General features: G+C 44.1%; 1 long non-coding RNA gene across 2 annotated transcripts; it reads left to right on the forward strand.

Moving 5' to 3' along the window:
• The first annotated feature begins 38,739 nt into the window (after nt 1-38,739).
• On the forward strand, nt 38,740-79,368 carry LOC138521408 (uncharacterized). 2 transcript variants are annotated; one of them, XR_011283037.1, is made up of 3 exons: nt 38,740-38,944; nt 48,439-48,605; nt 78,658-79,368. It is a non-coding gene; the product is annotated as an uncharacterized lncRNA (long non-coding RNA). The 2 variants fall into 2 exon arrangements; XR_011283038.1 differs by lacking the exon at nt 78,658-79,368 and adding an exon at nt 62,485-66,649.
• Nucleotides 79,369-144,179: the final 64,811 nt, after the last annotated feature.

Consider the following 144,179-nt stretch of genomic DNA (forward strand, 5'->3'; position numbering starts at 1 on the left):
GAGCAATGCCAGCCTCATGACACAGATTGTGACGCAAGAGGCGGATGACTGCACAGAAGCTTATGGGATGTTTCCCTTAGCAAGGCAGAGAAACAGACGAGGATGTCATCCCTGGGAAGCAGCAGGAGCAGAGACCACATCTGACTCTTCATGTGTTGTTGACAATGGGCAAGGTCCAGAACACGGTATTTCTCTCTCTCTCAACAATTGTTTGGAAGGTGTGTGAGGAATTCTACCATCCACACGGTGGGTGTGCACTTGTGTGGGCTTTTAAAAAATCTTTTTAATGAAATTGAATGATGGTATCTCAACCTCCAGAAAATGTGTGGTGTGGTGCTTTGCCTACAGGTGCCGTGACCACTGTCATATTTAGTTGGGAAATGACAGCCAAGAGTACATCAAGGCATCTCAGAAGGGGAGGGTAACACCTTCCTCCTGCCATTGGCAGCCTAGTTAAATAACAAAGCCTCCATGGATCCGCCCTGCCCTTTTTTAGCTGCTGGTGTCAGCTTTGCATACTAATCAGAGTTAATTCCAACAGGCCTATGGAAGGCCTCATCACAGGGCTAACAAAAGACAGGAAAACCCCAACAAACTATGATCTGCACTGTACCAACCTGATGCCAGCTCCTGCCTCTCAATATCAAGGGCAGTGACCTGTCATGTCTCGGACAGCTGTTTACAGTAGTGATCCCCGCAGGGGGACCCATTCAGAAGGTACAAGTATATGGTCTGTCTGCAACCGAACGTCTGGTCTCGCCACAGCTTCAAGGGAGACCTGCCGCTTTAATCAGGAACCACAGAGAACTCAATTAACCAGAGAGACCATTTGATCCACATCAGACTGGAAGATGGGTGGGACTTAACATTACAGGTTTTACCTTTTCTGTTGCAAAGCATTCTGGTTATGACCTCACGCATACAGGAGGTTGTTGGTGGGGACTCAGGATTGCTCTATTACGGTAGGCTTAGCCTACACCAATCGCTGTAGCCCATTTGACTTTAAAAGAGGGACAAGCCCCTCTTTTGGGCAGATCATCTGAAGACTTCACAAGGAGTAACAAGAAGAACTCATTTGAACCCTGGCTGAAGGTACAATCTGCCTCACAGCTTCCGCCAGTGAAGGAAGGCCAGGATTTCCAAAGAGGGAAGCAAGATCCCTCCCCTAAACATCTCCCAGGGAACGGAGGGAGATACTGAATTCAGAGGATCCTCCAGCAGCTCCATAACCTGTACCCAGCCAGCACGCAGCATGCCCTGCTAGGCTCTGCAAGCAAGCTTCCAAGGTGGAAAGTTCCAGAGAGTCTCTGAACCAAACCAAGGACAAGGCCATTGCCTGCAACACTCTCCACAGCTTAGGGTGGTTGTCCACCTTAAAGTATGACACAAGCCAAATGGAGAAGCTAGGAGGAGTGCATCAACAAGCATCATCCAGTGTCCGCCTTAAAAGACATTTCTGAGCCAGTCGAGCCCCTCGACCGTGCTTCAGACCCGGCAACCAGCACTGAGACAATGATTCCTGATCCCAAGACGCTGTGTAGGCCAGCCTACAGCCGTCCGTCCAGCCCCGCTCGCCGAACTGTCTGCCGCCTCATACCCGCAGCTGTCTCCTGTCTTGAACTCTGTTGCTGGAGTTGCAAAGCACCCTGAAACCGACTCGAGCCTATCAAGCACCAAGAACTTCTACAAGCACAAAGTACATTGTGGTTCTGTCCCCCTCCTTCTCTGAAGGCCCCTAGTGACATTTTATGACTGTGCTGAAACCAAGTATCCTTGAACTATTGCAATTAATTGCTTTACCAAATACCCCCCTGTCAGTATCCAGAGTGCATCTCTTTTCCTTCTTGAAACTGTCAGTCCGCTGCATTCCTTTATAGATTGGGTTGTATTTTGTAGTGTGGTAAAACTGTCCATTGTGATAATAATAAAGTAGATATGTTCATATAACCTTGACTGGAAAGTCCATTTTATCATTGGATAATAATAGCATTTTTGCTGTGTTAAAAATAATCAATAATCCGCGACCTTGCAGAGAAAAGCCTGCTGTTCCATCCACGTTACCAAAATTGGACAAGGAGGTTTATAATTTGCTTGTGTTTCCAATCTATTCAGATCCCTTCTGGTGTACTAGAGGTGTGGGGCTGGTTGATGGTTTAGAAACCGATATTAATCCCTGGACCACTGGTGCCCAAAGGTTGATTTGTCACGAAGTGTTGCAACCCTAGACATTTGATCCAGTAAAGTTGAAGTCCCCAGGTTCGGACTGGGCTATAAAATTGTCTTGGGCGCCAATGAAAAAGTGGCCCACAGTTGCACATAACTATTCATTCCTTTTGTGAGACAGTTTGAATTGTACCCATGGGGGAGTTTTTTGATAACATGTGAGGCAAATTGTGCATTTTAAAGGATATTTATTGAGCAACACTGGTCAAAAATATTAGCCGCATATCATAACTTATCAAACTGGTCCACATTGGCCAGAAAAGTGGGCCACTTTGACAATTAAAACTGGGCCACACCAGCCTTTTGCCTTGTTGGTTCGGCCATTGGCCTATTGCCCTACAGGCCAGTCTAAGCCTGGTCCTAGCAGTAGCAGCTTCAGCTTCTAAGGCTCTTGCAGAGATCTGAGTGCACAAGGAGTGGGATCATCGGCTGATAAGAATTTAGCTGATAGTCATTGTAGAGACAGCAACATAGTTCCAAAATACACATATTTGGAGTTGGATGTTTGGTGAGGCACACTGATCCATAGCTCCCATAAGTTGCACACGTCCGAAGGTGCCCAGGTGTTGTGATCACAGGGGCAAAATATTGGGGGTTTTTTGTCAAAAGAGGACCATCCTCAAAGTAGGAGCTTTCAACATTACCTTCTTCTTCCGCCACCTCCTCGTATGAAGAGCAAAAATATCATTGAGGTTAGAGGCAGAGGTATCTCCAAAGAGGTGGGTTGTGAGCAGACCCAGAACCTACGGGATGTGTAGAGTTCCCTTCCACCTGGCACCTCTACCTCTCCTTTACCTAAACTGCACAGACGGTTCAAACCCCTCAGGCTTCCTGTTGATAGTGGTATTAGTGATGTAGGGAGTGTGCTGGCCTGGCAAAGGGTTCCACCCCAAAATATATTATGAGGATGAGTGGTCTGCAGGGGTCCAAAACCACACTTGCCACTTCAGTGAACATTGTCCCAAGGTTGATTGAGCTGTTAGGGTGCACATTGGTGTCTTCTAAGGATGTTACCTTTCCAGAAAGAATGGACATTGATATATTGCACAGCCACGCTAGTGGCTGTGTAGTTATGGTTAAGTTGCTGTTTCCAAAGGAAGAGCACTTTTTGGGTGGCTTATAACTCCGGTCCCCCTGGATGAATGCAAAGAAAGTGTATGTGCCACTGTGGATTTTTGTGCAAAGTTTGGTGATGTTTGGTTCAGGGGGGGGAAAATTATAGGGGGGTCCCAAAATGTCTTTTTTCCCATAGACTGAATGGGGGGAAAACTTTGCGCATGCCTACAGCCCAAACCGCTGGACGGATTTTCACCAAATTTGCGGCAGGAGCTTGGTCCTGAAAGTGTGCTTTTGTAAATTTGGTGCCAATCTGTCCAGTAGTTTTCTTTAAAACGAGCAAAAAGTATGTCTAAAGAAATTAGTGATATCTATGTCCGCTCCACGGTCACACTTCCCTGTTCGCTCTGCGGACAAGATACCGATTGGCTAATCCGTAGCGTCATGTCCGCGGACATGTGACACGTTCACTGATTGGATGTTGAACAGTGTGAAGTGCATCAGATTCTTTCGCTGCGCCCGCCATCTTTCATTTGTGTTTTGGTATACGCGGACATCGCCGCTAACACATATAAAACAACACACCATTGCACTTGTTAAACTTATGAAATACTGTTTCGGAAGGTGAGGGATAATGAGGCTGGGATGGGATGTGGCAGCAGGAAGTCAAAAAGTGGTGTTTTCTTGTCACCAAAGTCATACGGTAAATTGGAAGTTGCTGCTCAATATAGTGTCCATTAAGTATAGGCAAAGATTTACTGCGTCTGTGTTACAATGTATTTAAAATAATATTGGAGTCAGACTGGCATCCTAGAGTTTGAAATCTGAGACAGCCACCTGCACTGTTTTATGGAAACAGCGGGTCTGCAAGTGTATGGGAGTAGCAGTACTCATGAATGCATTCAGATATGTTGTTGCAAAGTCAGAATGTATTTGCATTCTGAGTGAAGGTCACTTGCTTTGCTTTTTTGGTTGCGAGCTCAGTAGGCCCACGCATCCATCTGAACCCATAAGGGTCAATTGTTTTTTGACCTTGAGCGAAAGGGAAAATTCAGTAAGAACGCAGGGAGTGAAAGTTTGCAAAAAATACCATTTGATAAGGTTATGTATTCAAAACGTTCGTGGGACACATGTAATATCAGTTCAAGAAGATTCTTTGGTGCAAGTACATTGCTGTCTGAGTTTAACAAAGACAATGGAGACGGTAAATATCGTGTAAGTTTACTTTTGACGACTCTAAACCGGAATGAGTTTTAATTTTTTTTTACCAGAACAATAATTTTGGCGATGTAACTGAAGTACTATCTTTCTGTGTAGTTGTCATTTTTTTCTTACTTATGGAGAGTGCAGATTCTCGGCGTTTGTAGGCTATAACTAAATTCATCCATGTTCAACGCTAATATTTCTTTAAAATGTCATGCAGGACCACATCGATTTGTGTATCAGTTTCCACGTTCTTTTTGTCTTATTTGAAATTGTTTGGTAAAGATTGGGTATTGATACGTATTTTCTGTTACATTTTCCGAACAGCTTCATCCTGCCTTACTGTGATTGCCATGGATTCCATATGCCAAGTGATGGCTTTTATCCACGCCAGATGCACATACTCGTGACCGGCTGCCTAACCATCACTGTTTTGTGGAACGATCGGCCAGGATCCATTTGTCCATACGCTGGAGTGGCCATTTCGAGTAACATAACATCTTTTATCGTGGTGTAGACCGAAGTTCATGCCGATGTCTTGGAAATCACTGTGCGACCAAAGCGGTTGCTTTATCGAAAATGAATACTTTGCGTATGCGAAAAGAACAATGTGTGCCTCACGATTAACATTTTCGATGACGACCGAAGAAACAAAGTTACTATTTCGTTGAAAATGAGAATAGTCCGATGGTCTTGGACAGTTTATTGTGAAATAAAAGTACTTTACAAATTCTAAAATGTGAATGTTTTCTTTTAAAAACCAGTTTATTATTTCAAAATGTAACGTGCTACGTTGTACGTCGCTGTGTGTTCATTTTCAGGTTCTGCGTCACGGCACATAGGTGCTTATGGGCGCATTTGGCTACGCTGGAGAGGAACGTCATCCAAAAAAGGTGTACAATATCATTAAGGTTGGTTATGTGACAAGATGTGGGAGTGTTTTTGTATTGCACAAGTGTCGTAAAGTAGTTAAAAAATGTAGCGGTATACGTTTATTGACTGAGGGGTAGGCTGCAGCCATGGGGAGTGGGCAGAATGTCGGGGTCATGATCCGCACAATGTGGCTACTGGCCTTGACCAGAAGGGAGAAAAGATAGGATTACGGTGGCCATGTCCACCTGGGACTGGCTTTGTGGTAAAGTTGTTCGACATTAGGATACATTTGAAAGGGAAGAAAAAAGTGCTTGTGGTAATATGTTAACAGGGTTTCCTTTTTGCTTTTTGCAGGCTGCCAGGGAAAGCGAAGAGGGGCCCTGTATGGAACAACCGCCTTCTCTTTCTATGGTGGCCATCTTGGAAAAGGATTTTGTTTACTAATCCGGGACGCCAGAGGTGTCCCGGATTAGAACGACAAATCCTCTTTTTTAGTAGCACACGTTACTGCTTTGCAAATCTAGATTGTTAATGGCATTCATCCCCCATTTTAGGAGTCGAAGGGGGGGTTAATGATCCCGAGATCGCTTTATGAACTCTCGCTTCGATTGGCCTGATAACTTGTCCTGCTGGCCCTTTATTCACAGTTCCAGTCCCTGGAACGGAGGACGAACGCTACAATATTCCCATTAGGATAACACAAACTGCAAATGGAAATGTTGAAAAATCTTATTGCGTCTATGGGCCTCATTACGAGTCTGGCGGTAAAACCGCCTGGTTAACGCCAGACTCGTTTTACCATTCCGCCTCCGTGATTCCCAGAATTATCGGGGCATTACAACCCCGGTTTCCCGGGAATCACAGAGGCGGAATGGGTTAATCCCCAATCCCATTGAGTCCTATCGGCCACAATGGGAATGGGGATCATGGAAACACCGGCAGCATCTCGTAATGCTGCCGGTGTTTCCTCGTCCGCCTGCAGGCGGACGGTGTTAAACCCGCCAGGTCAAACCTGGTGGGAACATCACCTCCCGCCTGCAGGAGTCGGGATCAGGCGGTCCGGAAACAACAGTGGCGGCGGGTTTACCGCCATCGTTATTTCCGGACCGCCTGATTTGTAATGAGGCCCTATGTCCTTTACTGAGAAATATAAAGTAGGTGGAGTGTATGCGATTTTCTTTTTTTAAATATTTTTAAACTGTGAAAGGTGGTTCTTAAAGGAACATTTACTTTGTTTACGGATGACTTTTTTTTTGGAAGGACAGCTAAGAAGGAAAGTTGCGGACGGAAATGAGCAAAGAGGCACCAAACAGTAATATGGGGGGGGGTAGGCAGACGGGGGAAAATGTTGTGCGTGTGTTATTTGTAAGGTAGGGGCAGTGTTTCTCATGCTCCTTCATTACAGCAGTGGTGCCGTTTCTTGGGGAGAAGGGATGGCCTTAGCTCATGTCATTTTCAGATAAATAGTACTTTTGCTAAAAGTATGTACTGTGTACTACATTGTTAATGGCTGAGTACCAATAGGTGTTGGAGCTGTGCAAGGGAAATGTTGAAGTTGGAAGTTACTAAATCAGTAAAAAATGTATTTCCACACTGTCCACGAGGCATGGATCTTATTGTTAAGTGTGTACAGATTCTCGGACACGTCACCGTGCTGTGCGCCAGCATATGGTCATGTGGCATTCTCCGCAAGGTGTGCAATGAAGTGAGATGTTAGTTTACATTATGGTTACGTGCCACTACTAGAAACTGATGAACTTTAGTAAAAAAACTTTGTTAAAGGGACATTGTGGTTAATTTGCGCTACTATAAACCTATCAAATTCAGTAAAAAAAAAGTTGCTAATGGGACATTATGGTTAAGTGGCACTACTAAAAACCTATGAAATTCACTAAAAAAAACTTTGTTAACCAGACGTTATGGTTCAAAGTAAAACTGAAAAACCCTTGAAATTCGCCAGTTATGGTAAACTAAGCAACCATAACTCGCGCCACTACCGTGCACTGCTAAGACTAACACCCAGGACATCAAAGATGACATCACAAATGTCATTAATGACATCACTGATGACATCACATGTCTGGCACCCCCTTTTTTCCTTTACTGACATATCTAGGCTACATGTTTGTCTTCAGTAACAGTCAGGAACTAAAAATTGAAAAGGTACTATATTTGTACACTTATCCTTCAAGTATGTCCTTATAGTAATACCCTTAGGGTCCAGTGACATCATATGAAACATATACATAGGAGAAGACACAGACTTGAAATACAGCAATCCTTTCTGTGCATGAAGATAATCAGTAGGGTTATTAGCACTTTCTGATAGTTCTGTTTTTTTATTACTGTACTTTCCCTGTATATGCTCATATTTGTATACATTGTACTCACACTATTTTCCTTAGGGTCCAGTCACATCATGTGATACATATACATAGGGGAAGTATTAGATTTGAAACAGAGCAATCATTTCTCTGCATAAAGATAATCAGTTACGTTATGAACATTTTCTGGTACTACTGCTGCTTTTTTGCTTAGTTCACTTTCCCTGTATATACTCATATTTGTATGTGTTGTTGTCTCTTTGTGTTTTGTCTGTAATAATGCAATTATGTAGTAAGTGGGTTTTATTAGCTACTTATTACATGTTTCACAGTACGCAAAACTCTAATAAGAAAGCAGTTATCATTTCATTAATCTACATGTCAAGAGTATGAATATTGCACCTTCATCATGTATGCTACACAGAATACCTATGTTTCTTCATGAGTAGCTTAGTATACTGGATAGAACTTCATAATAGAATGGTATTTATATCAATGCATTGCTTAATGCTCTAATTAGCTCAAGATATTTATTCCAATGACCCTTGACACTTTTTTGTCAACATTATAATAAGAATCCCTTGTACAGACTTTTCATGAAAAGTAAATGCACATGTGATGTCATCAGTGATTTCATCAAGGACATTTGTGATGTCATCTTTGATGTCCTGGGTGTTAGTCTTAGCAGTGCATGGTGGTGGCGCGAGTTATGGTTGCTTAGCTTAGCATAACTGGCAAATTTCAAGGGTTTTTCGGTTTTACTTTGAACCATAACGTCCCATTAACAAAGTTTATTTTAGTGATACATGTATATCTGTGGTCTCACCTTAGGCGACAATGCCATGTGACTTTGATTCAATACCTTGGTTGTGCCAACCCAGTCTTTTATCCTCCTTAGTTTGATCAATTAAGCACCGCAATTGGAAAATAATGGTGACACCTGAAGAGGAAGTGCCAAGCACGATTCGCACTCCTACCATCCATTTTGAAGTACCAGGAACACTCATGATGAAATATGTGACGTATGATGAGCAAATAAACTAGCAGAGTTCCGCAGTGGGGATCTGTCCTTTAGCTATCAGAATAACAGCACCTATTGAAGTACCAACACCTAAGAAAACCTGGACAGTAAGGTACCCATTGAGAAAACCATATCGAGAAGTGAGACAGAATGACGATCGTCCGAATGTAATACCCGAAGAAGCTAAGAAGATTCTGAAGGAAGACGAATGATGACATCATAAGAACCCGGACTGACTCACAAATAGAAGATATAACGAGCTGAGAATGATGACAAATGAGACGAAACACCATGGACAAGTGACATCCTAAGCCTAAAGTGAAACAATTGATGTCAAGATGTCAGAAACTTGTGCCATATGCACGATGAAGATATTCAGTTAGTTTAAACGTGTACATATGCAAAGTAACCGCAAGAAGCACAGAAATCATGAGGCTTGCTTATGCTTAGTAGTAAGATATATTGCGGCAAGCGCCACCTGTACGTACAGCTACCTCCAGAAGGCACTTTAAATAAGTATACTTCCACTACGCACAAGAGCAGAATCAGCCAAAGGTTACTAAAGGTCTTAAGAAGAGAGTTTCACAGCAAACAAATCGAGAATTAAAGACGGAGAGAAACTCAGACGAAGATAACCATGCCAAAAAGCCAAGGTCATATTGTCTAAAATAGGCCAACGGTAGATACAATTAAAGAGAAGAAGAACAGAGTATCCTGTTCAGGAAAGGTCAAGATAAGCCACAGATGGCAGATGACTGGCAGAATTAAATAAAATACACAAAATTGCATGAAGGAAAGACTGACTTCACAGACAAACTCCCTGCACCTGGCCGGCTATTCTTCATGCTGCTAAGCGCAAGTGGAAAAGTATGAGTGGGGTTGATGCCAATCATAGTGGACCATGTAATCTAGGGTCCTATAGTTATTAGAACCAATGAGAGGTCGTACTTTTAGTGACGTTTACAGTAGCCATTTTGAAGGAAGGGCTTAGTTGCCCCACCTGACATTGTCTATCCAACACCCTCTCCCCGTTACCTTATACAGATATAGTAACTATATTAAAGTTACCATCCTGGAACCAATCAAGTTACATGCTAAGTTTAAGGGTTACATGTCAGTGATGACGAGTTTTTGGTACAAATGTTATGTTTCTTCTGAAATTAATTGGAGTTCAAGCGAGAAGGAAGATCAAGCGATTGCTGATATTCATTGAAATCGCGTTTTTTTGTTCTTGTCATTAAACGGACTCCCATTGCCAAACTATTGAGTTGTCAATATTGCTTTGGTGCAAGAGTATGAATCTGCATCCCCATCCATCTCAAGGGTGCTGATGCTCATCTTAAAGTGCTGTTTTAAAACCCCCAGTCCTATGGGCCGGTTCGGGTCCATCGTGCACACAACCATTATTTCAGCGAAGAATCTGGCACAATGAACTATATAAGCAACTGCATCATTATTATTACCCTGATGGCTACAAGATCCTCTCCAAGCCTCTGCCCAACTGATCTGGTGGTGGAGTAGTCCTCATCTTCCCTGAGTGGGTCCCTATCTCGTTCATACCCACCCAGCCATACTCCTCTTTTGAAAGTCTTGTCTGCAAGCTTGGTGTCTCTCCGACTCTCCCTCTCACCCTTGCCACTATCTATAGGCCCCCTGGGGCCAATAGATATAGGTCTGTTTTCCTTTCAGAATGGGCTGACTTCATCTCATCTCTCTTCTGACCTCTATCTCTAAACTCCTCCTCCTTGGCAGACATCAACATCCACCTTGATTCAACTGTTCCTGCCTCTTCACTCTTCTGTGATCTCTGTACCTCTCTCTACCTCACCGTTCTCCCCTCTGGCCCTACTCACCCTGCTGGCCACACTCTTCATGCTTTCATCCCTGCTGATCTCCCGCTCCCCAATCCCTGATCAAGCCTCCACCAGCACGGCCAGCCTCCCTCACAGTCATCCAACCAATCAAGGGAGTGACAGATGCTGCGTTTGCCTCCACCTCCATCACTCCTGACATTCTCGCCCCTGTCATCAGGATCCACCTGAAACCTGACTTCAAGCGTAACACCTGGTACGACTCCGATCTAGCCATTCTGAAATGCAAGTGCAAAGCTGCTGAAAGGAAGTGGCAGACCTCTGGCTCATCCTCTGACAAACTGGCCTGTCACCTACTGAAAGGCAATACTGTCTCTCTATTCGCTCCAAGAAGAGGGCCCACATCCAGCCCCATGTCTCTGGAGCCTCTAACAACATGGCTGAACTCTTCAAAATCTGCAAGGAACTAGCCAATCCAACTGCAGTCTGCACCTCACCTCTTCCCTCTCAGGCCCTCTGCACTGCACTGGCCTCTCATTTCACCTCTAAATCTCAGGGCATTCTGACCTCTCTCTCTTCTTCCCCTTCCTCCATCCCTCACCCTGTGCCCCTGCCTCCCTTGGCCTCTTTTCCACCTCCATCCACTCTCAGATGAGATCTCTAGAGTAGCCAGCTCTATGAAGGTCTCATTCAAACAGGTTTCTTCCTGTTCTTCCAGAACCATCAAGGACAACATCTCCTCCCTCGCTCTGGCTCTTGCTGACTTCTGCAATCACTCCTTAGTATCTGGTTATTTCCCTTCTTCTCTCAAGAACTCCCTTGTACACCCTGACTAACAAAGCCTTCAGCCGACCCTGTGTGTCCAGTTAACTACTACCCTACCTCCACTGCACCCTTCCTTGGGAAACCCCTGGGGAAGTTGCTCTTCCCCCAACTGACCCAACACACTGAGCTCATTGGTTGTTTACACAACCACCAATCTGGATTCAGAGCATCCAGAGGCATGGAAACTGCTCTCCTGAACATTCATGAAGAACTGCTGGCAACTCATGACTCTAACTCTTCTGCTGTTCTCATTCTCATTGACATCTCTTCCGCCTTTGACATGGTCAACCATTCTATCCTCATAAAGCGGCTCCAAGATACTCTTGTTATCTGAGACAGGGCACTGGACTTGTATACCTCCTTCCTCGCTAACACCCCTCTCAGGTTCTACTGGGCTCCTTTTCCTCCTCCACCAATCTCTCTACATGTGGTGTTCCCCAGGGCTCTATCCTCTTGCTCTGGCTCATCAATATCTACCTTGCACCTCTTGCCCACCTGTTCTATGCCTTCTCTCCTCGTTTCCAGTGCTACACAGATGACACACAGCTCTTCTTCAAGCTCCCCTCCTCCTCCTCTTCCTCCTCTTCTATCATCCCGGACTGCCTGTCTGTTATACAGTCCTGGTGCACCTCCAATGATCCCTGTCTTAATGCCAGTAAGACTGAGATTCTTCCTATCGGGACAACAATTCCCCATTTTCCTACTGCTCTCTGGCCACCCTCTTTGGGCTCTCCTCCTTCTCCTTCCACTGCAGCCAGAAACCTTGGTTTGATCTTCGACTCCTCTCTCGCTTTCACTCCTCACATCTTTGGCCTTGACAAGAAGGCCAACTTTCAACTTCACCTCCTTAGAGGCACTCTCCCTTTCCTCACCTTCCCTCAGAAGCTCAATGTCACTAGAGCTCTGGTCCTCTCCAGGCTCGATTATTGCAACATCCTCTTTCTCAACCTACCCCTTTCATCCCTGCGCCCTCTCTTCAACTAATCCAGAATAGGGCTGAAAGACTTACCCTTGGCCTGAAGCCCAGGGATCGTATCTCTCCATCCCTAAAATCTCTCCACTGGCTACAGATTACAACAAGGATCAAATTCAAGACCCTTTACATCATCCATAAGGCTGTCTGGGGCCTGGGCCACGCTACCTGAAACTCTCTCTCACTAAATGCTCTCCCTCCAGATCCCTTTGCTCTTCTAGCTCTAGTACTCTGCTGGTCAAACGCTTCTCCAAGCAGAGAGGTGGGGGATGATCTCACTCTAAAGCTGGCTCCCTCCTCTGGAACAGTCTCCCTCTCCTTCTCCATCTTGAACCGGATCACCACAAGTTCTGCAAACAAGTCAAGACGTTTCTCTTCTCCTTCTCTCTCTCCCTCCCATGCTAACCATCCCCACTGCTGCTGAGTTTGGTGACCCAGTCCCTCAAGAACATAATAGGGTCCTGGCCACTTGCCCAAACGCCATAAGCCTACGCCACCCACCTCCTGCACTGCCTTCTGGGCCACACCTGCTAGTTGGGTTGTCTCAGGCCTGCACTTTGATGGGCGTTAGGCCTCCCTCTTGACTTGGGATGCCTCCGTCCTTGCACTTTCCTGTTGGCACCCCGACAGGCACCTCTGGCACTCCCCCCACAGGACCCTTTAGCACTTATACCCCAACCCTAAACCCCTTCTTTTTCGCTGCACTTGCACGTTCTGAATGTCACAAGGTCTAGTAGGACTGCTGTTTGTTTCTTATTTATTCATTTTCATTTCCATTGTATTTGCTCCCTTGTTCCCTTCCTTTGCCTTGTGGCGCCTTGAAACACTGTCTTGTTATATAATGCCATATAAATAACCAATAAATAAATAAAATAAAAATGTATGGATGCATCGCTTTCATAAACTCAAGCCTAGCGTCAGAGTGCTGTGCATAGTACGAATGACTAAATAATAACGGAGAGTTTGTAAATTGGTCTTCATGGATGACAAGAGGGCAGTTTGAGGCCTTCCATGGATTCCTTGTTAGCTGTTTCAATAGTGAGGTTTTCTGTTATTTCCTGAACTTCAAGAACGTTTGGTCTGTGTGGATGTCTGTTGGAATGCTGGTCCATATTGATGGTGCATAACCGTAGAAGGCCTGCTTCCTGATCTTTGGGATGTATACTAACTGACCTTTTCACAACTGACCTTGGGAGAATTGACCTCGAGAGAATTGACCTAATTTGAGAAATGACCCCCACCCAATCCAAAACCCCCCACAAACCCACACCCAATCCCCTTATATTATTCATAATCCAAACCCAAGCCAATACATATATAAAATAACTAAAATAATATAAAGGTCAGTTGTGCAGAGGTCAATTAGGACCACTATAATTAGGTAAATTGGGACAAAAGGTCAATTGTAAAAGGTCAACTTGGGTAATACCGATCTTTGTACTTGTTGGTTTCTCGTCATGCTATTGGACTTTCAATCATTGTAGTGACACTGGGGCCACCTTTTATGACTAGAATTAATACAGATGCAGACGGAGAGGGTTGACAATCTCTGTGTAATGCCGTTGGTATCAGGGGCTTTGATAGATGCAAGCTGTGGGTTAGGGTTTGGAAACTATAAGTCTCACCATGAGCCAGTCTGTTGAAATTGCCATTTCCTGGCGAACAGGACCCAACAGACGAGCTCAAGAAGCAACTCAATGAGGGTCACCAGCATGCCCAGACATTTCAGCAGAAACCTTCACCTCCACGTCATAGGCTTCTTATTGGTCTTTCTGAAATTCAGGAAACTCCAAATAAGGCCAACAGCATGCGTGTGCCTCAGCTAGACCTCGACAGACAAGCTGTCCAAGCCTCCCTCGAAAGTCCTGAATATTCTGGGACAGGCAACCCGAGGAACCTGGTTGAAGGATGCTGGTCTTCCTTTGTTTACATCTATTGAATGGCATTCATGGACAAGTAAGTAATCAGTACACCACTAGAGTGAGTTCTTCTTATCATCAAGAATTGGCTGAGACACCGTGATCACCTATGCCAGCCAAGAGCCTTGGATCTTGACATTCATAATTTGATGGAGAAAATAGCAGTGAAATCTGTGGCATGTCCAGATTTTGGGGGTGGGCGCAGGTCTACTCTACTTTGTTCTTAGTGACACGATCCTCCAGAGAATAGTGCCCTATCCTAGAGTTGAAGAGAAACAATTGCTGTCTTTGGTTCACAAACTTCAAGATGCAGACCCTCTAGCAACTCAAACAACTCATAACAAGCAGGGGAGACAACTTATGTTCCTTTTGAAGACTGCACTCGGGATCCGAACCCTTTGATTTGGAGCACATAAAACATTTTGAGGTACTACTGACAGGATAGAGTTCAAAATGTTTTTCCGAAATTAACCAAGGAACTCGCACCCATACCTAATCAGCGCTCCATAATTCTGAACTGACAGAATTAGTATTCGAGTTAAAGGCTTTGTGTGCGACTTAGGCTGAAACACGTGTTGGCTGATTCTATGAGAATAAACCATTACCAGAAGATTTGTCAATGACTTTTTTCAGTCATTCAAACATGAACTTTGTTAATTAACTACTACTGAAGCAGAGTGCGATCAGCCCGTACCAACCGTTTACTTGCTTCACTTTTTTGGAGGTCTTTATTGGCAGACCTCGTGGAATTGGCTATGCAGCCTGTCTTTACATTCTTCTTAGGTGTTCATAACGCACTCTCGAGTGGTCGGACCCAAACACTATCTTTCTTTTGTCTCTACTCGCATACCCCGATTTGGCCTGGGCGCCAATGCTTCTTTTTCGTCAATTTCAAGCACCATCACTTTCAATTAGGTTTTATGTTTGGCTGAAGTATACTAATCAATGTATTTGCAAAGAGGTTAGTTCTGGTGGTAGGTGTTACCCAACAAAATATATTTTTGACCAACATACGTTGGTGATTGGCTTGTCAATGCAGCTCTGTTCGATTTCACAGAAGACCAATTCAAATGGATGTGTTGCTAGTCTCTGTTGTCAAGACAAGAGTGGTGTGACAGCTATCAAATACATGGTACATCCTACGATTGTATGGCTCCGGTCTCAGGCGGACATGGCATCACGTCTCTATATTGGACCATGTGTCCTCTTCACGCAAAGCCGCTTGTTGCCTTGATCAACAACCATTGACCGCATAGTAAACTTCCGAGCTTTAATTCCAAGATGCTGGAACCCTTGGGCTGGGAGTGGATGTTATGACCAGAGGCCAAGGTTGGGGGAGTTGTATTTCATCTTCCCTTCTTTTCCTCAATCAGGGCAGTGCTCATGAATGTTCAGAATGAGGTAGTGTACTGATGTTAATATGGTCTTATAAACCGAGGGAGGGGTCATTATCCCAGGCGATAATGAACCTTCTTGCGGTCTATAAGGCTATTATCACACAGTGGCGAAGCAATGCATGTTTTGGAGTTTTGCTGGTGAAGTAAACAAAATACTTTAATAGTGGGTGCACTAAATAGACAAACAGGGTTAGTACATTAAATGTATTTTTATTTTGTAGTACTTAAGTCGCTTGGTTATCTCCACAAGTTAGCCATTGTATTAGCAAACTTGTTTGAAAATTAGGTGAGGTGTAAAAGTAAACTTTTTCTCTATAAAACAGTGAAAGTATTTTCCCACATTTGAACTTTCTCTTATATGTGTTAAATATGTTGTTTCAGTAAAAAAAAAAGTCTTCTCAGAGAGCAAGTGCCTTTTTAAAACAGATCTTGCCTGGAAATTTCATTTTTGTTTCCCTGCCTGCCTTTGAAGACAGAATGCAGGCAATGCCGGTAGTTATTGACTGCACGCCAAACGTGCGCAGGAAGTGGATACTACGCAGATACCATTGCCCCTGCAGCGTCCTTTCCCAGATGCTTATTGGAGGAATCCTTGGCACTAGGTTTGGAAGGTGTGAGGCTTCATTAGGGACATGGTAGTAGTAATTTAACATGATGACTGTCAACTTTTTAGTCAAGATATTGGGCTTCTTGTAGTTTCTAGTGTAAAGGATGGGCAATTGTCCCGTTGAAGTGAGCGGGATTGGTCGTGAGTGGCGTTCCACTACTTTCATTATTTACTGTTAACAGCTCCACTACCTTTTTGCAACCATTTTCACCATCTGGAACTGTTCTTTATGAAGTTAAAGCACAATTTTACCACCATAAATCACTTATAGCTACACTAGAATCTATTTCAACTCAATTGGCTGTCAACCAGCATGACTGCAACCCTTGAAAAATGTTTTGCATGTTGCTATCTTCCTTCCTATTCTGTCCCCTGCCGGAGTCACAGTTCCACTTCTTTTTTTGGTACACTTCTATCACTGTCTATTTGTAGGATTCTTGAAGGTGTCACAGGTTTCCTCCTTCTCAGCTGTTTGTGTTCTTTCTTCGATGGAGTCTTCCGGCGCACGGTACAGGTCTTATATAAACCCGTGCGAATGTCCTCGGCTTCCAGCGTGCGTTCCACGATCCGAGTCCTGGATCGTTCAGAATGTCCGGGAGTTCCTGGAAAGTAGCAAAGCTTACACTCGGCAGAGTGTACGCGGAGATCCGGGATGAAAAGGAGGGCAAGGGAAAAAAGGAAGGTGGAGGGTTCAAAGGAACCAGGAACAAGAAGTTAACGAGAGCGAACTTCGGCAGCACACGTCAACCACAGTAAACAGTAGCATTGAGACGCACAGAGCCACGGGGGCGTGGCCGCTTTATAGAACATGATGCATGCGACACAGAAACTGGTACACAGCGTTCCGTGTTTGGTGGCCAAGTTGGAAGCACTGCTGAGTGTAAGCCTCTATGGGTCAGGGTCCAGGAAGTCCAGAAGGAACGAGTCCGATGGTTCATGACAGCATGCCTCCTCCGAACGCCTGTTCCTCTGGGTTTGCCGGGGTGTATAAGGTGGTACCTCTTGAGTAATCTGGGGCATTAAGGTTTGAGAATGATTCCCATGTGCGTTCACTGGGAGGGTACCCCTTCCAGTCGACCAGATTTTGTAGCTGACCACGTATGTGCCTGGAGTCACATATTCTGGTCACTTCATATTCCAGCTGGTCATCGACAATCACAGGGGTAGACCTTGGAGCAGTCCGGGAGGACTGGACGTATGGTTTCAGTAGAGACATATGAAACACTGGGTGGACTCTCTTCCAGGAGTCTGGTAGTTTGAGTTGGAAGGCCACTGGGTTAATAATCTCCTTTATGGAGAAGGGACCATAGTACCGAGGGGCCAACTTATTTGGTCGTAAATGTCAGGGCAGTAGTTTCGAGGATAGCCAGACCTTATCACCTACTGCATAGGAAGGCCCTGGTCTTCTTTTGGAGTCTGCATAGAGCTTGGTAGTAGCTCGGGCCTTTTCAAAGTGTTCCTTGGCTTGTCTGTGCACGTTGATGAGGTTTTCAATCCAGGAATCGAGTGTAGGGACTGGTATAGGATGTGGAAGCAAGGATGGGAGAACGGAAGGATGGAACCCTTGGTTACAGAAAAAAGGGCTGGTTTTGACAGCCGAGTGATCAGAATTGTTATAGGCGAATTCAGCCTCAGGTATCAAAAGTGACCAATCGATCTGGACCTTGGTGGTGAAACAATGAAGATATTGCTCCAGGGTTTGGTTCACACGTTCAGTAGCTCCATTGGTCTGGGGATGATAACCTGAGGAGAGGGCCCATTGGATTCCTAGTATACGGCATAGGTGTTTCCAGAATTGAGATGTGTATTGGGGTCCCCTGTCTGATATGATTTTGGAAGGGAGTCCATGCAGTCGGAATATGTGTTCCAGGAAGATTCCAGCAAGTTCTGAGGAAAATGGTAGTTTGTATAGGGGCGTAAAATGAGCCATGTGAGTAAAAACGTCAATGGTAACCATGATAGTTGTGTATCCCCTGGAAGGTGGCAACTCTACAATAAAATCCATAGCAATGAATTCCCAGGGTCTTGTTGGTAGTGTTGGCTGGAGTTGGAGACATGCCGGTCTCTTGTTGTCATGCTTGTTTTGATTGCAGATTGCACAGGTTTGAATATAGCGTTGGACATCGACTCTCATTTTAGGCCACCAAAAATGACTTTTTATCAAATGGAGAGTATTGAAGATGCCACGATGTCCTGAATGGAGGGTATCGTGGCAGAGGTTCATGATCCTTTGTCGCAGTCTTTGTGTGGGAATAACCAGGCCATTGCCTTTAAACAGATACCCATCCTTTGTTCTGAGATTCTATCGATTCTTTCCAGTAAATTCCTTCCAGACCTCAGAGGATTGGGTTTGAATTCGAATGTCTTCCAGGAGGTTGATTGCTTGGGCTACAAAAATTGTGTGAGGAAACGTCTGGGGATGGATCGATCTTCAAGAGTTTCATAGTCGGTACGTCGGGATAAGGCATCAGCAATTATGTTGTGAGTTCCAGGAACATGTTGTATCTGGAACTGATACTGTGCGATGAAGAAGGCCCAGCGGGCTTGACGACTATTTCTACATTCCAGGGATTGTAGCACTTGAAGATTCCGATGGTCCGTACGGACCTGAACAGGATGTTTTGCCACCAAAAGTAGATGGCGCCACTCAGTAAAGGCTTGATGGATGGCTAACAGTTCCTTTTCTAGGACAGAATAATGAGTCTCGCTGGGAGTTAGGGTTCGCAAGAGATTAGCGATGGGTTGTTCTAATTTATCCTCGAGGTCCTGCTTGAGAAGTGCTCCGATGGCGTAGTTAGAGGCATCCGTCTCCACTATGAAAGGTCGATCAATGTCTGGTTGAGCCAAGATGGGGGCTTGTGTAAACTCTGATTTCAGTCGTTGGAAGGCTTTATCTTGGGCTGCTGATCAGAGGAAGGGAGTATCCTTCTTCAACAGTGTAATGATCGGTTGAACTATCTCCGAGAAGGACGGGATGAATTTCCAGTAAAAGTTGGCACGCCCCAGAAAGGATTGAATCTGTTTCAAGGTGGTTGGGGCTGGCCAGGATAGTATGGCTTTTACCTTTGAGTGGTCCATTCCAATTCCTTCAGGACTGAGGACAAATCCTAGATAATGAACAGTAGAGACATGGAAAAGGCATTTCTCAGGTTTAGCCAGGAGTTTATGTTGATGTAACCGCTGTAGGACTGCCATAACATGCTCTTCATGCTTGAGATGGTCTTTGGAGTATATTAGAATATCATCCAGGTAAACTATGACGAAGAGAAACAGCATATCGGAGAACACTCTGTCCATAAAACGTTGGAATACCGCCGGGGCATTGGGGAGTCCGAAGGGCATAACCAGATATTCAAAGTGTCCAAAAGGTGCTCTAAAGGCTGTTTTCCATTTGTCACCCTCCTTTATATGGATTAGATGATAGGCACCTCTGAGATCCAATTTCGTGAAGACTACCGCTCCTCTCACTGCTTCCAGGATATCCGAGATTAAAGGAATGGTTCTCCCAAAAAAATTTATTGCAAAAAAAGATGGGCAATAATAAAAAAATAGATTGCCACTTTTTTTTTTTAAGTCCCTATGTAAACTTTTGAGCAAATGAAGCTCAAAATTTACAAAAGGAAGCACATGGGGGCATCCATTTTGGGAAATCGATGCCCGCCTGTGCTTGCTTTTGCGGCACTAATGAAGGAAAAGCCAGCCAGCTGTAGTAAACAAAAGCTACCACTGGGTGGCTTTTCCTTCATTGGTGCTGGGACTCGGAGGACGCAGACCGGAGACTACAGGCAGAAAAGCTGCAGCTGCATCTCGGTAAGTGCTATTTATTTTTTTTAAAATAAGCACTAGCTGCGGTTTTTTTTCTACGTTTTCCGGGTTGAAGGAGCCCGGAAAACTTAGAAATAAAACCGCAGTTTTAAAAATGTTGTATTTATGTTAAAGCTACCGTAAACATAAATACGTTATTGTGTTTGAAAACGCTGCAGTTTTTCTTTCTAAGTTTCTCAGGCTCCTCTGATCTGGAGGAGCCTGAGAAACTTAGAAAGAAAAACCGCAGCGTTTTCGAAACACAACTGCGTTGTGTTTCTGCCTAAAGCTGCTTTCCCATTTGGGGTTTACGGGCTCCCCGCGGGCAGCCTGAGAGCCCCAAATGGGAAAACAGCTATAGACAGAAACACTGCAGCATTTAGCATTTCAGAAAACAACCGCGTGATAGTGATAGTGATAGCCACGGCAGGCAGAAACACAACGCGGTTGTGTTTCAAAAATGCTGCGGTTTTTCTTTCTAAGTTTCTCAGGCTCCTCCGAGCCAGAGGAGCCTGAGAAACTTAGAAAGAAAAAACGCAGCGTTTTCAAACACAATAACGTTGTATTTATGCTAGCGGTAGCTTCAAAAGCTACCACAAACATAAATACAACTTTTTAAAGCTGCAGTTTTATTTCTAAGTTTCCGGGCTCCTCCTCGGAATACTTAGAAAAAAAACCACAGCTAGTGCTTTTAAAAATAAAATAAAATAACACTTACCGAGATGCAGCTGCAGCTTTTCTGCCTGTAGTCTCCGTTCTGCGTCCTCCGAGTCCCGGCACCAATGAAGGAAAAGCCACCCAGTGGTAGCTTTTGTTTACTACAGCTGGCTGGCTTGTCCTTCATTAGTGCTGCAAAAGCAAAAACAAGCACAGGTGGGCATCGATTTCACAAAATGGATGCCCCCATGTGCTTCCTTTTGCTTCATTTGCTCAAAACATTACATAGGGACTTAAAAAAAAAGTGCCAATCTATTTTTTTGATTATTTCCCATCTTTTATTGCAATAAAAGTTTTTGGCCGAACCATTCCTTTAAGGGTAACAGATAACGGTCCTTGAGGGTACACTGGTTTAGACCGCGATAATCAAGACAGAGCCTAAGCTCCTTGGTATCTTTTTTGGGAACAAAAAACAACAAAGCTCCTGCTGGAGATTTGGAGGGTCGTATGGTGCCATTTTCTAGGTTGGTATCCAAGTATTCTCGTAGGGCCTTTTTCTCTGGCTTGGATAGTATGAACATCCTTGCAAAGGGGATTACTGCCGAAGGCTCAGTATCAATAGCACAGTCTTCAGGTCTGTGAGGTGGTAGAGACTGAATGATAGCAGTTGAAAACACAGCAGTGTAATCCTGATAGGCCCGAGGAACCTGGATAATATTTGAGATTGTGAATGGGCTTTGCTGTTTTGTGGGCGCATCTTCTGGGGAGGTTGACGAGGAATCCATGGATAAACAATGAGACATACAATGTTCAGAACCAAGAAACAAGGATCCTGCTGCCCAGTTGATGTATGGGTTGTGCTTCTGCAACCAGGGCATACCCAGCACCATTGGATAATGGGCAGACTTTATGATGTCAAATCTGATAATCTCTCGATGATGGTTTATGTAGAGCTGGATCTCTTTGGTTTGTAAGGTGATGGGTCCTGAAGAGAGAGGGTCTTCCATCGATAACCTCTACAGGCTGCATGATGCCCCGAGTTTCATATGGAATGTGGTGGGTAGTGACCCGATCTTGATCTATAAATATCCCCATGGCCCCACAATCCACCAATCCCAGAATGGGGTAGGTTTCTTTCTTGGATGGCGATAGGAAGGCCTGTAAGATCACTAAATTGCAGTGTCCAGGAGAGTTCAGGAATGGAATAGATGTGGAGCAAAAATCTCTCTCCCAAAACTGCACTCCATCTAGGATCGGGAGCTGGCGTTTCACGAAACGCAGTGGGGGAGCCAAGGGACATTCTCTCACAAGATGTTTATCTGAGGCACATTACATACACAAACCAGTGTGAATCCGTCGCATTCTTTCTTGCGGGGATATGGGTCCACGGAAGGCCCCCAGTTGCATAGGTTCTGGGTCTGTAGAGGGAGGAGAAGATGGCTCAGGTTTAGAGGAAGGTTCTATGGGGCCTTTTTGGCAAGTCATCTTAGTCTTCTTCTTTCCCGCCTTTCTTTCCTGGATACAGAAGTCTATTTGTAAGGAGAGATCCATAAGAGCCTGGAAGGAACCTGGGCGAGCTACCCTTGCTAGCTCGTCTTTGATTTCCTCATTCAATCCTCTTCGAAAAAAGGGTAAGGCAGGCCTCCGGGGACCAATCTGCGTCCTTGGCCAGTTGCTTAAAGCGTGTCACATAGGTTAGCATATCCTGGGAACCTTGTTGGAAGTCCAGTAGCCACGCACTGTAGACCTGTTCTGGTTGGTCAAACATGGCCTTTAAAGCTTGTACAAAACCATCATAGTCATCCAGGTGGGCATCTCCAGAATTAACCAAGGGCGTAGCCCAAGTTAGTGCATTCCCGGAAAGATGCAAAATCATAAAGCCCACCTTTGCTCTGGGGGTAGAGAAGTAATAGGGCTTAAAAGTAAAATGGACTAAACATGAATCAAGGAACGCGCGAAGGTTTCTTGACGAGCCATCATATTTATCCACTATTCCGCCCAGCAACACACTTTCTTTGGTCGCAGAATCACGTGATAGGACTAACTGTTTTAATGCAGCATTCTCAGCCTTGAGATTCTGAACTTCTGTTGTTAACTCCTGCATGCCGCGCATTAGGTCTTGAACAGCCGCCTCCATGTCCGTATCACTGTCGGTTCGTTGGCATCTCAATCTGTCACAGGTTTCCCCCCTTCTCACCTGTTTGTGTTCTTTCTTCGATGGAGTCTTCCGACGCACGGTACGGGTCTTATATAAACCTGTGCGAATGTCCTCGGCTTCCAGCGTGCGTTCCGCGATCCGAGTCCTGGATCATTCCGAATGCCCGGGAATTCCTGGAAAGTAGCTCGGCAGAGTGTACGCGGAGATCCGGGATGAAAAGGAGGGCAAGGGAAAAAAGGAAGGTGAAGGGTTCAAAGGAACCATGAACAAGAAGTTAATGAGAGCGAACTTCGACAGCACACGTCAACCACAGTAAACAGTAGCGTTGAGACGCGCAGAGCCACGGGGGCGTGGCCGCTTTATAGAACGTGATGCGTGCAACACGGAAACTGGTACACAGCGTTCCGCATTTGGTGGCCATGTTGGAAGTACTGCTGAGTGTAAGCCTCTATGGGTCAGGGACCAGGAAGTCCAGAAGGGACGAGTCCGATGGTTCATGACAGAAAGGGTGAGCAGAGGCCACTCAAGGGCAATGGGATGGCAGTGGGATGGGAGGGGCATCTGAACATCAGATCATTGTGCCTCGTGCTTACTGGCTCGTTTTGAATCGGCCTATGCTTCTCTGAGGAGAGTATCGTAATGCCTTGGGGCTTTCATTTAAATTCAAACCCTAGAGAAACATCTATCCAAGAACATTAATTACACTAACATTCACTTTGTTAACCTACAAAGAGATCTTTTTAAGTGGGGTTACTTCAGCCTGACCGTGTATGGAAATGATAGCTCTAATTTTTTCAGAGCCTTGTATCTGTTTAATGATAAGTATGTTCTCAAAATTGGGCCCTATTATTTGCTGAATTTCTTTTGGAGTTTAATATTAATAATAACCAAAACATTGCTCTACCAGTACTTTTTGCACCGCTTTCCGCATGGGAGGAGTAACTGCTGCATTTGGCAGATAGGAGTGATGTTCTAGTTTACTTGATTAGAGTTTCTGCTTTTAGGAAATCACACTCTTTGTGTCCCTTTTGGTCTGCCCAACCAGGGCTCCAGGTCTTCTCTGGCTTCTTTAAGTGGATGGTTAAGATTTGCTCTAACAGAAGCTTACCTAGACTTGGGGCTCCCTCATCCCCAGCACCGACCAAGAGAAGATCTACTAGAAGAGTTGCCACTCCACGGGCTGCAGCAACAGGGTTTCACTGAAGGGTGTCTCTGGAAATCCACTTCTTTGTTACTTTGTACTTTTGCATCACAATGTAGACTATAGATATAATATGATATGTCATTTATAACGCACATGTAAACAAGTGTTTCTAGGCGCAACAAGACAAGGGGGGGAAGACAGAGGGAGGACAAGACAAACAATCTTACTAGGCCTTGTGTCATTCAGGTCGTGTAAGCGTGACAGCGCAAAAGTGCAGGGGGATGGGAGAGGGGGGAAGCGCCATGGAGATGGACGGGGAAGTGCAATCAGGGCAGCATTGCTCTAAGTGAGTGCAGCCAGGGCAGTGCAGCTCTGTGTAATAGCAAGTAGTCAGGGGGCTCTAGAGGTTAGAATTACTTACAGCCCCTAAGTGTGCGTTAGGCCCAGAAGCATTGCAGGGGAGACTGATCATGGAGGAGCCTGGTACCCAGTGAGAGTCTGGGGGTGGCCAAGCAACCAGTCGGGACACAGCAGGCAAGTAGGTCAGCAGGAGAGAGAGAGAGAAAAAGCAGAGGAAGGTCTTGAGCTGCGTCTGGAACTTCACGTGATCCTGCTCAAGTTTGAGAGGGGCAGGGAGGCCATTCCACAGGGAGGCACCTGCAGAGGAGAGAGAGCTACCTCCACCCTATGCCTGGTGGTGAAGCATCTGACCCTCAGAGAGTTGGAGGTAGCTGAGCAAAGGGCTCAAGAAGGAAGGTTTTTTGGAAGAGAGAGTTGGATGTAGAGTGGGTCTCGGCAACAGAAAGCCTTGTGGATGATGTAGAAGGTCTTGAACTTGATCCTTGCAGCCACTAGCAGCCAGCGGAGAGATTTCAGGGCTGGAGAGATACGGCCCCTGGCCTTGAGGCCAAGGATAAGTCTTGCAGTCTTGCTCTGGATTAGTTACAGAGGGTGGAAAGTAGAGGAAGGCAGATTGAGAAAGAGGCTTTTGCAGTAGTTTAGTCTAGAGAGAACCAGTATATTGGTATTTGATTTATCTGCATATGTTCATATGGGTTTGGCAGCACTTTAGGTGGTTGTGTTCTTAGATTTTTGCCTGGATTTTGGTAGATTCCTGTTTAGAGTGCTTTGGTATCCCATCATTAGGGCTGTGATGGGAGAATTAAGATGATGAGTAATTAGTACCCGGCGAGGGTCAATTAGAATGTTAGAAATAATCTGACTGTCCCTCACCCGGTCAATACCCACGCAGAATCCCTTGAAGCTTTAGCTTCTTTCACATCCCAGGCAGGGGGGTCTGGCAGCCCCTCGGCCAATGAGGCTCGGTACAGGGTAATCCCTGCTCCAAGCCTCTGCAGAGCTGGAGGCTGCCATCATCCCCACCGGGGATTCAGGTAAGTGTTGTCCACACCCCCACCCTCAGCCCCTAAAACAATCCCCTCCCCGCCCTCCCTAATCCCACTTACCTTCTTTTTCTTCTGTTTTCGGGCTGCAGCATTTCAGAACAGAAAAAGAATGCTATTAGTACCTCAGTCTTGCAGGCTGGGGTACTAATAGCAATAAGCTCCTCGCCGTCGGGCCATTATCGAGTAAGGTAATGCCCAGGGCCTGTAACTTTGGGCCCCGGGGCATTACCTGACTCGGTAATGGCTCAGTGACTCGGGGCTTATTGCTTAAGTAATTCCAACAATTCAGGATTTCATCTTTACTGTACCAAGTCCTACTCTTGCTCGGCTAATTATTTACGCTTGTCCTCACTCCCGCTCTTTGTGGTATATCTATCTGCCTTTTTCTTGCTTTGTTGTGGTCATGATTAAGGATGGGAAGAGGCCCCTGTTGAAAGCCAGGCTCAGAAGAGGAACTTTACTTTACTTTAATATATTTGTACTGTGTCAATGGCGCCAATACAAAAACAAGTAACAAACAATCAACACACACCAAGACATATTCAACTTAGAGCACACATACACGACTCAAACAGAAGAGAGCACAACGACAACCCCATCATGAGCATCTTCCCTTTTCTGAACAACAGGGACTTCAGCTTCTTTCTGAACATCGCTGTTGATCTCAATTCTCTTAGGTCTGGAGCGACAGCAATCCATGCCTTTGGCACAGCCAGAAAAAAACGCACAATTCATGGCCCTAGTTAATTTCCAGGCAGGAATTATGAACAGATTTCTGTTATTGGATCTGAGGATCCTTATACTCCATTTATTAATCAGTATCTCACTCATGTAGAGAGGAATACTGCCAAACTTGGAATGAGGCTCAATATGGTTTTACTGGAAGGAGCACGTTCAGCGATCATTAAGGTGAGAGAGAAGGGTGCAATCCAGAGGCGTAGCCAGCATGGTCTAACAAGTGTGGCCTGAACCTAATCTCGTTGGGCCCACTGCAGTGCCATTAACATCTGTTTACGCCCACTCAGTGCTGCTGAGTGGGAATTTACAGATTTTGGGTGGGTTTTGCCCGCTCAGGCCCTACCCTTTCTACGCCTATGGTGCAATCTGCCAGGAGATCAAGGAAAATAAATTTGGCAGGGCTAAGAAAGAAACACCCTTGCGCGTGCACAATGTGATAGGTGCAATTTGTGCCTGCGACCTCCTGCAAACTGCACACTCAGGCTAATTAATAAAGAATTCCACCTGCCCCTGGCACAATGACTAATCCCCCTCACTAACGTGAGAAGGGGGTTTAGATTCTATTAAAGACAAAGAGGCGAGTATTATGCATTCAATCTTTACTCTGAATCCACAGCAGCAAAGAAAAAACTTTTACAAACAAAAAAGTTGTAAAGAACAGAACTAAATAGAGTTCAATGTCAATGTAAGGGAGCTCCCCAATCCATCATGGAGGACAGGTCATGCCCTGCAGGAGACCAATGAGCAGGGACCCTTCCTTATATAAGTCCATTACTCTAAACCCAACTCCTCTTTCTGTAGCTGTCTTGAATCAGATGTCCACTGCACAGATCAGATGATAAACGATGGCGACAAATCCAGCGAATCTTTCGCACCACACACTCCACATCTTGAAACTGTGAGTCACACTCCTGATCAGAACCTCAACCCGTAGCTATAAGAACAACAAGCAAGAAGGGTGGGTGGATGGGAATAACAGCAAACCAAACATTTTTCTTTCTTGAAACACCTGTGCATAGGCGCGCTACAAATGCCATAACATATTATATCAAGGGAGGGAGGGAGGGATAATACTCGCCTCTTTGTCTTTAATAGAATCTAAACCCCCTTCTCACGTTAGTGAGGGGGATTAGTCATTCTATGGCAAGACAAGAGGCTCCTATTATGCAAGTTTAAATCCCTTGCATCACATCAATCCCAACATTATTATTATACTCGTGATAATAAATTATTCCAATTATTCTTCACTTGACCAATCAGCTGCTTGATAACTTTTTCCCTCCCCTCAGGAAAAATCCTAAACACCGAAGCATGTTTAACTGCAGAACCAAAGGAGAATTACTACCCTTTTTTCCGAATAACCTACTTATTCCATTTGGTCAAAAGGGGGGCAAGAGACCCCGCAAAGTGTTCCCACAGTAAAGCAGCTGAGAGGTATAAGGATACTAAGACCCCCTGTAATCCCACTGAAACATTGTAAAACACTTAATAACTCATACATCAAAATGTTGTGGAAAAAACCCTGATGATAGGAGGTGGAAACCCTACACTACCCCTACTGTTAACAAAGAAAATGACCTTCCCCTTCAGGGAGACATTAAACTGCCCCTATCTAGTGGACTGAAATCGGAAAAACATTTTAACAGTAAGAAATATACCACCTGGATAACTTGGAAGCAGCAGCCCAGACAACCCTTCCTTATAAAACAAAATGCACTAGTCGGACACGATGTAAACGTCTCCTAAAAGAAAAAACACCTAGCTTATTTGGAGTCCCAACTAAAGGACCTGAAGGCCCTGCAGACCAGACACTGCCTATCCATTGTTTACCCACTTCAGAACAGAGATAGGGCACGGGTAGAGAGGAACTATACCAGTAAAGCCCACCGTAGAGTCCTATAAGGCTGGGAGCAACCCCCTGCAAAGGCTCACACCAGCTATGTCAATTGCATGCGCAGCTGAACCAAAAAACTATTGCTATCCTGGCAAAGGAGGGAACTATACTACCAGGAAACGACCAACCCAGTAGGAAACAGTCTGATGGAAGTACACTGGGATCCACATTCTAACCTCAAGCCGGGGAACCTAGCATGCAAGGGACAAGGAAAAGAACCACTAAATTTTAACCCAAACGTACAACATCTTGGCCAAGAGAGTCATGTCTAACATTACGCTCTTCCTGTCCTGGAGATGTCTGACCTAGAACCTAGAGAAAAACTTCTGACTACAAGAGAGTTCACTGACAACTCCAGACTGCTGGCAAGCAATATCTTCCCTAAAGAGGACAACCTCTGCCTGTGAAAAGCTGTCCCATCCTTACATCCTCAGCCCAAACTGTTGGTATTTGACCCAGGAAAGACCCCCGGAGAGGGAACAGGAAAGGGGCCAAGCCGTTCTAGGCATTCATGAGCTTGAGCCACTGAAGAAGCACAAATGTGACCTCAGGGAACAGAAACCAAAGTGTGAAACAACAGAATCTTATGAGGGAAATTGGAACTATGACTCAGCTGGAACTGACCATCTGCCCATCCATGTTAGTTAACTGAGGGGAAAACCTCCTATCAAAGGAAGATGGATTACTTTCTTATGAAAGAGAGACTGCTATCCGGAAGAGCTTTCTAATCACTAGTACTCATAACCAAGCAACCCCATAATTGGAGAAGGGACACCGCTAACTGACGACAAAGAAAGAATTATCCGAAAACCCTCCTTGGAACTGAGGAGAGATATCACTAGTTATTAACCTGATGAAGCATCAGACCGATGGGGAAAGGGCCATACCGAAGGGAGGACAATGCTAAGCTTAACCCATCAGTGGAACCAAGATAAGACTTGTGATGAGGAGGAAACAGAGGAAACCACCTATCCCTCATCCCTGAGGTCCCACTTTATCATACCGTCCGCCGGGAAAAGGGCGCCCATAAGATAATAAACCCTTGTATACCAATAGATGTTAGAGCTTGCAAGATCATTATATTGGACACAAAATCCCCCCTCCTTCTCTCCCCATGTAGCAGGAGCATAGTTATTTCGTTCACAACTGAGAACCTATGAGGTCACTTACATCTACACTATCATATTCCACTTGCCTTACTAAGCTCTAGGGAAGCAAGCACGGGGAACGGACAAAAAGGGGGAGGAGATACCCAAAACACCAAGAAAACTCTGGCCATCACATGAGGCATTAAGGAGATACTCTGGGTCAAGCAAGAACCTTTCCGGCAAAGTATCCAATACATTTGTGTTCAAACCCCTCGAGCAGAGGAGTAATAATGCGCACCTCTTGATGCGCTTTGTCGAGGACGGTAATAGCCCAGAAAAACAGTGAAAGGAGCGGACTCTAGTCCCCTGAGGGGCAATATCTAAAAGAAAGCAACGTTACTTAATGTTCAAATGGGATGAAGGCACATGAGAAAAGTACTTATTCCGTTCCATAGAAATAAAGGTGTTAGTGATGTCTAGCAGGCTAACCATCCCTAACGTCTATCTCCGCAGGTACCCACACATCAACAGGCCAAGCCAGAACCAAAGTCTGGGTGATCTGACCCAACACATTCTATAACCCTCCTTGACAATCCTCAAAGTCTTATTTACCCCCATTCCTGGGCCCTGCCTCTTTATTTGGACCCAAAGGATAACCTGAAGCCGTCTAAAGCAGGAAGAGGACCACCCAAAAATGGGAGATCTAAGTTTAATTAGCCCCTTGTCTGGAGGTAAAACCCCCAGGCCACTATGTTATCAATATAGGAAAAGAAAAGGAACTGCGGGTAACAGATACCAAATCCAAAAAGGAACTGTCTGTATTAATCCTATTCCTTTCCCTGCTTAGCCTAGGAGGGAAAAAGGTGGGGAAAGGGGTCGGAGGGGCAATGATGAGCGAAGGACTGAGTTGTCCTGTGAAAATATTAGTTAGCAAATGTACGTAAAGAGCTGAAACCGGAAAATCTCACTTTTATTAGAAGCAAAAAATGAAAATTCTATTATGGCTCTTAATATATAACCACAAACCCCGCAGGTAAGGGTTAAAATCCATCCAACAACTCATATTCTGGTTGAAATAGAGAGGAAACATGAGAAAAATATATTGTGCAAGCGCACCTCCAAGCTGCTCACCCTAGCAGGGTGTGGCACTCAGCAGCATACGAGGGGTTAACCTCGCCGAATAATGCAGTCAAAGCCAGAAACCGAGCAGGTCATGATATGCCTACTGCAAGACAAACCAGCTGTGCCAAAATCTTCCAGAAGAAAAAACCCATAAAGATATAAATACATTTATCTTCTTAAAACATGCTGAAAACCAAACCATTTGTGTTCCTAGGTGCGGGTATGGAAATCACCCCGCGTACTGCGCGGTCTTGCCAGGAAGCAGGGGTGGACTGGCCTATAGGGAACTCTGGGGATTTTCCGGAGGGCCTCTGCACCCTGAGCCTCTTTTGTACATTATGTCCAGGACCTCTTTTGGTCCCCAGAAATTATTTCCCAGACCTTTCTTAGTTCCCAGTCCACCCCTGCCAGCAAGACCTGAAGTTGCCTTACAAAAGGCGTCCCCCCGCCCCCTGTGCAAAACCCGAAGCCAAGCTTTGAAAGGTTTGCACCAGGGGCGGGGCGGGCGTTACACTCTGTCAACACTATAATAAATTGAAATAAAATTAAAATAAAGGAAAAATAAACTAAAAACATTAAGTTCCACAGAAGATTTCAACTCAGGACCTCATGTTGTTGGGCCCAGCTCCTCACCACTTCCTAAAACCCCTAAAAATATATATATATATATATATGTAAATATGTGTAAGAAATGCCCCCTCTCCAACCTACATCACTGAAAATGAGGGAAAGCTAAAATGAACAAACACGCGAGCAGCGCACCATAAATCAACTTTGTATTAGAAAAAAGCTGACGAGCTGCGGGCCTGAATCCTAGCTTCTTGACAGGCCGCGCACGCTCTTGATTAGGGAAAACAAACAAACACGCGAGCAGCGTGCAATGAATTCCTTCTTCATTACAAATTCACAGTGACGCGCTGCGAGCCTGAAGCCTAGCTTGACAGGCTGCGCGCGTCACTGATAAGGAATCCAAGCTAAAGAAACAAACACGCGAGCAGCGTGTGATAAATTCCATCTATACTACCACATTATAGTGACGCGCTGCGAGCCTGAAGCCTAGCTTCTTGAGAGGCAGCGCGCGTCACTGATAAGGGGAACAAAGCAACACCAACACGCGAGCAGCGTGTAATTAATTCCTGGTGTAATAAACCTACACCATAATGACAAGAACACGCTGAGACGCAGTGCTCTTAAATTGGGGTGGGGGAGGGGCGGGCCTGGTAGATAAACAACACCCACCCGTGACCGCCTGAAATGAGTGCTTCAAAGGCACGGCACGTGCGGTGCGCAGCTGAGAGGAACCGTAGGTCTGAGGCAACTGCCTTAAACAAATAAATACAATCTGGTTAAAAGTGAAAAACACAGGTACATTTCCTCACAAGAGGACGCTATGAAAGCAAACACGCAGTGGGCAGCTGGGAGGAACAGTAGGTCTGAGGCAACTGCCTTAAACAAATAAATATTTTCTGGTTAAAAGTAAAAAAACACTGGTACACTTCCTCACAAGAGGACGCTATGAAAGCAAACACTCCACAGAGAACACACTGAAAACAAAATAGCCAGCACAGTAAAGAAAGGACTGTAAGGAGTAACTTAACTGTTGCATCAGCAGCAAAGAAAGAGGAGTTGGGTTTAGAGTAATGGACTTATATAAGGAAGGGTCCCTGCTCATTGGTCTCCTGCAGGGCATGACCTGTCCTCCATGATGGATTGGGGAGCTCCCTTACATTGACACTGAACTCTATTTAGTTCTGTTCTTTACAACTTTTTTGTTTGTAAAAGTGTTTTCTTTGCTGCTGTGGTTTCAGAGTAAAGATTGAATGCATAATAGGAGCCTCTTGTCTTGCCATAGAATCGGCAACTGCTGCATTTTGCATGAACAAGTGGGTCTGGTTCTAAAGTGGGTGGTGAATCACACGGCAGCAGTCCCTGGAGGTGAAGTTTAACATGGGTAACGTGGGAAAAGTAAAATTGGAGAAAAGAACATGTTAACCATTTTTTTTTAAAGTGACCTCAAACTATGAGGGGCGTGAACGATTTTCGTGGTAAAAAATAATCCTTCCTTCCACTGATTTGCTTGTGTCCCAAATCTCTGTCTGCCAGCTGAGGACAGGAGCAAATGGCTAGAGTGGATCTTGCACGTTGCCATATTTTTGCGAATCCAGTGCTGCTGGAAATAGAAAAAGAATTACTCGAGGCAGGGGCACTGAGTATGGGGGGCTCCAGGGCCCGAGCCCCACCCCGGCAAAATCAAGTCGGGGCTGAGCCCCCCCCCCCGCAAGAGAGAAGTGATACAGCATCGATGGCCTTTTCCATCGATACTGTATCACTTCTCTCCGGCCGGGTAAAAGTCTGATTAAGCCCTCCCCTCTAGGACTCATATTGGTGTATGGTCCTGGAGGGGAGGGTTTAGGGCAGCGGTATTCAAACTGTGGGGCGCGCCCCTCTGGTGGGCCGCAGCCTCATGCCCAGGGGGGTGCGCATCGACAGTTTGAAAAGAAAAAAAAAAAAAAGAGGATTAATTACCAAAGGATCAGGCTGTTGCTTCATCAACAAGCAGCAGCCGGATCCACGGCCCCTGCCACACATGCTTAGTGCGACAGGGGCCGGGTCTTTGTGAGGCCTGGGGCTCCATTAACAGCCTATTTATGAAGACAAAAGAAGGTGTGTGCTTTTTATTTTCTTCATGAATAGGCTCCTAATGGAGCCTGAGGCCCCACAAAGGCCCGGCCTCTGTCGCACTATGGGTGATGGCAGCAGGGTAGTTTCTAGCCCATTTGGTGCCGAGGGTGAAACACTAGGAATGAGCCCCCCACCTCTTGCCCCACTCCCACCGCACCCTGCGTGCCACTCCGAAACTCAATGTAACACTGCACAACATTGGGACACGGGGACCAGTGGGGGCACACATTGGGACACAATGACCAGTGGGGGCAGAACAGTGGGACACAGGGACCAGTGGGAGCACAACAGTGGGACACGGGGACCAGTGGGGGCACAACACTGGGACACGGGGACGAGTGGGGGCACACATTGGGACACAGTGGGACACAGGGACCATTGGGGGCACATATTGGGACACAGGGACCAGTGGGGGCACACATTGGGACACAGTGGGACATGGGGACCAGTCGGGGCACACATTGGGACACGGGGACCAGTGGGGGCACACATTCGGACACAGTGGGACATGGGGACCAGTGGGGACACACATTGTGGCACGGGGACCAGTGGAGGCACACATTGTGGCACGGGGAACAGTGGGGGCACACATCGTGGCACAGGGACCAGTGGGGGTGGGCTGGGAGCCTGCTCTGACTTCCATAATGTCACGTAGTACTTCCGTACTAGATGACATTACAGTCAGAAGAGGCAGCGCCAGCACCTGCTACAGCACTGCCGAACTCTCTGCCCTCGGCAATCGCCGCCATAAACCCAGACATGTGAACCCCTCCAGCCAGGGGTAGGGACTGGGGCAATTGCGCCCCCGGGGCAATTGCGCCCCTGGCAGCTGCCCGCCTTGCCCGGGCCAAGAAACAGGCCTGGGTGGCAGCAGTGGTGTGGAACTGCCCAAGTGTTCGCAATTTGGAATATTTCGGTGAATGCCGTTTTTTATTTTGCACACTTTAATTCTCTCTTCATCCGTCTACAGTAACCTCAAATAAGCATTGGCAATGCCAACCGTTTGGGCTTTTGTGCAGGCAGGGGAAAGGCACTTGCCAGGCACAGCCATAGTGGTATTAACTGGCCAGTGATTGTAGCAGGTGCAAAATGGTGCGAGTACCAGGGCCCGGGGCCGGTGCAAGGAATTTTGCCCCCCTAGGCAAACTGTCATATTGCCGCCCCCACTCCAGATTCTAACGATTCTCAATCAACCGTCCTCCCACCAACTCCCACCCCCCCCACAGCCTTGTGTTCACGAGATGTGTATTGCCCTGCAGGAGGGGGTGACTTCTAGGCCAGCATGCATAAAAAGAAATCAACAAATGAATGTGGGGCAGCTCAAAACAACCGCTCCAGGGGCCCTGACAGATTTGACACCATACCATGAAAAAAAAAGAAACAAGCATTGGCAATGCCAATGGTTTGGGCCTTTTTGCAGACATGGGAAAGGCATTTGCCAGGCACTGCTGTAGTGGTATAAACTGCCCATTGATGGGAGCAGGTGCAAATGATGCGGCTACCTGGGCATATAACTGCAGTGCCTGGCAAATGCCTATTACCTATATACAAGTCAAAACTGTTGGCTTTGCCAAGGCTTGTTTTAACAGGACTTCAGTGAAGGACAGCATAGTGCTTATTAATTGAGTGGCTGCGGGCAGGCCTGGTAAGACATTCTTATTATATCAGTAGCATGTACAGCTCAAATTAAGTGAATAACTCTCAGAAGACTGCTTTGAAAAAACATTTGCAGCCACTACAGGTACAAAGTTGTATGGTAAGGCTTAACTAAAGCACGCTCAAAGTCAAGGTATGGTATGGTAATGTTTATTTATAAAGCGCCAATACACAAGGCAAGTGCTTCAAAGCGCTCAAGGAGGGTGGGAACATGGGGACAAAACAACAGTCTTTCAGAGCCCTTGAAATTCTGAGACGATAATAGTCTTCACAGGCAGAGTAAGTGCAAATAACACAATTAACAGTTGAGACACAGCAAATAGGCCTGCCGACGATTCTGCAGTTTTACCAAGTGTATTTAAGGGGGGTAGACAGGGGAGAACAGACAGACAATCTTCAAACACGGTGCATTTGGATTGTGGAAGTGCACAGACAGTTCCAGGGGGGGTCCAAGTGCACCCAGTTGGTGGATACTAGGGTAAGTGCAGAGAGTGCAGAGAGAGACACTCTCTTGGGTCCTTTCTCAAGTGCATTGAGGGTGGGGTGAGTGCTGGGCGCTGAGGCAAGTGCAAGAGAGGACTGGTGGGATGCCAGGTACCTGTGAGACTTTGAGGTACACCAGGCGGCCAGTCAGCAAGCTGTAGAGAAAAGGAGGGAGAGCGGAAGAGAGAAGGAAGAGGAGAAAAGGAAGGTCTTAAGGAGTTTCCGAAATTTAAGGAGATTAGGATCAAGACGGAGAGTGGCAGGGGGACTATTCCAGAGGGAGGCCTCTGCTGAGGATAAGTATCTCCATCCAAATCTCTGCTTGGAGAACCGGCTCATTCGCAGAAGGTTGGAGGTAGATGAGTGGAGGACTCGGGAGGGACAGTACTTAGGTAGGCAACGTTGCAGATAGGTAGGTTCAAGGCTCCAGAAAGCCTTGCGGACAATGCAGAGGGTCTTCAACTTGATGCTTGCAGCCACAGGGAGCCAGTGAAGGGATTTCAGTGCCAGAGAGATGCAGTCGCTGGTGGCGGCGCTGCTCGTCACTGACACACTGCCATCTTCAGCAACCACACCCCAGTCCCCCACCCCCAATCTTGCTGAGATATCTCGCAGGCACTGACTCTGGCTTTGTTGATTTGAATAGTGTGCTTGGGGCTTGATGTGGAACCCATTCTTGAGCCGCCACATATCCCTTCAATGCAGTTTTTCAGCATGTGTGTTCTCCAAGTAAGTAAGCATGTTTAACGTGGGTTTGCGCACTGGTACATCTACTTACTTGGTTGGCAGTGTAGTCGGCACGGCACCTCAGTCCAGGGGTCCTCCTCACCTGTCCTGACTCCTGCGTCGTGGTCGTCGCACTGCACTGCAGCATTCATACCATTGAGTTGACGATCGGATCGGTCAAGGGGGCACATGCGGTGCTCGGTGGTGTGCTAATGCACATTGCACAGGTGCCAGCGCTGCCACCATGCCCATTCACCCATCATGACCCTGACCCGGCCCCAAGTCCCAACCTTCACTGCGCCACCTGGTCTGCTGCTGCAGCCAGCCTTACTGCAGACAGTAACTAAAAACAGGACCTGTGCTATCACCAGGCAAGGCAGTAGTGTGGGGGGTGTTAAAAAAAGCATTTTGCAGCTCTAACATTTCCAACATATAGGCAAGAACCCAACCTTACCTAGTAATAGCACTGGCCCTGCCAGGGCCTCTAATAGCAGTCCCTGACAAATGAGGTGTATGCTTGTTTCTTGGAAGGCACGACTTTATTAAGCATAAGTGGGGTGTACTTTTTTTACTGACTCCTTCATTTTTTTAATAAGGGGTGTTTCAAATGAATGTTGAAAACCAGGAAAGTGGGAGTTTTTAAAACATGGAGACAACCATGGCTACAACATTTAGATGCGAGTGCTTCCATCAGTCCCAAACATCACTTGGGTGCAGGGTGATTGTACACTAACATTGTACACTACTTTACCAGAATTTCTGGTAAACTACAATGTTAAAAGCAGTTAACACTCTTCCCCCCCAAGTCTGAAACCACACTTGATTGCTTTATAATTCAGCGAGGATTGCATTATAATTCAGCAGAACAACTGATGTGTCCACTGAAAGGTTTAAGATTAAGCTACATCCCTAACTCTATCTGGTTACCCAGAGGTAACATCTTAGCAAACGTCACTTGCGGCTGGCCAATCTACAGCAGCACTATTGTAAGTTTAAATTGTTGATGTTTTACTGAACTAGGGCGCCACACACGTCTTGCTTGGTAGTTTTTAATCGGGAAACGTCTTTACTTCTCGTTTCCCTTGAATTGGGAACTTTTTTTTGGTGGTGGTGGTACTCCACCTTGCAGCTGTACCTTCTGTTTAGCAAGCATTTCATTCTCCCATCCTAGTTGTGTTGCTGGACGATTATAGAGCGTTGGAGTAGGGGCAGTGATGTCTTACTGGAATGCAACTCGTTGGCTTAAATCTCCTTCTTACTTAACTTTAGTATATGCAGTGCATGCTAGCCAATGTTTCCACTGTTCTGCGCCGTGCGCGATCCCCCCCACCTCCCCCGCACGCCGTTGCACCAGGTGGGCGACTACATGCAAATTTGCAGTCATATAACTGCCAGTGATGTCACTTCCTGTATTTGGCCCCCCCCCCGGGAAATTCATAAGTCGGCTCCCCTGACTCGGGGAACCGCCCCCCGCCCATGTGAAGAGGGGGCCGAGGCTGACCAAGGGCCGTGGCCCAGGCCAGGGCACGAAACACCTATCTCTTCATATGAATGGCAATTTGCATAAATGCAAAGGGGATTTTGGGAATAAAACAATACTCACCATTTTATTTCTGAACTATGCCGGTGCGCTATCAATTCATCAAGAAACCCTTTAAGTGAGTAATTGAAGTTGGGCTCTGCGCTTTTCGTTGGTGGCAATGCTCACCCTAAAAAAATAGGTCTGTAAATTGTGACATATATACCATTTAGGACAGCTTCTGAACAGGCTGTGAAGGCTTGGCTCTTTCTGTACTGTGCGCCTTTCCAGTCTTGTGAAGTGTTGGTTGCTGTCAGGAACAGCCCAGTAAATTCCCTGGGACTCATGCAAGACAAACTTTGCCAGAGCTGTCTCGTTCCGGCCCATTTCCTACCCTGGGAAAGTCAGACAGCCCACCTAGGTTTATCGGTGAACCGTGGTTTGCATTGTCAGGCTAGCGCCACGCCTTAAGCCATGTGCACCATGGGTTTAAAGGAGTACAGCCCTACTTCTGATAATTCAGTTAAATATATTATAATTGTTCTTTTATAATGCCCTTAATATTAATACCAGCGTGTGCTTACGATACGTACCTGTGTTACACTGCGCTGTCTTGCTTCCAAGACAAACGGTACATTTGTTCACCTCAATTGGTCATAAAAAGGCCTTTTTCACTGTTTGTGAGTCGAGTGCAATGTGCACCTCTTACCTGCCACAAATTGGTGGTTGGAATTTTTGTGTGTGAATTAGACCATTTGTGTATTGACCTCTCATGTCATGTCGTGTAATCAGTCGTGGAGAAACACGATGTATAGGTGGGAGGTCAGAGGTCAGGCGCTGTCCTTCCACTCGAGTCAAGGCTCTATATACTCACGCATCAGTGAGAGAGAATAAATGTGATATTGCATTGCCCACTTGTGCACAATGCTTACGTTCCACCAATATTTAGGCAAGTCTTGTAGGTCTGCCTTGCTCGGGAACTCTGTTCCTTACTCTTACCTGAGGGGTCATAAGTGTGTGTGTGTGGGGGCGTGGGGGTTTGCGGAGCCTCAGTCCCAGCATAGTTCAATGAATTGGACCATACACGCTTTCCAGTTAAGTCGCTTCCCATTAAGTAACAGATACATTTGCAGAATAAACTTCACCTTCGCCAAATAGCTGCTTTAATTCTATTTTTTCTTCGAATAAATACATCCATCTGTGAACACGATGATCAAAAGCGCAGCCATGTGAGGTCAGAGACCACCGAGTCGGTAAACAAGAAACTGCACAATGAAGTCAAATTACTGCTCATTAGGTGTTCTGTGAAACATTACATGGGACCTTGAGTGACGCCTGTGCAGGATAATTGCCTGGCGAGGACAGACCATCAAAGCCGGCTAGGGCCGGACGCTTCACACCTTGACCCGAAGCGTGTAGCAATGCGGCACTCAGACAGTCACACACGGTTCCAGTAATGCGGCAGGTCAATTAAGGAACAAGTAATCACTCTTCATTTCTTTCCGGTGCGATCACAATTCTAACCAGAGGTCCTGCAGAGGCGGCCGCCCTGAGAGAACGCGCCGTTTCCCAGCTCCTTGCGGAATGCGGCGTGTTCAGCCATTGGAACGGTGGAGGGTTTCGCGACACCAGCAGGTAGGCGTTCAGAATGCGCGCGTGACATGGCAAGTCTTGAATTCTCTGAAAATGCACTACAAAATAGACATACTTCGTAAAATTAGAATAGCTTTCAGTCTGATTAAGCGAAAACTCCTTCGGCGTAATTTTCTAATCACGTGTATAGCGTCTACCTGCCCTCGGTGTGGATTTATAGCGCTATTGCTTTCCGTGATATGGTTTTCTGCACAGCTTTGGGGTTTCATTCTGAACAGCGCCTGTTTCTGGGGAGACCAGGGGGAGGTGGGGGTGGTGAGAGAGTAGAAGGGTGCATTGGCTGGTGGTGAGAATCAAGAATCGAATGCTATGTGTTATTTTGCTCCAGTGGTTGCCTGTACAGGGCAATACTGCAAATTTGCTGAAAAATGAACTGGCTGAGATGTTCCAATTATAGCAGGATTTTTGTTTATAAAATCTCTGGTTAATGTCTTGTCGTGAATGTGTGGTCTTAGCGCCCTCCCACATCGTTATGTGGGATGGCCCATGTTTGGGCCGGGACATGGGGGAAGTGACTCTGGGCTAGGGAGGGGGCGGGGAGAAGGAAACGGGGTTTGGCTAATCAGTTTAAGTTGTAACGGCGTAGAATAAACATGCATCTATTTTACTGGCCGTTATGTGTCTGAGTTCATTTACCGGAGGCCTCCCTGGATGGGTGCCGCCCCCCATCGAGCGCTGACCTCTCAACTTCACAATGGTGACGAGGTCTGGGCCGGGACCCATGCCCCCACTGCTCACTGCGCCACACGGGTGCGAGCAAACTTGCAGGGCATGCACACAACATCCTGGCGAGCAGGCCGGCAGCTGCTCAACACCGCAGGGTGCCATCGGGCCCAGGCCACGCGCATTGGGGCACCTTCAACTGTAGCAAGCCAAGCCCACATCACGGCACAAAGGTATGAAAGGGGGTGGAGGGACTACCAGCATCCCTGCACTATCAACGGGATCACACAGAGCGTGCATATCCACAGGCCCCACACATGCCTCCCCCGGCCATTAAAGGCCTACATCAAAGGAGCAAGAGGGGCCAGTAAAAACCTGCACTACAGGAGCAAGAGGGACACAGCCCAGTGACCCACTGGAAAAAGACAGGGCTGCCACACCCCTCACACAAGTAATGCCCTCCCCACAGACCGACACAACAGGCTGAGGACAGGGCAGGAAGGTCCTCCCCACCCCCCCCCGAACTGTAACTAACGTCTTCAGAGAGCCACAGAACGCACACCATGTCAGATGATGATGTCGCATCCACATCCAGTGACTGCACCTTCGGACCCATCCTCTCTTCGGGTGGAGGATCTCAAGTATTGCTCCTACCCCACGCATTGGACCTACATGATACCAGCAACCTGGGGCCAAGGTGGACAACCTGGCTACGAGATTTCAAATTTTATGTAGGAGCCATTGGGCTCAATGACGATGAAAGACTTAAAAGCACGCTGTCTATGGCAGTGGGACAGGCGGTTAGAGATATTGCTGATGAACTGCTCAATCTCAAAATGGCATCTTACCAGGAATTAAACAGAAAACTATCAGAATACTTTGCACCATACACCAACTTCGACTATGAAAGACACATCTGTCACATGACTCGCCAAGACTAAGGAGAGTCTCTCGACAATTTTGTTATGAAACTAAGAATGAAGCATCCATACTCAAATGAAGAGGCCTCAAGGTCACAAGTCAAAGCTGGCTGCGACTCCGAAGCATTCCATAAGAAACTCTTGCAGAAAAAGAGGTCACAGGAAGAAATCCTAGTCCTGGCTCGCATGAAAGCAGCAGTAGAATCCCAACTTGGGCAAGGTTACAATACAACCAAAAGCCCTTCAACCCGACGCTGTCAACAAACTATACACCACACCAAACTAGCTGACCAGATGTTCGGAGGCCACATGCTTCAGGTGTGGATACAAATACACTCACACAGGTGAATGTCCAGCTCTGGGCCAAAAATGCGCCTAATGTGGCGGCGACGATCACTTCAGGGACGTCTGCAAAAACGCACCCACCCACCAAACCAGTCGAGATCACTCAGAGAACGACAGAAGATGGCACTGACAAGCCTGCATGAAGGCGGGCCCGGCAGTGAATCCAGATGACCGTGGTGCGACAAGCGCGAATACAGAAAATTCTACGCTCAGGAAGAATATCAACCACCCGAAAGCTGCAGACGCAGCAGACGCTATGTCCGGTACATTGAAATGAGATTGACCTCAAGCAGTGACTCACCCTTGTTGGGTGAAGACCAGTGTAAAAAGGGATATGTGAGGGCCCTGAACAACAGCACAGCGACCCAACACGTCCAGTTCTTAGTCAGCAACACCCCCTTAGAATTCCTCATAGACATGGGGCACAGTCAACAAAATCAGCGAAGAGGCCTACAACGCACTCGCGAGGGCGCCAAATCTCAAAAATTCTACCATCGACATCTATCCATATCGATCCACCTCGCCAAAACCGTGCAAAGGCGTCATCACAGCCATGTGCACCCACAAGGCTCACACAGCAAAGATCCGGCTACATGTCCTTAAAACAGACACGAATAGCGGATATATACACAGTTCCAAACGTCAGTTGGAATGGGTTTGTACACATCCTGTACCAACTAATGGCACACAAATACTTTGCGAGGCCTGAAGACATCGAAACAACATTCCCAAGCCTATTCAGAGCTCTCAGAAAACTAAAGGGAATGAAAAACCCAGTAACAAATCAACCCAGAAGTCAAGCCGGCTCAGCACTACAGGGGTATCGTCATCAATATACAATGACAAGTGGAAGAAGAGAGAGGCAAACTCCTAAAACAACAAGTCATTGAGCCAGTGACAGGACCCACACCATGGGTGTCACCCAAGGTACCCATCCCGAAGAAATCGCCGGATGGCTCCATCAGACTATGTGTGGACATGAGTAGAGCGAACGAAGCAATAGAGCGAGAAAGACGCCAGGCGCCCAGGATAACCGATATGATTACTGCACAGCGCAACATTTTTCTCAAAGTTGGACCTCACAAAAGGCTACCACCAGCTAGAGATCGCCCCAAGTCACGGTATTGTAAAGGAGGAGCCAAGTACTCCCACCTCAACCAATCCACCCCTATTACCTGTATGTTGGAAACTAGAGTATGTAACATACACAGAGCAGTTGAAACGACAAAGGCCAAAAGTAATCCTAGAGGCAAGGTTCCCATTGAGGAAGCCATACCTGTATACAAGAAAGTACGATGGCTATTTGAATGAAATCCCGGAAGAAGCAGAGCAAGTGAATGGCCAAGACAAATGGTGACATCACACAGAGCTGAACTGATGTACCTAGAAGAGATGCAGAGCCCAAAGAATGCAGATATTCCATAAAGCATCAATAAAGTATCAAGGATAAGTGACATCTTGGCGTTTGGGTCAAGGTGAGAAACATATGCCATTGAAACAGATGAAGACATCAAGTTATGTTACACGTGTACAGATGCAAAAGAAACGCAAGCAGACAAAGTAATCTTGAGGCTAGCTTTATAGTGAATAGATTGCAGCAAGCGCCGATATGTATGTGTATATACTAATATATAATGTTTCCACTACGCATTATAGCAGTGCTGGACTTTAGCAAGAAGGCAGAGAAAGCCTAATTTCCGGAGTGTCACAGTTAAAAAGTAAATGGGATTACAAAGTGAATCTCATCAGACGAGGCTGGATGAGCCAAAGAAGCCAAGGTCTTATCAAATTGGAGCAAACTGACATTGGATACAAATCGTGTGAAAGAATAAAACTCCTGTCCAGAAGGCATGAACAAAACAAGGAAGATGTCAGAGGTCTATTAAAAAATAGTATTAAAAGGCGCTGGAAGCTCGATTCCATGGTCTCCAGTTACCTGGGAGGATGAAGTTAGACAAACAAGATGGTCACACCTACGCATGAGGGCAGAGTGTGCTCTCACTCCCTAAATTTCACAGAAGCTAAGAACACTCCCAAGGCCGAGCTTCAAAGCCTAATTGATATTAGACCACTGAAGTGATGATGGATTGATATGCTAATTGGTGGGAAGCAATAGTTAAGGCGAGCTCCCCAGCACCTGCATGGCCAGACTGCATGCTGCTAGACGTAGGTGGAAAAGTACTGATGGAGGTTAGAGTGCCAACCAATTGTAGGTAACAGCGTAACTAGGGGTCCTATAGTTGTGTAAACCAATGGGACGTTGTGCATTTAGTGATGTTTATAGTGGTCATTTTTAGGGGAGGGCTTAGTTTCCCCCCTGATGTTAAGTAACCAATAATATAGTCCCACTTTTTTAGACTAGTATGGATCGTATACATAGATATTCACTCAGAGCCAATCACCCATCCTCATAAGTTTTTGTAGTTTGCCAAGTAGGATTACGCTAGTAAATACGTAGGATAACCTCATTGATGATAGAGTTTTGTATATACAATCTCAGTTTTTACTAGAATGCATTGAGTAAGAGGATCGAGTGAATGCGTTGATGTTCGTTATGCTCCCTGTTTTAGATAATTGATATTAAAATAGTATTCCTTTTACTAACAATCTGAGTCATTTTGATTATTGATGTATGAATACAAATCTGCATCCCCGTCCATCTCCAGGCTAATTGCTACTCATTTTAAAGGGCTTGGTTATCCAGTTCACTATATTACCACTTTCATCAACCACATGGGTCTGTTCCAGTACAAGCGGCTTAGTTTTGACATCTCGTCCGCAGTATAGATCTTTTAAGAGGAGATCCACAAGGTCATCTGCGATGTCCCTAACTGCCTCAACTACTCCGATGATGTACTCATCTTGGCAATGAAGAGCAGGACATGGCCCTACACAGGGTCTGCGCAGCACTTGAGGCGGTGGGTCTGATGCTCAAAAGAAACACATTCTAGTTCAGAAAGGGCTCGCTCAGATTCTTCGACAACATATTTTCTGAGAAAGGGATGCAACCTGACCCAGAAAAGGCAGCAGCACTGAACACCGCCAAGCCACCCCAAAATGTGTCTGAACTTCGCTCATTCCTGGGACTCATGAGCTACTGCTAAAGGTACCTCCAAGATCACGCAACGGTCAGCAGACCCCTTCGTCTGCTCATGTGGAAGGTTCAACCCTTTGAGTGGTCAGCCGACTGCAAGCACGCCTTTGAATTTGAAAACATTTGAAACAACATCTCCAAGGCGGAGGACATGGCTTACTTCAACGTCGAAAGGAAGACCGAAGTCATAGTTGATGCCAGATTCATTGGTCTAAGAGCCCTACTAATGCAATGAGACCCCACGGACCCATTCAACCTGTTTGTCGTGGCCTATGCCAGCAAGAGTTACACACCTACAGAATAGGTGTACTTTTAGGCAGAAAAGGAAAGCCTGTCAGTAGTTTGAGCCTGGAAGTATTTCCACCTCTTCCTGTACGGTAAGGCATTCATTGTTATTACCGACCACCAGGCCCTCCTGACAATATACCGCAACCGTAAACCGAGAATGCCCCCAAGAATAGCACGATGGGGCCTATGACTACAGGGCTACTAATTCAATATTGTGCATCGCCCAGGCAAAGTAGACAACCCTGCAGCCTACCTATCCAGACACCCCGTGGGGCCAGCCCAAATGGGCTCTTCTATTGCAGATGCATACATCAATTACGACATCCATCATCTGCAACCCCTACCAGTGGATCGGTCCACCCATGGAAAGGAATCGGAATGAGACCCAGCCCTCACGATCATAGCCCACTGCATTAAAGCAGGAAAAACATCCCACAAAAAACATCAGGCCAAAAACGAGCAGAAATCAGTGAGGGATGACGTAAGATGCATGGAGCTGGTGAAAGACGAACTGACGGTCATGGACGACCACATCGTCATGAAGTGCTGCAAGGTGATAATCCCAAAACGCTAAGAGAGAAGACGGTAATGCTGGCGTATGAAGGCCATCGAGCGTAGTGTCCACAAAACACCTCCTATGTCAAAAAGTATGGTTCCCCAAACTGGACGTCATAGTAGAGGAGGTCATAGGCAGGTGCACCATCTGCTCCCATATGGCACAGCCCCCACACCCCAACCCATTGCATATGTCCTCGCTCCCAGAAGGTGTTTGGGATGAAATGGCCGTGGACTTCTTCGGTCCACTACACAACAGAACATATGTACTCGTACTAATTGATGAACACTCAGGTTTTCCTGATGCTCATTTTATAGAATCCATAGCAGTTACGTGTGTCATCCCAGCACTAGATCGCATTTTGTCAACCTATGGGATACCTAAGATAATAAAATCAGACAACAGCCTGCCATTCACCAGCCATGACTTTGAGAACTGTGCACGCTACATAGGGGTTACAGCGCAGGAAGAGAATGCTGTGCTAGTCCCAAGCCAATGGCATCATCGAAAGATTCATGGCCAGTATTAAAAGAACTCTACAGATAGCCAACATAGTCAACAGGCTATTTGAGCAGGCGCTGTACCAACTCCTGCGTGAATATCGCCACACACTGCATAGCACCACAGGAGTCTGCCCATCGTACCTCATGTTTCGCCGAACCATAAGAAGAAGATTTCCCAAGGGCCACACGCAAGTGCAAACAGCACCCTAGAACAACAGGCTAGGACTCAGGACGAAGAAGAGAAAGGAAAAATGAAAGACAGAGCAGACTCCCGACGAGGAGCGAAAGAATGCCACATATAACCGGGAGATCACGTAAAGGTACCTCAACTGAAAAAAAGAAAGGAGGCCCTACATTTGCATCAGAGCAGCTGATCATAACTATCAAGAAGGGTACCATGATAATAGCAAGTCGAGAACAGCAGCAATCCGTAATGAGGAACTCCTCCCACTTTAAGATGTTCACAGGCACCATGCCCCCCGTGTATGGACACTCGTATGGCAGTCAAAATTACCCACTGTCAGACAACTCCTACCAAGGGGATGGCAAGCAGTCTGAAGAAGAAGCCAGCAGTGGAGAGGAGTGGTCAACCCACCTCCCCATGAGACCTCAACGATGTCATATGAAACCCCAGAGACTGATCGAGAAAATGGGGTGAATTCGTAAGCTATCGGGCATGTTAAAAAGGGGGGAGATGTCATTTTGTGACTGTGTGGGCTTAGCGACATGGGGGAAGTGACATTGGACTAGAGAGTGGGCGGGGAGACGGGAACAGGGTTTGGCTATTCAGTTTAAGTTGTAACGGCGTAGAATAAATATACATCTATTCTACCAGCCGTTACATGTCTGAATTAATTTACAACAGGCCTCCCTGGATGGACGCCCCCCCCCTTGAGTGCTGACCACTCGACTTCACAGTCAATAAAATGGCAACACACCGACTACATGCATTTAAAAACAATAGAAAGAAGAATGCATAGCAGGCGAAACATTTTCACAGCTGCTGTGATGAGCATAGGCCTGTGCATTATAGCACCAATGAGGCAAAATAAACCTAAACACAGTGTATCACAACTATCTTCCTTGTACCACCCAGCAAGGATTATGAAAACTAACGTGTGCCCACGGGAGGGTGATTTGCCATGTGCATAATGTGACACTGTCATTCAAAGGGCCCCGGTGGGCACCTCTTTCTCTGTGCTAGTTCCTCAGTTCTGGAATTCTCTTCCAAATGCTGTAAGAACATGCAACCTTGGGTTCTTTAGATGTTTTGGACTACAACTCCCATCAGCCCCCGCCAGGATAGTCAATGGTAAAGAATCATGGAAGACATGTCTTAACCATCTCCACTTTGTTATTACACAAAAGGAAAGAGTAGTAACTTCTACTGATATGTATGGTATGATATGATATGGCATTTATAATGTGCCTATACACAAGTGTTCTAGACAATCTGTAGAAAAGCAGATGTATACGTCACTCATGGATCCCCCCCCCTCACCTCGGTCATATTAGTAGAACAGAAAGAAAGCCCCAGGCATAACACCTCATATTATCCCAATACTGCATCGAAGATATGAAAAACGTTATGAACACAGACAACTGTATCAAATGCACCCTCGAACTGATGTGGTTGAAGGAAGTCTGCAAACATCATTGGTCATAGAAGAGCTCTACTTAAAATATGACAGGTGTAAAGTGAAGCCATGAAGAGAAGAGACAAGGGAGCACTGAAACAATATACAAGTACTTAAAGAATGAAGATGTAACTGAAGTAACAAATTAAACAAATATGCAATTACAAAGACATCATATATGCTGAGAAGATAAGTGAGAAGAAATGCAGTAGATGGATATACACAGAAATACTAGGTAGCTGAGACATATAGAAGCTTGCTAAACGTAGGAACTATAACGTAGGTAAAGCAGCCATGTTGAGAAAATGGACGTCGGATTCAAATAATACTAAGCTATAAGTCACAAGGAGAAAACCAAGGCTGCAGAGCTGCAAAGCACTGGAATACTGAATTGTGCAAGAACAAAGGATATTTGTTTGGCCCAGGATCAATGATGTTGCAGCAAGAAGCAACTGCAATGCACAAAAGGAGTCGGAGAGGATAAGCCTCATGTGTAGGACATATTTCTCTTAGATTAAGTAAATGAGTGAACATTTGTGAATGCCAATTATCGGACAGTTAGAGATGTAGAAAGCACATGCAAAACAGAGCAATCAAGTCTCCAGAGGCTGAAGAGAGTAAATACCAAATATAATTGAATCTAATAGCACTAAATAGAAGGACGAAATTGTGGTCTCCTCACACGTGTTGTAAGACCAGAAAACAGGGCCTATTCATAAAGCTCCAGACGAAGATAGCAATGTGCCTTCTCTCCCTTTAAAAGTTCAGGAGACGAGAACAGCCACCAAGGTCAACTACAAAGAAGACACCTTGGCTTAGGGCCTAACTGATGAGAGATGGTAGGCTAATTAACCAAGTGGGCATTGGTCTGGTGGTGTTCACTGCACTTGGGTTTCGTTTTGCTAATATGCTGCTAACGCGCCGAATGTCCAAGGTTGGAAGAGAGTGGCAACCAATCAGGATGGCCGATGTGGTGATGGACAATACATTGTTGCAGAAGCCATTCTGCTGTGATTATTCTACTATTATCTGTATTATATGAAGTTAGAGGTAGTTCAAGGCGTGCCTATTTGATAAGGGACAGCCAATGATGTTACTAACCCCTAAATAAGCTACAGGTATATATGTTCCCTTAACTTATCCCTCCGCCCGATAGGTTTTTATTGTTTGCCACATAGGGTGACGTCATAGCTGATGTACATCGAAGTATAAAATCTTTTGTGTTACAGAAATCCTTTGAGAATGAGTGAGCTGCGACTTGTTTTGCTTGCCAGATTTCCTTACTTTATTTTGTTGATATTAAAGTAGTATTTTTCCTTATTCTTTGAGTCTGTCTGGTAGTTTGGGCCTGAAATCATTGTCATAATCCTGTCCAGTACTTGGTACGCTCCAGGTGCTACTGCACATTTTGGTAGTTGTCCGGATGGTTCAAGATCCAGACTTTCATACTTTTTACGTCTCTACCATCAGCCGGAAGACAGTGGAGTTTCCTGTGGAGAGCAGAGAAAACCACATATAAGATGAGACGGTCAGCAGGTGCCTCTTTGAAGGAATTCTTGTCCGGGCCCCGCGGACCAAAGGCAAAGTGGCCGAATGGGGAAGGGTCGATACCAAAGGGCTCAAACTAAACAACAGATGTAAGTAGAAGCATCGAAAGTGGCAAATAAAAGCGGAGGAATCAAATTATTGCATGTGTACAATAGTCGGGAACGTAACAGGATTTGATTAAGGAGAGATACCTCATTTCCCATTCTCAAGGAGATAGAAGGGAACGCATCACACTTCGGAACATTGTCCTTTAAGGGATTCCTGCGGCTAGGCCAAAGAAGGTTGCGCGACACACTCCAAAATGGAGTAAAATAGAGATGATATATTTTTTACTAGAGACGGTAAGGAAGACGATCGTAGAAATTGTTATGCACATTTGTTTGGGGTTATGAAAATATTAGTGTAAACAAGTTGATGTGTTTTGTATTACTTGTGATAATATAGGTTGTATGTTGAAACTATAGAACAATAGTAAGAAATGGACTATCAGACTTTAAAAACAAGCGATTGGCGCCAATCATAGGAGGGTAGCAGTTGAGAAAAGGTTGAGTAAAATAAGATTCTTAGGTTGTCAATAATAAAAGCAAGATAGTAAGAATCAATAGAACCATAAACAAAGACACAAAAAGAATATTATTGCGTATGCTTGAAAATTGTTTGAAAAGTCGTTGTTGGGAAATGGGTGGCGATTAACAGTGCTTGCCCAAATTGATTGTTGTGGTGCAATTAATTAAAGTAATAACAGAATAACAGAACCAGTAAGTATTGACTGTTAAAAACGACTTGTCATTATGAGGGACACTCCCCTTCTTCAATTGTGCAAAACATTACTGAGATGCAGACCTAAGATTAGGAAATACCATGGCGAGTGGGTAAAAAGGCACAGCTGACAAGATGTTCATGCCTTGGCATCAAGAGGGTTCACTATCAAGAACAGTATTGCAACACATGACAACATACTTACATGCTATGCTATGTATATTCGGGGAAGAATTTATAATAAAGGTTAGCTATTTTAGAACTATGGAAAATGTATCGGGGTGAGAAAGAAGAACTGGCCATGAAGGAGTGGAAGGTTAATCAGCATAAAGGGGAGGGCGCAGCACCTGCGGTTCCTCTTCCTCCTCTGAAGACAATAGTGTAAACACTGAGAAACAAGGATTGTATCCTCTAAAGGAGTTACAAGCAGCGGCAGGGTATGTGAATCCAACATAGGCGCGCCACGCTTATAGTAGTGAAGGTAATATAGAAGAAAGCAAGGGTAAAGAATGCAAATATATGTCTACACGTGATGATCATAAAGAGCGTAATGAAAGAAGTGACAGGCAGATAGAGATAGAAGAAGAAGCTAAGAGACAGAAAGGAGCAAAAGACAGAGCTAGTGGAGTGACAATAGTACAGAATGAGTGGATGGGAGGGCAGATACTACTCAAATTAGACATAAAGGGTATTGACGATGTCAAAGAAAGATAAGAAAGAGAGGAAAGGGAAAGGAACAAGAAAGGGCAAAGAAGGAGGAGGAGGAAAAAGAGAGGAAGTGTAAGGAAGAACAAAGAAAGCATGAAGAACCGAAAAGAGAGAGCAAGAAACGAGGAGAAGAAACATGAAGAAATAGAAGCACAGAGATTGAAAGAATGTAGGTTGCAAAGAAGGTGAGAGGAAGAAGAAAAAAGGGGGATGAGAAGAAGGAAAGAAGAAATGAGAAGGAGTAGGGGACAAAGGGATGACGAAATAGATCAAATTGTTAATAGATGTATAATACCAATTGCAACACGAGAATGATGGGAAGAAGAGAGATGGCCACAACATCCCCACAGGAAGCTACAGGGGATACCGAGAATACAGATATGTGCAGATGAGCTTGAGCCAAAGGGCATAGGGAAAAGGATTGGGGATCTATATAGGCAAATGAGGGAGAAAGATGGTTACGAGACCAGAGGGAGCATCAAAGGATCTCCACCTAAAGAAACAGGAGGCAGATCAGATGACATGAAGATGGACAAGCATAGAACTCTGCCCTTAAGTAGGCTAGACCTTGATGACAAGGAAAAGGACAACAGTCATACCAGTTGGGGTATAATGATGTCAGATGAAGAAAGAGAAGAAAAACAGAGTGTAAAGTGTAGCTTTTCAGTAGATCCGAACATAGAGAGAAGGATAAAGGGGTCAGATTTAGAGGAACCAAAAGAGCAAACACCAGAACCTATACTGTATTCTGAACGACCACAAGAATGGTTGTATAGCACATGGGATATATCCCTGCCATATGTAAGTAGATTTAGGTCACTGCCCCGCCGTAGATGAATAGGCGACACTAACCCCAACTGAAAGACAAGAAATATAGGTGGGTACAAATGTAGACCAAGATTTCCACAATTCCCTTCGTTGGAGTAAGGAGGAGGATGACCACACTATATACCGTGGCCACAATGGATAAAGAACATTTGAAATGTTAATTACCTGGTTTGGCTGCAGGTGCAGGAAAAAGGATTAATGAGTTGGAAAGAATGACAGCAGAAATGACGTTAGCAGTGGGTGATGTAAAGGTCTACTAGAAGCTATTCTAGGGGAGAGAGATGACAATATTTGGAGACGAACAGGATATGCAAGTGTGACAGTGCAAAACACAACACATGATGGAGTGCTATTTAATAATTGTAGCATAGACATATGGACGGCGATTAGAATAAAATATCCTGACACATCAGACATGGGTGTGATTATGATATGGAAAATGGGAGAAGATGAAGATCCCGTTGCTTTTATTCAGGGGATTCAAGAACATTGGCGTCTTGATACAAGGGAACCGTGGGCTAAAACCATAGCATTATTCTACCATATTTTATGTCAGGGACTGCCTGAGCCAGTGAAATGACTGATGAAAAAAACAGATAGGGATGGGCGCAAAGCCGTGGCCCGAAATACACTTCACTATTGTACACCATTGTGGTTTGTTACAAGAGAAGAATAAGAAAAAAGATGAGAATAGAAAGCAGGGGGAAGCCAATTTAGTTCAGAAAAATGTTTTGCAATTTGCCTTAGAAGAAGCAGTATTGACGAGTGGTTAATGTGTGGCCATATGAGAGGAACAGCCTATAGAGCCAAGCAATGTATCAAGGTGGGTAGAATTTCTGGCAACAAGGTAGAGAGAAATTGACCTAGAGGATGAGGAGGCGTATTTCAAAACCCTCACAGGGAGGAGGATTTAATGGAGGACAGCCGCAGCAATGCTGGAATTGTGGTAGTATAGGACATATGGCCAGCACGTGTAGAAGTAGAGGGGGCATGCAGCAGAACTTGTAAACTCCAAAAAGGGGGATGGGCTATTCTCCACAGTATAGTACAGAAGCACCATTATTCCCAAGATCACACGCAGTATCACACGTGTGCCGTAGATACAGCAAACGCAGCAGATCCCACTGCAAACACAATTGCCAAATGGTCTACCACAGCAAGTGCCCATCCAAACACAACAAGTGCAGATGCAACAACAACAGCACACTCCGACACAGCAAATAGTACTATAATGGAATGCAAATACCGGAGCCCCCACAAGCACCCACACTCAGGATAGGGAGTGTGACAGTAGTGGGAGGTGTATGGAACAGATGATGGCAACAAACCTCAGGGTCATCTTTTGACTCCACCCATTCCTTCTCTGCCCACATCTCTGAAGCCTATAAAACGTCAAATGTCCTACTGCCCCACCTCAGAGGTACTCTGCCTTTCCTCCCCCTCCCCCAGAAGCTCATGGTATCCCAAGATCTGGTTCTCTCTAGATTGGACTATTGTAACAGCCTCTTTCTAAATCTACCTGCCTCTACTCTCCGCCCTCTGCAACTAATCCAGAACAGGACTGTTAGACTTGTCCTTGGCCTCAAGCCCTGGGATTGTATCTCTCTAGCTCTGAAATCTCTCCATTGGCTCCTAGTGGATGCAGGGATTAAATTCAAAACCCTCTGCATTGTCCACAAGGCTTTCTGGGGCCTGGGTTCGAAATATCTTCAGCTATCCTTCTGCAAATACCTCCCCTCTCGAGCTCTTCGTTCCTCTACCTCCAACTCCCTCGCGGTCAGTAGTTTTTCAAAGAAACGAGATGGGGGTAGATCTCTGTCTTTGGCTGGGGCCTCCCTCTGGAACAGCCTCCCTGCCACTCTAAAACTTGAGGAGAACCATCCCCGGTTCCGGAAGCACCTCAAGACCTTCCTATTTTCTTCTGCCTTCGCTCCCCCTCTCCCCTGCTGATCTGTTCTCTCTTGGCACCATGCACCTGGCCACCCTCTGGCCTCCGGGCCCAGGTACATGCTCACCCTGCCACCCTCCCGCACTGCCTCCGGGCCACCCCTTGCACTGGGGTCTGTATCTGTACCCATACAGCCCCCCCTTTTCTTCCTGCACTTATCAGACCTAACCTGTCTGCTGCCTTAAACCTAGCACTTACAAATTGCTGGCTGCACTACCACTGTTTGTTGCCTTTATTATTTATTGTTATTTATCTGTTTCTCCTCTGCTTCACACTTTCCACTTCTCCCCCCTTCCATGCACTTTTCCCCTCCCCCTCTCCCATGCATTGCGTGTTCTCAATCTCACTGGGCCTAGTAAGATCGCTGTTTTGTTCTCCCTTATTCCCCTCCCTTGCCTTGTCGCGCTCTGAAACATTTGTGTACGAGTGCGATAGAAATAAAATATCAATATCAACAGTAAAGAGAGACACAAGTGATCACAGTACAAGGGTGATTATTAAACTGTATGGGTGAGAAAAACACCTATTCTAAACCTACATCTAAGATGGGAGCAAGCTACGACCATCAAATAATAATATGGCAGTCCTAGTGGCGTCTTGCCAATAAAAAAGGGCATATACAAAAAACAATTGCCAATCCTTACCGCTAAGTTACAAAATAGTGTGGGATAATGTTCACCAGAAAAGAAAGTGTTCACAAAATGACCAGTCAGGATGGTATGGCTGGGTCTCCCTTCCACACGTTTTAAGCACAGGACAAGGCGGAACTGCTGAGCACAGCACACTCGTGGACCTCTCCAGCACGAGGTTCACAAATCCAAATAACTGATACAAAACATTCAGGGGCCAAGTCTCTTTTCTACAAAGTCTTTTGCCTTAGAAGGCCTGCTGGATGAAAAAGAAAAAAAATAAGTTCCTTAAGTGATCTTCACATTGGGTAATTGCTCTTCGCTCCTTGGATCTCCCTCCGCTGGGCTCAGATCCTTCTTGCAACGTGGGCCTCCTTCTGTCGGGTTCACTATGGCCTTTCACTTTGAATATCAATACTATAACAATGCAGGATTTACTTCTCTTTACCTTTCCCTTGGCATCCTTCTGTTTGGCTCACATATCCATCCTTAACAGAGTTCATGTTTTGCTTCATATCATCAGAAAGTGTGGTTTCCCTTCTGGCTTTCTCTTAGCAGTGGGTCGTAGATGCTCGATTGTACAAGGGCTTTGACGTGACCCTTGTAGGACCACTCTGACACCTCACACTGCCCTTTCCTAGGGCCTCCTGGTACTTGCAGTTTTAACACAAAACAAAAGGGGCCAGCGAGAGTCCTTCGAATGAGCACTCCTCTGGCGCCTGACCACTCTGCAGCTGGCCATTTTATGGCCTTTCCCCACACACACAAGTTCTTTGTTCACAAGTTCCTTGCATTCATATAATGTTGCTGATAGCAAACCGACTCTGTTGAGCCCAAGGTTGCAATCAGCTTTCTCTGACTCACAGACTGTGCTGAACCCGTTGGCTTGCCTTGCTTCTGGAGTCAAGGATGGTACCACAGTAGCCAGCGTGCCTCCCCAGCTTTGCTAGCAATGCAGAAGGCCCCTGTGCACCGTTGGCATCTGTTACTCCACATGTCAGATGTAAATCTGGTCTTATGTTAGCTTTTTCGGAGGATTTGTGGGTCTGGCTGAAAAGAGTAAGGGAACTTCCCTCCTTGTCGTTCTTTCAGCTTTCGATGCCCTTTCTTCTCCGTTTGAATTGCCGTCCTGGAATACCTGCTCCTCGTGCGGTTGGCCTTGCTCAAAGTGTGTTCTCGTGCTGCACCTTTTATACCTTTGGGGAAGAGAAGGGGCGTAGCAGGTGTGTGTCATTATTGGCAATTGACTGACTCTACCAAACTCTTGTGTTGGGACATGTCAAGTAAATTGCTTTGTTATTAGTTTGTTGTCTGTCACAGTGTAAGAAAGTGTCTGTGTCAGAAAAGAGGGAGGTAGATGTTGTAAGTATCCTACGGGGTAGGATGGGGAAAATATGTCATAGGGAAGGGGATAGTTGGTTAACTTAGAAAGGTGAGCTTTCTAGGGTTTGTGAATTGAATAGGGGAGATTGTGGGAAGGGTAGTATTTTGTCATGTCAGATTGGGAGTTTGGGAAATAATAATCAGAGGGACGTGGAGGAGAATGATTGCGACTATTCGGGTATGCAACAGTAGAACAGGTATTCTTGGATATGTAGTGTCCTAGTGCAGAGGGTTTTGAGTTTCTATTGGCTCTACCAGATATGAAGAGGTTGCTGGATTTGGTTAAGGTAGATTCTTTGGCTGGAAGGGAGGTAGATGTGGAATAACTTAAAAAGGCTTCAGGGACTTCATCTTCCTTGTCTTCGTCCCTGGTATAATACTGCATCTCACCTGGGGTGTTTTCCCAAGGTTAACTCCAGGCTCCCCTAACCAGGTGATCCTCCCTCACTTGTCTGCCCCCAGGGTTGGGATCTGAGTGTGCCAGCCCTTCCCTGGCCACCTGAATAAGGGATTCGTGAGGTTTTCTTTGGAGAATACCCTCAGGTTTCTGACATACCCTTCACCTATGCTGGTTGGACTGCAGTGTTTCATTTGGATATTCCACCATGGAAAACCCAGACTGCTGATCCAAGTATTCCGGCATATCATCTGGATTGTTAGTACATTCCCGGTTGATCCGGGTTTGCATAGGTGATGGTCTCAGGAGTTCTCTAACCTCTCTTGCTCTCTCCATCTTCCTTTGCCTGCCTTGAGCTGCCAGCAGCTCTTCCTCCATATTTTTAGGGAAGATCTCCATAACATGCCCCCACTCTTCACAAAATAAGCATTGTTCTATTTGAGAGGTTTCTGAGTCACTCAGAAAGATAGTAAATGTTGACCCTCTCCTATCCTTATTCAGGGGGCTAACAACATTTTTGGTGACCTGACTGTTCTCCAGTTTTTGCTCCTCCTGGTCAATATAGGGTTCCTCTTGTATCTTCCCATGTGGGTTTCTCACCTTCTCTCTCATTTGCTTGCCCCCTTCTTTTTCTTTTGAGTAGTAAGAATGGGGTTCTGGGATCTTATTGTCGGTAAATGGGGTTTCTAAACTTCCCTGATTTTCATCCTCCTTTGCCCTTAAGGTGTCGGGACTTGGTGTATAATTTGCACATTTTCTTTTCCCCTGGAATGAATTTGCAAATAATTCTTTAGCAACAGGGTTTTGTGCTTCCTATGCCAAGGGTCAATATAGGTGTATTAGGGCTTCAACTTCTGCGTTATGGGATTTGGGTCTTCTGGGGAGAGGAAGGGATGATTTGTTTGAGGTACATCAAATGCACCTGGGTTATTAGTGGTTCTCTTAGATGGAGAGCTCCATATGTTCTCTTGTATAAGGGTCCCCAAATATTTCACCTCAATGAATATCCCTAGGAATAAGAGAAAAGTTGACCAAAGCACATTTTAGCTCGTCTCCACAAGATAGAAGGTGAAATATCTCCACACCTTTCTTCCTGTGGGGTTCCACATAAATGGCTGAGGTGGCAGGATAACCCATCTGCAAGTCCAGAGAAATCACAATTTTATCTCTCACTGGTATTAGATAGTGTTGAGGACATCAGATGTAATAACTATTTCCCTCTACTGCTTTCCATTCAGGGGGAATCACCTGGGGTCTTAAAGGGTGAAAGGTAACCCCACACTCTAAAGGTGAAGTGTCTGTGAGGCGGATCTGTTTCCTAAGGTCTGGTTTTCAAGGGATTCTGATCTTCCTTTTGGTAGGGTCCCTAATTTGTTTCAATTGAGTTATATCACACCCCTGACACCATATATAAGGAACTCATGGTGGCAACAGTAAAGACAGACACAAGTTGAAGGGTGTTTAATAAACTGCATAATGGATGAGAAAAATGCCTATTCTAAACCTAAATCGAAGATGGGAGCAAGCTACGACCATCAAATAATAATAAGGTAGTCCTAGTGGCATCTTGTCAAATATAAAGGGACTATACTAAAAAAAAAAAAAAAGAACTATTGCCAATCCTTACCATTAAGTTACAAAATAGTGTGGGATAATGTTCACCAGAAAAGAAAGAAGTGTTTACAAGATAAGTCAGGATGGTATAGCTGAGTCTCCCTTCTGCACTTTTTAAGCACGGAACAAGGTGGGACTCCTGAGCATAGCACACTCCTGGTCCTCTCCAGCATGAGGTTCACAATTCCATTCAATGGTACCAAAACCTTCAGGGGACAAGTCCCTTTTCTGAAACGTCTCTTGCCTTAGAAGGCCTGCTGCATCAAACAAAAGTTCCTTCAGTGATCTTGCACATTGGGCGGTTGCTCTTCGCCCCTTGGCTCTCCCTCTGCCGGGAAAGATCCTTCTTTCAATGTGGGCCTCCCTCTGTTGGGTTCACTACGTCCTTTTATTCTGAATATCAATACTATCACGAAGCAGTATTTACTTCTGTTAGCTTTTCCCTTGCCATCCCTCTGTCAGGTTCATATAGCCATCCTTAACACAGTTCATGAATTTCTAACACAGTTCATGTTTTGCTTCATCTTATCAGAAAGTGTGGTTTCCCTTCTCCTAGCTTTCTCTTGGCAATGGGTCAGAGACTTTCAATTGTAGAAGGGATTTGATGTGACCCTTGTAGGACCACACTGACACCTCATGTTGTCCTTTCCTAGGACCTTCTGGTACTTGCAGTTTCAACACAAAAGAAAAGGGGCTAGCGAGAGTCCTTCGAATCAAGACTCCTCCAGCGCCTGACCACTCTGCAGCTGGCCCTTCTCTGGGCCGCCCAAAAGTTCGAACACACACAAGTTCTTTGTTCACAAGTTCCTTGCATTCATATAATGTTGCTGATAGCAAACCAAACTGAGTTGAGCCCAAGGTTGCAATCAACGTTCTGTGACTCACCGGCTGTTCTGAACCCATTGGCTTGTCTTGCATCTGGAGTCAAGGATGATACCACAGTAATCAGCATGCCTCCCGCCTGTGCTATCAATGCGTCAGGCCCCCGTGCACCGTTTACATCTGTTACTCCACACGTTGGCTGTAAATTCTATGTTATGTTTCCTTTTTCTGGAGCTTGACAGGTCTGGGTTGAAAAGGGCAAGGGCACTTCCCTCCTTGTCATTCTTTCAGCTTTCACCACCTTTCTTCTCTGTTTGAACTGCTGTCCGGGATTAGCTGTTTCTTCGTGCGGTTGGCCTTGTTCATAGTGTGTTCTTGTGCTCTGCCTTTTATCCCTATAGGGAAGAGGAAGGGCTGTCGGGTGTGTGTAATTATTGCCAATTTTTCTGACTCTGTCTGATACTTGTATTGGGACATGTTAGGTAAATGGATTTGTTATTAGTATGTTGTCTGTCACGGTGTAAGAAAGTGTTTGTGTTGGAAAAGGGGGAGGTAGATTTTCTAAGTATCCTATGGGGTAGGATGGGGAAAAGGTGTCATAAGGTAGGGGTGATTGCTTAAATTAGAAAGGTGAGCTTTATAGGGTTTGTGAATTGAATTAGGAAGATCATGGGAAGGGTAGTGTTTTGTCACAACAGATTGGGAGTTTGGGAAATAATAATCAGAGGGATGTAGAGGAGAATGATTGGGCGTATTCGGGTACTCTAGAACAGAGATTCTGAGAGATGTAGTGTCCGAGTGCAGAGTCTTCTATTGGATTTTCCAGATATGCAGGGGTCGTTGGATTTGGGTAAGGGAGATTCTTTGGGTGGAAGGGAGGTAGTTGTGGAATAACCTAAAAAGTCCTCAGGGACTTTGTCCTCCTCGATTTTGTCCCTGGTATAATACTGCATCTCACCTGGGGTATTTCCCCAAGCATTACCCTAGGTTCCCCTACCCAGGTGATCCTCACTTGTTTGTCCGCCCACAGGGTTGGGAGCTGAGTGCACCAGCCCTTCCTTGGCCACCTGAATAAGGGATTCTCGAGGTCTACTTGAGAGAATACCCTCAGGTTTCCTACAGGGGGAATCCTTTTACAGGTACATGGATGAATGTATACCCACAATAGGAAAACCCACAGAGCAACTTGATGTGTTCAGTACTATCTGTGATACCAGACCCACAAGAGGAACCAAGGGCCAGGGTAATGATAGGAGGCAAGACATTTTTGTTTGTTGTAGACATGGGAGCAACCCGCTCCTGTGTTCAAGAGGGAAAGCTTCCAATGTCTGGGATTTCCAAGAATGCACAGGGATTCTCTGGGGCTATGAGTTTGGTTCCTTTTACTGATGATTTACCAATTTAATTAGGAGAACATGACATGTCTATGCCATTATTGTATTCACAGCAGACACCAATTAATATATCAGGATGTGATTTGATGACAAAACTTAATATGATGATATCTTTCACTGACAATGGGACAGTGTGTTCCACTCCAGGGATACGCTATAGAAATGTAAGAGAATTCATGTAATTGAATTGAATATTAGCATTTACAGGCCAAAAAGCATCACGAGTGGTCCCTTTAGAACCAGAAGAATTTTTGTATGGAATACATCTTTTTTTGACATGGCTTCCTAGAATGGTAGGTAAATTATTGAGAATACCTGACAAATGTTTGTTTAGACCAGAAATACCCATGCATGACAAAGGACAGTTTATCCCCATAGAACTAGAGCCAGCCAGTGGTAAGAGAGGAAAGTGTGGTTGTTCATGGCACAGATGATGAGGGAAAAGGATGAAGAGCAGTAATGGCTCTTGGCAAAGGATACAGACTGACAAACATGACAGGTGAGGAGCTGTTCAGAAATTATTATTCAGACAATTAATTAGTATTTTTCATAAGTCTCACTTATTGGATTAAAATTGAGAATAGGGAAATACCACAGAGAATGGCATTGGCAAAAAAGAAACCATCATTTTTCCACGAATATTTAGAAAAGGTACCAAGCATTTTATGGACCAGTAGTCCATTTGACGTTGGTCTATTGAGTGGAGCAGTATCCCATGTCCAGAGAAGCAGACACAGGCATATTTGAAACCATTTCCACTTTAATACAGCAGGGAATACTGGTATCATCAAAATGCCCATGTAACACGGCTGTGCATCCACTGAAGAAATCAACAGGGGGGGTTCATGGAGATTTATTCGGGATCTACGCCCTCTAAACAATATTGTCAAAGAAGAGTTTCCATTGGTTCTAAATCCAGCTACTATATTATGCAACATCTCAGCTAAAGCTAAATATTTTACAGTTAAAGATTTAAAAATGCTTTTTTTCAATTTCCCTTCATGAGGAATCACAAGATTTAACTTTGTTTTCATGTAGAAACCAGCGCTGGAAACATACAAGATTACCTCAGGGGTACTGTGAGTCCCCATCTATCTTTAATAGGGCTGGACCTCGGTAATGTACAACTCGAGAACACAATAATTCAGTACGCAGATGATCTATTAGTATGCAGTGAAACAGAAGAAAGATGCAGAGAAGATTCAGTTTGATTAATGACAATATTAGTAGATAAATGATACAAAGTGGACTGAGAGAAGCTACAACATTGCAAGAAAGACGTCCTGTACATAGGACAGTTAATCTCTCAACAGGGGAGAAATATGACACCTGAGAGAGCAGAAGCGATTATGAAAACTCCAAAACCTGAGACAGTGAGGGAAATGCAACACTTTTTAGGCCTATGTAATTATTATAGGGCCTGGGTTTTTGATTACAGTACAATCTATTGAACCACTTTTAAAAGGACTCATGGAAGCCCAGATAGGTAAACGTAAAAGAAAATGGATAGATGAGATCACAGAAGGATTCAAAGAATTAAAAAGGACGATTTGTACAGCCTCTGTTTTAGGAGTTCTGGACTATAATAAGGTGTTTTACTTATTTCATATTTAAATGGAACAGTGATGACAGCAGTCCTCAAACAGAAGACAGCATTCGACATGGACATAAAACATTAGCCTACTAGAGTGGTATATTAGGTACATTAATGAAAGGGCATTATCCTTGCAAGCGAGCCTTAGCTGCTGCTTCTTTCATGATGGAAAAATCTGCAAGTATTAAAATGGGGTGCTCAATGATGTTGTTCGTCGAGCATTCCTTATTCTCTATTTAGGAGAAACCCAAAAGTACACTGACCACACACAGAGCGTCAGGGTATGAAGTGTTTATTTCAAACCCAGCAATCAAAATTGTTAGATGTAGAGTAGTTAATCCAGCGACATTCATAGCAGACCCAGCAGGGAACAAGGACCTTGTACATGACTGCAGAACATACACTGAGTTTTATGATGATATTCCCCTTGTCAGAGAAAATGCCCTTGGAGGGGGGTAAATTCTAGTCTTTGATAGTGCTTCAAAAATTGACCAAACAGAAGAAAGACATACAGGATCAGCAGTAGTAAAGTTAACATGTGATGGTGAATTTGAAGTAGTGACAATTGCAACATTGCCTTTACATTGCTCAGCACAGGCTGCAGAATTGGGGTGATTTTCGCGGCACTCCAAAGATCTGAGAATGAGGAAGTGACAGTGTACTCTGACTCCGCGTATGTGACAACATCCGTACACACAGGATTGTCATGTTGGGAAATGAGGGGTTTCCTACGCGCAGACGGCACAACAGTGCAACATGCGCCACTATTGGACAAATTCATTAAGGTATTAAAGCTCCCATTGGCTATCGCCGTGGTGAAGTGCACAGCCCATACTAAGAGGGCAGACATGATTTCTAGGTGTAACAAAGCCACAGATGTTAAAGCCAAAAGAGCAGCATATTTATTATTATTATAATTATTATTATTTCAGATTTTGAAGTAGAAGACGTTAAGCAAATGTCAGAACCTTGCATGCTGCTGAAATAAGTCCATTGTACAGTTAATTGAGCTGCAAGGTAGAGCTCCACAGGAAGAGGAGAATTTATGGAAGAGACAGAGGCTATATGGAGACAAGATAGCAGATGAAAGCCAGTCCTGCCTCTAGCATTATTGCGAGTTGCGCTGGATCAGCTTCACTGTTCTGTGCATATAGCCAGAGAGAATCTTGCTGCCATGATCACAGAAGATTGGCTTTCACCAAATTTGTTAGAACAGGTTGCACAGTTTATTGTGAACTGCATTGTCTGCCAGAAGTTCACAGCAGGGCCCTTGCGAACAGTGAGAGGAGCAATAATCAGAACCAATGGTCACTTTCAGCATTTACATATAGATTATGTGGACATGTTGCAAACATGCAATGGCTGCAGATATGTTAGTGGTAGCATGTCCTTTTTCCAGATGGATTGAGGCAGGTCCATGTACGCGCCCCAATGCCACATGTGCTGCCAAGTTTCTCCTACGTGAGGTGTTCCCTAGATGGGGTGTGTGCGAAATCCTACTGTCTGATAATGGGCTGCATTATATAAATGAATTGTTCGAACAGATAGCTCTTATATTAGGCATAAAGCGCACATTTTCATCTGCTTATCCCCCACAGGCAAATGGTGTTTGTGGGCGTTTAAATGGACTCCTTAAAGAAAGGATAGCTAAGATTGAAATTACTTTGGAGAAGGGCTGGCTACATTGCCTTCCCCTTGCTTTGTTTGCTTTGAGGATCACCCTCAAACCCCTCATGAGTTGATGACTGGATGACGCATGAGAGTGCCCCTTGCTCCTCCCTCTCGAATAAAAACTGATGCCCATAGTGTAGCAAAAACATTAGGGAATGAGAGATGAGATGCATGAGTATTTGACAAATATGACCTCTATTATGTCTTTTATTTCCCAACAGATCAAAAATCAGAGGGCAGGGTCAAAGTAGATTGAAGAAGACATCTAACAATTGATCCTATATACTTACTGAAGCCACCTAGTTTGTACTCTGGTGACCAAGTGCTTGCTATGAGTTTCATCCGCACTTGGAATAAGCCCTGTGTTGAAGGACCTAGTAGAGGTCACTCCCACTGCTGTGAAGATCGAAGGAAGAAGAGCTTGGCTGCACCTGAACGACATAAAGCTTTACAAAGGAGAGACCCTTACTGCTCCTGGACCCGCTGTCAGCGAAGCAAGAGAAGATGTTTGAGCGAATGCAGATGAGATCGGCTACAAACAGCCAACAAAGAACAGATGAAGTAAAAACAATTGAAACTGTCAATAATTCCCAAGTTTGAAAGGAAATGAACAACATTTTGCAGTGTTCAACAAAACTATTTCTGATAGGTTAAAGAGACAATGCTTTGAAGCAAGAACACAAAGAAGGTACACAACACTTTATGCTGCCTGTAATGTTACACACATTTTTGTATGTTGATTTTTTTATACATACTTCGCTCTTATCCAGCTCTAATGAGATGGCATGTTGATATTGTCACATTTTTGGGTAATCCAATAAACAATCATATTATTTTCAGGATCATTATTGCAATCATATTACAATTTCTGATATAAAAAAAGTGTGGTTTATGAAAGTGACAGAAGCTGAATGACTGAATTAAAGAAGGTGAGAATTGTCCATTATGTAAGATACAGAATGCAAGCAAGAAGGCTGCTTAATGCACAGGATACAATTCAATACATTAATTAATTTGCAATACTTCTTGTAGCTAAGTCTTCTACAATATGTTCTCTTTAATTCTTTATACTTCTAGCATTACGCAAAATGATGTTTTATAATTTAAATGAAGTATCCAACAAAAAGACATATCTTTGTATTGCTAACAAAATCACGAGTGATATTTTCTCTGAGATTTTCAAACAAATTAACTGAGTAAAGAGGGATATTGAAGAAGATTATCAGGATATAAATACATAGCTTGATAATTCACAACATTTAAAAAATAACGTGGTATTAACACACGAGTGAGGTGGGGTGGAGAACGTCAGATGAGAGCTGCTATGTGTGTGTGCTCTCTCATCCCTTATGTCACGAGCACAGCCAGAACATTATTTGTAAGAGAAATACCTGTACATGAAGCGAAGTGTCTCAGTCATCTAGCAGCATGCCTAACAAGAGGACAATTTGAAGGAAAATGGGGATCCCTATGATGGATGTCCAAGAGAACCTTTCCATATGTAGAGGCTTCCATAAAGACACAGAAGATGGAAAATGATCCAAATTGGAAGAGCAGAATGCTCCTGTACCCATTTGGTGGGTTGACTGGAGGGAAGGTAAAGATTGTTGAAAAAAAGAGACTGAATTGTGCAGACAACTGGGAAACGCCAGGATTGCCACAATGCTGGAAGAGAGCTCAGCTATTGGTATATGGACAATTATCCACCAGTACAGGATGCGAAGCAGGAATGTTGGCATGCAGCGCACACTTATTGATGACAGCACCAGTGATGGTAGTGCAAACAGTGAATGACGACTGTCTTAAGGACTGGGGCAAGTATGCAAAGTTACTGAGTTGGGTTGAAGAAGAAGCAGGACTTGTATCTATACAGTCCATGAAGAATGCAACACTCTGTTTTAGAAACAGGGGTCTGATAACAGTTGGAGAAAATAAAGGATGCCAGCAAATAATTGGTGTGCCAGGAATGACAGAAGGAATTGCCGTGATAATGGACCACTAGAGGGCCTGTGGATCCAAAGCTTAAATGAAGCTACCGAAAAGTTGCAGAGAAATATGTCCTACAGTGAAAATACATGTTTCTGTGTTGGTGATCCCTCAAAGTGATCTCCACATAGATAGATTCCTGAAAATTGAGGCACACCAAAGGAAGAAGAGGTCAGTCAACCTCACCCGACAGAAGAGAGAGCATTACTTTTCAGCATAATCAATAGAAGCTTAACATGACATTCCAGTTGAGCACAGTTTGTTCAGTATAACAGCAGTGATATTTGCAGCTATATACTTGTCAGGCCTTCACGCTGCAGTGAATGCCAAATGGTTACTAATCACCAGATAGAAGCTGCTACAAACAATCAACATGGCAATAAAAGGATTCAATGCAATTAGAGAAGAATTTAGGCCCATCAGACTCATGACCCTCCAGACAGGTATGTCTTGGACTTAATTACAGCAATGGAAGAAGTGGGCGTTTTCGCTGTAAATTACCTGCCCATGATGGAGAAAATGGAACCCTGACAGAAGCAAAAACTATGTTGTCAACTCTGCAAACGAAAATGGTGGAAGAAGTAGATAAGACATGAGATATAGATTGGTTTTGATCTCTAGTCTCGTAGGTTCCAGCCCGGATGGCAAATGCTTTCAAACAACTGGGAGCAATACTAGTGTTGGTGTTGCTAGGATTCTGTCTTATAAGAATAATTATAGGACAATGAAAGAAGACAGTGAAGAAAGCTATTGGGATGAAAATAAGGATTGGCGTGAATGCTGTGGCTGATGAGCACACACAGACTGAAAGCACCAATCTTAAGCACCTGAAAGAAAGTCCCCTTGCACCCCCAGGAACAAAGTTTTATTATCCCAAGTATCATCAGAACTATGTGAGGAATGTAGAGAAGCAGATGCACACATCACTCATGTAGCCCACCCCCTCATCTCTGTGATATTGAATGAACAGCAAGAAAGCCCTATGCATGACACTTGGTCTTATCCCATGAATGCATCAGAGATATGAAAATTCGTTATGCACTCAGAGAACTGTACCAAATGTATCCTCAGACTGATGTGGTAGAAGGAAGTCTGCAGACACCATTGGACATAGAATAACTATAAGTAAAGTCTGACAGGTGTACAGTGACACCATAAAGAGAAAAGACGAGGGTGCACTGAAACGATATACAAGTATTTAAAGAATGAAGATGTAACTGAAGTAACAAAGTAAACGAATATGCAAATAGAAAGAAATCATTTATGCAGAGAAGATAAATGAGAAGAAATGCAGTAGATGAGACATATTGAAGCTTGCTAAACATAGGAAATATAACACGAGTAAAGCAGCCATGCTGAGAAAATGGATGTCGGTTTTGTATAATAGTAAGCTAGAAGCCTCAAGAAGAAAAAACAAGGCTGCATAGCTGCAAGGTGCTGAAATATAGAATTGTGCAAGAACAAAGGATATTTGTTTGGCTCAGGATCAAGGATGCCGCAGCAAGAAGCAACTGCAAGGTACTAACGAAGTCAAAGAGGATAAGCCATGCACATAGGACATATTTCTCTTAATCTAAGTAAAGGAGTGAACATTTGCGAGTATTGGACAATCAAAGATACAGAAAGCATATGCAAAACAGAGCAATCAAGTCTCCAGAGGCCGAAGAGAGTAATAGCACTCAATATAATTGAATCAAATGGCACTAAATGGAAGGATAGAAGAAAGAAAAATGGTCTCCTCTCACGTGGTGCAAGACGAGAAAACAAGGCCTATTCATGAAGGCTCCAGATGAATATAACAATGTACCTTCACTCCCTTTAACATTTGAGGAAGAGAATAGTCCGCAAGCTCAACTACAAAGAACTACAAAGAAGCAGCCTTGGCTTAGAGCCTAACTGATGAGAGATGGTAGGCTAATTAGTCAAGTTGGCAGTTGTCTGACATTGTTCCCGGCATCTGCGTTCCGTTTTGCTTACGTGCTGCTAACTAGCAGAATGTCTAAGGTTGGAGGAGAGTGCCAACCAAGCAGGATGGCCGATATTATTCTACTATTGTCTGTGTTATATGAAGTCAGAGGCACGCCTATTTGATTAGGGCCAGCCAATGATGTTACTAACACCTAAATGAGTAATAGGTATATATGTTCCCTTACCAATCCCTCTGCCGGATAGGTTTTACTGTTTGCCAAGTAGGATATCAAAGCTGACATATATTGAGGTATAAAGTCTTTTGCTTAACAGAAATGCTCTCAGAGTGAGTTAGCTGTGACGTGTTATGCTTGCCTGGTTTCTCTACTTCACTGAACTGATAATAAAGCAGCATTTTGACATATTCTTTGAGTCTGTCTGGTTATTTGGGCCTGAAATCAGTTATTGTGGTAATCCCGTCCAGCACTTGGTACGCTCAAGGTGCTACTGCACACTGCCATTATATAAAAGGAAAAAAGTGTTCAATTTAAACAATGTTTTACTGATAATAATCAAACAAATATTTGGTTAGCCCACACATTCTATGATTCTGAAATGCTTTTTACAAATTCAGACTTTGTGAATAATTTTGCATTCTGTCATTTTCCTGTGTTCTGACACTGAAATAGGAAGGGCCTTGCCCTTCAGGTGGCGTCTACAATACAATAAAACAAGTACAAATATCTGGAGAATGTTTATTCATTTCCATTCAATTCTACAACCAATATCACTATGTTGCTGTTGCTTGTAATCTCTGTGGCCTCTTTGAAAGCATAACAATGTGGATCACCCTTGTTTTGTAACTTCGTATGGATATCCCCTTTTTTCAAATAAATGCTAGTGTATTTTTATGATGATAATGTATCCTTGATAATTCAACACATATTAAGGATACTTTTGTTTCTAAAATAATGTATTCAAATGTAGCTGACACAGGTTTGACATCTCTTTGTGCTGTATCAAGGCTCATTAAACCGTGCTATAAATATCAGGCAGCATGTTGAGTTGGAAAGTGACTATTAAAGTGTCATGATAACCTTGCCCAGGATAATGTTATATTCCACTCAAACACTGGCATGGTTGGGCCTACCCTGCAAAATTCTTCAATTCATAGAATTATTGGTTAATTATAATATAATTTAACTACCACATTGAATGGGCCAATTCCCTCCATTTATACAACGCCTCTGGTCTTCACAAACCTTTTCCTGAATAAGTTACCTGTTGCTTATGCCAGCCATCAACCACTTTTTTAACACAGTTTCCCACAGGCTAATGGCATAATTAGATGCAAACATACAGCGGTGAGCAATCTAGGTCACATATCATGTATTATATCATTCTTGATGTCACAGGTCATTTGATGTCACTTTTTCCCCCGCTCTGATTGTGCTGATGTGACACCACTGGTTCTCTTGTTGTGCAGACTTTGTTTTGAAAGGCAGCCAGAGAACCAAAGAGGAAACACTTGGCAGAGGAAGAAGGTCCATTTGGTCTCTGTCACTGGGAAACATATTTCCAGTTCTTTTTATTGCTGGAAATTCACCCATTGTAAGCCCTTCCATATGATCCTGGGACAAGATAACTGGAGAGTTGTGGAAAATGTCAATTCTGGCAGCACAATTGGTGAGAAAGTTCCACTGTTTGCACTTTATGAAATTGTAAAGTTTGTAGAGAAATTAAAAATACTGAAATATATCATACATAGGCAAGCGAAGCCATCGGTCCCCAATAGAAAGACTGTTGTCACAGCCATTTTATCCTAACATCCTAGTCCTGGGGTAGTCCAAATGTACATCTGCATTTCATGGTAGGGTTATGTTAGAGCTATGAAGATGCCATGTAAATGTGCCCCCATTCTATACAGCAAGCTGCAATTCTGGTGCCACACTTTTCTCCCTTCCACTACATTCCTACTGTATGGTTGCACTTCACCTACACTTGTATTGGGGGCTCAGAGGTCTATTTTCTGCTAGCAGCGTTTTATGTCTATGGGGCCGAAGAGGGGTGGCTTTACATGGGCGAGAGAGGCATGTTTTTACTCTTATTGGGTGATGTGTATTTTGCTGTGAGCATTCATAAATGTACAGATGAGGTGCATTTCTTGGGGAGTTGTACCTACTCACAAAGAATGCACCCGCTGTATTCCAAATTGCAGCCTTGGGTGCGTTTGAAAATGGGTGTCCAACCCTACACTGTCCACATAAACTTCTGATCTATTATTATCATCTATTCTGTTGCAGTTTTCTACAGAAAAGCATTCTTATATGTAGATTATGCATATAATAATGTTTTATGTGCATATAAGTACATGCAAGTGCCTAAAGTAACATAAAAACATGGACCGCAGCGCGGCACGCTGCAGTGCAGGATCCAGTGCTGTGTGGAGCCGGCGGAGATACCCGTTCAATAACACAGGTACGAGGAACCTTTTCTCCCATGGGATCCCACCCTCGGTGGCTTGATCACTCGCCCGCCCGCATACCCACGTGGCGTCCTACTGGACTATTGCACATCATGTTGCTAATTTTGTAAGCACGACACAAGGTCCCCGTTCATAGGATTAGATGCCTGCAACACGGCCATACTTCACTCTGGGCCGCCTTAAAAAGCACCTTCTCTGCATAGGTCTTCTTTCAGGATGGTACTACACTTTTTTGTGGTGTTCAGGACTGTTCAACTCACGGGCCTTGTCCTACGCCCAGCCACATGAGGGTTCTGAACCAGGAGTTTGTACTGGCAGGCTATCAATGTTTTGAAGGCCCTCCTACACATTAGCTGCCAGAGGTGCTCGTTCAAGTCCAGACACAGGTCCCTTTCCCACCTTTGCCTGAGTCCCTCTACCGTGCCGTGCCTCTGGAGGTTTCTAGCAATGCCATATAGAGTAATGAGATGAGACCCTTCATTTCCGTGTTTCTTTCGAGCATCTTCTTTACGGAGGTGAGGTCTCTTTGAATCAGATCCCTCCATTTCACTGTAGTGAAGATACTCTTTAGCCTTAGGTAAAGAAGTACGGGTAACCTTCCTATTTCCAAGCTGGCTTCCAGCTCCTGTATCCATTTGGCCAATTCTGGATATCCCCGCCTCAAACCATTTCTGATATCTGTCCGGCTCGGGTATCTCGTCCATCACAGGGGGGGGGGGGGGGAATGTGACTCATCGGCGAGGGCCATGTGGTGACTCCCTGCATTCCAGGTCCCCTTTTCCAGATTTCCCAGTAAATTCCCAGGAAGGGGTGTTCTCTAATTCTCCTCGGATGCCTCTCCCTTGGGACCCAGAGCCACTCCCCAAACGTCGCTGGGCACATGTGGTATTTTTCCGGGTAAACCCACTGTTTATGAGGGTCTTCCCGCAGATGTGGTACCATTGCTCTCAACTGAGTGGCTTTGTAGTGATACATCAGTTCCTGGAGCCACACTCACCCCGGTCTTTGGGGAGAATCAGGGTATCATATCCCACCCTCGGTTTCTGGTTTTGCCATAGGACCTTACCATCCGAGCCTTAGCCTCCTGCAGGAGGGCCTCCGGGTCCCTTATGGGTGGCATCTGGAACATATACAGCACCCTCAGAAGGAAATTAATTTTCAGGGCATTCAGCCTCCCCATCCACAGGATGTGTCCTTTAGCCCAGACCATATCACTATACCATTTTTTAAACAGGGGCAAATAGTTAACTCCACTCAGGTCCCTCCCGGGTCTAACTATGGTGCTCCCAGGTAGTGTATGCTCTCTAACTGGATATCCAACCCCAAGGGCCGGAGTGCCTCCACATCCCTCTGTCCATCCCCTGAGAAGGGAAATATGACCGACCTTTCCTTGTTCACCTTGAACGCTGAGTAGCCCTCGTATTATTCAATTATTCCCAGCACTGCTGGGGTGCAGCTCTGTGGGTTCACCAAATGCAGCAGGACGTTGTTGGCATATAGCCCCACCTTAAATTTCTTCTCCCAGACCTTTATGCCCTCAACATGGGGTGCCCTCCGGAGTCGCTCAGCAAGTGGCTTCATTGATAGCGCAAATAGGAGTGGCGATAATGGGCATCCTTGCCTCGCTCCCCTCCTCAGGTCGAAGGACCGCACCAGTCTCTCATTAGGCACCACTCGTGCCACCGGGGATGAGTACAGTGCCTGTATCCCCTTCATAACCTTTTCCCCAAACCCGTATTTGCGCATGACTCAATAGAGAAAGCCCCAGTCTACCCAGTGAAATGCTTTTTCGGCATCAAGGGCGACTAGCACAGGGTTGCCCTGTCTTTTTGTTGCAGCCTCCATCAGATGCAATATTGTACGCAGTGTGTCAGCCCCCTGCCTTCCCCTGATAAAACCTACCTGATCCGAGTGCACCAATCTTGGCATGACCCTCTCCATTCTCGAGGCAAGCACCCTGTGAAGATCTTGGAGTCCACATTGAGGAGGCATATAGGGCAATATGATTTACAGCTCTTAGGGTCTCTCCCTGCTTGAGGGATCACCGTTATTAATGCTCTTACGAACAACGGGGGTGCCCTTCCTGTAGCCAAGATGTGATTGAACAACTTTGCCATGTGCCAGGCTAGACCACCTGTGAACATTTTATAAAACCCTGCTGTGTAACCATCATCCACTGGAGCCTTCCCCACCTTCAACCCACGAATCGCCACCAGTACCTCCTCCTCTCGCTCTCACGCAGGGTCGACAGGTGAACCCCACTCAAGTATCGCTCCATTGCTCCCTCTTCAATTGCCCTTTCCTCCCCATACAACAGCTCATTGAATGTGGCAAATTCCTGAAGGATTTCCCCTGTGGTGGAATGTAGAGAGACACCGGAATCCTCCATTGCCGTTACCCAGTGCTCTGCTCTCTGCCCTTGCAGCCTCAACACCAGCAGGGCATCCGCCTTGTCCCCCTTCTCACAGCATCCCTGTCTGAGGAACTGCAGGCCAGACACCACCTTCCCCATTTCCAATTCCTTCAGCTCCTGTCTTTATTCCCTTGCCAGCTGCAGTCTAGCCCCATCCGTCTCCCCCACCTCCAACCCCTAATTTTGCTCCTGAGCTTCTCTATCAGGAGGGTCCTAACCCTCTTCTTTGCCATACCCTCTCTTATCAGGAGGCCTTGGTGGCCTCCCTCACCATTTCGATTTCAACCTCCCCGGTATCATTGAGGGTAATATTCTTTTATCGCTACCTTCATTTCCCCAGCGAAGTTTTGTGAACCAGTAATCAATCCTCATTTTGGACCCATGAGGTGAGGAGAAGAAGGTAAAGCCACTATCCATCGGGTGGTGTTCCCTCCCACATCCAGCAGGCCCTGCTGAGTCATGTACCCAGAAGTCCCCACTCCCCTCCTGTGATTTCCCCCGCCTCATGTTTGGCTTTCACCCCCACCGTGGTCCATGTGCCGGTCTGCCCTCATATTGAAATCATCCCCCCGCCCCCAAGTAACAGTAGGCCCACCGTCTGACTAAGTATTTCCCCCATCACTTCCCAGAGACATTGGCACTGTCTTAGGTTTGGGCAGTAGACTGTGGCCAGGGTCACCTGGACTCCTTCCAGGGTACCAGAGACTAATAGGGCTATACCATCTGCCTTCTGCCACACCTGTGGTTTGGCTAGGCATGTCCTCCGATTAAGGAGGATGCCCACTCCACCCTTTTTGGTACGCCCTAATGCCCAGAAGATCGGCCCAATCTATGCTCCCGGGATGCACTTTTTATCTCCCCAGACTAGCCTCGTCTCCTGCACAACCATTATGTCAAGCCCTCTGCAGCGGAATGCACTACCTATCAGGGATCGCTTGGCCTGTGAATTCAAGCCCTTGATGTTCAAGGTCCCTACCTTGAGTGCATCGGCACGGCCTCCTCCATCAGTGTGTGACATTTAGACTATCCAAATGATCTCCCGACCCCTCTAACACAAAGCTGACACAGAAACTCAAGTGTTCCCAAACTTTTCCCTAACAAATCTGAACCTCCCACCCCCATCCCTCCTACCCCTCCCACCTACCCTCCCAAGGCCCCAGTTTCTCACCAGTGACGACCACCATAAAATGGCCCACCACGGTAGACATGTGCCTCCATTGCTGCCTCCCCTAGCCCCTCTGCCCCCCCCATCATTCTGACTTGGCTTTGGCTCCTAACACTTTAAGCCACTCCATTGCTTGCATAGTCTGCTCCACCTGTATCTGTTGCCATTCATTTCACTGGAGGCGGTGTGTTGTACTTCTTATACTTCCTTCCCCCGGCATTCTTTGCTTCACGTTGAAGCCTTTTGGGTGATCTCCCTTGGAGGGGGTCCCCTCGGCACCTTCAGTCTCGGCAGACTCAATCTCCTCCTTCAGTATCTGTAACACCTGTTGTGCTTCCTGGCCATGGGTGACCCGGGAATCAGTCTCTCCTCTCTCAAACATCAGTGCAAACAGGAATGACCAGCAATATCTAGTTCCCTTCTCTGTCAGCAAATGTGTGAGGGGCGACAGGCTTGATGCCAGGACAAGGTTAGAACCGAAAGGTCCTGGTAGACTTTCACCTCATCTCCTTCAAACAGGACACTGCCCAAGCGCTTCGCCTTCTCGAGGACCTCATCTTCTCCCTGCCTCTGAGAAATCAGACCACAATTGACCTTGGGCTCTTGCCCCTGCCTCCTCCTCCTCTGTGGGCTCTTTTGAGCTGAACTTCATTCCTCTCATCTGCGAGGAAGAGGGCATTTATAAGCCCTTGCAGTTTTCTGCCGACGTTGGCAGCGGTCTCCCCCTTTTGTTCTCGTAGTCCCAGGGGTACGTATGTTATTCCAACGTTCTCTGTTTTCAAGATTGTTTAGTTTAAACAGGGTCTCCTCCTCCCGGGTCTCTAAGCCTGTGAATCATGCTTCATATTTCATGTCTCATAGGTCTACGTGCAGGTGGTTACTCTCCATCCCCTACGTTTTGTCCTTCAGCTTGTCCACCCTCCCCTTCAGATCACAGATCAATGCCTCGATGTCATTTCGGATGGCCTTGATTTCTTGAACAATCTCCTTGAGGTCTTACCTAGTGTGAGCTGGGGTGGCTGTCCCCTCCAACATGGTGTCTTTCCGGCTCTGCTCCTCTCTGAGGTCCGTCACTGACATTCTCCGGTACCACTGCAGGAATTGGTGTCTCGAGGATTCTTGCTGCCCAGTGTTGGAAGGGGTCAGGCCCTTGTTTTGGGCACCAAACTCTCCTCTCACCACACTCTGACCCCATCTGTGTTTTGTTGTGTCAGGCCTCTCTGGGATCCGCTCCATTGGCCATTGGCCCCACTGCAAACTCACCTCTCCCCTCCAGCTTTGCCTTCCCTTATAAGCTCACAGACTGGGTGGTTCTCGCGTGGCAGTTTGTCGTAGGGTGTACTGGGCAAGTTTTTTCTTAGGGGGCCCGGCAGGGCCTCCCTTGGTCACCTCTTCACCCTGTTGCTTGGTCCAGTCTGAGCCCACCTATCCTTCAGGGAGCCGCAATTCATGCACCACATGCGGGGCAGCCGCCAGTCCCAAGTTGCAATATCTGTCCCAGCTGTTCCCCGCATACCACACTCCCTGGGGCTCCCTAGGTTCTTCTGAGGGGCCAGATGGACTGTTGGAAGCATCTAGGGTCCCTGTGCTCTACTCAGTCTCTTGGGACCACCCCGGGACTCCCCCAGACCAAACCGGCTTCACTTGCTGCGGTCTGCTGCTTCTCAGGGTCCTTGGGAACCACCTGCAAAGCTGCCTTTATTCTTATCCCTCAATCTTGGCTAGGTGGCCCATGGCTCCTTCTTGAAGCTGCTCACCTCCACTTCCGGCCTGGTGCTCCCTGCTGGCAGCAGGTGCTCTGGAGGTCGCCTCACTGTTTGCACTGCAGGGGGTCCCTCCCAGGTTTCCTGGCTTCACCACTGATTGCCAACAGCGCTCCCAGCCTCAGCGTCCCTCACTGCTGGACACTTTTCAGTCCGGGGACTGCTGCCCTGTCTGACTACACCGAGGGAGGACCGCAGCACCTCACAGCACCACTATGAAGGCACCGCTGGCCCCCGGCTGCCACTGGGTGGTCACACTCTTCTCGCTGCATCCCTCACTGCGAGGCACTTCCCCGGCCAGTCTGGCGTCCGCTGCACTGTCGGCCTCCACAGGGGGTTGGCAGCAGCACCCCACAGCACCACTTTAAGGGCATCGATGGCTACCGACTGCCACTGGATGGCTGCACTCTCCTCGTCACAACCTCCACTGGTCCGTGGCTGCCATGGGGCTCTGGTGTGTTGGCTCCTCCCTGTGGGCCTGGGACACGGGCCGACGCAGATTGCCTCCTGAGAGTGTGGGAGGGGGGCAGCTGGAATTCGTCCCTCAGCTCCTTTACACCTCCAGCCTCTGCTCCCACTGGGGTGCTTACAGGACGCTTGGGGGGGAAGCCATTCTCATGCTCTGCATTGGGAGCAAGCGGCGGAGCTCGGTTCTTAGGTGGCCATCTTGGTCTGTGCCCACTGGTGGTCTCCCAGTCCTCCACTATTTTGTCCCCCCTCCTTAAACTATGAAACAGCCTCTGGGCTTACATACTGCTACCCCATGCACTTGAGCCCCTGGACCTCTATGCTCTCTGCAGATCTACCAATGAGTGATGGCTGAACTCTCCCATTGCCTCCTCCACTAACTTTCTGAACCAATTACTGTGCCTATTTTCTCTGCTTTCCTTGCCTCACCTAACCTACTTCTTCTCTCACTCCATTTTTGTCACTGCTTTTGAAATTCGAATTTAGGTGGGTGCGATTTTTACATCTCTGCGCCCTCTTTGCAATGTATTTGTGCCCCTATTTTTGAAATTCAAATTTAGGTGTGTGCACTTTTTACATCTCTACGCCCTCTTTGACATGCATTTGTGCCCCTTTGTTTGAAATTCGAATTTAGGTGTGTGCGCTTTTTTACATCTCTATGCCCTCTTTGCATCGCATTTTTGCACCAGTTTTTGAAATTCGAATTTCCTTTTTGGATTGCATTTGTGCCTCTTGTAACTACTAGGCCACCTGGTGGGATTAGTTAGAACTGTGCTGTGCAGCACCTCTTCTTTCATCCCTCAACTTACCTCTGCCTCCCCTATGGCTCTCACCATCTCACCCATCTTCTCTAACTGCTACACTATCACCTACCCTCCCTCTCTCACAAAGTCTGGAAGGAAAAAGCACAGAAAAGACATCCTGTCCACTAACTCTGGTCTACCCATTGCAGACACCTACGTCAGTGCACCCTCTAGAAGTGTCTTTACTGATACCGTCTTCTCTGTCCCTTCTCCAGATCTATGGACTCCTCATCTCCACTCTCCTCCTTTTCACATCCTCTCATATTAACGGTGGCACCAAGTGGGAAGTGCTCTTGGGCGGCTTATCATCATCACGCTGCATCATTAATGTCTAACACACAGGCACTATCTTGGTTCCGGGTCCTCAACCCAACCTCCTCCTCTATGACGGGTGCCTGCCGTCTCTTAGTAACTTCCTTCCTTCACCTGCCTCTCCCCCTACCACTCTCTTTGTCCTTCCCCCTATCACAGGTGTACCACCTCCCTGTTCTCCACCTCAGAAAACCTTCAACAAACATCCGGCCGACAACTTCCTCCTTCTTGAAGACACTGACCTCAACATTCTCGCTTTTACCGAGACATGGTTCAATGCCAGCTCAGTCACTCCTTTGGACTCCCTTCTCCCTGATGGCTTCAAGATCATCTCCAAGCCACAACCTCACTGTGATGGTGGTGGGTTGATATAATCTTCCCTGAGTGGGTTCCTTATCCCGTCATACCTCCCTGCTCTACTCTTCCTTTGAGAGCCTGGTCTGCAAGCTGGTCATCTCTCCCTCCTCCTCTCTGACCCTTGCTACCATCTACAGGCCTACTGGCGCTACCACCTGTTCCTCTCTGAATGGGCTAATTTCTGCCCCTCCCTACTCTCAACCACCTCTAATCTCCTCCTCATGGGCTATATCAACATCCAGTTGGACTTCCCTGTCACAGCAACCACCTCTCTTCCTTGACCTCTGCACATCACTATACCTCTCCATTCTCCCTTCTGGCCCAAACCACACAGACACCCTCATCCATTCTGACCTCTCTTCCGCCCCCCCCCCCGGTCACTCCACTCTCTTGGTCAGACCATTCCCTCCTCTCCTTGTACCTGTGTCCCCTCAGCCCTTTGACTGCCCCTCCAAAAGCACTACCAACCTCGTTCACTGACATCCGTCCTATGAAACGAGTTTCAGCTGCTGCCTTCGCCTCCAACTTCATACCCCTCACCCCCACCTTCAGACCCTATCACTGACCATGCTCCCAGGAACCTCCATGTTGCCATTACCAACACCCTTGATATTCTTTCCCCAGTCATGAGGATCCACCTGAAACCCACCTCCAAACGTAACACCTGATATGACTCTGAACTTGCAGCCCTGAAATGCAAGTGCAGAGCTGTGGAGCGGAAGTGGCAACCCACAGGCTCACCCTTTCACAAACTGGCCTAACGCCTGCTCCAAAGGCAATACAGACTCCCCATCCATGCCAAGAAGAGAGCCCAAATCCAGGCACGGGTATCGGGTGCATCCAACAACATGGCTGAACTCTTTAAAATATGCAGGGAACTAGCCAACATTTCTGCAGTCTCCTCCTCCCCTGTACAGTCCCAGGCCCTCTGTAATACAACACACTGGCCACACACTTCACCACTAAAACTGAGGACATCTTGAGCACCCTTGCTACCCTCCTACCCAAGCCCGCCCACACTCCCTTGCCTCCTATGGCTTCCCAACTTCATACTTTCTCTCTCTCCTCCTTCCAACAATCTCTGCCTCAATACCAGCAAGACTGAGATGATCATTCCCATTGTTACCCATGCTCTCTCTTTTTTCCCCTCGCCCTGACCGTCCGCTATAGGCTCTTCCTCTGCAACCAGAAACTTTGGAGTCATCTTCGACCTCTCTTCTTCCTCCCACACATTCAGGACATTGCCAAGAAGTCCCACTTTCAACACTTCCCTCTCAAAGGAATTCTCACTTTCCCTCAGAAGTTCGATGTTACCCAAGCCCTGGTTCTCTCTGGGCTTGACTACTGCAATAGCCTTCTCCGGAATCTACCTTCTTCCACTTTACTACCCTCCAGCGAATCCAGAATACGGCAGCTAGACTTATCCTTGGCATTAAGCCCAGGGACCGCATCTCTCCTGCCCTAAAAACTCTCCACTGGCTCCTGGGTGTGGCACGGATTAAATTCCAATCCCACTGCATCATCCACAAGGCTGTCTGGGGCCTGGGACCACACTATCTGCAAATCTCTCTTACTAAATACTCTCCCTCTAGACATCTGCGGTCCTCTAGCACCCACTCTCTATGTGCAAAGCGTTTCGGTAAACCTATGGTTGGGGGCCAATCACTTTATTCAGCTGGCTGGCTTCCTTTTATGGAACAGCCCCCTCTCATGCCCTCTTTGTCTTGAGCAGGACCTCCTCAAATTACAGAAACTCCTCAAGACTTTCCTCTTCACCTCCTCCTTCCCTTCACCCCTCCTCTGCTAATCTCACAGTCACTGTGATTGCAGGCCAGGGCCCTTATGTATCCTTTGGGGACCTGTTCTCCCATACCCAATCGCCCCAGCCTCAGCCAACCTCTCAGCACTTGCCTTGACACCCTCCAGCCTCATTTCTGTAGGCTTGCACTTTCTACCCAATAACATTTACCATACTATGCACTTCATCTGCTGCTCACTCACGAGCACAGACATTCCAGCACTTACCCCCACCCCCATTTCCCCTCTTCTCGCTGCACTTGCACGGTCTGAATACTCACACGACATAGTAGGTCCGTCTTTATCTTCCACTGTATTAATTGCTTTTTTCAATCCCATGTTCCCTCCCTGGTGCCCTGTGGGTGCTTTGAAACTGAATTGACTTGCTGTATAAATGCCTAACAAATGCACAATAAATAAATAATATTGTTATACGGCTCCGAGAAAATGTAAAGGGGCCATCCTGCATTTACACGAGTCACCACTTGTAGATTGTATGAAAAATTCTTATTGGTAATGTATGTTTTATAATTTTCCTGTTCAGCATTGTTCAAATGTATTATACATGTAGTGTAATTTATTGTATTTTGGAGTGCAGCGCCACCGCATGGGATCACATTATTGCTATAACGTGGCACACATATAGCCAGCCGGATGTTGTCAGATGTTGTCAGTGTAACATATGGATATGCACATGAAGACAGGTTACAGTCTTGAAAGCATAATAGAATGTTTTTATTTTTTTCTCTTCTCCCACTTGAAATTCCTCATTCACAGGAGAACACATTAGCTATATATTTGACTGACTTAATTAACCAATACTAACACTAGTTCTAACTCATTAACATTTTAATGTGTTCTCAGTGTGGATAGAGAGGCAGAAGAGATGTGCTCTGAGAGTCGTTTTTAAACATGCATTTTTCTCTGATTTTCTCAGGCTGCACTGAAATGTGAAGGACCGAAAGGCACCAGGAAACAGAAAACAGAAACAGTTATTACATTCATTAGTATGAAGTTTGTGAAACCGGGGTGGCAACCTAATACACTTTCTGTTAATATGATTGGAGGGAAGCATATCTGAAGACAGGCTGCGTAAGCAACAGAGCTTTGCTGGACAAGCTCTGACAGAATTCGAGTTAGTTCACTTTTGCAGAGATGCTGTGAGGTCGCCTATGCTGGGCTACTGGGAGGAGTCGTTCCAGCTGCACTGTTGACCTTCAGAGACTGGGGGTTCCTGGTCACTTGGCACCGGCTTGAGAACTGCAGATTGCAGGTTGAACAGCATGTTCTCGCTGCGCTCTTTAAAATGAAAATCCCGGGCCCATTCATCAGAGGCCAAGAGCCAAGGGAGATCGCGTGTGGGAGAACTACAGATAACTGGTAATTGTCAAAGTGAATGGAGATTATTGTGGCTGCTGTACAAATGACCTAATATATATCAGGCAGGCAGAGTAGAAAAAAAGGAATCCCCTGTGTTTAATTGATACTTTATAATATTGCAAAATGAATATTGTTCTTTTGCTGCATGTTTTCCTTTGTCTCTTTGTTACAGATGATGCAAAGTGAATCTCGTTCCGCTGCTATACATTTTTCTGTTTATTTCTGTAAAAAAAACAATTGTAAGATGGTGTTCTGAAATGCAACTGTTTATAAAACACAAAAATACATGAAGGCAGATGTGTAGTGTGTTTTTGTCTTTCTCTTTTCCTAGTGCATCTGGAATAGCACTTGTGATATGGGGAAGATTTTGAGGTAGTGCATTTGTCATTTTTCCCATATAGATAAAACAACAAAAATAATAAGTTGTCTAAAAGTAAGACTTAGCAATTATAAATAGCTGTGTGCGTGATTCCACTCAGTGTATGTGTGTGTGTTTTCTGAGTGGAATATAATGCAATAGTTCTTGCTGAGTGTACATGAATCAGCAAAAAGAGGCCTATGGAAACATAATCTCACTAATGTAAATAAATTAATGATAATACCACATGTTATTGTGAATACTTTATATAGTTCACTGGTATAGATAAATCAGCGATAACAGCCATAGGTGGCACTCTATATGAAAATGTGGGGTTTCTGAATAATGTAGGTCCGAGGCCTCTAGAGATCATACGAACAGTCTAAACAAAAGAAGGGGGTTTTGTATTTTGGGGCCAAGCCACAAATAAATTATGCTCACCAAAATACCACCAACAAAATGTATACCACCATAAAGCCAAACCCAATCTAAATGTAAGGAGTAGTCATTGCCAAATTACCATTATTTTTGGCGGTAAGAAAATACCGCCAGGCCCCAAAACTACACAAAATACCCTACATATTTATGGTGCGTTGGCCGGGAAAGTGATCATAGAGCACCTACTGGGCGTGGCAAGTGTGTCTCACACTGCCATCTGTACATTAAACGGAACCCATTTCATAATAGCAGTGTGTCACTAACAACGAATTTCAGAATGTCTCAAATGGAAGCCACATTCCCAGAGCTTGTGCAATATTTAGAGGCAAAGTTATAAGCACATGGGACGTGGTCATCGAATAGTGCCACAGAATGGCATGACCGCATTCATGGTGAAGTGCAGAAAGAAACATTAAACAATATTTTTACAGACGGCAGCATAATTCAGGTCTGCCTCCTGAGGTTATTAAATGCAGCTGATAAACATGCGGAGAAAGATTGTCTGATACGGCTATGCGCCAAGATCTAGTTTATTTTGAATAGGTCCCTGCTAATGCAAGAAAATGATGCTAAACTGATTAACAGGTTAAAAGCTGACCAAGATGGGGCAAGTAAAAAGGAGGAAATGTTAAGAGCTGAATTAGAAGGAGGTCAAAAAGACATGCAGTTAAAATGCAGAGATTTTGATATTCAATTGTCCAAAAGCAAGAAACAATTTGAGGACAGTGAACAAGAATTGGTACACTTAAAAGCATTAGTGGACCACATTAGACAAGATAAAGATGAGATGGTTTCAGAAATGCAGGTCTTACAAAAAGAACATTTTGAAAAAGAAAGTGATCTCCAAAATGCAGAACAGGAAATGGTTAAAATGCTTCAAGAAAGAGACAAGAAAAACAAAGAATTCAATGAATGCCAAATGCAAATGTGCGACATGCAGGAGGTAATTAATAAAATGAGTGATGAAAACAATTACTTGCAAAACGAGGCAGACAGGTGACTTAAGAAGTGTAAGGGTTTGGAACAACAAATGTGCATTCCCAGGTCCCAGAATAGACGGCAGGGCACCACATTCAATGGAGTTGAGGTGAATTCTATTTCTACCCAAAGAGCTAGTGCCCCAGTGAATGGGCCGGTGACTGAACTTGGTTGCAGCGCCGTTGGGGGATTTGATACTCCCATTGGGGCCGCCACCAATCCCATACACCTGGAACCAGAGTTGAGTCACCAAGTAGTGCAATTCCATGCATTGCAACAAGTAGCCCCATAAAGATAATGAAATCCATTAAAGCCCTGATCATTTAAGAAGGGAGGGGAATGCTGCATACAGGATCACTTAAAAGCCGTTCATGACATTTTTAAAGCCCTCCAGATACATAAGGAACAATTCAGGCAGTATTTTCATTTAACTTTAGATGCTCCCATGGCCAGTATCATACGGGGATTGAATGAGCAGCAGAATATGACATGGGCAGAGTTCGAAAAAGAGATTAGGCATCATTTGTCTCCTTTCCAGTCATTGCAGGAGGCAAAGAAAGTTGCTTACACAATCACTGCCTGGCCTAATACATCCCCTCACCAGCTTTTACAAGACTTAAAAAGAGCATTTTCTTGCTTTGATGTAGCTTTTGACCCCAATTCTAATGAGTTTAAAGCTACCCACTTCTATGGGCTACAGAAAGACATTATATCACAACTGGTCCGTGAATTTGATCGTGCCAAGTCCCTTGAGTGGATTGTACACCAAAGTACAACACTATATGAAGAACTCTATTATCAGGGTAGAGAAAGTGATAAAATGAAAGATACTAGACCAAAATCTAAAGAACCCTCAGCAACAGGGATGGAAATCAGGTCAGCAAAAATGTCCCTTGAGTCTGCTCAAAGTCAGGTAAAAATAATTTCACACCTCAACAAAGGGGTAATCAACAAAGATCATCACTTACTGTACCAATGTTTCAATCACATGATCCTAGTAATAGGGAAAGTTACATCAGCCCTAGGTACTTAAGAGATATATCTCCTATCGGCCTGATATGTCAGGTATGAACAATAACCAGAGATAAAATCATGATCAAATAAATGATGGTCCCTACTAGACATTGGAGACAGAGCAGCTTTGATCCCAATACCATGATATATGGTAATCAAGATAGACCCCGATATGTGGATCAATTTGCTGATAATGGGAATCAACACCCACAACATGAGAGACAGGACATGAGGCAGAATATGAATTATGCTCCACGTCAGTACAATGATTCCCCACCAGGGGATTACAACCAAAGGATGGGTGCACCCCGATCCCCTCCACATATGAATCAAGAGTACAGGAACAACCCCAATAGAAATGATTCACCTGAGAGGTACCAGAATAGATCCAATCAGGGGGGAAACAACCAATGTCGATGTCGATCTAGGCCACAGAGAGAGGATTCTAGAGAGATTGAAAGATTCCAGTGTCTCGAGGCCCAAGTGAAAATGTTATCTGAGCAAATAGGAAAGCTCTGTACAGCTCAAAAGGAGGGGGCAGAAAGCCATAGCAATGACCGGGTGGTTTCTGAAAAGTGACTATGTACTTATAATACCTGCAGTGCCAAAAAGACAGATTGCTCTGATGTAATAATGCATAATGACTCTGAGATGCCTAATGATTTAAAAGTGAAAGTACCAGTAAATGAACATGTGACAGAAATTGCAAATACATCTAAAAGAGAGGTACGGTTTAACCTAGAGCTAAATCAAACATTGGAGATGATGATGAAACAGGAAAACCTGAAATTCCAAAAGAACAAAGAGACAGATTTAAGAAAAATGACTCATGCATGAGGAATACCAGTGAACAGGGAGTAAGTGGGAATGCTATAACTCATTCCCTGGGCAGTCAGAGCAATAACCAAACACAGGCAGAAAAAAGAAATACTCAAAAGGAGGGTACAGGTCAATCACCTGAAGAATTCTTTGAGCCACATTTTTTTGAAGAAGTTAAAAGGAGTAGTATCATACTAAATAATTACAAATGCACAGAGTTAGACAATGACAAGTTACCAAATGATGTTGTTACACATATTCAGTTGGAGGATTGTAGTGTGACATCTGATGATGCCTATATGGATGGGCGAACAGTGGCCACACTCCAAAAAACCTCTCAACATGGAGAAATGAATAAAGTCTCCCACGCAGAAATGGGCAAAAAGGAGGGAAAAATGTCATTCCATTTACCAATGTGCTTAGCCAAAAGTGAAAAAGCTCTGAGAAAGGTGAACCCTGGAATCAGTAAGAATTCGCACTTCTTATGTGTGTTAGAGGAAGTTGAAGACAGGTATAATGCTCTCATCACTGTAGAAGAAAAATGCAATACATTTGCAATGATTGACACTGGCGCACAGGCCACAATTATGTCTAAAGAATTGGTAAAGAGTATCAATGAAGGAGATCCCCACAGAATCAGATCACAGAGAAGGAAAATCAAGGTCCAGTGCATAATTTTAACGGGGAAGAGGTGCCTATTATAGGCGTCACCGAGGTTGATCTAAAGATAGGTAAACACAGAATGAAACAGGAGGTATTGGTCACATCCATTTGTGAAATTCCATTTCTGATGGGAACAGATTGCCTGAAAAGATTGTCTCCTCTCAAAGGTGGGGTGAATGGAGTACTGTGGTCCTTAACCAAAAAACCATTGAGACCTAAGAAACTAAAATCACAAAACAGCAATATAAATGAATGTCACACCGTTGCCAAAACAAATGATGCAGTGGAGGTATATCTCCAGAATAGCTGCATCCCTAGTGTCATTGTTATATTAATGTGTCAAGACAAAATGCAGAGTGAAAATGAAAAAATACCTGTACAAATATACTTGGACCCAAGGAAAAAATGGCAAACTGCCATAGAAGAGCACACATTACGTTTTTATTTAAAAGAGAAGACATGTAAACAGAATACTGCTCCTAAAGCAGATTCAGAAAAACACATCACCACTCTTGCTGAAATACACATGGAAGATGAGCAACCATGGGTTCATATTGGTATAAATGATTATTCTAAAACAACAAAAGCCACTTTAGCACTTGAACAGGAAAGGAGTTTCATTAATGAGAGACTGTTGCAAAAAATAATGGAGAGGGAGGAGATCCCGAAATTTAGAATTAAAAACCAATATGTCCCTGGTTTGGACAGTCCAGACTTTGAAAAACGAATTGCAGGCAGATGCATGCTGAAAATTAGTATTGGTCAAAAGACAATTCACCATAATGTTTGGATAGTGAGTGGGACACAAAATGAATTTTACATGGGCAATGATATAATGCACAGAATGTGCATGGTGTTAGATTTCCTTAATCAAAAAATATGGTCACGCCTATGTGGGCCGGTACCTGAATTTCAAGATAAAAGAAGAGCTTATCATTGCGCACAGCTGGTCCCATATGCAATTGAATTACAGCTGAGGAAGGATACTATTATCCCTGCATTCACCAAACAGGTTGCAATAACACTGAAATGCAAACATGGACATCAGAGGAAAGATTCTGATGCATTTGTGTGCTTAAATGAATCCATAAAACAGCAAGGCCTGGATTATGAATACATTCCATTGATAGACATTGGTGAAGGGTCTGTAAAAATTATGGTGAATAATAAAGGTTGTCAAGATATTCATTTAGAAGAAAACTCCTCATTAGCAATGGCCATACAAAAATCACATTATACTGCACACCTAAATAACATGGTGATTGGAAATATCCCTGAAAAGTATGTGGATGCCAAGGGTGAGTTGCCAGAATACTTGGACTCTCAGCCCAAAGGAATATTTAGAATTCATTCTGTGTACCCTTATGATTCAAATGAGACTGTCATCAAGAGGATTGCATAACATTTAACTTAAATGAAAATTAAACGGAAAATCAGCCCATTGAAGTGGAAGCTAATATGGCAAAATATTTAAAAGTGGCAGCTTTACAGAGAGACACAGCCACACAATTAGAGGAAAGCACATAGATTCCTCTACTGGAAGATTTTCCAGAATTTTCCAAAATGGTAGAGGAGCAGATTTTATCAACAGATGCATGTGACAGCGATGAGGATAGAAATGAACTAAGGAAGATATTTATGGAGTTTAAAGATGTATTTGCAAAAGATGCTTATGATTGCGGTTTAACTGATTTACATGTGGCCACGGTACCGGAAGGGTGTAGTAGAAGCCCAGTATTTGTGTGCCAGTATAGATTACCACTGGCATGTTTAGAATCATTGGCAGATATTATTAAAAATTTGGAGTCTCAGGGAATTATCAGGCCTATTCATAGCACATCCAACAGACCTATTTTGGGTGTGTTGAAGCCAAATGGTCAATGTCGGCTATGTGCAGATTTGAGGGAGTTAAATAAAAGAGTGCCAGTATCCAGATGGCCACTGCCATTCATTGATCAAGGCCTAGCTCAGGTGCATGGTTCAAAAGTGTTTACCATGTTAGATCTCACCTCTGGATATTGGTGCGTGCCATTGGTAGAGGAGATTCAGAATTTATTTTCATTTTCATTTGATAAGACTCAATACGCATGGGTTAGAGTTCCATTTGGGTATGTCAATAGTGGGAGTGCATTTGGAATATTTTTGAGAAAGGCTATGCCTGATGCAGTGGAAAGAGGTACCATAGTCTATGTGGATGATGTCCTGATAAAGAATGAGAGCTTGAAAAACCACTTTGATGAAATAAGACATGTTCTTGGCCAATTGCAGAAAGCAGGCGCCAAAGTATCTTTCTAAAAAAGAACAATGGTGCAAGAAAAAAGTGAATTTTCTAGGCCCTGAAGTGACTGAACATGGACTAAACCCACAAAAGAAGAAAATAGAAGCCATACAAAAACTAAGAGACCCTAAAAATGTGAAAGGGGTAAAAAGCTTATTAGGAATGACAGGCTATAAGAGGAAGTTCATTGAAAATTATGCTGAAATTACTCAACCATTGACTAAACTGCTAAAGCTAAATACACCCTGGAAGTGGGAAAAAGAGCAGTCTGAGGCAGTGGATAAATTAAAGGAATGTCTAGTAAAGGCACCATGTTTAGCATACCCCATAAAAGATAGGGATTTCTTTATAGAAATAGGTTTCTCTGAAATTAAATTCAATGAATGTGAAAAGGCCCTTTTGACCACTGTGTGGGCGCTACAGCATTTCCGCCCCATTGTTCAGGGAGAAAGGGTGTTTATTGAGACAAATCATGAACCCTTGCAGTTTTTAGAGAGTAAAATAATTAGGTCAGGTAATCTAGCACAGTCCAGAATCACTTCATGGATGCTGGCATTGCAGGGTTTTCCTGTAGAAGTGAGATATGGCCAAAATAAAAAGAGCCCCGTTGCTCAAGGTTTAGCAGATCTACATGACTGTGCAGCTGAACATGTATCAAACGAAATAGAAGTAGAACCTAATTTACAGGAGTTTGAACAATCACCACACAAAGCTTTTGATGAAAAGACATGCAAGGATTTACCGACTGTATATGTTGACGGTTGTGCTTTTCACATTGAAAATGACAGTAATAAACAATTAGCGTCAGGGATAGGAAATGTATGGTTGAAATGTGAAGGCGTTCCCAATATAGGGATGAATATTGGAGCTAGGAGAAGTCAAGTAGCAGAATTGGCAGCCATTTATAAAGCAATTGCTACTGCAGTTGATAATAAATTTAGTGAAATTGTCCTGGTGACTGATTCTGACTATGCACAAAATAGCTTTGTGGAATATTTACCTGGCTGGAAAGCGAGAGGCATGATTACATAAAACAAAAAACCACTTAAACATGGAAAAATGATACAAGCCATGGACAAATTGGTGTCAGAGAATGATTTAACAATATACTGGAGGAAAATTCGTGGGCATTTAAAAACTCCAGGAGAGGATAAGGAGGGAAATGATCAGGCAGATCACCTGGCTAAAATTGGGACTGTAATGGGAGAATTGCTACCTAATGAACACTTACTGGGTGAAATACAATTGATGCAGTAACACGCTCTAAAGCACCAAAGGAGATAGAACAACCATTGGTACAGTGGAGTTATGATACACCAGATCAAGATCTGATTAAGGCACAAAAGGATGATCCAATTTTGGGAAAATATTATAATCATTTGATAGACCCTGAACAAAACCCTTTAACAGAAAATGATTGTGTGGGAAAAGAAGAGTTAAGAGTACTATTAAAGAATAAGAAAGGAATTAGACTACAGGATGGGCTCATGATTAGAGAGTTCATAACAGGACAAATACAGTGGGTGGTGCCCCTTTCATTCAGAGGGCTAATGCTACACCATGCACCTGATGCGATAACTGCAGGCCACAGAGGTTCACAAAAAACATTGGAGATACTAAAAGATTATGCTTACTGGCCAGATATGTCTCAGGATGTGGAATTATATACTAGAGGATGTCTAGTATGTGCCCATTTTAAACCCGCTTCACCAATGCATGGAGCCCCATTAATGAAAAGAGGATTAACTCTTCCATGGTCAGTTTTGCAAATAGACTATGTAGGGCCTGTAAAGAGGTCGAGCAGGGGGAACCGTTATATTTTGAGTTTGGTGTGTTTGATGTAAAAATGGATTGAGTGTATTCCTGCACCAGATTGTAGTGCACAAACAGCAGCTACATTACTGGTGAATCATGTGTTTTCAAGATTTGGGTTACCACAAAGTATAGAATCAGACAGGGGAAGTCATTTCACAAGCGCTCTAATCAATAAGGTATGGCAAATACTGGAAGTGAAAAGAAAATTACACATTGCATATTGAGCTGCTTCTTCTGGGGGAGTTGAACGCTGTAATAGGTCTGTTATGGACATATTAAAGAAGTTTGTAGCAGAAGCAGGTTCTAGCTGGGATTTACGTTTACCTTTGGTTTTGATGGCAATCAGATCAACTCCTGCCAAAGCAACAGGTATTAGCCCCCATGAGGTTTTGACAGGTACGAAAATGGTGTTACCGCAACACCTACTATACAGAACACATGAGCAGACACTTGTAAGCGCATCTACAGTTCATGAATACATGGATGAGCTGAGGAAGCATTTACAACATGCATTTGCTTTTGTACAGCAAAATCTAGAAAGAGCTGCTGACAGTGCAAAGTCATATTATGATAAAAAAGACATCAGTTAAAGAGTATTGTGTGGGCGATCAGGCGTATAAATTTCATTTTGGAAAAGGTAAACAGAGAAATTACAAATTTCTGGCAGCCTGGCAGGGGCCATTTCAAATTATAGATAAGATCTCTCCCGTGGTATACAAAATTTTCAAAAACTGAAGGTGAAACAGTAACAGAACAGTTTGTTCATGTAAATCAAATTAAGCCATGGCACCACAAACATGAGGTAAGAAGACTTGAGCGTGTAGAAACAGATAAAGCCACTTGAATACATGAAAGAAAATAAATGAGTTTAGTTATAGGGCAACGGCAGAGAAATAAAATAGGGGTGATAGATTATTGTAATGGAACACAAACACTGTGACATATGTATGTATATATATGTATATATATATATATATATATATATATTTTTTTTTTTTTTTTTAAATGGAGGCTGACATTAATGGAGTTATTTTACAAAATTAAAATGTGTTAAATGTTGAATGCTATTTTATGAATGTTTGTTTTTCTCTAACATGTGCTTAATTTCAGAAGGCGAGAGGAAAAGGGGGAGACGTTTTACAAAGCATGTTTTATTTTTGGTAAAAGGGTGAAGTTAGTATTGTGCTATGTACTTAATTTGTTTTTTTTTTCAATTTGATTTAGATTATTGATTAACACATTTTAACTTGGAGGTCATGGGACGGAGGACACATGAGAAGATGGAGTCCTGGAGTCCATGCGGACGGATTCCGGAGAAGCCCCGGAAGGGGGCGAAGACCAAGGCTACAAAGCAAGCAGCATTGATGATGACACCAACAATATGGATAATTATGATGACATTCAGAGGGAACTTCAAAACTTTAGAAGCACAGGTTGTTATTGAGCCTGGACCAGCACCTGGTATTGCGGTAGAAGAAGCACCAGGATTCATCATGAGTGATAGAAGGATGATTTTCCAGAACATTTATATACCCTTGAATCCTGATACTCTGATGGAAAAACATTTTAACAATACTGAAATTAAAGCTGAGCGAACTAAGGAGTGGCTGTAACTAAGAAAAGAGGATGCTAAGTAGGCAATACGAAATATGTTGATGCAATTGGAGAAAACATTTGTGAATTCAGCAGACATAAAGAAAAGGAGAGGAAAAAGAGAAGCAGTAATGCTTGCAGTTTCATTGGTGATGTCTATAATTGGAGCCATAAGGTACCATGATGTCAACAGCCAACGCCATTCAAGTAGGGACGCTGAGTACTAAAGCACAACAAATGAGTGTTGACCTAGAAATAATACAAAAAACCTTAGATGGAATTAGAGGGGGATTAGATGAACAAGTAAGAATCATAAATGAAACTGCGGTCATATTGAATGAACAAGCAGATGTGATTCAACGGGCAATTAAATTGATTATTAAGCATGACCGAACATTAAGTGAAATACTGAATATAAGGAGTCCTGCTGATAGACTGTTGACGAATTACATGAGAGAAGTTCAAACTGCAATTTCACAATTGATTCGAGGACATATATACCATTGTACTTCGTTTCACAGGATATTATTCATCAAATGATAGAAAGGTTGACCAGAAGGGAGATTGATTGGTAAAAGTGAAAATTGCATTTGAAATGGGCAATGCAATGCCCTTATATGTGGATTTGGAAAGGTTGGAAATAGGGTTTTTATTATGCACCCCATACATAGCTCCTCAACTTATCTATCAAACTAAGTGGGTGCACAATGTGGGATTTTGGCAAGAAGATAAGTTTATTAAGATCAAGACTCCAGAAGTGGAGGCATTTCAGTCATGGGAGCCGGAGGTTTACTTGATCCCAAATTTGGAAACCTGTGTAAAATTTAAAGAACAAAATTACATGTGTCCGGGTAAACCGTTTGTTCCTGATGCTACAGACGCTATTTGTGGTTTGAAATCTGACCCAAGTATATGAGGAGGGTGTGAAGTAGTTATTAGCAATATGGGGGGTGGAGAGTTGGCACAAGCTAAAATGGTCAAAGGTAAATGGTTGGTCAGCACCAGTATGAAGAAGCTAACAGTGGTTCATTTAAATCATGGAACATTTGTCGTCAAACAGTTGAAATATAATGGGCCTCATTACGACCCAGGCGGTAAGTTACCGCCTGGGCCGTGACTTTACCACCATGGCGTAAACTACGTTTACGCCATGGTGGTTGGCGGACTTACCGCCCCATTCCGAGTTTGGCGGGGCGGTAAGTCCCCAATCCCCATTTACCCTTCCCCATTCCCATTTTTGCCCCATAGGGCATAATGGGAGTGGGGAAGGCGTTAATTACGCCACCGTAAATTACGGTGGCGTAATTAACTCCATGGTCCCTTAGCGCCATGGATTTTAACACCTGCTAATAGCAGGTGTTAAATCCGCCATGGCGCTAAGGGACCTCGTACTCAGGCGGTAAGGGTCGGCGCTGTTTACGGCGCCGTAAACCCCTTACCGCCTGAGTTGTAATGAGGCCCAATGTGTTTTACTTACAGGTTCCGAAGGACACAATTGTTTCAATTGGAGGTTTAACATTATTTCACATTACAAAGGATATTTGGGAAAGCCAAGTAGAAAATATTGAATTTTTTCAAAGGGATACATTTCCAATAGAGCCGGATGTGGAGTTCTTATTGAATCATAAAGAAAAGCACGTAGTGAAAATGAATTTAAGAAAAAACAATATCACAGTCAGTAACCTGGGTATAATAGAAGTGGAAAAGTTTAATTGGGGAACCTGGGGGGAATGTTCTATGGTGGGTTTAGCTGTTATAGTGCTCATACTGGGAGGATGGTTGTTTTGTCTGTAAAGGTGAAGATGTTGCTCATGATATTAGCTACAACAGGGAATGAAAGATATCCCAATATGCATGCATTTTAAGAAAAGGAGCAAGTTGAGTTTCTTTCAATTGTGGCATGGACCATTGCCAAATACTCGTAAAAAGGAGGGTATGTAGTGTAATTTATTGTATTTTGGAATGCAGCACCACTGCATGGGATAACATTATTGCTATAATGTGGCACACATATAGCCAGCCAGATGTTGTCAGTGCAACATATGGAAATGCAAATGAAGACAGGTTACAGATTTAAAAGCATAATAGAATTTTTGTTTTCTCTTCTCTCACTTGAAATGCCTCATTCACAGGAGAACACATTAGCTATATATTTGACTGACTTAATTAACCAATACTAACACTAGTTCTAACTCATTAACATTATAATGTGTTCTCCATGTGGAAAGAGAGGCAGAAGAGATGTGCTCTGAGAGTCATTTTTAAACGTGCATTTTTCTCTGATTTTCTCGGGCTGCACTGAAATGTGAAGGACGGAAAGGCAGCAGGAAACAGAAAACAGAAACAGTTATTACAGTATGAAGATCCCATTGTTTGTGAAACAAGGGTGGCAACCTAATACACTTTCTGTTAATATGATTGGAGGGAAGTATATCCGAAGACAGGCTGCGTAAGCAACAGAGCTTTGCTGGATGAGCTCTGACAGAATTAGAGTTAGTTCACTTTTGCAGAGCTGCTGTGAGGTCGCCTATGCTGGGCTACTGGGAGGAGTCGTTCCAGTTGCACTGTTGACCTTCAGAGACTGGGGGTTCCTGGTCACTTGGCACCGGCTTGAGAACTGCAGATTGCAGGTTGAACAGCATGTTCTCGCTGCGCTCTTTAAAATGAAAATCCCGGGCCCATTCATCAGAGGCCACGAGCCAAGGGAGATCGCATGTGAGAGAACTACAGATAACTGGTAATTGTCAAAGTGAATGGAGATTATTGTGGCTGCTGTACGAATGACCTAATATATATCAGGCAGGCAGAGTAGAAAAAAAAGGAATCCCCTGTGTTTAATTGATACTTAATATTGCAAAATGAATATTGTTCTTTTGCTGCATGTTTTCCTTTGTCTCTTTGTTACCGATGATGCAAAGTGAATCTCGTTCCGCTGCTATACATTTTTCTGTTTATTTCTGTAAAAAAAACAAGGGTAAGATGGTGTTCTGAAATGCAAATGTTTATAAAACACAAAAATACATGAAGGCAGACGTGTAGTGTGTTTTTGTCTTTCTCTTTTCTTAGTGCATCTGGAATAGCACTTGTGATATGGGGAAGATTTTGAGGTAGTACATTTGTCATTTTTCCCATATAGATAAAACAACAAAAAGAATAAGTTGTCTAAAAGTAAGACTTAGCAATTATAAATAGCTGTGTGCGTGATTCCACTCAGTGTATGTGTGTGTGTTTTCTGAGTGGAATATAATGCAATAGTTCTTGCTGAGCGTACATGAATCAGCAAAAAGAGGCCTATGGAAACATAATCTCACTAATGTAAATAAATTAATGATAATACCACATGTTATTGTGAATACTTTATATAGTTCACTGGTGTAGATAAATCAGTGATAACAGCCATAGGTGGCACTCTATATGAAAATGTGGTGTTTCTGAATAATGTAGGTCCAAGGCCTCTAGAGATCACACGAACAGTCTAAACAAAAGAAGGGGTTTTTTGTATGTTGGGGCCACAAATAAATTATGCTCACCAAAATACCACCAACAAAATGTATACCACCATAAATCCAAACCCAATCTAAATGTAAGGAGTAGTCATTGCGAAATTAACATTATTTTTGGCGGTAAGAAAATACTGCCAGGCCCCAAATCTACACAAAATACCCTACATACCATAACCATTTGTTGAACCACTTATGATGACTGTCCCGAATTGGGTAAACACAGTCAAATATTGGGTCATACTATATTTTGGCTCACCCTGATTATGTTTGCATTATATATATAAGTGCCTAAAGTGCTACATATATAATATGAATATTGTACCTCTTTTCTGAAGAACCTTTTAACTCTGCATGCATACCTTTGAGAAATGTGTGAAGTTTTTCAGTAAAATCACAAATTATGCAAAGACTAAGTTCTACAAATTCGCACAGTCCTGCTATATATATATATATATATATATATATATATATATATATATATATATATATATATATGATCATCACAAACAGCACTTTTTGTTGAATGGGTTTCTCTCTACTCATCCTGTCAATTGCGTGTTTGTCACCATGGACTCATTCCTTATTTCCCAAATCCCTTTGGCTCCTGATGTACTCGTGTTTAGCTGGCTATTGTCTAATGGCCAATGTTCTTACTGTTCCCTCCATTCATTCTCAGAAATGCCTTGTTATAATGTATGCAGTATGCTAGCAACATACTCACAATTGGTTTCCATTTCCTTTCACTTTAAAGGCGTTCCCAGTAGGCAGAACTGTTATTTTCCCCTGCTGCAAGTATACAGCTTCAAATGTATACTGCTGTAGCATCACACTCAATCTTCCCATGCATGGTGCAGTTTTCAATATTTTCTTGGATGTTAATACCTGTATCAGAGGGCTACGGTCAGCTTTTAAGTTGGAATGTGTTCTTCATATGTACTGAAGGAGAGCAGTAACTCCCAATGTAATGATCAAAGTTGCACTCTATCACCACACATCTAGTTTGTGCACCACTCACTGCCCTGTAAGCAGATAATAACACACTGTCATGTATCTCTTGAATTTGCGACAAAAAAAAGTTTCTTTGCCCATTTTCACTTAGATCTACCGTCACGATGCATGGAACTTTGGGACTGTATGTCCCCAATATTCTACACATGTCTTGCTTAATTACTACAAACGTTCCTCTTAACTCTTCGTTCTGTGCAAACGTCACATCTTTTATACAAATCGTATTAATAATATTAAGCCAGTCCTACAACTTCCCACAGCTGAGCCTTATTTTCAGGTTCAGGCACCTCCATTGTGACCTTCACCTTATTCCCTTTGAGCCTTACTCCATCAGCACAAATTGTATGATCTACAAGTCAATACTTTGCATGCAGGACTTGCATTCTGATGGTACTATGAGGAGGTCCCTTTCCCGCAGCCCCTCTAACACTGTTCATGAAGCTCTTTCCCAATATCAATATATCAACTTGGAATATTAGAATGCCTTCTTCAAGTCCCTTCAAAGTTTGCTCCACCCATTTTTTGCACTCGACACAATTGTACACTTCATATCACAAATACCCTTCAACTACCACCATAAACCATGGCTCAGCATTTCCCTCCCCTCTATCAAGCAGAAATCCAGATGCCTAAATAGGGCTCAGGTGTATAAAAGGTGAAGGCCCTAACAGAAAGCGAAAGGAGGAGAAGGAGAACGAGAATAAGGAGCCGAAACGCTGTGTTGGGAAAAGACTCAGACGTTTGGACGCCGGTATGTATCCTTGAGGATATGCAACTGGAGGGTGCGAGACCAAGAATCCTCAAACTGGAAGGTCTGTAGCTTGGTCTGAAAAACTGTAGAGAGAGAGAGATGACGCCCATGCAGAAACATAGAGGCAGCTGGAGCTGCAAATGCAACCTGGAGCAGGGGAAATGCATTCTGCATTTTTGTAAAGTCAGAGGTTGAGAAGTGCAGTCAGGACGTGCTCGACGAACGTGGCAGTCTGCAAAAGGAGCAGCCACTGAACACAAGCGAAGCGCCGGTGACTGTCAGAGGACACAGGGAGATTGGCGCGCTCCTGGGACCGCAGGCAAGTGATTGTCCAAGTGAATGTGAACCATATTGAATACCAAACTGAATTGAAACTACTAATGGAATATAGTACACATGAAACTGAGTTGAAACTTACTATTTGAATACAATAAACGCTGAACTAAGTTGAAAATACTAATTGAGTACGTTGAACACCAAACTGAATGTAACAAGTGCTGTTTGAATAAGATCTCAGCATATTGAACAACGACTACACATTTAAAGTCACACAGGTGTATTGAATGTCAGATTGTATACAAGCAGAACTGTGAGCAAAACAAAAATCATATGGAATATTGAACAATCCTTTAAGTATTCTAATAAACAGTGTGAGAAAGGCCCCTATATCTATGGTACAATAAAAGACTAATACAGAAGAGTGTTACAATAAGCAAAGTGCATACAAGTGTGAGAAGTCAGAAGCTAGAGGCAGAAGGGGACAAACAAGATAAAGGGAACTCATGGTTGCGCAACCTGTAATGAGTGGACTGTGTGGTCTGACAACTGCACCAAGACCAGAGAGCCCTAAATGATGACAATCAAAGGGCATTGGAAATGATTCCTGAATAACTATGGAACAATTGGTAGAGCAGGTCAGAAGGTGGCTCAAGTAGACCTAATGTTCTCTTGCATTGAACATTAAGCGGATGAGCATTATAAGTGCTGCAGTGAAGTCTTGGGGAAGAGTACCATGAGAGTTGGAAGAACTGAGAACCGCTGTCTTGGGGAAGGGAACCTCAAGAACTCCATTTTGTGTGAATTATACTGTATTGAACTTGAGGAAGGGAACCTCAAGATTTGACGGAACACTGTGGAGACAAACATCCACCAGAGCTGTGTTGAACTTGGGATAGGGAACCCAAGAAAGAACTCTGAGCTAAGAACAGCTGAGACTTTACTTTTGAACACTATTCTGTTGACTAAAATCCCGTACCACATTTTCTCAAGATGTGAGGATAAGCATAGGTCTTTGTCATAGACAGACATTTTGATTTGGATTTACAGACACAGACTTCCCTTAATGTTATTTAGGCAGGAGATCTCCCTATCTAAGTTATAGAACAAGTTAAGCCTTACACCATCCTAATAATTTAAATAAAACATTCTTTGAAACTTGAAATCTGATGTCTGTGTCATCTCTTGACACCATGCCTATCTCACAATAGCCATCCACTTCCTTTAGCTCAACTCATCCAAAATGGAATACCTCCTCATCTGCATCCCAGGCACAAACCCGACCCATTCCTGGATCAAAATTCACAGACTACCCATACTTCTCCCTCTCTACACCTGTCGAATCCATTGGTTTCACCATTGCCCCCACTCACCTTTCCTTCATGCACCACATTGCTGCTGTGACCAAAACATACAATCCACAACTCTACCTCGTACACAAAATCAGACACATTCTTCTCCCTGATTACTTCTTCACCTCAGTCCAAGCACTGTTTGTGTCCAAGATAGATTATGCGAATGCTCTCCTCACGTGACTCCGCAAAAGGAGCCTTGAACCCCTGCAAGCTATACAGAATGTAGCAGAAAAAAAAGTATCCTCCACCTACACAAAAATGCACATATCACCCTGTAACTCAAGCAGCTCCACTGGCTGCATGTGCCCCACAAAAGTGCCTTTAAAGGACTCTGCGTAACATTCAAAGTCTTGATGTTAAACTCAAACCCATCATCCACACAAACACCAGACAAGCAAACCTGCATCTTCTCCACATTCCCCTCTGCAAACTAAAATGCACATAAAGCAAGCATTTACCCAGTGGGCACCCAGAGCAAAGAATACCCTAACACTTCACATCTGCACTGCAACCTCCATAACCACTTTCCTAAAGAGCCTAAAAAAATACCTGTTTCACCACTGGCAATCCAGCCCATCTAAATCCCCTACTACAACAAGTCTATCCTATTCTTCCTGTGCTACCCTGCCAACATTTTATTAACCTGTTGTACCTCCCTTTCACCCTTTCAACCTTGTACGGCACCATGAGATACTGTAGTTAGAGCCAGTGCTGAACACAAATTTAAATAAAATAAAATAACATGATGTCATTGCAAAATATGGTAAAGAACACCATTCCATCATATATATTTCAGCATTATTACTAGTGCTGCCCTGTTCAATGCTGCTCATTAAGATCCTGGAAACCTGAGAAATAAAGTTGGTACCCTTTAGTGCGCTCCTTGGGAAGAATTACTCAATCACTTGGTTATGTTAATTCCAATTTGTTTATTCAGTATAGGTTCTGGATACTCCATACACTTAAAGTTTCAATAAACAAACTTTGTCTCCCAAATTGTCTCCCAACACGTGTTTCCCCATGACTTTAGCCACGGTTCCTCAGGGGAGATTCTAAAGTGAAAAAAGAACCCAAGTTCATACATTGTATATAAACAGAGACTTAAGTGCATTAAACCTCTAGTTTCATAACCACTTCTATCTGAGAAGAGGACATACACTCACCCTTGTCATGTTTCTCATAATTCTGATTCAGTATTGATTGGTATTCAATTTTCTCTCGCATCGGCTCTCTATTTGTCTTCCTTTTGTTCTTTTTCCCTTTTTTTTCCCTTTTTTTTCCTTTTTTTCTTTCTTTTTTTCTTTTTTTCCCTATAAGAAAAATGCACAAAGCTCATATGCTTTGGTTCACATTCTAATACTGGCTATTAATGTGTTATATTTCTGAACAGCAAAGCAGTCTTTGCTGTCCTATACAGTGTGCTGTGTCCTTCCTAGCCTATATAGAATGGCATTTTAGTATTGGTCCATTATTACTAGTATAAATTCTGCATTTGCATTGGTATTCAGTTTGATTGAATTTATGCACCCTCTATGAGGTAGCCCTTTACATTTCTAGAGAAAATTATTTTAAATTGCTATAGAGTTTACCTTGTGTGTAGATTCTTGTGGATTCAAAGATGTTCCTTTCTCTCGGTACGATTGCCTCTGTGCATCCGTGGTTCCCGGATGGATCTTACCTCAATTCTGCTTCTGTTTATATATCACGGAGCACGTCGCGTGATGACGTCATCGCGTAATGTGCCGCGATGACGTCATACGCGTCAAAAAACGTGCGGCGGCCATCTTGGATTTGTTTTTTGTGAAAAAAAAAAAAATGTTTGTGTTTCTATGTTGTAGCCTTCATTTTTGTACAAATAATTTTCAGGTTGCATTGCTATTTTGCAAAAGAATGGATTAATTTTCAAAGAACCCCTAAGCTAACACTAATGTCTTCTTTAATTTAATTGTGTCTCTAAATGTTGTTGTATCTATGCGTATGTGATGGCATCAACACGTTGGATCCAGCTTTCCGTTTACTATATTTCAGTGTATGTGGTATAGAGTATATAGGCTCTATGTATAAATGAACAGCAAGTTGCTTATACATGCTTTCAGTGGTAGACATAGAGGTACTTAGGATGATGCACATATACAATCAATAGTGTTTTTATAACCAGCTTGCCATCTCTGGATCTGTGTTTAGGGGTTCTTTGAAAATTAATCCATTCACAAAAAACAAATCCAAGATGGCCGCCGCACGTTTTTTGACGCGTATGACGTCATCGCGGCACATTACGCGATGACGTCATCACGCGACGTGCTCCGCGATATATAAACAGAAGCAGAATTGAGGTAAGATGCATCCGGGAACCACGGATGCACAGAGGCAATCGTACCGAGAGAAAGGAACATCTTTGAATCCACAAGAATCTACACACAAGGTAAACTCTATAGCAATTTAAAATAATTTTCTCTAGAAATGTAAAGGGCTACCTCATAGAGGGTGCATAAATTCAATCAAACTGAATACCAATGCAAATGCAGAATTTATACTAGTAATAATGGACCAATACTAAAATGCCATTCTATATAGGCTAGGAAGGACACAGCACACTGTATAGGACAGCAAAGACTGCTTTGCTGTTCAGAAATATAACACATTAATAGCCAGTATTAGAATGTGAACCAAAGCATATGAGCTTTGTGCATTTTTCTTATAGGGAAAAAAAGAAAAAAAGAAAGAAAAAAAGGAAAAAAAAGGAAAAAAAAGGGAAAAAGAACAAAAGGAAGACAAATAGAGAGCCGATGAGAGAGAAAATTGAATACCAATCAATACTGAATCAGAATTATGAGAAACATGACAAGGGTGAGTGTATGTCCTCTTCTCAGATAGAAGTGGTTATGAAACTAGAGGTTTAATGCACTTAAGTCTCTGTTTATATACAATGTATGAACTAGGGTTCTTTTTTCACTTTAGAATCTCCCCTGAGGAACCGTGGCTAAAGTCATGGGGAAACACCTGTTGGGAGACAATTTGGGAGACAAAGTTTGTTTATTGAAACTTTAAGTGTATGGTGTATCCAGAACCTATACTGAATAAACAAATTGGAATTAACATAACCAAGTGATTGAGTAATTCTTCCCAAGGAGCGCACTAAAGGGTACCATCATTATTTTTCGGAAGTGTACATATATTGCTGCAGCCACAATACAGGCACCCCTGGTGCAGACCCTTGGCCATCTGAGAAAGGAACCAGAGAGGCACAAAGGCTTCGCTCTAGATAGGAACTCAAGCCGACATTGGCTGCAACATCTGTTTTTTTCAAAAATATAAATCCTGGAAACCTGATTTATGGGCCTGAGAAATGTGAGGTAATAAAAGAGGCTCTAAGGGCAGTGCGGAGAGGGCGGATCTGGTCTGAATGCCGCCTCCTTTTCCTGGGTGAGCGCCGAATTAAAGTGTTTTGGCACTTGCATCGTAACGCCCTTCAGTAGGACGGACTGCATCATTGTACCTTTCTTTTGACAACATGCACTTTTCTAATTAGGAAAGTAGGAGTTCAGAGTGACGCACCGTGCGGCCAATCAGGAGAGCGATAGCCAGTGGTTGTGATGGTTTGGAATGTCCCGGACTTGGAGTAAGCGGCCGCAGAGAGAAGCTGCTGCACACAGTGCATCCCGGGGGACTTCAGCCCGGTGCTGGAACAGCAAAGGGGGAACGGGTGTCTTTAGAGGACGTGGATTTCCCTCAGAGAGCTGGAGAAAGATGCCAAGAGCTGCGGAAGAGTGAAAGAGTTGAAGTTTACTGCGGAGGCGTTTTCCTGCTACCTCCTTAAAAACTCACTGACTCCGTGCAGCGGACGCGGAGTGGCAGTGAGTGGCGGTGAGTGGAAGTCTTGCAGTCTGCCCCTGCTGATCCAGAGGCTATAAGGGATTTTAACATGCATTATTGCCTTGCCCTCTGTGCAATAATGCTACCAGAGCACAACCGTGGGGTTGGGTTCTAGACTGAAGCATGTTGTTCTCCCCCTGCAAAAATAGAAAACCAAAAAAGCCGCTTAGTAATGGTAACAAAGCAATGGACGCTGTACAGCCTGAAGAGTGTAAGTCTGTTTTCATTTTTCATGCTGTGGGACTAGTGGTAAAGTGAGGGTTTCAGGGAGCTTTAGCAGCCATGTGGGTGCAGCAGACAGAGAAGAAGGTGGCCACAGGTAAGTGGGGTAAGGGAGAGGGACAACAATGTGGGAAGGGGGCATGGACAGAGATAAAATGTGGTGTGGCACATGGAATCCCAAGGAACAATAGGATCCATAGCTACAACTGCGAATATTACTCATTAACCAACCATCAATCCTGATTGGCTCTCAGGATTCCAATGGTCCATCCTCTGTGCATTTATTGTTTAAATCACTTACACGCACACAAACTCTTACTTTCATTGCTTTTTATTTATATAGCGATATACGCCACCTCACTTTACAGGAGTGAAATAAACGGTACTGTTCATGAAAAATAAACTCAGAAACACAAATTAACAGGCAAGGGATTTTTAATGCGAGAACGGAAAACAGATAAAGAAGAGAGATATTGAAGAGGGATAGGCAGCATGTTCCATTGTTTGGGGGCCAAGAGAGAGAAAGAACAGAAACCGGAGGTAGGGCGGGATGGACGAGAAACACTAAGACGAAAGAGAGATTCGGAGCAGAGAGAATGGAATGGGACATAGAATGAAATAAGAGTGGTAAGATAGGAATGGGAAACATTATGAAGACATTTAAAGGTCAGGTGAAGAAAGTTAAAGAGCAAATGTGGTTCAAAAGGGAGCCAGGGAAGTGAGGCAAGTGCAGGGGCAACAGAGTCCTGAGAGGATAGAGGAAAACAAGAGACATATAGCTGAGTTATAGACAAAGCAGAAGGGAGAGAGATTAGTAGCAGGGAGGTCACGGAGAAGAGAGGAAGAGTATAAAAGCTGAGAGAAAATAAGATACAAGAATTTTGGTGGCAGTGAAAGAGAGAACCGGTCGAGTGTTTCAGATATTAAAACGCTGAAACCGACAGGAGTGGGAAAGAGTGGAAATATGACAGGAGAAAGAGAGTCGTGTTAAACACCAACATTCCGGGCAGAAAGAGAAATAGGGAGAGAGGAAGGGTGAAGAGATGACAGCGGATGCAGGAAGCAGAGGAGGGGCCACAGTAATAGCAGGGAAGAAGAGAACGTCAGTCTTGGAGGGACTGAAATGGAGAAAGTGGGCCGACATCCAAGCATGAAAAGCCAGAGGGCTGGGGGTGACAGTAGAATGAACAGATGGAGAAAATTAAGGAACAGAAAGAAAGAGCTGGGTATCATCAGCATAAACATTATGTGAAAGGCAGAAGGAGGAGATGAGAGAGGCAAGAGGGATGGTATTAAACAACGGGGCAAAGCAGGGGACTCCGAACCGAGCCCTGGGGCACACTATACTGAAGAGTTAGGGAAGGAGAGTTAAAGATAGCCCAGGATACTGAGTAAGTATGATTAGAGGTATATGAGTAAAACCAATTTAGAACAGAACCACAGAGACCAAGAGTGGGAAGGGATCAAAGACGGAGGGGGTGATCAACGGTGTCAAAAGCGGCTGACAGATCAAGTAGAACCAGGAGTGATGATTGCTTGGAGTAGTGAGCAGAAAGAAGTGTATCACAAATAAAGAGAAGAGCAGTTTGGGTGAAGTGGGGCGGGCAGAAACCAGATTCATGCATTGGAAGTAGGATGACAGTGTTAACATGTATGGATGATACGTTAGAGAAGTTTGGATACAAAAGGTAGGAGTACATTGAGTTGCTATGAGGGAGAGAAGGGTCAAAAGAAGTTTTTTTAAGGATAAGGAGGTGTGCTTGAAAGAAAGAGGAAAGGTAGCAGACTGAACAGAAAGGTTTAAAAGTAGAGCCAGTTACAAAGAAAGGCAAGGATATACTTTGGGAATAAGAGAGGAAGGAAGCGGATCAGAGGGAGAGGATGTAGGTTGTACTTTGGCGAGAGAGCAAGAGATGTTGGCAACAGAAAGTGAAGAAAAGGTGGTTAGAATAGAGAGAGGGGGCATTGGGAGAGGGAAGGGGAGTGGACGAGGAAGATGACACAATAGATGAAGGAAGAAGGATGACTTTAGAACAAAAGTAAAATGCAAGGTCGGAGGCCAAGAGGAAAGAAAAGGATCAGGGTTAAAAGGAGAAAGAATATGAATAAATATCTACAAGAAACAGCGGAGGTAGGAAAAGAGAGATTCAAGAAGGTTGGTGTAGAAGTGTTGTTTGGCAAGAAGAAGAGCAGTGTGATAGTCAGAATGGAGAGAGAAACGAATAAGAAGGTCAGAAGGGGATAGACGTTTCCTACAGAGGCTTACCTTGTCGCTTGACTTTCTTGCCACAACTATGGGTAACATCCACAATGCTATATCCCGTGTTTCAATAATGTCTTCCTGCAAACGACTCTAGTTGATTGTCTATTCCTTCCCTGAACGCAATTTGCATGTTCTTTTCACAGTGCACTGTTGGTACAGCACAAACCTTCGGATCTACCTTATGTACATAAGCATTTACTTTCCTGGCACTCTCATCAACAGCTTCTGGAAATGTTTGCTCTTTAGATCATCATCATCCTTCATTCACCATTAACATTAAGATGGAATTTAATGTCTTTTTAAAAAAAATGTTAAGGATCCTCGCTCCTTGAAGTCCAGAATTGGAATGCGCTTTTCTTCCACCAACATCTTTTAATTTGACATTCAACCTTTAAATTCAACACCCACCACTGTTTACCCTTTATCTTAAATGATTATCCTTTTTAGTCTCCTTTGGTTACATGGAGTTGATTGAATCGCTCATAAAACCTTTGTCTACACAGCTCCTGCCATTTATCTCAAGGTATGATGTACAACTAGGATCCCACTTTGGTCATAATATTTATTTCTTTATCTATTTTTGCATTTATTTCAGTTCACAAAGCCCTGCGGCATCTAGGCGCTAGTTACCTAATTTTACGTTACGTTATGTTTTTAACCCATACGCTAGGGAAACACAGTCTTCATCTTGCACACGCAGCACTGGTTCACCATCAGCCATGTCTCCACTTGCCTCTTGTCCTTCTCTTGTGCATTTCACTTTCTAATCATGCCTATTTGTCATGCACACATTCGGCGAAATGGCTCCACCTATGAGACTTGTTGCATTTCTGCAAGAGTACTGGGCACATTTTCCAAAATACCGATTGTCCTCTATGCTCACAACATAAACACTAATTCTTCTCATTTTTGTTTCACCTGTACTCAATATTTGTTTCTTTTCCCGATGTGTCCAGTGTGATTGATTGCCTTGTTTCTTTTCTTTACCTGTCAGTTCACTATACTTTTATCTTCAGTCTCCTCCTTCTCCTTTACTAGATGTACACTGAAGTTGGTGTGTTCTATCTTCTTCGCCACTCTAATTGCATGTTCAAGTGAGGAATTATTACTAAACCATAGTCCCTTGGCAACCAGCGCTCTGTTGGTGTGCATTATTTCTTGGTAGTCTATTAATTTATGTTGTCTAAAGTCACTTCTAAAACCAGAGGACCGCGCTAACATCTTAAGTGACAATACAATACCAACAGCGGTTGCTCTCTCCATCAACTCTACACAGACTGAGACACCAGGGTGGGACTCCCTATTCATCTTTGTCATATTTATATTCAATATTGTGATGACAGCGGAGGGGGCCATAGCGCGTGGATGCATGAGTACCAGCGCGCAACAAGGCTCCTGACACCAGTAACAGTCTCGCTCGCAGTGTCCTGTTCTGGCACTCCTCGCGCCATGACATGTCTCGTCATGACACTGGTGTAGACTTTACACCACATCCCTCCCCAACTTAATATTAATAACGCTGAACAGAGTCAGGGTGAGTACACAAGTGTGGGTGTATAAATGAAATTGGCGTTCATCTTACAGTTTGTTGATATACACCATATAAGACCAATCCTTTTCGCTTCGTGGATAGCTGCAGCCTCTCTCTCAATGAGAACTTCGATTTACTCTCTCTTGGATCTCCGAGAGTGAGCACCTGGGCTTCTTGCAGCTCAGGGCCGAGTCTGGTTGGTTCGGGCTTGGGCACGGAGGGCTGGCAGTGGCTTCTTTCTCCCGCTGAGGTCTTGGTGGCCTTAACATTTCGGGAGGGTCTTCTTGGCTGATCTCTCAGGGCAAACGGGTTTCTTCTCTCCGCAGGGCGAATGGTACTCATCAGAAATGCGAGGCATTCTGTGTCACTTTCTTTTGGCTTCTCCTGGTAGTCACCATTCCGTGGTTTCTTCCTACTGCTGTCTACAGGCTCGGTTCGTAGGAGAGGGACAGCACCATTTCCCCTGGGTTTATGTCACTGGGGCAGCCCGATGGGCTCTTGTTCGTTCTTGGCTCTATCCAATTTATTCGTGATCTACACTTGGCGCAGTCCAGCTGTGGTGCATGGGAAGTCCTACTAGGATGGGTTCTCCAAACATGAGCGCAGCTGGGCATGTGAGTGGAAGTGTGAGGTGTCTGTTGATAGGTTCATAAGAATTGATATATTTCCGGTAGCCACGGACCTGCTGGTCTTTCGCGATGCAGAGTACCTGGTTCAGCGATGTCATGAATTGTTCTGAGTTCCCACTGGCCTTAGGCTAGCAGGGTGTGATCTTGGGGTGTTGGATGCCCAGATTTTCCAGGAACCCACAGCTCCCATCCTTGGAATGGGGGCCCATTGTCGCTCTTAGGTTTGTGTTGTATGCCATGGATGGCAAACACCTTTTTGAGTGCGGTAATGACACATGCAGCTTCCATGGATCAAACTGGTTCGAATTCTGTATAGCGACTGACCTTGTTGATAGCCACCAGCAGATGCGCTTCTTTCCCCACTGAGCAGAAGTCTACACTGATTGTGTCCCACCTTTGCTGGCTGCGTGGGGGATTTGCAATGGGCTCTGGAGGTCCGTATTGTTGGGTTGCTTGACACGCAGCACAGGCTCCCACTAGGGCCACCACTTTCTACTGCATGTTCGGTATGCACACACCTTCAGGAACGCCTGTGTTTTGACAATGCCTTGGTGGCCTTCGTGGGCCAGCTTCAGTGCTCATTCCTCCAGCGTCAATTGTAGCACAATGCAGTAGCCTTTCAGTATGATCCATTCTGGGGATATGGAGAGTTCATTTTGCACCCCAAAGAGGTCTTGGAATGGTTCTTGGGCTGTCGTTGTCCAGTGGGCCATTGCAGCCAGGAAGTTTTTCCAATCCCCTGATATGATGGAGTCTTTCACTCGCAGCAGACAGGTGTCTTGTTCTGTCTCGTTGGGGATATCCTCCAGCTTTATGTGTTTTGGGCGGGAGCATGAGATTACTTGGCACATGTGCTCATCCGTCTCCTGGGCATCACCTTGCTCAGCTTGGGTGGCCAGACGTGGATGTCGGGAGAGGTAGCCGGCTGGATTGTCTTTGCCTGCTCGATAAAGCACTTCAATGTCGAATGATTGTAGCTGGAGCATTCAGCGTTCCAGCCGTGTGGGTGAGTGTGGGGCAGTGCCCCTGAAGATTGGGAACAGTGGCTTGTGGTCCGTACAGAATGTTGGGTGGTGACGTAGGAGGTACAATTGGGAATCTCGGCATCCCCACAGGATTGCGAGAGCCTCCCTCTTGATATGGGCATAGTTATGTTCCGTCTTGAACCCGGCCCGACTGGCAATGCAATGGGGTCGGTGATTCCACTCTGATCTGTACGGTAATTAGCTCTACAGGGCTGGCGTCTACCAACAGTTCCGTTTTTGCTGGTTGTGTTAAAGAATGCTATGGTGGCATTTGTTATGAGGAGTCTTCTATGTGCTGGAAAGCATTTGTATGTTCTTGTTCCCATCACCATGGTGTGTTCTTTCTGGTCAGTTCTTGGAGTGGGGCTGCAATATTTGCCAAGTCCGGTATCTCAACGGATTTTGTTTTGAAAAACTTCAGCTGCCAACGAGATACCAAAATTGAGCCTCACACAAATATGCTGGAAAAGTTCAGATCCGCTAAGCCTCTCTGGGATTCACAACCACAGAAAGAGGGAGGGGTGGGAGGAGGCGTCCACCAATTAGACATGTAGCATCGTTTAAATTGGACACCAATAGTGAAAAATATTTCCTCCCCGCTGGAATTCAAAGTAATCTCAGTAATTAAAATGATCACAGAAAGAGAACATTTATAGGATATTGATGGAGAAAAAAAACCTTCAGTCCATCAAATGGTTAATTTTGTCAAGAATAGAATGCCACTGTAAAAAAAAAACTCGCCCGTACACCTTCCCATTTTTTTTAATTTACATGGTTTTAGGGGTATAGATCGGGGTGGACGGGGTAAGACAGGATGCTGAGGGACCCCCCAGTTAAAAAAAATGGAATACCAAGAAATGAGATATTTACCATCGCATTCTAATTCCCGTAACATGTTCTATTCCCGTACAATAAGCCAATTCAGTGTCCTCAAAAACAGACTGGTACAGATTCCACAAATCCATCCGTGTCAGGCCTCCATCTTCACTCCGCCTTGGAAGAAATGGTGTCAAGACAGGCACAAGACTTTTTATGTTTATAATTGTCTGAACATTAGGAGCAAGCCGGAGAAGAGCAACATGGCATTCACCTGAGAAGCACTGCCAAGCTGAGCAAGACTGGCCAATGGGTGTAGCCAGTACACAAGCCCAAGTCAGGGCTCCCACTGGCACAAAGGGTGATCTTGGCCCAGCACACAATTCTTCTCTGTCAGCAGGTAGTTGCTACCTCTGACAAGGAAGAAGGATGCCGAGCAGACTGAATAGGAGGTTCCATATCTATAGGCAGCGCACAAACGGTTGTAATACCGTGGGTGCGACATTTTGTGAACAGCCATCGCCCCTTCCTTGTCCGGAGTACACCTCCAAACTCCTGCCCGCTAGGTGGCACCAGTGATTGAAGTGAGTGGGTATGGTCAGGAGCGGTGTTCCCCTACTTTTATATTTTTCTGTTTACCATTCCTCTACTTTTTACGCCCATATTCACCATTCTATATAGAGGATTTGTTCATTCCTGTCCCTCTGCGAGTGTAAAGTTGTTGTAATAGGAGCCTTAGTTACTAGTCGCATACTATGGCAATACCCCATCTGCAACACATTGTCACATGTTGCACTAGGGTTCCGCCTACCATTTTCCCAGCCGAGACCACAGTTCCACTACTTTTCCAGGACACTTCTACCACTGCGAATCACCCTCCATCCCTCCCCCCCTGCCCTGCCCCAACTTACCTCCTCATAGCTTTGGCTTCCAGCTGCTGAGTTTCCAGTTCCTTCAGCACTCTGCAGAGCGAGTACCTGGAAGCTTGGGCACAGCACAGCGCACTTTTATGTGCAACCTTTTGTGACCTGGACTTCCGGGTACGCACTCTGCAAACTTCGAGCAGAATAGGAAAAGCCAAACCTCAGCCCACACATCAGATGCTAGGTCACTGAGATAATAATTGGCCCAATTTAAACGGCCTCTGGATTGCTCAGACATCTGTGATTTCTGCATAAAAGATCCCTGAAAATGCAATTCATTAAAAAAAAAACTTTTCCACTTCTATATGAGATAGGATTTAATGGAGGTGGCGAGAGTGCAACAGCGTGATGGTAAACAGGTCCAGGGACAGAGGGCATACTGGAATCCTGACACTCATTGAGGGGCGGGGCTATGAGATGTGGGGAAGTCTGCCATTTTGTTTCTTTCTGATCCCTATTCTGGCATTCGTTCATTGGCTTCACATTTTCAAAATCCAATAGATTTTCCCTCAAAGTAACAATTGTCTGCTCATAAGCCCACCCCTTGTTCGATTGAAACGCAATACTTGCACGGAACAGAGCCTGTACATCTTCATTAAGCGATTCATGTCAACGCTCTGGCTTTTGTTTTCGCTCCACCATAAATTGGCGTTCATACGCAGCGGCAGCAGCAACAGATGAGGGACTATTCAAGTTTTTATTATTTATGCCGCACGATGTAAACCAGCACGATTTTTTTGTCTTGTTTCCAAGGTGACCATCTAGGATGGTGGACGCTGGAGAATACATAACAACTCACATAAATATGTAAACCATGACAATTTACATCAGCAGGAAGCAGAGGCAGTAAACAGCACATCATTGTCTTCTGAGTAAACAAGGAGGCAAGGGGGAGCTTTAAAACAGCTTATTTTACCTGGATATTGACTAAGCACTGCATGATGTACAGACAAGGAAAGAAACACGAACTACGTAGCCCCCAGTTTGAGGGGTACTGGTGCCAGTGGCGGATGGTAGTGCCCGTTGGTATTTCTTCAAGGCCGAGTTATTTGCTTATGGGGTTTGTACTGCAGTGACGTCTTGCCTCCCATCACCCAACTTCGCCGCACCAAATCGCTTATTTCAGGTGTCACCAAGTCCGATCCTCGAGAACAAATTCAGCCATGTTTTCCGGATAGCCATACACAATAAGTGCGAAGAAAGTCAATTGAATTTGGAGTTATTTACATAGTACACAGTTACCCTGAAAATCTGGTATGCTTGTGGCATTGGATGATACTGAGATCTGATATTTCCCGTGGAATTGTGGATCTTGCAGTGTTCCTGAATTTTAAATGGGAATGAAAAGTCCCACAATTCCGAATTAAATATAGGACTGAAAAGAAATCCACCCAACAGCAGATCATGATGTGCAAAAGAAAGTCTCTGTGGTCAGTACCATATATTTATTTATTTGCAATGCACTAGTATCCCGCAGGAATCGGGGCGCACATTCACGCACGAGGATGAACAAGTGAAGACAGGACAGCATAAGATGATTGAGGCAAGAGTCAAGGAACGGGTAGTCCCCTACTCGAAGAGGAACGTTTTAAGGGACCAACGGTACGATGTTGGATTTTGTTGTTGTCTTAAGCTCAGAGAGAGGGAGTTCCGGAGTTCCAGATTTTCGCGTCCTGGACTGGGAACCTAGTCAATTTTTGCACTTGAAACCTAAACACTTAGGGACTGGTCTGATGAGCGTAGGAGTCAGGAGGGAGTGTAGCTAGACAACAACATTTTAGATACACAGGGGCCGAACCATAAAGACACCGATGAACTAGCATAGCTGCCTTGAAATGGATGCGTGCCAGTACTGGCGTTCCATGTGTTAATATCACCACAAAAATATCGCAATACAAAAATATCGCCATATTTTTGCGTCGATATTGACCCATGGACCCTGCGGGGGACACCCCCGCAACCCCTACATTATTTTAAAATGTGCGAGGGACACCCCTGCAACCCCCGCTCCCACAAAATATCCCCCCCTAAAAATATTGCCTATGGCGAGACAAACGGCCATATGTATGCCAATATTTTTGGGGGGGATATTTTGCAGGGATACCAGTACTGGGAGCAAATGTAAGTCTCTCCAATAGCTGGAAATATGATTTCTTTCTGGAACTTCTTTAACAATGCGAACTGCATCATTTTGGATCACTTGACATTTTTGGAGATCACAGTTATTTGCTCCGATCAAAAGGGTGTTACAGTAATCCAGCCTTGAGGGAATATAAATCCTGGCTACTGTTGCACAGCTTGTTTCCGAGAGAAACAGACAGATGTTTTCAAGAAGTCTGTGATGGTATGCATAGTTTCTGGCGATTTGATGGACATGAGTGCCTGCACTTAATGAGGGTTCAAGATAAAAGCCAAGCGTTTTAACTTTAGTTAGTACAGCAATGTCGCCATTCACGATTTTGAAATTCGGGTACTCTAACAGCACTTTAGCTCTTACTTGGCTAGACCCAGAGAGTAGCAGTTAGATTTTATTCCCATTGAGGAAGAGCCAGTTGTTGGTCATCCAGGACTCCACGAGATGGTTTGTGCATTCAACATTGACCATATCCGACTCATAGTTTCCGCTAATCTCTAGCACACGCTGAGTGCCGTCAGCGTAGGTTGTGAATAATTTTCACGTTTCCTCCAGAAGTGTACAAAGAGGTCTGATATAGATGTTAAAGAGCAGTGGTGACATGCATGCTCCTTTGGGGATGCTGCATCCTATGCCGTTGGGGAGATGGAGGGTCACCCCAGCAGGTGCTGAACATACGGTGCAACAGAAAAGTTGTATCCCAGACAGTTGCCTCCTTGGCGCAGTTGGCCATATTTCCCAAGATTTGGAGCAGCCGTTCATGGTCTATGATCTCGAACACTGCCGACAGGTCGAGCAAAACCAGTAGTCCAGCCTTTTCTTTGTCTAGGGTGCTCAACATGTGTCTGTAAATCAAGGAGAGCTGTCTCAGTACTGTGCACGGGTCTAAACCCTGACTGTCGATTATCAAGGAGCCCATTTTCCTCTAACCCTCCTTGGAGCTGTGAGGTGGCCACTTTATCCAGTATTTTGAAGAGAATATTGAAGTTGGTAATGGGCCATAGGTAACAGGCATCCTTTGGGTCAAGGCCTGGATTTTTTGATCAAAGCAGTTACGATGTAGGATGCATGATACCTAGTAGTTTCTACATATCAGTAAGAGAAATGGATGAGAACCTGATTTTGGGAGCTCCCAACTAATAGCCTGGGCATGAGCCGGAGTGATTAGGGGCGGTAAGGCAATCAAGTCTTTTTAAATGTGGTCCTTCGCTTTGGCCACTTTGAAGGCGAAATCTGTTTGTACCTTAATACAGGCTTGACTTGGTAGTGTGAATGGAAGTGCTTGGGCTCTAGGAGTTTCCATGGAGTTTATCATTTCAAAGAGTTTTACTGAACTATTAGAAGCTTCTCTGATCTGTTTATTGGAAAACTCCTTTTTTTGTATCAGAGATGGTATGTTTGTAACGTTTTTCAAGATCTTTCCAAGCAGATTTGTTGGCTTCTGATGGACTTTTTGGCCACAGTATTTCAAGTTTTCTTTTAGCCTTCTTTAAGATGGTGAGTTCTGGAGAGAACCATGTTTGATGGCTAACGTTATTCTGAACTGTCAATGAAGTGGCTGTGTTGAAAGCTGGTCTACTCGGCGACTCCTTTCAATCCCTTGATTCCTCCTTCAAACAATTTAAGATATGGTCCAAAGGGTAAGATCATACGATATAAGTGATGTGTCGCAGTTCACTGGAGTGTGACGGTATAAAGCCTAAACCGTCATATACTACAGTAAGAATGAAAGAAAGCTCCAGGACTCTGTGCTAATTTACAGTTGGTAATGTTTATGCTTTAATCATAACTCAGTACAAACGTGCCCTTTTCTCGATAACACATGTTTTGGCTCTGCTGAGCCTTTTTCAAATCAGGGCTGTAGCTCAGATTAACTTCAAAAGCCGATGTGAGGGATTGAGCTGCTAAAAAACATGGACTATGGGAACAAACCCTTGTAAATGATCTAACAAAATCTTTGTTTTGAATCAACATTTGAAGTTAATCTGAGATATAGCCCTGATTTGAAAAAGTGTTAAGCCGAGTCTGAGGTATTAGTCATCACATCAACCAGACATTTAGGAAGGTCAAATGGTAGTAACTTTTTAAAATTACGACTGAGGATTCTTTTTGGAAGATTACTTATTTTTGGAGAAGGCTCCTGTAAGTGAATAAGAAACTGGAAGGTGAAGTGGTCGGACCATATACACGGGGAGGTGACAACTATGTGAACCGTTAAATTCTTTGCCACTACCCATTCCAGTTTATTGTTTTTAGCTGTTGTGGGGTCGTTATTGTGAACTTTGAGGTTTATGCTTTTCTGTGTGGATTGCAAGTCAATGGCATCGTTATCCACCCTATTGCCTCACCAGTGATTTGCATCACCCAGGAAAAGGGTGGAGCGTTAGACCCAATGGATTCGCTCAAGATCTGGAAGATTTCCTCATTGAAACCCAACATTTCTGAAGGAGGATGATAAATTAGGATGACATTAAAACAGAAATGGTCTGAAGGGGTCATTTTTAAATGCAAGATTTCACAGTCTTGACAAACACAAGGGGCAGAGAATAATTTACATTTATTTTGAGCAATATTAGCTCCTCCGCCACCATGTCCTAGAGCTCAGTTCTTACAGTAGATAGTATAACCCTCTGGGACTGCAAGGACGATGATGGGGCCACTAGCTTCTATGACTCAGGTGTCTGACAGGCATAACATGTCTAAGTCCTTCTCTAGAATAAGGTCATGGATGTCTAGGGCATGCTTATTGAGTGAGCTGGTGTTGAGCAGCACCATTTTCAGTGGCTTCTTACAATTATTCTGAGAGCCATCAGACTCCCTGATCTTATTCATGCGGGTAGGGCCCAAGCCTACAGGGCTATTGTGTGATTATTATCCTGATCATACACAATCCAAACATGATCATCACTAACAGGGCTCCAGGGAACTTTAAAATGTTCACCATCCATTGCAGAACCTGTGAGAAGATTGATGCAAACCAGCTGTCATCTTCTGTCTCATCTTCCATCTTGATGTGTAAATTCGTCAGCATCATTATGGCCTCTGTCAAGGTTCCATTCTTGTCATCATGAAAATGTATGAATGTGCAACATAATTCTCCGATTTTGGCACAAACACCTCCTTCCATAGCTGTAGTCATATTCAAGACATATTTGTTTTGAAGCGTCATCAGTCGTATGGTTCTCAGCTCTTCCCTGATAGCATTGAATCCCTTTATGGTGGTGTTGATCATCTGCAAACGCTCCCATCTGGTAATCTGCAACCATTTGGCATATGCCATTATCTGGATTCCAGGCATAACGATGGCAGTAAAAACTGAAGATGTTTTACTGAATAGTCTGTGTTCATACGGAATGGCATCAAAAGGCTCTATTGGCTTGGCTGAGAAACAGTTTTCCCACTTCATTCGATCCAGAAGTTCAGCAGATCTCTTCTTTCTCATGTGAGCATCTGCTTTAGGAAACTCGCCAATGTCCAGGTCACTTTTTGGAATCATCAATGCTGGAATATGAATAATCATTATAGAACCTAGTCCTGCCCAATTTCATATAAACTCTAGATCCACAGGCCCAGTAGTGATCCATTATCACCACTGTCCCATTTTTCATTCCTGGCACATCGAAGATTCGACCACATTGCTGATTTTCTCCAACCTTTCTTGTGACATTATTTTTGAAGCATAGTTCTGCACTAGCCAATGGCACTATTTGCAACAGACCTCCTTTGTCTTAAACCCACGTCAGCAATTTAGCAAGACCTGGCCAAAGAGGTTTGCATCCTTTTTCTACTCACTCAATAACTGGCTGGTGGTGACCAGTTACTGCCACAGCTCTGCATACAAGTATTTCTTCTTCCCAGCCATTTGGAGGAAGTACTGTCCGCCAGATTCGCACGTGGCCTTTTTCCTTTCAACTTCGAATTTCTTCATCAGTTTTCCCTTGGCAATTGAGCTTTCTTTTTATCTCCCATTTGATTCCATCTCCCTTCATGCCAGGCTGTTTGTATCTTATCACATGACTCTGGTGTGTGCTCTTTCTCTTATCTTTAAATCTTAAGCATAATCGTCTTCTTCTGGCGCTGTCCATTTGGTCACCCATACTAAGGATGCCGTTCGACCCTAGAATTGATCTCTTGTATGACAAAGTGCAAGATGAGTCAAGCAATGAGCTGCCTGGATGTCTATCTCTATGGCTATGAATATCTTAGACTTTCCCATAGCATAAGGTAGGAGAGCACATAGTTAGCAATCTTCCTTAGAAGTCTTCTTCCCCACCTCTTTCATGTGCTGATACCACATGTTGTTTTCCAAATGTGCTGTGCTATCTAAATAATAATTTAATTCGTAATCATCCTCCCTTGCTTGATTTCGATATTGACAAATGGTTTGTGCATAATGATCATGTTCCCTTGTAGGTGATAAGCAGAAGAAAGCCTATGTTTAATGTTTAATAGACTAATCTGTTCAAACACCTCATTCACTAAATAGGGTCCATTGTCAGATCTCAGCACCTCACATACTCCCCATCTAGGAAATACTTCTCGGACTAAAAACTTTGCAGAGCAAGTTGCATCAGGATGTGTGCATAGACCAGCTTCTATCCATCTCGAAAATGGGCACTCCACCACTATCCTATACCTAAATCCATTACATACTTGCAGCATGTCAACAAAATCGATATGTAAATGCTGAAAAGGACCATTGAGATGAGGAATTACTCCTTTAACTGTTCTCAATGTGTGCCCAGCGGTAAACCTTTGACATACAATGCAATTTACTACATAAAAAGCAACGTGTTCTAACAGGTGTGGTACGAGACAGTCCTCCGCAATAGCTGCTGCAAAGCTCTCCCTAGTAACATGTGCAGCGTAGTGTAGCTGTCACCTCAATGCTTCGGAAGGGGATAAAGAACACCCCTCTGTGTCCACTGTTCTTTTTCTTCCCATGGAGCAAAACCTTGAATTTCCATGAATTGTGTTCTTCGACAAGTGATTAAATCCTTTGTTTACAACCATAATTGTAACCACCCTTTCTTTCACATCAGAAGATCAAAACTAGAAATATCTGGAGAATATGCAACCCTTTTGGCCTCTTCGTCAGCTGCTTGGTTTCCGAGTGAAATAAAGTCAGTTCTCTTAGTATGTGCTGTGCACTCAACTATTGCAATGGCTACTGGGAGTTGTAGTGCTTTTATAAGCCTGTCCAATAATTCTGCGTGCTGCACTGGAGTGCTGTCCGCTCAGAGGTAGAAGCTCTTTTTCCAACGTGCTAACTATGTGTGTATGGGTGATGTCACATAGGCAGAATCACTATACACTGTCACTTCCTGCCCTTTGTGTTTCTCTAGCGCGACAATAAACTCTACCAATTCGCAGCCTGTGCCGAAAAAAGAGACAGTAGTCTCGCACTAACTACAATTTCAAATTCTCTGTTAGCTCTGTGCCTTACCACAGCTGTACCTGAATGCCTTTCCCCATCAGTCTGATCAATTTTCGAAGACCCGTCAATAAAGAGAACCTCTCCCACTACTAGAGCATTTTCCTTTACCCTTGAGATGTCATTATAGAATTCCTCATAATTCAAGCGATCGTGCACTTGCTCATCCGCTGCCAATAGTTTGGCTACAAACATGGCTGGATTCACTATTTTACATCTGGCTATCTTGATAGCTAAATTTGATATAACTACCTCATAAGCAGAATCTCTCTGAGACATCAATGCACCCTTGGGTTTCTCCAAAACAGCAAATAATACATGCTCAACAAATAAAATCATGGAACACCCTATCACTATACTTGCAGATTTCTCAAATGTGAATGCGGCTGCTGCCAGTGATTGTTCACAAGGAAAGTGTCCTCTCATAACTGGGTCTAGAATCCCACTACAATATGCCAAAGCTGTATATCCTAATGTAGTTCTCTGTGTGAGAACTGCTGCCATCACTGTTCCATTTGCGTGTGAAAACAGAAAGAATTCCTCAGAATAATTGGGAATTCCCAAAACTGGGGCTGTACAAATTGCTTTTTTCAATTCTTCAAATCCTTCCTCCATTTCCTCAGTCCATTCAATATTTTTCTTTTTCACCTGTGCTTTCTTTAGGGTTTTTAAAAGGGGTCTTGTATATGAACTATAATCAAATAGCCATGCTCTAGACATAATTATATAGTCCCAAAAACTGCTGCATTTGCTTTCTCGTGTGCGGTTTTGGCATTTTCATAATGGCCTCACCCCTTTCAGGTGTAACCTTCTTTCCTTCATGTGAAATTAACTGACCTATGTATAACACTTCTTCGTGACAGTATTGCAATTTCTCCTTGTCCACTTTATATCCTTTGTCTGCTAAAATAATCATGGTGCTTGGCAAATCAATTGTCAGAAAAACAGTTGTTTGGGGCAAGAAACAGCGCGTTAAAGCCAGAAAATAGGCTGTTCTGGGAATAAACTACGTTTCCCAGCATGTCTAGGGAATTCAGTAGTCCGGGGTTTTCGCGCGATGCAGCAGCTGGCAATTAGGAAGGAATAAATCTCCAACCGCCCGTGCCTTGGTGCAGATAATTAATGATTATGTGCACGGGCGGCAGTGTGGAGAGTTTGTGAGCCAGGTTATTTTCTCGGACGCCGGAGGACTGTTGGGCGTCAGCACGGATTCCAGGATCAAGATAAGCCTGCATCCCGGGCCGCGGTGGTGATTTACAAGCGGCTTGGACGTGCTTTGGAAGCAACAGTCTTCAGGGCTCGGGTGTCCTCGTGAGGCGCCCGGGCCATCAGCTAAGTGCATTTTCCATGGTGTTCTATTTTATGGCTACGAAACTTTTGAAGTCATTAGTTATGTGTGCGTGTGAGGGAACATGGGAACACTTTGATACAAAGCAGGCTGAATTACTTTGTTCAGGAATATCAAGTGTTTCACTAAAAACCAGGAATTAATGCCTAAGCATATGAGAATAAGGACACTGTGTTTTGTTTGTTGCATGTATTTCCTGAGCAGCATTTGTTCGTTGCTTCATTGTGATCATGGGGCCATGAGTCCAATGTGCTTCATCCCAGTGTGTGCTATCATGCTTTATGTGCTAAAGTATGTTTGGAGCATAATTGTTCCAAAATGTTTGTGTTCATTACGTTTGAGTTTCTAACACCATTTACGTTGTGTTTAAAGTCAGGTTATGTGTTCTTGCTTATGAAAAGATACTATGAATATGCATATACAGTTTGAAGGGGTTCAAAAAACATTCTGGAGGTCAGGTTAAGACAGGTCAGGTGCAGGAGTTATTATATAGCTTTCAGCGTACTTATTTGGAGTTATTGTTATAAGTTGCATGTTGTGTTTCCCCCTCCTTTCCTTTGTCATTCCACCCCCTTTCCCTAACTCCTTCTTCCCCCCATTGGCTGCCACGTGGCTCCTTGTGTTACTAGTTCAGGCGCCCGTGCTAACCAAGGTGGGAGGGTCGAATCTATTCGGCTTCTGTGGTTCGGGAGAGAGGGTCGAGACCCTTATCCCTTTGCTTGCATTGACAGAATTATCTGCCCCCGATTTCGGGATAATAGAACCACCCAGGCCAAATGGAGACGAATCCTCCTTCGTTAGCAGATGTGCTAAAAGCACTACACGATATTCAAGTGGAGTTAGTGCAAGCCAGACAAGAATCAAACACATTAAAGGTTCAGGTGCAGGGTCTGGTCGCGCAGAGTATCCCGTTGGACGGGACAGGACCATCTACAGGTGCTCCTACAAATAGAGCCCCTGCCACGGTGATAGTGCAACCACCCAGTAGTGTGCCCTTAGCGGCACCCGAAAGATTCACAGGGGACCCCAGGAAATATATGACCTTTTTAACCCAGTGCCGCTCACATTTTTATGTAAACCCACAGCCTTTGAGACCATACAGGCTAGAACAGCATTCGTCATTTCATATCTAACTGGAGATGCGGCAGCTTGGGCAATGCCTCTAGTACAGAAGGATGATCCTTTATTATACAATTGGGATGGTTTCTTGGGAGAATTTGGAAGGTTGTTTGACCGCCGAGAAGTTTCTCTGGCACAAGATAAAGAGTTGTTGGCTTTAAGACAGGGACCGCTCGACTTAGTGTCATATGTTACCCAATTTAATAGATTAGTTATTGAAACAGATTGGCCCGAGAATAAGCAGACTGTGTTATTTTATCATGGGTTAAAGGAAGAATTGAAGGATGCCATTGCGCAAGTGGAACCTCAACCGACTACTTGTACGGCCATGATTCATTTAGCTTGAAGACTAGATCATCGTATCAATGAGCGCAAAGGAGACAAGAAAAAACCCGAAGTAACACCCTTCGCCCGACTGGATCGGGGAAGAGGCAATAGGAGTATAGAAGAACCCATGCAGATTGGTGGAGTGAGAGGGCCCTTGTCAACAGCAGTAAAGGAACAACGCAAGGCGAACAATTTGTGTTTGTATTGTGGGCAACCAGGACACTATATTAGGACATGCCCGAACACTCCCAAGAAAGGAGTAAGTGGTGAACAAGGTAAAGGGGAGATGGGAAAAGGATTGGGCCGGCCTTAGGGGGAACTAAGGTGACAGGCCCGAAGGAGACTAGGTTCCCCAATTGGATAGCTAACACGACAGGAAACAGGAAGTCTCATGTGTATATTCTAGTGACTTTATTTTTTGTCTGTAACAAACAGATAGTATCAGCCATGGTTGACTCAGGAGCCACTGGTAATTTCATTGATATTGGGTTGGCCAAGAGGTTACGTTTACCCTTAACAGAAAAATCACAGGCGGAGGGGGTGCAATCGGTGGATGGGTCACCCTTAATTTCTGGACCTATTTGTCAGCAGACTCAGCCTATTACCATGAAGTGTGGGTCGGGGCATTCTGAGACAATCGTGTTTGATTTGATAGCGGCACCTCAGTTTGGACTCATTTTGGGCATGCCTTGGTTAATGAAACACAATCCTAGGATTGATTGGGTTAAACACGAGGTGAATTTTGAAGATTCAGGGTGTGCGAGTCACATGGAGGAGGAGATGGGCCCCGCATTGTTGCTGGCGGAACAAGTGGCTGAACCACACAAGGTGGGAGCTGTGGTAAAAAATATTCCAGCACAGTACCAAGATTTGTCTAGGGTATTTGATAAAGGGGGAGCGGACAGGTTACCACCCCATAGATCATATGATTGTGTAATTGAATTGGAGCCAGGGGCCAAGTTACCTTGTAGCAGAATCTATGCTTTGACGGAAACAGAAAACCAATATTTACGGGAATATTTGGATGAAATGTTAAAGAAGGGGTTTATTAGACACTCTACTTCACCTGTCTCGTCTCCTTTATTCTTTGTCCCCAAGAAAGAGGGAACTCTAAGGACATGTATTGATTACCGAGCATTGAATAAGATGACAGTAAAGAACAGATATCCTTTACCTTTGATTTCTGTGTTGTTAGATCAGGTTAAAACAGCAGTGGTGTACACTAAACTAGATTTTAGAGGAGCTTACCATTTGATCCGGGTGAAAGAGGGAGACGAGTGGAAAACGGCCTTCAGAACTATGTTTGGTTTGTTCGAGTACCTTGTCATGCCCTTCGGCCTATGTAATGCCCCTGCAGCGTTTCAATACTTTATGCAGGAGGTGTTGAGTGAGTTCCTAGATGTGTTTGTCATTGTATATATAGATGACATTCTAATTTACTCAACTACTGAAGAGTTACACATTGGTCATGTTAGAGCAGTGTTGGAACGGTTACAAGATTATCAGTTGTATGTCAAACTAGAAAAATGTGCCTTTCATACCACTCAAGTAGAATTCCTTGGTTTCATTTTGACCCCTTCTGGTATAGTGATGGACAAGAAAAAAGTTCAAGCAGTTACTGAATGGCCAGCGCCTCAATGTATCAAGGACATTCAGTCTTTTTTGGGTTTTGCTAACTTTTACAGAAGATTTATTTCTAATTTTTTACAAATTGTTACACCCATCACGAAATTATTAAAGAAGGCCACTAGGTTTTGTTGGAATTCTGAGGCAGAAATAGCCTTTCAAGAACTGAAGAAGGCGTTTACCTCAGCTCCGGTACTGAGACATCCGAATCCAGAGAATCCTTTTCAAGTGGAAACAGATGCATCCAATCTTGCAGTTGGGGCAGTGTTGTCGCAACGGGATGAAGCAGGGGTGTGGCATCCAGTAGCTTTCTATTCTCGTAAGCTTACTAATTGTGAACAAAACTATTCCATTACTGATAAAGAACTATTGGCCATTCGAGCAGCCTTTTTGGAGTGGCGACATTACTTGCTAGGGGCCAAACATCAGGTGGTGGTTGTCACTGACCATAAGAACCTACAGTATTTCAAGACTGCCAATACACTGAGTCCCAGGCAATTACGATGGTCACAATACTTTAATGAATTTGATTTCTTGGTAACTTTTAGACCAGGAACAAAGAATGGGAAAGCGGATGCTTTGTCTAGGCAGCAAAATCTAGAAAATACTATAACTGAAACTAAAACCATCATTCCAGTGGAAAGAGTGGTGGGAGCGGTTATGACACAGTTATTGAGACAAGTGAAACAGGAAATGCGGAAACCCGAAAAAGTGCAATGGGGAAAGGAGAATCCATTAGAAACTTTTCGCAATGGTCTTCCGTATTATGCTGGTAGATTGTATTTACCCACACTTACTTTACAAAAGAAAGCGTTGCATTGGTGTCACGATTCTCCTTTGGCAGGACATTCAGGAAGTAAAAAGACACAGAGTATGCTAGAAAAGTACTTTTGGTGGCCAGGATTGAGACAGGACACTATGAAATATATCCAAGAGTGTGAAACCTGTGTACGTAGTAAGGCAGACCATACAAAGAAAGCAGGGTTGCTCCAACCTTTACAAACACCTGAGAAAGTGTGGACACATATATCCATAGATTTCATTACTGATTTACCTCCAGATGATCAGTATGATACCATATGGGTGGTGGTGGACTATTTATCAAAGCAAGCTCATTTTGTGCCTTGTAAAGGTATTCCAGGAGCGGGAAGATTGGCTGAATTGTTCTTGCAGCATGTGGTTCGGTTACATGGGTTACCTCAGAAGATTGTATCGGACCGAGGTCCTCAATTCACTTCTAAATTTTGGCGTGCATTCTGTCTGATGCTAGGAATTGATTGTGCCTTGTCCACCAGCTATCACCCACAGACGGATGGACAAACTGAGAGAGTCAATCAGACGCTGGAGCAATATCTGCGCTGTTATTTACATGATGGTCGTGATTCTTGGGTACAATCATTATGGTTGGCGGAATTCACGTATAATAATACCGAACACGCATCATTGGGTATGGCTCCGAATTAATGTTTGTATGGCCAAGTGCAAAATATGATACCTGAATATTTACCTGATGTTGAGACTATTCCCACGCTACAGGAAAGAAAACAGTTACTTCTGAACATCAGACAGACGGCAAAAGCCAATTTAGAACAGGCTAAGAACAGTATAAAAAACATGCAGACAAGAAAAGGAGAGAGGCTCCTCAATACAAGGTGGGGGATAGAGTATGGTTGTCTACTCACAATCTGCTTTTAAGAGGACCTCGAAAATTTGCACCTAAGTTTATTGGACCATATGAGGTGATTAAATGTATATCTAAGGTGGCGGTTAAACTACAATTGCCGCAATCATTGAAGATCCATCCAGTATTCCATGTGTCTTTGCTTAAACCCGCAGCTCCCGGGACGCGAGCACAGAAACCCCCAGCAATCATCAAGGATGGGCAATCGGAATACGAGGTGCAGAAAATACTGGACTCCAGGCGCAGACAGAAGAAATTATGGTATCTTATCCAATGGGTGGGATATGGACCTGAGGATTGTTCATGGGAACCAGCTACTGCGGTTCATGCACCTCGTTTGGTGCATCAATTTCATCTGCGTCATCCGGAGAAAGCAAGACTTGGAAAGGGCCCTGAGACAGGGGGTACTGTCAGAAAAACAGTTGTTTGGGGCAAGAAACAGCGCGTTACAGCCAGAAAATAGGCTGTTCTGGGAATAAACTACGTTTCCCAGCATGTCTAGGGAATTCAGTAGTCCGGGGTTTTCGCGCGATGCAGCAGCTGGCAATTAGGAAGGAATAAATCTCCAACCGCCCGGGCCTTGGTGCAGATAATTAATGATTATGTGCACGGGCGGCAGTGTGGAGAGTATGTGAGCCAGGTTATTTTCTCGGACGCCGGAGGACTGTAGGGCGTCAGCACGGATTCCAGGATCAAGATAAGCATGCATCCCGGGCCGCGGTGGTGATTTACAAGCGGCTTGGAAGTGCTTTGGAAGCAACAGTCTTCAGGGCTCGGGTGTCCTCGTGAGGCGCCCGGGCCATCAGCTAAGTGCATTTTCCATGGTGTTCTATTTTATGGCTACGAAACTTTTGAAGTCATTAGTTATGTGTGCGTGTGAGGGAACACGGGAACACTTTGATACAAAGCAGGCTGAATTACTTTGTTCACGAATATCAAGTGTTTCACTAAAAACCAGGAATTAATGCCTAAGCATATGAGAATAAGGACACTGTGTTTTGTTTGTTGCATGTATTTCCTGTGCAGAATTTGTTCGTTGCTTCATTGTGATCATGGGGCCATGAGTCCAATGTGCTTCATCCCAGTGTGTGCTATCATGCTTTATGTGCTAAAGTCTGTTTGGAGCATAATTGTTCCTAAATGTTTGTGTTCATTACGTTTGAGTTTCTAACACCATTTACGTTGTGATTAAAGTCAGGTTATGTGTTCTTGCTTATGAAAAGATACTATGAATATGCATATACAGTTTGAAGGGGTTCAAAAAACATTCTGGAGGTCAGGATAGGACAGGTCAAGTGCAGGAGTTATTATAGAGCTTTCAGCGTACTTATTTGGAGTTATTGTTATAAGTTGCATGTTGTGTTTCCCCCTCCTATCCTTTGTCATTCCACCCCCTTTCCCTAACTCCTTCTTCCCCCCATTGGCTGCCACGTGGCTCCTTGTGTTACTAGTTCAGGCGCCCGTGCTAACCAAGGTGGGAGGGTCGAATCTATTCGGCTTCTGTGGTTCGGGAGAGAGGGTCGAGACCCTTATCCCTTTGCTTGCATTGACATCAATATTGCTTAAGTCCATCTGCAGGACCCTGTTAAAGATCAATGGAGATTCAAGGTACCCCTGGGGCAAACATGTACTTTTCAGCTTAGGCTGACGATAAGTAAATGACATAAGGTCTTGAGAGTCTTTAAGCAACAGAATCGAGAAAAATGCATTTTTCAAGTCAATTACCATTAAATATTGTGCATCTGTGGGAATACTACATAGAATCATCGTGGGATTCGGAACTAAAGGAAACTCTACAATCTAGTGAATTGGACTCATGTCCTGAATTAAACGCCATGATCCTCCTTTTGATTTTTTCACAGGATATACTGCGGTATTACATGGTGACTCTGAAATCATCAAAATACCTTCATACATCATAGCTGATATAGTCTTGAAAATCCCCTCATCTTTGGGCATTGCCTTGGTCGAGGTAGAATTGCTCTTGGTTTCAGCTTAATGTTAACTTCTCTTACCCCTTATTCTGATCCAATAAGTAATGCTCATTTTGAACAAGACTTTGTCATCTGAAAGGTCGTCTCTAAACATATCCTCGTCAGTGACGTCAGTTAATTTGTAATCTTCCCTGTGGGATGCTTTTACCCATGCATCCAAGCCCTACCATAAAACTGTGCATTACTGGCATTGAAAACATCATGATGGCCAGAACTCCCCAGAGAGTGCACAGGGAAAACATGAAGAATAGGCTGCCACCCATTTTTGCCTATGTTGTGAGCACAGGAGGGCACTGCCTAAAACCACCATTGGGCTACACACACAGTAGCCTGAAACCATTGGGAATGGCAATGCTGATTGCCAAAAGCAACCCAGAACTGTGGGGAATTCATTTTCTTAATGTCAAAAATGGATGCAGTACAGGTGCTCACCACTATCAGAAAGCCGGCATTTTAAAACCACCAGACTTTTGTGTAAAACTGAACAAATTAACCCAAACCAGGCCAAGGAAAGACTTGCTAAGAGGTGGATACAATGTAAAACTATATTCTGAAATGACTTGAAGGAAGTAACTATTTAATGTATATATAAAAAAATAGCTGGGGATGTCAGCAGCTTAAGTGAAATTGGACTAAAACCACTAAAATAAATGAGTGACCTACTTTTGAGTGTCACATAGTTTGCAACTGTTAAATGTCATGGTTTTGAACTTAGAATCAGCATTCTAGCTGCACGTGTAAAAATTGTAAGTTTGATTTAAACTGGGAACAAACAGGACATTTAGCTGAAGCTGGGCTTAAAGAAATTGAATTCTGCCTGACAACTACCCCCGACAGGAGAAACCGGCTCAGCCACTCTTCCCAGGCCTAGCTGCATCCTGCTGCCCCCACCAAAAGGAGATCACACCTCTCTGATTGAATTAAGGGAGGGGTACCTGCAGACTGCAGGAGGTTGAACAAAGCCCTGTCCTGGGCTCAGGCAAATGTTATATTGGGGGGGTCGTAAAATGGCTTCCTCTTGGGAGAAACTGGGAGGGGCAGTGCCTCTGCTAGCAAACTGAGCTTGGGGGAAGTGGATAAACCAGTTATTCCACCATGTGATGTGGGAAGCCACACCCCTTTTTGACCAGGGCATAATTTTAAAAAGATAGATAACTCATAGTGCGGACTGGTCAAAATTATATAAATAATATCATTATTCTTGGGATTTTTCTGTGCACATTTTAAGAGGTGTTAAGACCCTGTGGTGTATTCTGGGGGGTTGCTAGTGGAAAATAGGGTCCTACTCCAAATGTCTGCAGGTTAAAAATCTGACACTTCATCAATTAATGTCCATACTCCTTGCGCACATTTGTGTAATTTTTGGTAAATGTCCTATATTGGTAAACCGACCAAAAAGCGCAAAATGTTGTCATTTTTTAATCCCAGCTCGCAGGAACATGGGGCTTGAACAGAGACCTGTCTTAATTCATCTGTAATATGTACATGTAATGTCAACCACTTGTGTATCTGGGAAATATGTATTTGAATCAAATATAGATTTGTGGGCAAATTGACTAGGGGAGGATCCTTTGACCCATGAACAGACCTCATCATGATGACAATCCATTTCCTTCCCCCAATCATGGGAGAGGGGAGAATTGGGCCAATGAAAAGTAGAGAGGGGCAGGCTCAGTTATGCCACGCACACACCCACTTTCTCAACACATAAAAGCAGACAGTGCAGGACAGGTAGGGACATTCACTTTCCACTTTCTTGCGGGACGCTTTGCCGGGAGACTCCAGACTTCAAATCCATCAACCTCCAGAGACCAGAGATACAGAGAGACCAGAGATCCAGAGAGACCAGAGATCCAGAGAGACCAGAACTGTGCAGTGCTGAGAGCAGAACCAGAGACCAGACCGCTGTTCAGAACCACCTGCCGGAAGTCCCGTCCAACCTGACCAGACCTTGACGGCTTATTTCAAAAATATAGTGTGAGTACTCACTGTGCAAAACCTATTTCTTAGTTTAAAATAATCTAATCCAAACTATTTTAGCCTATTAGAACTGCCTCCTAGAATCGTGTCATTCTGTCATCTTTAAAACTGAAAACTGTCATCTGTCATTCTGAGCTTTAAAATTTCAAATCCGAAAAACTACCTTGACTAAATCGTCCGTATCTCCGGAACCGTTTGTGCTAGGAGCGATTAAATTTGCCGCGATTTGACATTTTGCACAATTTCAGCCACGTGTAAAAATCAGCAGCTCCTTGCTTTCCTTTGCTAAAATTCGTTTTAACCTGCTAGTTACTCATAGAGCATTGCTAAAGTGAGCCTGAACTAATATAAACTAGATATCACTCACCCTGAACCTCCTACAGAGAATTAAAATCAATTTTAGCATCATTTCACTTCATTGCCACCACATTCAAAGCATTTTGGGCCTGTGTTTTAAAATCATACCTGTTTTTCTCTAAGCTTGTTAGGGGGGAACTGCATTTCGTATTGCATTTTGTTGGGATTCTTGAAGACTGTGTGCTCTCCTTCCATTTCTTACATTGCAAAGGGGGCGGGGGGTGAATTGCCAGAGAAAAAGTGATTATATTATCTTTTGCTAAATCATATCAAGTTATTTCTGTACTGCATTTTAATCATCATTGCATTGTCCTTGAAGCCATAAAAGCATTCTCAGCTACTTCATCCTCTCCATATCACTTCTAAGCCATCAGAAGAGTGTACCACTGTAACATTATCCATTGTTGATCTTTATCATCCTCACAAGTGTGCTATCAAATATTAATTTACTATAGAAGTGTGATATATATATATATATATTGTTTAATTTTTCAAATAAAACCTTTTAATTTGCAAAACAAACCTACTTCTTGGCTCAGTGGGGTCAGGGGGATTCTAAGAGAGGGGTGTGATAGAAGGGTTGTCATCCAGAGTCCATGAACTGGACATAAAAATATATCATTAAGTGTTTCCATCCGCATCCCAGACTAGGCATTGACGTAGCTGTAGTGTTGAATTGAATCCGCTTACATCCCCTAAAGGAATTACTGTTCTCAATGGTCTACCCTCATCGGTTCCTTCGAGCATAGCCAATTCCCCTTGTATTATGGCTATCTGTAATTCTAGGGGCATAATCTGTCCCCCCTCTTCATCCATAGCCACCTGTGGCCTGAATAAAAATTCATCAGGTATTCCCATAATCTTACCCACTAAGCCGGGTAGCCATGTTAACAAAATGTGTACACCATTGTGAAAGACTTCTGGCTCTAATGGTGTTCCTCATATAGCTATATGCCCTGTAAATGCCATGATCATTTCACCCACATTAAAATAATGTATTACTAGTGTGGAACACACTATTCCTTCGCCGGTAAAATAAATCATCATGTTTAACTTTGTCATGAGATCTCGGCCCAGAATATGAACTAGTGTCTGCCTCAAATACAACAAAAGCACAGACAAATCACATTCTGCTATAGTGACTGGTAATTTCTCAGTAAAAGAAACTCTACTTGTAGCTCTAGAGAAGCCTTGCACATTCATGGCATTCCCTGATAATGAAAACGTTCCCTCGTGTATACATGAGCGAGTTGCCCCTGTGTCTTCTAAAAAAAGAAAAGGATTTGCCTCCTATGGTAACATCAACCGCTGGTTCCTCTTGAAGATTTGGCATCACTGATAGTACTGAACACATCAAGTCACCCTGTGAGCTGTCCTATTGTAGATACATGCTTATTCCCGTACCTGTAAAGGGACTTCCTCCCACGACAATGACACCCCCTACTCTAGGTGTCAACAACTGTCCTGTATTTGCACTCTGTATCTGCATGGGTGCGCGCTGTGACTGCCCTTGTGGCAGACTCAATGGTGCTTGCTGTGGTTGCAAAGCCTGTTGCAATGGCCATGCTTGTGTTTGATACACTGTCTGATCTTGGGCAAACCCATCTATACTTTGTGAGCTATATGCTGGAGAATAAGCTGTACCCCCTCTTGAGAGTTGCCCGTTATGTACATACCCTTGTCTTCCACACATTCACGCAATGTGCCCCGTCATTCCACATGTCCAACACACAGGAGGGAGTCTTGTAATCTCTCCTCCCTGCATGTTATGATTGTCAATGTCCACATTCTGAAAACCACCTTGATTATTCTGAAAACCTCCTCTTCCCCTGAAACCAGTTCCCTTGCCTCTCTGCATAAACCCATGTCCTCCTTGATCTGATGGACGTTGATTATTCACCTGGGAAATACCCGCTGCTTGCTGCATTCCCAGCCCTTCTCCACTTGTCAGTATGGATCCTTCTATAGCGTACTTTGACAATTTCTTCTGCACTAGCTTAGCTTCTTAGAGCTTCCTAGCCTCTTCCCCCTTTTTATTCTTCTCTTACAACAATCGGCCATGATGTGCAATAGTCAACTGCATTTCTGCCCATGGTTTCGCTTCCATTCCCACTAGCTTCTTAAACTGTCTTTGTACATGTTCTGGCAGTTCTTGACACATAATATTATAGAACACTGGTATTGATTTCCCCCACAGCTCTCGAGTTTCCAAAGCCCACCGTTCCTGAAAACTTTGAATGTAAGAAAGCGGATCTTTGTCCTCTTTCATCTTACGTGCCATAATTGCACCCATATCGGACATATTAAGATATTGTACTCTAAACACTTTTCAGACTGCCGCACTACAATTATTGAATGGTGCCCCATCATGCGCTGTATTCTGTGCTGTGTCACTTGAGTATCCTGCTCTCGTCAAAATGTCATCGGCCCTTTCCACGAGGCTAGCTGCTAGGAGACCCCAAATGTCCACTTTGGCTAAAGTATTTCCTCCTGTAATTTATTCTAAATCATAAATCCATTTTCCCGCACCCGCCATTAAACTGGGAGGTTTACATCTTAAATTGTCTTATCCATCTGGGGCCATGGGATATACTGCGGTCTGACCTCTCCTTTCTCTAACAAAGGGAATTGCAAAATCCCAAAGTTGCAATCAGCTCCCATTGTCTGCCTGTTCAAAGTAGGGATAATAGTTCCTGATCGCCTTCTGCCTGTTAATGACCTTAGTCTGCTCACATATGGTGGCAATTCCCCCCTCTCACTGTGAGATCGCCCTTTAGGTCATTCTGAATACGCCATAGACCCTGGCATCCTATCTCGAGGTTGGTTTTACTTCCTTATCTATCTGGAAGCATCCCTCAGGACCGCATATTCTTACACCATCCTCCCGGAAGGTTTCTCTATCTCTGTCTGACATATCTTGTCCCCAAATAGAATGGCTGTCATCTTTCTCATCTTAGTTTAAGGTCAGCCTGTCTAAAGATTAGGCTCCATGCATGGGATTAAACGGACCTCCCTCCTTTCCTCGTAATTGGGAAACTGTAAGTCAATCTTCTTTTTCCCTATTCTTTGACTCACTTTTTATCCTCATCTACTGATAAACCTTATTGATTCTGTCGCCAATGCTTTCTATCTCAAAGTTTTCCTCTAGGTTTACCCTAGGGTCCAGGCATTTCATCTTTCGACAAGAGAAACTCCTCTTTATCGCCCCATAATACTTCTGGACTTAGTTCTGTTAACTCTTTCTCAGTGCAATCAATGTTGCGTGCCCTCTGCCTTCTCTTTTGTTCCATTTCTTCATCAAATTACCTTTGTTTCTTCGCTTCCTCTCTAACCCTTTCTTCTTCCTGTCTTTTTGCTTCCCTTCTTTCATTTGCCCTACGCACCTCTTCATTTTTGCGTGTCTGCATTATTTTACTTCTTAATTTCTGTTCTTCCTCTTCTCTCTTTTCCTGACCTATCTCGTTCTTCGATTGCTACTTGTCTGTTGTCATACTTTCTTTGCTCTTCTGCTCTTTTTTTCGTTTCTTGGTTGTTCTTCCCGATACATCTGTTCTCGTCTTTGCCTGCTCTTTCTTTTGTACTCAACTTCTTTCATTCGTTTCTCTCGTTCCCTGTCTTCTTAATTCTGTTTGTCTTGGTCTGCCCCTTGCCTTACTTCCTCAATGCTCTTTCCATCAACTTTGAGCAATATCTGCCTGCCCATTCATGCATTCATTCATTCATTCATTCATTCATTCATTCATTCATTCATTCATTCATTCATTCTGTATAAGCGCTATCTCTTGTCAGCTTTGTCTCTTTCTCCTTTCCACCTCTTAATTTCTTGTTCTATATTTAGGGTCACATTTGACCGTTCACTTTTCTCTTTGTCCTGTTAGACTTTAGAGATTGCTTCCTTTCCTAAGGTCCTTTCTGGATTCTCATCACTGCTATAAGCAGGTGGTTCATGTATCGGATTACTATACCCTGTCGCTGCTTTTAATTCCCTCAAAGGATATACACCATTGTCTATTGTATTTATCGCCTTATACTTCAGGTACGCTAAGGGTAGCAGAAGGCTCTTCCCGTTCCTCCTGGTACATCTTTCAAAGCTCTAAACTGAAAAAAAACTTTTTTCCACCTTTTTTCTTGTGTACGCTGCTTGCAGGTATGTGGTCATGTGTTGCAAAACCACTTTAGACAGAGATCCCCCTTGTGGACATGGCATGAACATCTTATCTGCCATGCCCTTAACCCATTCTGCACTATATTTCTTAAGCTTAGGTGCATGTTTTGGCAGTTGCTTGCACAGATGCATTAGTGGAGTAACATCCTCCATTACGACAAGTCTTAATTGACTGTCAATACTTACCATTATTTAACACAAAAAATGCTTTTCAGAAAAACAATAAATATTAGCGCACACCAATTGTCGCCGCTCCAAGCCGCTATTCTACATTTTACTTTAGTCTATCTACTTAGTCAGTACTGACAATAACTAAACAAATAGATGTTTTACTCTTTATCTCTTATCACAACTTATTGCTTGTCGCTCTTCGACATCTCACTCCTTTCTTAACACATATAATACATGAAGTCACAAAACAGACAAACTGGCCGGCCCAACATATATATCTTCTCAGCGCTCCTCGCTGCTATTCCTGCCCCTAAAAAATATACTCTGATGGGAGTGTAAGTTGTTCCCTTTCACAGACCTTGTCTTGTGCGTCGTCTAGTTTATCCACTTGGATTTTGAAACAACTTCTTCTATACGTTCCTGAACGTAGGGTTCTGGGCTAACTAACGTTCCTTGTCATTAACTTAAATACATTTTTACTCAACGCTTCTCGTCGTTAACTTAAATAAACACCCAACCAGCCCTCTGTTACTTTCCCCTTTTTATCACAATCCCCAATGTTGACTCATTCTCTTTCTTTATGCCATCTCTCTCAATCTACTCACCATTTGCTTTTCAGCTCCTGACCCTCAGGATCGCCTCCTCCTCAACCGGCCACCGTTGCTTTCATTCTGCTCAGTTTCTTGTGGAAACCAGGAGGGAATTTCATGAAAGACGGACCCGTCCCACCTATCTCTAATATCTTGCAAGATTTTTTAGGTTGGCCGCTATCCACAGGAAGCCTCACGGTCCTAGAGCTAAATGGCAGAGGGCGTCCAATTTACAGAGACAATTAAAAGTCTACTCGGTTGATGGGTCTTTAACCATCCTACCTCTGCTACCATATGAACCCCAGGACCTGGGGCCCTTTAAGACGAGGTAGCAATACTTAGAGATGGTTGGGGATGCTGATCTTACTCATACATTAATAATTAGACCGACTCAGGAAGTTAGCAAAACACTGTACTGTTTTAATAACAATCATCTAAAACAGGGAGTTACAGGGACATCAACGGACGTCACAAATCATCATCTCAGTGCTCAGAACTCGAAGCATTATATGAAAAACACAACGGTTTATACTAAAAATGTGTCACTATTGACGTCATCCTACGTGACAAACCAAGAAAACCTACTAGGGATTGTGATAGGCTTAAAGGGAACATCTAGGTATACATTCCATATGAGTGGGGGTTTGTGATTGGATCTCTAAAGTCAGATGGGCAACTAAGCCCATCCCAAGTGCAAGTCATCTTCTCTATCATACTAACACATGACACCTTTTTGGTTACACAAACTATAGGCCTCCTTAATATGTGGCCCTCTATGATTGGTTTGGCACCCTTGTACCCTTCTGGAATATTCCACAGGCTAGCAGCACACAACTAGCACCTCAGGTGCTGGGGGTAAACTCAACTTCACCTCCTCACCAAATTAGCCCAACATCTATCATCACTCCTGCGGTCTGCCATTCAATTAAGGCTTTGAATTTGTCCTTGTAGAGGCTCACTGTGCCTGAAAAATAAAAAGGGAGTATGTCGGCATGGTCTTATCTTCTGGTTTCGGTGTAGATCGACCCAAGGCTATTTTCATCTGACCATGTGACTGTAGACCACGTTTTTAGTTTAATTGCTGTGTTTTAATACCATTAAATAAAGAAATCTTGGCACTTTCAGCGGCTTTCAGTAGTTTTCCATTACTTCAAACAGAAGCTGTCCTTGCTTCTCACGTTCATGTATCTTTTTGAGTAGACAATTAGGCTCACAGTGGCCCGACTGTTGACACTGGGCCAGGCAAGCCTTTCTTGAATCTTCGTTTGCCGTCGGCTATTTTCAACTGTTCCACACTTCAAGCCCTTCTATTCACAGGGTTTTGAATGTGCTAAGGTGCGTTGTGAAACATCCAGGCACTATACATTCCTATGTATATACATATTGGCGCATTGCCGCAATCTATTCACTACGTAGTAGCCTTATGATTCGTTTGTCTACTTGCGTTACAGCCTCTGTACATTTGTAAAACGACTTTGTATTTTCTTCAGACCTTCTCTGTACAAGCATTTTCATTTCAATCCCAAAATGTTGCTTCTACTTTGATACTTCATCCTCAGATCTTATAGAATGTCTATATTCCTTTGTTATTTGCAACTTTCCTAGGTGCGTCAATTCTGCTTCGTGTGATATCACCAGTCTATTTTCCCGTTCATTTTCACACTTCATCTGGGACTTTTTTGAGAAGACCATTATTTCTTTGTGATTGCATATAGGGCTTTCTCAATGGATACCTTGTTTCCAGAATTCTTTGCTGTATAGTCATCCTCACTGGCACTGCACATGTTGCAGTTTCTGGTTCCCAACATATAGGGGACCTTCTGGTAGGGGTATTTGCCTCCTCCTCTACACTTCCTTGTTCCCAGGTGAAGATATAGAACAAACTAGTTCCTGGTCTGTTCTTTCCAAAGTCGCTACAGGGATTTCTGTAGAGAGGCGAGCACTACCAGCGGTACTGCAGGCATTACTTATGGACCAAAGGGGAGTCAAGTAGATCGAACGCTCTGGTCTGTAAATATTTATTTACAATGGCCAGTTAATTTGCCTTTTATGCAGCATAAAGCATGTTGCGTCCAACTGGGAAAACCATGGTTATTGAAGGCAACGGAGCAGGCAGAGATTGCCAAGCAAAACCTATGGAAACTGCCTGCTCGTAGAGATGTGCTGTTAAGATGCAAGAGAGGTGTTTTAGCAAGAATACATATGTATCAACTTGAGAGTTTTTTCCATTTTAAGTATTAGAAGGTTATAAAGATCCAGGGGCCATACCTTATATTCCAAGAATAGAGGGCGGCTGTTGCTGGACGATGACCGGCAAAGACCGGCTTGGTCCTGGTGCGCCAGTGCTGGTGAGCCTCATCTTGCAATATAAACACTAAGGCTGATGGGAAATGTAGTGGCTGTCAGGCTAAACAAAGCGAAACATACAACCCAGGCAGCAAAGAAATGCTCAGAGCAGAGCTAGCACAGCAGGACATGGCAATATTTGCAGCAGACTTGATCAGCACACAGATAGTTTCACATTTTAATATTTTCATACAGTTGGTCAGAGTAAGCAAGATGAGCAACGTAATGGATTTTCAAATCAAGTTGACACAAGATACAGTTTTACTATTTCAAGAATCAGAACTTCAATCTAGGTGACAGAAGATGCAATTTTACAATTCAAGGCTCAACACAAGATTTCTAAGTGAAGCGACCTGACGACACTCCTAATTAGAATCTAGTTTTTCAATTGTAACCCTGCTAACTTCCTAGCAATGACTGAGACAACACACTGACAGTCTAACCGTCTAGCTCATAATTAAATACTAATTGCATTGTTGGGAAGGCACAGAAGATATGGTCGGCAAAGATAGTCTTGGTCCTGGTGCGCCAGCGCTGGTGTGCCTGGTCTTGCAATATAAATGCTAGCGATGATGGGAATTGTAGTTTTCTGACCCTATAGTGTGTTTCAAGGCTGTCAGGCTAAGCAAAGTGAAACGTACACCGTAGGCAGCAAAGAAATTCTCAGACTGGTGCTATAACAGCATGGCAAGGCAATATTTGCAACTGACTCGTTCAGCACTAAGATAGTTTTTCAAACTTGAATGTTTTGGCACAGTTGGTCAGGGAAAGCAAAATCAGCAATGTAATGGATTTTCAAATCTAGGCAATACAAGATACAGTTTTACTATTTAGTTTGTTATTTTTTAGTTTATTGTGTATTTGTAAGGTGCTTATACAACATGTAAATTGTGTTTCAAAGTGCCCACAATGCACGGTGAACGGAACATGGGAATAAAAAGGCTCTCTCTCTCTGTCCTGGCGCTCTCTCACTGTGGCTACAACCTACCAGCTACCTGTTCAGGTAACCTCCTTCCTCTCCGAGTGGGCAGATGTCTCCTCTTACCTCCTGGCCTCGACCACTCAACTCCTCCTCCTAAGAAATCTCAACATCCACTTGGATGTTTCCTGTCCCTCCTCTGGACTCTTTCGCAACCTCTGCGATTCTCTTTCTCTCTCTAGTCTTCCCTATGGCCCGACTCACTCTGCAGGGCACACCCTGGATGTTCTGATCTCCTCAGACCTCCCCCTCTCTAACCCTCTCAACACTCCTTTCTCCTGCAGTGACCACTTTGTCCTCTTGTCTCATCTCTCTCTACCCCTGAGGCCAAGCTAACCCCTGCAGTGCCACATACCTTCTCATTCATCCGACCCCTGAAGCGTGTGTCATCTGAGACTTTCACTGCCACTTTCTCTCCCCCTCCTGCACCTCTGGCTGACTCACATCCTGCCAAAGCCCTTTCCAGCCTCCATTCTTCTATCTCTGACACTGTTAATGTACTTGCCTCTGTCATGAGGATCCGCTTGAAGCCCAAAGCCAAGTGCAACTCTTTGTACGACTCAGACCTCATCACCCTTAAACGCAAGTCTAGGGTGGCTGAGAGGAAATGGCAGGCATCTTGTGCACCCTCTGACAAACTGGCCTACCGCCTGCTCCAAAGGCAGTACCAACTCTCTGTCCACACTAAGAAGAGAGCTCACATCCAAGCTTGCATCTCTGTGGCATCTAACAACTCAGCTGAACTCTTTAAAATCTGCAAGGAGCTGGACAATCCTGCTGCAGTCTCTCCCTCTCCTGTCCCCTCCCAGGCCCTCTGCACACCATTGGCTTCACATTTTATCTCAAAAACCACAGACATCCTGTCCACCATCTCTTCCTCTCTTCCCTATACATCTGCTTTTTCCTCTATCTCTGGCTTTCCTGCAACCACCTTTCCTCCTCCCTTCTCTTCCTTTCCTATGTTCATCCCTGACAAGGTTTCTAGACAAGTCCAATCTATGAAAGTCTTGTCAAAAGAGGTTGTTCCCTATTCATCCAAAATGATCAAGGACCACATTGCTGCCCTCGCTCTAGACTTGGCCATCTTTTGCAACCACTCTTTTGCCGTGTGCACCCTCTTCATAAGAAACACTCCTGTGTGGCTAACTATTGCCCAATATCCCCTACTCCTTTGATGTTCAAACTCTTGGAAAAGATGTCCATCGCCCAGTTTAACCTTCATACCAAATCTGTTGGTTGTCTCCATGACCATCAGTCGGGCTTCAGAGAAGCCAGAAGCATGGAAACTGCTCTCCTGAACATCAGTGATGACCTGCTCTCAAACCGTTTTACTAACTACCCTTCTGCTTTTGATACTGTCATCCATGCCATCCTGCTCAACCAGCTCCGTGATAACCTGGGCATCACTGATCAGGCTCTGGCCTGGCTCATCTCCTTTCTATCTGTCGCACTCTCCCAGGTGCAACTTGGGTCCTTCCTCTCCTCTTTCCCTCTCTCTACCTGTGGTGTTCCCCAGGGGTCTTATCTTTCTCCCTGGCTGTTCAACCAATACCTGGCACCTCTTGCCCACTGCGCAGCTGCTCTCTGCTCCAGCTTTCAGTGCTATGCGGATGAAACTCAGCTCGCTATCAGGCTCCCCTCAGCCCCCTCTTCACCCTCTCTCATCCCGGATTGTCTTTCCACAATACAGGAGTGGTGTGTCACCAATGATCTCTGCCTTAATCCCAGTAAAACAGTGATCATTCTCATCGGATCACCAGCACCTTCTTTCCCTGTCACTCTCTGGCCTCCCACTCTGGGCCATCCTTGTGCTCCCAACTGTTAGGCTAAGAACATCAGGGTCATATTCAACTCCACACTCTCCTTCCCTCATCACTTCTCTGATGTCTCTAAGAAGTCAAACTACCAGCTGCACCTCCTCAGAGGTAGTCTTCCTTTCCTCACTTTCCCCCAGAAGCCCACTGTCTCCAGAGATCTGGTTCTCTCTATGCTGCACTACTGCAACAGCCTCTTTCTAAATTGACCTGACTCTACTCTCTGTCCTCTACAACTCATCCAGAACAGGACTGTGTCGCGGTTTATTCTACGGCCACACGCAAGTCAGGGATCTCCTTCCCCTACAATGAATGTGGCGCTCAATAAAAATGCTTTTATTTCTTTCATTCAGGTCCTTTTTTGATAAGGCCTCCAATCCGTCTCGCACACAACCCCAACAGATACCGTGCCACAATCTGCTAGGAACCAGACTGGTGTGTATAAATAAGATATTTATTAATTTATTTATTAAAGCCAAATTAGATGTGGCAACACAAAGACACAATATCCTTTTTGAGAAAGTACCAACACAGAGACCTGGAATATGCAGTTACAATATCTACCTTTTACATCACACCCCAATACAAGCAAAGAACAGTTCAAAGTGCACCATGAAAATGATTGCAAACAGGGCTATACTTTGGTCCTAGCAACCCCACCCTCCAAACATCCACAAGGCTTGACTCTTTTGAATGGAAGGCAGTGGCAGGGAGTGGGAACACAATGGAAAAATCGGATTTTGGATATGATTCACAGAAACAATATGACAGAAGAAAGGTAAGGGAAAATTAATGTTGCTGTGCCTTACAATAACAAACAGGGCTTTAGGATTATGGTCAGAACAGAATGGGAAAATTGGTTTTAATTATTTAGCACCACTGCTATGGGGAAGAATGGAAAGACAGGGGAATGTGTTTTTCTATACCTGACAGGAACAAATAGGGCTTTGGGATTATGGTCAGAACAGAATGGGAAAATCTATTTTGGGATGTTTAGCACAATTGCAATGTGAGAAAGAAAATATAAATGGGATTTTGTTTTTTTAGTTTACAATGGGAACACAGGGACAAATTCGTTTTGCACCTTAAAATGGGAACACAGATGGAAGCAATTTCGTTTTGCACCTTACAATGGGAACACACATGGAAACAATTTCGTTTTGCACCTTACAATGGGAATACAGGGACAATTTCATTTTGCACCTTACCATGGGATCACAGGGACAATTTTGTTTTGCACCTTACAATGGGAACACAGGGACAATTTTGTTTTGCACCTTAACATGGCAACACAGATGGAAGCAATTTCGTTTTGCAAAGTACAATGGAAACACACATGGAAACATGGCTTTTTGAAATAAATTGTTTTGTCACATCTTTATGACTATAACAGCTCACAACACAATTGGAAAAGATTGTTGGCTTCGAATGCCACCAATACAGATCGTGTGAATTCAATGGGGGAATTAATTGATTTTCTTTGATCAATATGCTAAGGATCTACACAGGCAAACATGGGATCTTTCAATGGGGAAATAACTAAAACAATGCTGAAAATATAGGGCATAAAGAATCTATGGCTTGAGGTATTTCTACAAACAGGAGGGGTCTGAACTAGGCATCAGGGAGTGTCAGGGCACACTGCTGGGACAGCCAAAGAGGGTCAGTCAGGGGCCTCAATCAGTCTCTATGTCTCCTAGCTCCACTGCAAGATTAGGCCTCTCTCTGCTAGGATGTTCTCACCAGATTTCGGCAGCAGTTCACCTCTTGAAATTAGTGAGAAATGTCCAGCTCTGAGGCAAGCTGGCTTAGTTATAGGGCAGGTGACATCACTAACTTGTCATAGTTCCCACGACAGGGATTAGTGGAGTGTCACTACCACCTCCCACCTGTGCGTGTGCTGATAGGACAGGGGAATAGAGAAGTGCTTGGGACAACAAGGGGAGGAGAGAACTCCATCATCTCACTACGACAGGTGGGCTCGGCCTGCTTCAGGGACATAGAAATCTCATTACATTGCAAGTGCCCTTAATCTCCACAATTTGATATGTATGAATATGTTTCTGAGCACTCAATTTTGAGGTGCATCAAATGAGACTAGATTGAGGTCTGCATGTCATTCCTGTGCAGACATACCGTTTTACTCCGGAACTATATCAGTGAACAATATGCCACTTTACGGGTGTCATACTACTAATAATTGGCATGCTATATCAATTTCTTGTATTGCTGGTAAACTCAAGAATGCCCAAATCACATTTTCATTGATATATGATCTTTTATTTGTATTGTGCTCGTACACAAGTGTTTCAGAGCATGAGAAGGCAAGGGATGGGAACAAGGGAGCACAAAACAATAATCTTACTAGGCCCAGTGATATGGAGAACCCGCAAGTGAATGGGAGAGGGAAAGGGGAAAATGCATGGGAGGTGGGGATAAGGTGGAAAATGCTGAGCAAAGACATTACAAATAATAAGTAAATAAATAATGAAAAGCAACAAACACTGGTAGTGTACTTAGAAAGTGGAAAGTTTTAGGTTTAAGGCAACAGACAGGGGGTGTCTGATAAGTGCAGAAAAAAGGGGGCACTGTAGGGTTACAGATACAGACCCCAGTGCAAGGGATTGCCAGGAGGTAGTGCGGGTGGGTGGCAGGGTGAGGAGGTACCTGGGCCCGAAAGACAGAGGGTAACCAGGTGCACAATGCTGATACAGAATAGATCAGCAGGGGAGACGAGGAGCGAAGGCAGAAGCAAGGAGGAAAGTTTTGAGGTGCTTCCAGAACCAGAGATGGTTCTCCCCAAGTTTCAGAGTGTCAGGGAGGCTGTTCTGGAGGGAGGCCCCAGTTGAAGACAGAGTTCTACCACCTGCTTGTTTCTTTGAAAAACGACTGACCCTGAGGGAATTAGAGGTGGAGGAGCAAAGACCTCTGGAGGGAAGGTATTAACAGAGGGACAGCTTACAGTATTTTGGACCCAGGCCCCAGAAAGCCTGTGGACAATGCAAAGGGTCTTAAAATGTATCCTTGCAGTCACAGGGAGCCAGTGGAGCATTTTCAGGCTGGAGAGATACGATCCTAGGGCTTGAGGCCAAGGACAAGTCTTGCAGTCCTGTTCTGGATAAGTTGCAAAGGGCGGAGAATAGAGGCAGGTAGATTTAGAAAGAGGATGTTGCCATAATCCAACCTAGAGAGAGCCAGCGCTAGAGACACAGTGAGCTTCTGGGGGAAGGAAAGGAAGGGCAGAGTACCTCTGAGGAGGTGCAGTAAGAGGTTTGACTTTTTAAAGACATCAGAGATGTGGGCAGAGAAAGAAAGCGTGGAGTCAAAGATGACCCTGAGGTTCTTAGCCTTGCAAGTGGGTGTAGGAGGAGGTCCAAGGGAGGCCGGCCAGAGAGTGACAGGAAAGGAGGTATTGAGGCCAACGACATATCTCGTAGTAACAACTTTAGTTAGGTTTATCCCACAAAAAATGTTTTTACATGGTTAGAATGTTTAGACTGTCAGCATTAATACAAGCCTGGAATGACTATTGTGCGATGTTCATTGTTCATTTTAAATGATAAAATGCATTGCTCCCATTGTAGTCAATGTGCAATCTCACTCCTTCCCTGCTGTGCCCCCACCCTCCTTGAGCACATGACGTCAAGAGAGGGATCTGTGTTTAGATTAGCCTGCCCCTTCAAGAGCTAATGACTAAGCTAATGCATTTTTATATGGGCGTTGTGAGCTGCAGAACCCGCATTTCCCATCTAAGAGTATATTATTTCTTGTATTTAGGCATGTATTTTTAAGAAATGGTTCTTGATTGAGGATGACACTCCAGGCCTGTATTCGGGACAGCAAAGGGGAGTTCCAAGAGCTTGTTTTATGTTAGGAGAAATCACTGTCTCTGTATCCTGTAGAAAATAGCCTTTACACTCGTAACTAATTGCAATTTTAAATGACATCTATCTATGGCACACAGTTTCAACTATGTGTGCATATTGTTTCTGAATGGTACATGTACACCATGCCCAAGCTTACAAGTCTCATGGGTATTTTGCTGAGAATATTTTTATTTTAAAGGGAAAAATGAAATAACATTATGTTGTTTAATGTACATAAAAAATGTTCTGTTTCACTGCAGCTGCTTCAACACACAATTCTGACATCCCATTGAGGGTTCTGTGGATTGCTGTTTCATGGAAATATTAGTACAGCTCTTCATGGATTTGACAAACATTTCCAGATGTCTTTCCTTTTCCTTCATGAAAGGCAGTTCGCATCTCTCCATATTTGGCAATTTAGCACATTTCGTTTCCTTTTGATTTGAGCTCCCAGGGCCTTATGTTGGACCTCATTTCTGTGCAGGGATGGTATTTTAGCGAGTCCTCATAACTGACTTTGGCCTCTTTATTTCTCGCATACAGGGACTAATTCACCCCACAACTCTGAGACGTGTCCTTGGTCCCAAGCCCAGACATTGTATCTCTCCAGCTCTGAAATCTCTCCATTGGCGGCAAGGATCAAGTTCAAGACCCTCTACATTGTCCACAAGGCTTTCTGAGGCCTGGGACCTCAATACCTCCAACTGTCTGCACATAAATATCTTCCTACACAAGCTCTTCGCTCCTCCACCTCAAACTCTTTGAGGGTCAGTTTCTTCTCCAAGCAACGAATTGGGGCAGAAATGTTTCTTCGGCTGGTGCCTCCCTCTGCAACAGTCTCCCTGCCTCTCTGAAACTTGAGCTGAACCATCTCTGGTTCCGGGAGCACCACAAGACCTTCCTCTTTGCTTCTGCCTTCTCTCTTCCTCTCCCCTGCAGATCTCCTGTCTGATACATGCACTAGCCACCTGACTAGCCTCTGAATTTGGGCCCAGGACCCCGTCCAGCTGCATACAGACACTGCGTCCTGGCACCCCCTGCACTTGTGGTCTGTATCGGTAACCCTACAGCCCCCTTTCCTGCACTTATTAGATACCTCTTGTCTGCACTTCTAACACTCGCACTTGCCAATGGTTGGCTGTACTACTTGTGTTGATTCCTTGTCCTGCACTTGTCCATCCTCCTATCCCCCTCTCCTTGCACTTCTCCCCGCCCCGCTCCCCCGCACCTGTGTGATCTCAATGTCACTGGGCCTAGTAAGATCCTTGTTTTTTTGTCCTCCCTCTGTTTCCCCTCCCTTGCCTTGTCGCGCCTTGAAACACTTGTCTATAGGCGTGTTATAAATGCCATATCATATAATTTCATATCATTGCCATCCTGGGAAAGTGGTAACAAAAAGTGGGGGTTTGCCCCTAGTGATGCAGTTTTTGGTAGGGGTCCAATGAAGTACATATGTAAAGTTTCCAAAAAACTGCTAGACAAATTATTTTGCCCAAAGATGAAATAAATTCAAATTGATTTTTTTGAGTATCGTGAGATATCTCCTGTTCTATTCCTACCTTTGTAGTTAAAATAAACAGTCAATCGGAATCCAAGGAAAAAGAAGGAATCATTTTAAACACTTTTATTTTTGGTAGAAGAGTCAAACAGAAAAACGCTTATTCCTAAGCGTACAGTATAAATGCTTAGAAGACAACAAGTTGTTTATAAAAATAAAAACAGAACAATGTATGAAGCAATAAAGAGTAAAAAATCACAAAAGATTGGCCTTATTTGGAAGAAACATGATTTTTCTGAAGCTGCCTGTAATGAACAGGAAGCATTATATAAATGGACAACATGAAACAATAGAGTAACCAATACTGTCCTCCCTCTGTTTCCCCTCCTTTGCCTTGCCTTGTCGCGCCTTGAAAGACTTGTCTATAGGCGTGTTATAAATGCCATATCATATAATTTCATATCATTGCCATCCTGGGAAAGTGGTAACAAAAAGTGGGGGTTTGCCCCTAGTGATGCAGTTTTTGGTAGGGGTCCAATGAAGTACATATGTAAAGTTTCCAAAAAACTGCTAGACAAATTATTTTGCCCAAAGATGAAATAAATTCAAATTGATTTTTTTGAGTATCGTGAGATATCTCCTGTTCTATTCCTACCTTTGTAGTTAAAATAAACAGTCAACCGGAATCCAAGGAAAAAGAAGGAATAATTTTAAACACTTATTTTTGGTAGAAGAGTCAAACAGAAAAACGCTTATTCCTAAGCGTACAGTATAAATGCTTAGAAGACAAGTAGTTTATAAAAATAAAAACAGAACAATGTATGAAGCAATAAAGAGTACAAAATCACAAAAGATTGGCCTTATTTGGAAGAAACATGATTTTTCTGAAGCTGCCTGTAATGAACAGGAAGCATTATATAAATGGACAACATGAAACAATAGAGTAACCAATACTATTGAGTATTCAGAATAATCATAGCTAAATCCAGTTTATCTGAATATCTAAAGTCTCCATTGTATAGTCAGGTTTTGCCTGCTAGGTTGGTTTTGCCTGAAATGTCCAGCAAGAAAAAACAAAAAAAAATGTTTTCTTTTCTAAAGTTTTTTTCAAAGACAGGTTTGCCTACGTATAAGACAACAATTAGTAGTTGGCTTTGAGGTCTGAAGATCCTATGTTTCAAGTTTTAAAGAACCATTTGCTTGTTTTTTTGCTGATGACCTCTGTACGTTTCGGCGAGACCACCTGTAGGGCCGTGATTTCAAAAGGAGTACGCCTTCCTCGGGGCAGTTTTTTAATAGGGGAAGAATCCCTGTGAGGGAGGCAAACACAAAAGAAAAGGAGTTTTTTTCAAAATCACGTGCTGACTGTATTTAACTAAAAAGGTAATTTAACTATTTATTAATGAAAAGCAAAGTCGTTGACTGCTATATTTAAAAACTCCTGAAAAAAGTCCTTACCACAAAAAATTGTTGAAAGGAAATCAGGAGCAGTTAATCCCAAGACATAGACCCGTCAATGCCAGGTGTAGTCCAGCAAGGTTAGATAAGCATTATGCATATTTGTTGTAGGCAAGAATCAAATCTTCTTTCATAAACTTGAAAACATCTCTAAGTGTGAAACGGAAGAAAAGAAGAAAGGGAAATAAACAAAATAAATTAATTAGGCGTTTTATATACTTTCAGGGTGGCTAGGAATGAATGAGCCTATTAGTTAATATGTTACCTTCTGTTTCCTAGTGTCTGGGATGCAGCTGTAGTAAATTCAGCCTGAATTGGTTCGGTTGTTGAAAAAATATCAATTGCTTTCACTGGCATTAATTTTCATTTTTCAGAACCCAAATGGTTTATTTTTCAAAAAAGGAAAGATTCCTAAAAAAAAAGGGGGAAAGAAGAGCTTTAGGGCTCGGAGTGGTTTGCAACATCTGCAACATATAGGCAGACATAAGCTAGAAAACTAGCATGGTTTGGCTAAATTGAGTATCGTGAAGGGCGAGCATCAATGACCACAGCAGGAACAGGGGGTTTAAAGGAGGCCTCTGCAAAGGAAGGTCATTGATTCGCTCTGCGCCGTGTCACCTATGATGCTGTACATCGATGGTTTTCATACCCCGCCCTCCTTGTATTTAGTGATTTCAGGGGGCATGTGTTATGTGGTCGAGCAGATGCTGTTGAAGATGGACTGTTGGCACAGGTTTTTGCTCCCGGAGGGTTTTGGTGCCCATGGTTCGGCCTATGGAATAGTCAGGCCGTCCTAAAGCCTGCAAATGACATCCTAAAGCTTCCAGATAAGGAGGAGGAGGCGGCTCTGGGGATAGAATAGAGTCAAGATGAGCAGGGCCAAGGATAAAGAGTGACCACACCTGCATGGAGTCCAAAAAATAATGATCACAATATATTCTTATACCTAGGGTCACCAAACTAAAGTTGGTGTGCCTAAGAGAGGGTGTGTTAGGGTGGGTGAAAGGGTAGAGTGAGACAATGATGGAAAAGGTGACTGGTTAACCCAGGCAAGATACCCGAGTTCTCATAGACGTACGTGAGAGGTAGAGGAGGGACATCAGAATGTAAAGTTCTGATAAGCAAAAATAAGACAAAGCAAGCTGCATCTGGACATATGATCCCTCGGTTGTTCTCCCAGTGCCTAGATGCCCTTGGGCCGTAGTCAGTGTTTTACAATTTACATTACATTACATGGATCTCTTAGAAGGGCCAGAGGGAGGCAGTGACTAGCTCATAATGTTATAAGAAAGTTTCTCAGTCGACAACAGGGCTCCACTATAACCCTTCCGGATGATTTGGGTAGGGAAGAGGAATGGGAAGGGGGTGTTGCGAAGAGTCCTGTTGTTCTCATTGTTCAAATACTTTGTTGTTTGTGTTTGTAAGACTGGAAGGGTTCTAATGAATTTGGAGTGGTGGGTGCTGCATCATTCCAGGTGATCACAACTTTCTCCTGGCTTTAATTTCTAGTTGCGCAGTAAGCAAAAAAGATCCCAAAATCTTAGGCACCCAGAAAGCATAAGTGTGACAGCATGATGCTGGAATGCAGTGAATAGACTCTTAAACTAACTCAACAATCCTCCTGATGAAGATGTTTTCCTGGGGTACTAATGGATGTAATGGATGCAGTGGAAAAAGTCTGCAAATTGACATAGGCAAACAAGCTCCAAAACTGCCCTTAATCTAGGCTATGCACCCTTGAGGGACACAGCAGAAATGGATTAAGAAAGTTTGGGTATCTGATGTGGGTAGCTATTTTGATAGGTACGGCCCCACAGTTTCAACTAGATAAGCAACTTAAGGACAGAAAGGAGTGGTGTGTGATGGGCTGAGTTACCATGAAGGGGGAGTATTGGTGCATAAGTACTATATTTGGCTCTAACATAGAAGAACCAAAGGTTTTAATGGATGGGTCCAAGCAATCATTTCCACCTGGACTGAAATTTGTATTTTGTTGATGCAATAGTATTCAAAGAGTTCCTAGATCTATACATGGACATATCCCACTCACCAATAGGTGCC

Source organism: Ambystoma mexicanum, chromosome 13 (genome assembly GCF_040938575.1).
Source record: "Ambystoma mexicanum isolate Mex_15411 chromosome 13, UKY_AmexF1_1, whole genome shotgun sequence".
NCBI lineage: Eukaryota > Metazoa > Chordata > Amphibia > Caudata > Ambystomatidae > Ambystoma > Ambystoma mexicanum.